Source organism: Zootoca vivipara, chromosome 2, assembly GCF_965207765.1.
Source record: "Zootoca vivipara chromosome 2, rZooViv2.hap1.1, whole genome shotgun sequence".
Classification (NCBI taxonomy): domain Eukaryota; kingdom Metazoa; phylum Chordata; class Lepidosauria; order Squamata; family Lacertidae; genus Zootoca; species Zootoca vivipara.
Genome location: NC_142584.1, coordinates 118,145,438 through 118,265,565, shown reverse-complemented (window position 1 = coordinate 118,265,565; position 120,128 = coordinate 118,145,438). Strand labels below are relative to the sequence as shown.

The window sequence follows — 120,128 nt, the reverse complement described above, 5'->3', positions numbered from 1 at the left end:
ACGTACTCTATAACATCAATTATGTTCCTTATATTATCTTTCATTTGACGACCTGGAAGAAATCCTGCTTGGTCATGATGTATTATATCTAACAATATCTAACAATATTCCTTTCATTCTATTGGCTAATACGTTTGCTAATAATTTATACTCATTTTTTAATAATGAAAGTAGCCTATAGTTTTTGATTAATGACAGATGAACTGGTCCTCGACCGTAATAATAATAATAATAATAATAATTAATGACAGATCGGTCTCTTGCTTTGGGAATCTTGGCTTTTCCATTGTATATCCCACCCTCCAATTCTTTTTTCATATGTTTTTTCTTTCTTGCTAAGACCTTGCTATGGACTTTTTAGGCCCCTGTCTTCAGGACAATAAAGTTGTGACCTCTTTGAACCCAAAATCTATATGCTAGTGTCTTATCAGGTGACTCAATACATAAGGAGTGATTTGGTCATGGGGCCTTGGCATGCAAATGTAAGGTTCGAAACTTAGGCAGGATGAACCAGCTGCACAACTTTAAGGTGGGGGACATGTGGCTTGCCAGTAATACAGGATCTAGGAGTCTTAGTGGACCACAAGCTTAACATGAGTCAACAGTATGATGCAGCAGTGGAGAAGCTAATATTATTCTAGGTTGCATCATCAGAGGTATAGCGCCCAAAACAAGGGAAACAATAGTATTATTCTATTCTGCCTTGGAACACTGTGTCTAGTTCTGGGTGCCACAATTTAAGAAGGATATTGAGAAGCTGGAACATGTGCAGTGGAGGGCAACCAAGATGATCAAGGGTCTGGAAGCCTTATGATAAATGGTTGAGAGAGTTGGCTATGTTTTAGCCTGGAGAAGAGGACAGTGAGAGGAGATATGATAGGCATATCTAAAGGGCTGTCCCATGGAAGATGGAGCGAGCTTGCTTTCGCCTGCCCTGGAGACTAGGACCTGAAGCAATGTGGGAATGGCACTAGATGACCCTCAGGATCCCTTCCAATTCTATGAGTCTATGTGTCTGTTGGGGGTGGGTGGAGTTTGGCCTAAACTTTGCTGAGAGACAACTAAGAGGCATGCTGGATCATACCTCAAACTTTGGAGTCACATCTGTGACTTTTTGCAAATATGTTTTTTATTCTCCAGCTCTGCATCTGCCCCTCAAGTCACCAAGAGACTCCAGAATATTGCAGAGATGACACTTCTTTGCTTTATAATTATCCAAATCATAGTGATTTGTTCTTGCCAAAGGTGTTTCTGCAACTTCCCAAAGCATCAGAAAGAATAGAAGCAAGTGGTTATTTGCTGCGCTGTGGTTTTTTTGGAAAGTGTCAGAGACAGATTGACTCAATATTTCCCTATAGGGGAAGTGGGGTATATTCCTGTCTGGGGTTTAGTGGCTCTGAAGCCATAGCTGAACAAGCAGGCATATTGGTGAAACCACACCAGCTTTGGTCTTGCAAGAGTTTTTCACTTCTTCTGCTTAACTGTCTCTGGAGGTGAAAGCAACCACAGTGGTAGAATGATAGTCCTGCTGCTGCTGCTGCTGCTGCTGCTAATCCCCCATGAAGTATGCGGGAAACTGAAGGCAACATGCTCCTTGAATCTGATCAAGGAAAAAAATGAAGCATTCAATTTCTACCGGCCTGGTGACTTCTTCCTTAATGGGATTATATCTCCAAGAAATATTTATAAACAGTGGCCATACAACTTTTCCCAGACCCCCTCACTGAAGCTTCTAGTGTAAGTAAATCTATGCAGATGAATGTCACCATCACTTCAAAGGTTTGTATATATCAGAGAAATGGCTATTATTTCAGGTCTGGGAGCCTGTGATCCTCTAGCAATTGCTGAATTATAGCTGCCAATCATTTGCCCTGCTGGCACACCTGCCCTATGTTCTTGTTCCCTGGCTCTTCCTGGCTCAAATGCTGCTCTAGCTAAGCTGTTGTGCTGCCTGCTGAAAATGGCAACAGAAGAATGCAAAGGACTCTTGCTGGAGATCAAAATAATGCATTGAATTAAGGCACCTGCTTGGGGATTAAAATGTCCCACCTGCATGAGGAGAGTGAGGGTGGCATGAAACATAGGGAATTTCTGAAAAGCCTGGATTTTATTTCTTTCATTTTATTTATCTGTAAGCTGTCCTGAGTCCCATTAGGGGTAAAGGTGGCGTATAAATATATAATACTATGAATAATAATAATAATAATAATAATAATAATAATAATAATAATTGCATACTGGATCTACAAACCATGATTTGAAGACAACGTTGGTTTTCATTAAATGGTAAATAGTGGTTTGACACCTTTTGATTTCTTTATTGCAGTTCAAAAACTTCCTACTACTGGTACATCTTATTCTTCTTGTTCACCGTCCAGGAGATCAACCAGGATCCCAGGATCCTACCCAACATCACTCTGGGCTACAATGTCTATGAGAACTATTTTGATAGAAGGACGACTTCCAATGCAATGTTGGACCTTGGCACAAACAACATCCCAAACTACAGCTGTGGAAAAAGGAATGGACTTCTGGCTGTTCTCGAAGGGGCTGATTCTGCCATCTCAAAAGAAATTTCGGACATGTCAGGCATCTACAAAATCCCACAGGTATGAAGTTGTGTGCATAGAAGGAAAGAGGACAACTTTTTACAGGTAGGTAGCCGTGTTGGTCTGACGTAGTCGAAACAAACAAACAAAAATTCTTCCAGTAGCACCTTAGAGACCAACTAAGTTTGTCATAGGTATGAGCTTTCGTGTGCATGCATAGTTAAAGCTATGGTTTTGCCAGTAGTGATGTATGGAAGTGAGAGCTGGACCATAAAGAAGGCTGATCGCCGAAGAATGGATGCTTTTGAATTATGGTGCTGGAGGGGACTCTTGAGAGTCCCGTGGACTGCAAGAAGATCAAACTTATCCATTCTTAAGGAAATCAGCCCTGAGTGCTCACTGGAAGGACAGATCGTGAAGCTGAGGCTCCAATACTTTGGCCACCTCATGAGAAGAGAAGATTCATTGGAAAAGATGTTGGGAATGATGGAGGGCACAAGGAGAAGGGGACGGCAGAGGACGAGATGGTTGGACAGTGTTCTCAAAGCTACAAACATGAGTCTGACCAAACTGCGGGAGGCAGTGCAAGACAGGAGTGCCTGGTGTGCTCTGGTCCATGGGGTCACGAAGAGAAGATTCATAATGAATTAAAGAGAGTGTTGAAAAAGACATTTGTTAAGAAACCAGAATCCTTTCTACTGGGTATAGTTGGAAAATGGTATAGTTGATGTATGAGAGAATTGAAATTGTAAAGAGTTTTAAATAATGAATTGGAAATTGCTAAAGATGAATGAGAAATGAACCGCAGATAGAGGGAACTCGAGGAAGTCCCCTCTAATAATGTTAAGGGGAAAGGATTATAGTCTCTGGATTTTTGTGTTGTTGTTTTGTTTTGTTAACAACAACAATCTTTATTACGGTCCATAGACCCATCAATTCGTTACCAAGCGATACACAGCTGGGACACCCCGCCCTCAAACCACTCAGACATCTTACTCAAATTCGGAATAGGAAACATTAGTTCTTGTGAATGTTTGTTTTGTTATTCTTATAATGTTTTCTTTTGTTATTTTTGTTTGTATTTGTTGTGTTAAAGTGCTGTGTTTTCTTTTCTGTAAAAAACTGTTAAAAACGAAACACGACTAAACGACTAAACAACAACAACAAACTTAGTTGGTCTCTAAGGTGCTATTGGAAGGATTTTTTTTTTTTTGTAGAGGACAACTTTGACAGCATAGAATTCCACTTACTCTTCATGAGGGTCCAGAAGGAGCATCACAAAGTGGGGAATCTTTAGCTATAGCATAATACGGAACTAGATCCAGGAACCTTTTTTTTTGCTTCTGCCAACCTGGCACCCTCCAGATATTTCAGACCAAAATTCCCATCAGCTCCTGCCAGCACAGTTGTTTAATCATTTCAGGTAAATAAACATCTCTTCCCTATTTTGATTGGCAATCACACACTTTTTCCTTCCTTTCCTCACAAGGTCAGTTGTGGCTTTACACGTCAGCTTCATAATAATAAAGCCCAGTTCCCTTTTGTCTACCGGATGATCCCCAAAGAAGACATTCAGTACCAGGGGATTGCCAAGTTGCTCCTGCATTTCAGATGGACCTGGGTCGGCCTCATTTTTCCAGACAATGACAATGGAGAAAGGTTTGTGAGTGGCCTGACATCTCTGACTATCAACAGTGGAATTTGCATTGCCTTAAAAAAACGAATACCAGAAAACAATCAGCTTGAAATGTTCAGCCTGAGTAAACCAGTTGCCATATGGAAACAAGTCAATGTATTTGTTTACTACGAAATCACTCGCTTGGGATGGAATCCAATCATGAAAATTCAAGAAAAGTTTGAGAAAGAAATTGGAGCAAAAGTCTGGATCTCGACAAGTTTTCAGGACATTAATGTGAATTTGTCTGCTCCTCCAAATTACTTCCACTACATCCATGGCTCTTTGTCCTTTATAATGAAGCCCCAAATAAGGAGAAAATATCAATACTATGGACCAGAATCCTCTCTTCTTGGGCAGTTTATCAATAAAGCATTCCGTTGCTCATATTCAAAGCACACGTTGGCTGTAAAAGGTCGGACAAGATGCAGAGAGAAGGAGAAACTGGAGACGCTGCCCCAAGAGGAGCTGGAGAGAGCCCTGTCTCAAGACAGCTACATCACTTACTTCAGTATCCAAGCTGTGGTTCAGGCCTTAAAGGCCACATATTCAGCCAGATCAAAATCCATGTTGATGGTGGGTGGAAGAGACAGGTTGGAACATCAAAGGCTGCAGCCATGGCAGGTATTCCCTTTCCCCTTTTGCAAACTGCAAACCATTGTCCCAACTCCAGAATGAAATTTACCCATCTCCATTTTGGAGGAAAATCTAATTAGTAAGGCCCATGGGGAAGGTAAACATTTCTGCCCTTTCTGGCAGGGGTGAAACTAGGCTTTATTTCACTTGGGTCAAAGACCCAGTTTGGCACACTTCCATGTGTATTTGCATACACACATGCACAGGTTAGGAGCCACATGGCAACCCCCTGGAAGCTTCAGCTGGGGCAAAAAACCCCCTGTCTATTCCCCCAGCCCATAGCTATGGCTCTAGAACAGGCATCCCCAAACTTCAGCCCTCCATATGTTTTGGACTACAATTCCCATCATCCCTGACCACTGGTCCTGTTAGCTAAGGATCATGGGAGTTGTAGGCCAAAACATCTGGAGGGCCGCAGTTTGGGGATGCCTGGTTTAGAGAATGCATTTACAACATTTCAAGGATAGGTGGTTTCCCATTCTGAGAATATAATGCTGGACCAGAGGGACCTCTGGTCTAATCCACAAGGACCCTTCTTCTGTGGGGGAGACGCTAGAGCAATTTTCTATTAAAACGAGGAGTGATTGTGTATTTTCTTTGCCTCTTACTCAGTTCTGTGGCTTATTCACCCATCCCTAACACTTCTTATTAGATCTTCGTTCATTTTATGGTTAGACACTTCCACATTCAAGGTGCAGCAAAAGCTGCTCTTCTGGATACGTCAAAGTGATTCAAGAAGGAAAACCGTTTTGCTGCTATGCTTGTGTTCAATGCCCCAATGGGACCATCTCCACTCAGGAGGGCCACAGTTTGGGGATGCCTGCTCTAGAAAATAGCACTTTTCTATTAAAAGCCTTATATAACACTGTGCCTCCCCCCCCAAAAAAAAATCCTCAAGGTGGTTTAACATTACAAAACAGCTGTGGATAGAATAAAACACAATGCAACAATGTAAAAATAGCATGAAAAGCAGAGAACCTTTCATCTTTCTGTAACATCTTTTTGGAACAAAATGACCTTCAACTGTTTCTAGAATGCACACATAGTTTTATTTAAATGATAAATTTAACTGCGTCCTCCCTTGTGGAGTTGTGCAAGTTCTACCAAGAGCTGCTGCTGTCTGAAGGGAAGGGAGAGATTTCATATCTTCAGGCTTCCACGTGATCTAGTGATCAATGTTCCATTTCACATGGAAGTATGCAAGTGTAAAAGTTTCCCTTCCTTTCACGTATTTGCACCAGGCAGAGGGATGCTTAATACAACCACAGATCCCTCTCATATGCTGCTCTTGGCTGTGAGTAGACCTGCGAGGGTCTTCTCTGTAGTGGCTCCCATACCATGGAATAACTTCTACAGAGATACAGAGGGTGTCGGGGTAATGGTGTCTCACCCGCTACTTCTAACAAAGCTATTCAGAAAGGCTTCCCATGCACTGAGGTGTAATACTGACTGTAGATCTACTATCCGAAGTCAATGCTAAATTGTGTTGGAATACATTTTATAGTGTTTTTATAGCATTTTTTAATATCTGTGGAAATCAAGCCTTTCTTGTATTGATCTTATTTTGTACAGCACTTTGTTATTCTATATCACGCGTCCGCAATGTATTGCGGCCGTGGGCAGGATCATTTCCACTGACGTTGGTCCGTGGGTCAGACAGGCACAGAAGCGATTTCCAGTGCTGCGCTGCCCATTTTCGGAGCACCGGAAATCACTTCCGGTGCATGCCCTGACATGTGCAGAAGCGATTTTTGGCATCTGGGCATGCCCAGACACTGTTTCATCAGGCACATGCAGAGATGCCATTTTTGGCACCACTTGGTGAGTCCCCGTGCCGTTTTAGCGCGGTGGGGCGCGGGGACTTGCCGAGTGGGTGGCTTGGTGACCGGGCAGCTCATGGGGTGGATAAATAACCTCTGTGGGCCACCTCCGGCCCATGGGTCGGAGGTTGCCGATGCCTGTTCTATATAAAAGGTAGTCTTTGAATGGTTAAATAAATAAAATGGAATGCCTATAAGGGCTTATCAGAACAGATGAGATGCACACTGGCCCCAATTCATAGGAGCTCAAAATGTGTAGGGCTGAGATACTCAATAGGGTTTCATACTTTTTTTGTACTGGGCCTTTCCTTGTCATTCCAGCTGCACTCTTTCCTAAGAGAGGTCCAGTTTCTGAATACTTCCATGGGGAGCCTGTATTTGGATGAGAATGGGGAGCTGCCAGCCAAGTATGATATTGAGAATTGGGTGATGTTTCCTAATAAGTCTCGTGTTAGAGTGAAAATTGGGAGTATAGAGAGAGAGACTTCTACTGAGATAAAGTTCACTATTAACTTGGAAGCCATAGTGTGGCCCAAATGGTTTAACAAGGTAGAGGAAACTTTATTGATGTGACATGTGGTAAGCTCAAATCATTTGCTGAATAATTCCAAAAGCACAAGACCCTCCAAGTGTCCCTATTTTCCAGGGACAGTCCTGGATTTACAGAAACTGTCCCAGTTCCTGATTTGATTTCAGAATGCCCCTCTTTTCCTTAGGACGGCCCTATTTTCATCAGAGAAATGTTGGATGGTATGGAGTTATGTGACTTGCCCAACCAAGGGGATAAGTAACTATACAACTTGTAGAAGACATGAAGGCAGCCCTGTATAGGGAAGTTTTTTTAATGTTTAATGCTTTTTTATATAAATAATATAAACTTTATTGAAAATAATCAAAAAACATAAAAACATAAAATCCACAAATCATAAATTACAAACCTTCAAATAATACATCTTGATATACTTCCTTGATTATTCCTCTCATGAACATAATTATGTTAACAATACAGATTATTAGAAACAGATCCAGGTTTTTAGTGTGGGACAATGCCTTTTCATATAATCTCCGAATTTCTCCCAGCTTTGATGAAATTTCTGTTTGGTACCGCCTCTGATTGAATTTGTTAATTTTGCCATATCCAAATAGCCAAATAATTTCACCTCCCATTCGCTAATTTCGGGTATTTCTTGTTTTTTCCAATATGGGGCAACCAAATTTCTTGCCGCTGCTGTTGCATAAAGTAATACTTTTTCATCATTTTTAATGCTTTATTATGTTTTTTATATATGTTTTGAATATAAATATTGGAACAAACAAGGAAGGACACCAAAGGGGTCTCCCAGCCATGCCTTTCTACTGCAAATTGCTTCCCTGAAAAAAAATGCCTAGGGTCAGTGAGAACTAAGGTCCTGTTGAGTCTTTTGCAAACTCTAATTCCAAACTTCATATAAATCCCGTAGACACAAATACTCCTAACACGTTTTCTTTAATGCTCCATCTTCTCTTTATGATTAGACTGTGCCTTGCTCCAGATGTACCAAAAGCTGTCAACCTGGATATGCCAAAGTGGTTCCAGAAGGGGAGCAGGTTTGCTGCTATGCTTGTGATGCGTGTGTGGAAGGGACAATATCCACTCAGGAAGGTGGGTGACTCCAAGGGAGAGGGCATTGCTTGGGAGAATGTCAACAGGGAAAACATTCACTTTCTATAAAGACTCTGAGGTTGTTGTTTTTTTAATGTTAACCCTTTTGGGGCTTCTATATCTTTAATCAGCTTCATTAATTCAAAGAGGTTGTTTGAAACAAATGATCTCAAGGAAGCAATCTGTGGGCTACAAGCTGATGATTATAGAGAGTTAATTACAGTGCCTTCAGAGGCCAAATATTTCTATAAAATAAAACCCGTTCACATGGAACAGGACCATATAAATTCAGATGGGCCCAACAATAAAAAAATATCTTGAATATCCACAATGAAAGTAAAGAGATGTGTCTTTACTATATGGCAAAAGCGGTACAGCGAAGACACTGTCTCTGTGGAGCCTCTCTGCATTTCCTCCATCACAATAAATGATTATTTTGAAGAAAAAAATGGGGGGAAACTTTGTGCAACACCTCCATTTCCTTGGAGGCAATGGATGATACAATGTTAAACAGTAAATTAGGTATTGAGCAAAGAAATTTTGTTCATTTCCTACTATAAATTCTTGCTGACATCAGCATCTTTAAAAAGATAGGTAAAAAAAAATATTGACGTATAATATAAAGAAGAACCCTGAATATTTTCTATTAGGAATGTTAGATGAAGGCATCAATAAAAAGGATGAAGAAATATTTCTTTACGCAGTAGCAGCTGCAAGAATAATGATTGCCACATACTGGAAAAAACAGGAAATACCAAAAATTAGCGAGTGGCAGGAGAAACTATTTAGCTACCTAGACCTAGGGAAGTTAACTAATTCGATCAGAGGGTGCAGTAAACAAAAATTTCAGCAGTGTTGGGAGAAGTTTGGAGATTATACGAAGAAACATTGCCCTACATTAAAAACCTGGATTTATTTCTAATATTCTGTACTGTTTGTAAATCAAGTGCATATGAGGAATTATTAGAGAAGTTTATTATGATAATGGAAGCAGTAATTAGTTTAGTTTAATTAACCTGAGATGAAGATAAGTGGAAGTCGTATGGAGGGAGAGGATAAATTTGTTTGTTTATTTGTTTTGCTTGTTCTGTTTGTAAGTTTTGGATGTTATGGTTATTTGTGTGATTTTTTATTTTATTGTATTGATCTGAACTTTTAAAAAGCTATTTTAATTTTTTTAAAAAAAGAAATACATAAAAAAGATATGTAACACAGCACAGAAGGCTATGGAGATAACTAAACGATACTAAGGCATCCTTTTTCTTCTCCTCAGATGCAGAACATTGCACCAAATGTCCAGAAGATCAACACTCAAATATGGACCGAGATCAATGTGTTCCCAAAGTTATTACATTGCTGGCCTATGAAGACTCTTTGGGGAGCCTGCTGGCTTCCATTGCTATCTCCTTGTCTTTAATCACAGGCTTCATTTTCGGAATCTTCATTAAATATAAAGAAACCCCAATAGTCAAAGCCAACAACAGGGACCTGTCATACATCCTCCTCATCTCCCTCCTGCTTTCTTTTTTGTCCTCCTTCCTGTTCATCGGCCGGCCAAGGAAAGTGACCTGCCTTATCCAACAAACAGCCTTCAGCATCATATTTTCCTTTGCTGTCTCTTCTGTGTTGGCCAAAACCATCACTGTGGTGCTGGCCTTCCTAGCCACAAAGCCAGGGAACAAGGTGAGGAGATGGCTGGGGAAGAGTCTGGCCAACTCCATTGTCATTTCCTGCTCCAGTGTCCAAGTTGTCATCTGCACCATCTGGCTGGGCATCTCTCCCCCATTCCCAGACTCTGACATGCACTCCCAGCTTGGAGAGATAATTTTGAAATGTAATGAAGGAACTGTTGCCATGTTTTATGCCTCCCTCAGCTACATGGGCTTCCTGGCTGCCACCTGCTTCACGGTGGCTTTCCTGGCCAGGAAGCCTCCGGGATCCTTCAATGCTGGTCTTCTGCAGTGTGTGGGTGTCCTTTGTGCCCACCTACCTGAGCACCAAGGGGAAGTACATGGTAGCCGTGCAGGTCTTCTCTATCTTAGCCTCTAGTGCTGGGCTTCTGGGCTGCATCTTCCTTCCCAAGTGCTACATTATTATACTAAGGCCCGATTTGAATACAAAGGGACAGCTGACGGCTAAAGCTAAAAATGGCATCTAATTCTTCACATATTCAGTTTTGACCCCTGTTTCCCACTACAGTTGTAATGAAAACCACACAGTTGTCGTGTGGAATATGTATACTTAAATATACATATTTCTTTACCTTTCATTAATCACAAATGATGAAAAAGAAGCTCTGGATCACATCCCTACACAGTTTTAGACCAGACTTTAAGGCAGGCATCCCCAAACTTCGGCCCTCCAGATGTTTTGGACTACAATTCCCATCTTTCCCGGCCACTGGTCCTTTTAGCTAGGGATCATGGGAGTTGTAGGCCAAAACATCTGGAGGGCCGCAGTTTGGGGATGCCTGCTTTAAGGGATATTGCTGTCTGTGATCACACTAGGGGATTCTTCTCCCATGGGTGGGGAGCACTGCCAGAGCAACTGCGTCCTTCTCAGACACCCTCCAGGTGGATGGTGGCTAAGGGGGATGCAGTGGGCATAGGCCGGCCCCACACTGCTTTTGTGGGCAGTTCTAACTGCAGGGCACCTGCACTACCAGATCCCTCCCAGGCGCCCTCCAGATTTACTCTGTTTGTGACCTGACCATAGAACAACTCGATTTCTTGACTCCAGAGTGGCAAAGAAGATCAAGTTGGTCAACGATCTTGCTGTTTGCCGCAATGTACCTGTTTATCAGTTACTCCAGGGATGAGTTTTAGTTCCATGCAAACACATTTGCTTTATTTATGGCACCTTGACATTTTGAAGAAAAGGCATGTTTCTCCGAAATTTATGTCATGTGGGCACAATGGTAATCCTAAGGAATAAATATTAAACTTTACATTTCAAAGGAAGCTTTTTAATGTTCCTTTTTCATAAGAGCGTTCCCTCTGCCCTTTTACAATGAGGTCCTAAACTTTCTTTAAAGCATAGCCGTTTGTATCGGTTATTCAGCATCCTCTTCCTCCACAATGTTCTCAACTGCAGTCTCCTAAGGGACCACAGAGTAAGGAAGGGTGAGAGATTGCTATTGTTTTGGGCAGATGATTGTTTTTGAATAAAGATCTGAGCTCTCACAGACATAAACTCTTGATCCTGACTGAATCTTCAGTATAATGTATATTTGCTCCCATCCCTATTTTTTGTGGGCCTTATATGCTCATGCCCTATATTTCTTGCCCTGAATGTGAGCTTCCCAGGGATTATTCACCACTGGGAATAGTCCCACATGGTGCTGGACTAGATGGGACTTTGGTTTGATCCAGCTGCCAGGATCTTCTTAGGTTCCTGTGACCAAAGTTCGGGACAAATCCCTCACCACCGCCACCCACCCGTATTGAGTCATGTCAGACTTTGGAGATGCATATTGCAAACATGTTTTTCTCCAGCTCTGCTTCTGCCATTTGAGTCTCAAGAAAGTTGTCGACGCAAAACCTGTAATTATCAAAACCACAGTGAGGTATTTTTCTAAAAGCTCGAGATATTTTTGGAGGTTGCCTAAGCACCAAGATCAACAACAGCATAAGGCTATTAATTCCACTGTGCCAGAAAAATGAAGTGGATGCAGAGAACAATTCCTGACCCTGAGACAGATTGAGTCAAGATTTAGCGCAGGTGAGAGGCTAAAACCATCACTGTGCTGCTGGCCTTCATGGCCACAAAGCCAGGGAACAAGGTGAGGAGATGCCTGGGGAAGAGATTGGCCAACTCCACTATCATTTCCTGCTCTAATCTCCAAGTTGTCATCTGCACCACATGGTTGGGAATTTCTCCCCCATTCCCAGATTCTGACATGCACTCCCAACCTAGACAGATAGTCCTGCAATGCAACCAAGGGTCTGTTGCCATGTTTTACACTGTCCTCGGCTACATGGGCTTCCTCTCTGCCATCTGCTTCATGGTGGCTTTCCTACCGGTAGCTAGAAAGTTTCCAGGGTCCTTCAATGAAGCCAAGCTGATCACCTTCAGCATGCTGGTCTTCTGCAGTGTTTGGGTCTCCTTTGTGCCCACCTACCTGAGTATCAAGAGGAAATATATGGTAGCCGTGCAGGTCTTCTCTATCTTAGCCTCCAGTGCTGGGCTTCTGTGCTGCATCTTCCTTCCCAAGTGCTACATTATTCTATACAGGCCTGATCTGAATACAAAGGCATATTTAACAATAAAACAAAAGTACAAATCTGATGCTGAAACAGTTTTTTTTAAAGTCTTCAAACAAGTTCAGGGTTTCTTAGAATTCTCTGGTATGTGAGATGGTTCCACAGGAGAAATTATATATTTGTCTATTGTCATTAACACTTCTGCACACAGTATAAGAGTTCCAGAGGAGTTGGGAAGCGGCCAACAAGAGCGAGGCTCACATTCTTCCCAGACAGTAGTTTTTCAATTCCTTGTTGCTGTGAGAATGACAGGAACACAGTGTGTGTAGAGTGTGCTAGAGAGAAACCAACTCTCCCAAGTGACACAGGCAATAATCTACTCTAAAAGTGTAACCTGCCTTTAAGATATTTTTTTTAAAAAAAAGCTTTTCATGATACAGACAACCCTCTCCCCAAAGTCCAGCTATGTCAGGGCTTGGGTGAGGTGTAGGTCAGCAATTAATAATTTATAATCGTTATTTAATAATGAAATTGACCTATAGTTTTGCAATTAAAACAACAGAGAAGTCAGTAAAGTTAACTCTTTATTCCAAGTGAAACAGAAGCAGTCTGGCCTAGTGGTCCCAGCAACCCTTCTCTGCTGTAAGGTAGTTGTAAGGACTGAAGGCCCCCACCATCCCAATGCCCACTAATGCTACTCCTCTCCAGGGTCTGTCCCAAGCAGTTTGAAACTGTGCCCTTTGTTCAGCCTACTTCATTCCTCTGCATGTTGTTGGAGACCAAGCGAAAGGAGAGCTGGGTTCAGCCAGTGGGAGTGTTGTATCCTAACAAGAGAACTCGGGATTCAAAACTGTGAAGCTGCTGCAAAGGTGAAGAAAACTTCCAGAAACGTGGAATTGGTTTGAAAGTTAAAAAAAAAATACTTTATTGCAAGCATGCAAGAAAGTGACTCAGCATAGGTTTCCCAAAATGCTGGCTCAGAACATAGATCGTCAATTCATTTTATACCTTGGACCATACATTGCCACACAGTACAACCAATTAAATTCTGTTCTGCCATAAGAGAACAAAGAGAAGCCAATCATTTCGGACAAGGCCCAGTTCCGATTCACCAAATATGAGCAAACCCAACCTCATTCTAGGAATTGACAACCCCATTCTAGGAAAGCTCACCTTTGACAAAAATTGTACATCTCCAGTTACCTCACAAGGATGGCATACGCATTTTCCTTATAAAGGCATGTCCGGGCAAAAATTGGGGTTAAGATGACCTAGTGGTTTGCAAAGGAAGTAACTTTCACCCAGTTTGCATGATGCTGGAAACCTCTAGCCCAGTATCCTTGAGCAGCCTTCCTCCAAACCAAACCCCTCCCTTTCTGTAGGACTCAGGCCAGCGTCTAGTCCCATTACAGAGGGAAGAGCTAGGTTTCCAAGACAGGTACATTCCAACATCCTTATTTCCATTACAAATACATTCAATATCATTGATATCTAAGAAAACAATACAGAAAGGAAAAAATGATTATTAGATATATATTCTCTTGCTTAGAATCCACACATGACCTTCTGCCTGATTTCACAAGAATGCCTTTCCTATCAAGAGTTCCAGGCTGCTTGCCAGTTCCTTTAGGAACCTTGAACATATTCTTCTTAGAGAAGAAAACAGACTAAAGCCAGGTGGTTGGAATCTCAAATAAGGATGCGCTTGTCATAACAAAATTCCAGCATCCTTCCTCCAAAGGACACAGACAAAGAAATGATTTCTAAAAGAATATGAACTTTCTGCTTTTAGGCAAAAGTGACAGATATGGCTCAGGCCTTGCAGATATGTACCTGAGACATAGGCTTTATACCTGGGTACATCAGGAGGGGGAGACTCCATGGTTTGAAGCAGCCTCCCTCTCTGTCTCCTAGTTCCACACTTCTCCAACCTCGCTTCCTGCCTCAGAGCCTGAACTGTCCTTTGCCTCCGATTCTTCCTGCTCACTCTTTGTTGTTTAGTTGTTTAGTCGTTGTGTCCGACTCTTCATGACCCCATGGACCATAGCACGCCAGGCAATCCTGTCTTGCACTGCCTTCCGCAGTTTGGTCAAACTCATGTTCGTAGCTGCTCACTAAACCTGGTTATCTCACCTGCGTATTGTTACCCTGCAAAGGGGGTCTTAATTCCTCTGGTTCTTTAAGTGAAAAGAAGATAAACAGTTTGTGGAAAGGATTCCAAGAGAGGGCCAGAGGATATCTCTAATAGCTAGCCATCTTGTATGCACTTCAAGGCACTTTTTCTACATACGATTACCTCTTGCCCAAACCTTCCAACCTCATGGTCTCCGAACCAAAGAGAGGGGCTACCAGGCCTGCATGGTGGAAAGGCTCCCCCTTTGGCACCCAACACTCATCTCCCAGGCAGGCCTTGCACCCAGATGGCCAGGCTGAATGTCTGATGAGAAGTGAATTAGGAGGGGAGTTGAGAGACAGAGCAATAGCTGCTACTTAGTGGGAGTATTTTGTGATTCACATGTAAGAGGCTTGGGAAGGGCTGGCTGCTTCTTTCTTTCAGCACCAAAACAGCAACAAGTGCAGCTCCTTGCCGCCTGCCTTCCTCCTCCTCAGACAAGCCAAGCAACATGCGAGAAAATCGAGCTTCAAGAAGGCCCCTGAGGGCTCCTCTCTAGCCTGGGCTGTGGGCTGAGTGGGGGTGGGAGGCTTGGAAGACAAGCCTGGCCGGACTGGGGGGGGGGTATTGCACATGTGATGTCAGGCATGCACGACAGCCCCCCCCCCCGTTAGTCCCCATTTGGTGTGCCTGCCCTGTACAAAAGCAACCGCAGCCAAGAGGTAAAGACCAGCAGCTGCCAATGGCCAGTTTGATGGATCACAATGCAATAAACAAGAACATCTAAAACATTAAGTACAAAAGGTCTGTGACTAGTGGTCAGTTATTATGCATTGGTGTTTTTATTGGTACCAACATTCTTATTTAGACAGGCCTACTGAGATGTTTGGGGGCCCAGGTGGCGCTGTGGGTTAAACCACAGAGCCTAGGACTTGCTGATCAGAAGGTCGGCTGTTAGAATCCCTGCAATGGGGTGAGCTCCCGTTGCTCAGTCCCAGCTCCTGCCCACCTAGCAGTTCGAAAGCACATCAAAGTGCAAGTAGATAAATAGGGACCGCTCCGGCAGGAAGGTAAACGGCGTTTCCGTGCGCTGCTCTGGTTCGCCAGAAGCAGCTTTGTCATGCTGGCCACATGACCCGGAAGCTGTCTGCGGACAAATGCCAGCTCCCTCGGCCTATAGAACGAGATGAGCACCGCAACCCCAGAGTCAGACACGACTGGACCTGATGGTCAGGGGCCCCTTTACCTTTACCTTACTGAGATGTTTATATAGCTTGTAAGAATTTTAATTTGTTTTAGTTTATTCTATTGTGGTTTTACCATTTGTTAAATAAAATGATAATTTTATTGCTTTATCCTTTTGGAAACTACGTTGAAGTTTTTTTCTACAATGAAGTGGAGTGTAAATTTTATGAAATTAAATACTATGAATAAATAAATAAATAAATAAATAAATAAATAAATAAAGGGATTTACCATGTGTGAAGCTACATTAAAATGAGAAGTATTGCAGTTCCATTACTGCTTCACTGCAGTTCAATTATAAATTAATATTTTAAGAGTCAAGTGCTGTCTTTCGTTTTGGTTGTGAGATGCTCCTTTGTATTCAGATCAGGCCTGAATATGATAATGTAGCACTTGGGAAGGAAGATGCAGCCCAGGAGCCCAGCACTGGAGGCCAACATAGAGAAGATCTGCACGGCCACCATGTACTTCCCCTTGGTGCTCAGGTAGGTGGGCACAAAGGACACCCAAACACTGCAGAAGACCAGCATGCTGAAGGTGATCAGCTTGGCTTCATTGAAGGACCCAGGCAGCTTCCTGGCTAGGAAAGCCACCGTAAAGCAGATGGCAGCCAGGAAGCCCATGTAGCCAAGGACAGTGTAGAACATGGCCACAGACCCTTCACTGCATTGCAGGATGATCTCTCCAGCCTGAGAGTGCATGTCAGAGTCTGGGAATGGAGGAGAGCTACCCAGCCAGATGACACAGATGAGAATTTGGATACTGGAACAGGAAATGACAATGGAATTAGCCAGACTCTTTCCCAGCCATCTCCTCACCCTGTTTCCTGGCTTAGTGGCCAGGAAGGCCAGCACAACGGTAATAGTTTTTGCCAACAAAGAAGAGACAGCAACTGAGAAGATGATCCCAAAGGCCGTCTGCCTGAGAAGGCAGGTCACTTTCCTTGGCCGGCCTATAAACAGAAAGGAGGACAAAAAGGAAAGGAGGAGGGAGACAAGGAGGATGTAGGAAAGGTCCCTGTTGTTGGCTTTGACTATGGGAGTTTCAAGATATTTAATGAATATTCCTAAAACAAGGCCTGTGATTAAGGACAAAAACAGGGCAATGGAAACCAAGAGGATCCCCAATATGTCTTCATAGGCTAGGAAGGTGATAATCTTGAGGATGCATTGATCTTGGTCCTTGTTAGGGTGTTGATCTTCTGGACATTTGGTGCAGTGGTCTGCATCTGCAATGAGAAAGAGTGACTTCATTGTCCTATGATTTTTGTTCCATGTATCATACAGGTCTTTGTATTAGTCTCGATTCTTCAAGAATATATTGGGTGGCAGCTTCTACCAGAGGCCTAAAATGTCCTAAATCATGGTCTTGAGACTCCTGGCTTCACTCTGTCTACCCTTTTGGGGCAGCCTCTTCTAGTTGGTGGGACATGCCTTGTTCGGATAAGGGCTTCCTTTCCGTCTGGAATGCCTTACCTTCCTGAGTGGAGATGGACCCATTGGGACATTGAGCACAAGCATAGCAGCAAAACGGTTTTCCTTCTTGAATCACTTTGACGTACCCAGAAGAGCAGCTTTGGCTACACCTTGAATGTGGAAGTGTCTAACCATAAAATGAATGAATATCAAGTAAAAAGTGTTAGGGATGGGTGAATAAGCCACAGAACTGAGTAACAGGCAAAGAAAATACACAACCACTCCTCTTTTTAATAGAAAATTGCTCTAGCATCTCCCCCACAGAAGAAAGGTCCTTGTAGATTAGACCAGAGGTCCCTCTGGTCCAGCATTATTTTCTCAGAATGGGAAACCACATATCCTTGAAATGTTGTAAATGCATTCTCTAAAAAAGGCATCCCCAAACTGCGGCCCTCCTGATGTTTTGGCCTACAACTCCCATGATCCCTAGCTAACAGGACCAGTGGTTTGGGGAAGATGGGAATTGTAGTCCAAAACATCTGGAGGGCTGAAGTTTGGGGTGCCTGCTCTAAACTGATATCAGCATCTAGTCCTATCTGGGGCAAATGAAGCAGATGAGATGGATGCAAAGCTTCACTGCCACATGGAAGATGGAGCAAGCTTGTTTTCTCCTGCTCTGGAGGGTAGGACCTGAACCAATGCCTTCAAGTTACAAGGAAGGAGATTCCAAGGAAACATCAGAAAGAACTTTCTGGTCTCCCTCGGAAGGCTGTGGACTCTTTCCCTGGCAGTTTTAAAGCAGACGTTTGATGGCCATCTGTCATGGATGCTTTAGCTGAGATTCCTGCATTGCAGGGGGTTGGACTAGATGACCCTTGGGATCACTTCCAGCGCTACAATACTATGGTTCTATGAAATGCCTTAGGATGAGAAGAGCCTTAATATTTACTGCAGTAGGGTGAGGCCTCACCGGGGGTTTCTGCAAATAACACCCACCTAGAGTTCTGAAGGCCCTGAAGAACCGGGATTCTTAACCCTTGGTTTTCCTCACCTGAGTGAGCTGCCCAAGCCACACAATGGCATCCTCGTCAATGCTGAACCTTTTGTCTGGAGGTGCTTTCTGCTTTAGACTCCCAATTTTCACAGAAGCCACAGAAGTGTTGGGCCACACCACCCTGGCAAAAATATCAAAGTTGGCTGCCAACTCCCCATCCCCATCCATGGAGGCATTGTGAGATCCAAAGTTCCTCAGAAATGAGTGGAACTAGAACGAAACATGGATAAAAAGAACATTACTTCAGTGCTTCCCATTTGGGGATGGGGCAAAATGTGAAGTTATTTTATTGGAAACTAGCTGGCCCTGCATGCGTTGCTGTGCGTTAGTCTGTCAAATGGAGGGTAATAGCCCCCCTTCAGATCCCCCTGAGTCTCAGAGTCCCCCTGTTTTACAAGTTCTCATGGTGAAGGCGGGGTTTGTGGGTGTGGGCTAGACTCCATGGGGAGGGAGGAGGAGGTGGAGGAGGAGCTGTGGGAATAACGCCACTTGAGGGTGCTGTTTTAGTTTGTGGAAAAGCAGGTTTTTACCTGCGCAGGTATGAGATGTGAGGAATCCAAGGTTGTTAAAACACTCGGGTAGTGGCATGGACCGTTGTGTCCAAATTCCAGGAAAATCGGTCAAGCGGATTTAGAGAAAAGTGGAGCCCACAGTTTCACCTTTTTTACGTTTATATTTGTTGTTTAGTCGTTTAGTCGTGTCCGACTCTTCGTGCCCCATGGACCAGAGCACGCCAGGCACTCCTGTCTTGCACTGCCTCCCGCAGTTTGGTCAAACTCATGTTCGTAGCTTCGAGAACACTGTCCAACCATCTTGTCCTCTGTCGTCCCCTTCTCCTAGTGCCCTCCATCTTTCCCAACATCAGGGTCTTTTCCAAGGATTCTTCTCTTCTCATGAGGTGGCCAAAGTATTGGAGCCTCAGCTTCACGATCTGTCCTTCCAGGGAGCACTCAGGGCTGATTTCCTTCAGAATGGATAGGTTTGATCTTCTAGCAGTCCATGGGACTCTCAAGAGTCTCCTCCAGCACCATAATTCAAAAGCATCAATTCTTCGGCGATCAGCCTTCTTTATGGTCCAGCTCTCACTTTCATACATCACTACTGGGAAAACCATAGCTTTAACTATACGGACCTTTGTCGGCAAAGTGATGTCTCTGCTTTTTAAGATGCTGTCTAGGTTTGTCATTGCTTTTCTCCCAAGAAGCAAGCGTCTTTTAATTTCGTGACTGCTGTCACCATCTGCAGTGATCAAGGAGCCCAAGAAAGTAAAATCTCTCACTGCCTCCATTTCTTCCCCTTCTATTTGCCAGGAGGTGATGGGACCAGTGGCCATGATCTTGGTTTTTTTGATGTTGAGCTTCAGACCATATTTTGCGCTCTCCTCTTTCACCCTCATTAAAAGGTTATTTAATTCCTCCTCGCTTTCTGCCATCAAGGTTGTGTCATCTGCATATCTGAGGTTGTTGATATTTCTTCCGGCAATCTTAATTCCGGCTTGGGATTCATCTAGTCCAGCCTTTCGCATGATGAATTCTGCATATAAGTTAAATAAGCAGGGAGACAATATACAACCTTGTCGTACTCCTTTCCCAATTTTGAACCACTCAGTTGTTCCATATCCAGTTCTAACTGTAGCTTCTTGTCCCACATAGAGATTTCTCAGGAGACAGATGAGGTGATCAGGCACTCCCATTTCTTTAAGAACTTGCCATAGTTTGCTGTGGTCGACACAGTCAAAGGCTTTTGCATAGTCAATGAAGCAGAAGTAGACGTTTTTCTGGAACTCTCTAGCTTTCTCCATAATCCAGCGCATGTTTGCTATTTGGTCTCTGGTTCCTCTGCCCTTTCGAAATCCAGCTTGCACTTCTGGGAGTTCTCGATCCACATACTGCCTAAGCCTGCCTTGTAGAATTTTAAGCATAACCTTGCTAGCGTGTGAAATGAGCGCAATTGTGCGGTAGTTGGAGCATTCTTTGGCACTGCCCTTCTTTGGAATTGGGATGTAGACTGATCTTCTCCAATCCTCTGGCCATTGCTGAGTTTTCCAAACTTGCTGGCATATTGGGTGTAGCACCTTAACAGCATCATCTTTTAAAATTTTAAATAGTTCAGCTGGAATATCATCACTTCCACTGGCCTTGTTATTAGCAGTGCTTTCTAAGGCCCATTTGACTTCACTCTCCAAGATGTCTGGCTCAAGGTCAGCAACCACACTACCTGGGGTGTACGAGACCTCCATATCTTTCTGGTATAATTCCTCTGTGTATTCTTGCCACCTCTTCTTGATGTCTTCTGCTTCTGTTAGGTCCTTACCACTTTTGTCCTTGATTATGGTAATCTTTGTATGAAATGTTCCTTTCATATCTCCAATTTTCTTGAACAGATCTCTGGTTTTCCCCATTCTATTGTTTTCCTCTATTTCTTTGCATTGCTCATTTAAGAAGACCCTCTTGTCTCTCCTTGCTGTTTTTTGGAAATCTGCATTCAGTTTCCTGTATCTTTTCCTATCTCCCTTGCATTTTGCTTGCCTCCTCTCCTCCGCTATTTGTAAGGCCTCGTTGGATAGCCATTTTGCTTTCTTGCATTTCCTTTTCCTTGGGATGGTTTTCGTTGCTGCCTCCTGTATAATGTTACGAGCCTCCATCCATAGTTCTTCAGGCACTCTGTCCACCAAATCTAAATCCTTAAACCTGTTCCTCACTTCCACTGTGTATTCATAAGGGATTTGATTCAGATTGTATCTTACTGGCCCAGTGGTTTTTCCTACTTTCTTCAGTTTAAGCTGGAATTTTGCTATAAGAAGCTGATGATCTGAGTTACAGTCAGCTCCAGGTCTTGTTTTTGCTGACTGTATAGAGCTTCTCCATCTTTGGCTGCAGAGAATATAATCAATCTGATTTCGATGCTGCCCATTTGGTGATATCCATGTGTAGAGTCGTCTCTTGTGTTGTTGGAAGAGAGTGTTTGTGATGACCAGCTTGTTCTCTTGACAGAACTCTATTAGCCTTTGCCCTGCTTCATTTTGAACTCCAAGGCCAAACTTGCCAGTTGTTCCTTTTATCTCTTGATTCCCTACTTTAGCATTCCAATCCCCTGTAATGAGAAGAACATCCTTCTTTGGTGTCATTTCTAGAAGGTGTTGTAGGTCTTCATAGAATTGGTCAATTTCACTTTCTTCAGCACCGGTAGTTGGTGCATAAACTTGGATTACCGTGATGTTAAAAGGTCTGCCTTGGATTCGTATCGAGATCATTCTGTCATTTTTGAGATTGCATCCCATTACAGATTTTGCCACTCTTTTTTGACTATGAGGGCCACTCCATTTCTGCTACAGGATTCTTGCCCACAGTAGTAGATATGATAGTCACCCGAACTGAATTCGCCCATTCCCTTCCATTTTAGTTCACTGATGCCCAGGATGTCAATATTTATTCTTGTCATCTCATTTTTTACCACATCCAGCTTACCTCCACTCATGGTTCTTACATTCCAGGTTCCTATGCAATATTTTTCTTTACAGCATCGGACTTTCCTTTCGCTTCCAGGCATATCCGCAACTGAGCGTCCTTTCGGCTTTGGCCCAGCCGCTTCATCAGCTCTGAATCTACTTGTACTTGTCCTCCGCTCTTCCTCAGTAGCATGTTGGACGCCTTCCGACCTGAGGGGCTCATCTTCCAGCGTCATAACTTTTATATGCCTGTTGTCTTTGTCCATGGAGTTTTCTTGGCAGGGATACTGGAGTGGCTTGCCAGTTCCTTCTCCAGGTGGATCACGTTTAGTCAAAACTCTCCACTATGACCTGTCCATCTTGGGTGGCCCTGCATGGCATAGCTCATAGCTTCTCTGAGTTATTCAAGCCCCTTCGCCACGACAAGGCATTGATCCATGAAGGGGTTACGTTTATATATATATAGATAATGTTTTGTTGCTCTGATTGTAACCAAATCTTGCACAACGGTTCCCGAGATCAAGCTTTTAGCACCGCATTCCAACCGCCCCTGGTTATTGCTGGTGTTGTCAGAGAAACAGAACTCTTCTGACTCTGGGGAGGCAGCCATGGAGGCTTTTCAGCACTGGATCACCAGATATACCAATACTGCCTCGAAAGCTCCCTCCACTCTTCCTGCTGCTTGAATGGACAGCCCCTTCCCTTCCGCTCTTCCTGTTCTCCTTATAAGATATGTCTGTGATGATCCCCTGTTCCCATTCATAATTTTCTGCCACAAGATGACGGCACATTCACACGCTGCGGCTTTGAGCTCCTGAGAAGGGTGTGTGCTATTTGGAACTATATGTGTATGGATGTGTTTGCACAATGTGGTGCGAGGAGCAGACTACACCAACTCACGCAGAGAGCTGGTAAACATCGAGCTTGCAACTGACTTTAGGAGTTAGTGTGTTGTGTGACAAGCACACAGAGTGCACTGGGATTGACTGTTTGTGGTGGTGGTGGGGAGGATCAGTTAATTTCATTGTACACAAGTTGTACATTGACAATAAAGGTATTATTATGACATATACAAACACTAAATTTGGCAGCCTCAGAAGTTCCTCCACCATGGGGTAGAAAAATAAGAAAAGGTTGTTGCTTTTTCTATGGTAATGTCATCCGCAACCCGCAAAAAACAAACAAATCCTGATTGGTGATGTCACAGGTTTTTGCGGCTACTTTTGAGTAACGACGTTCCACGCCTACTTGTCTTAAGGTGTTTATTATGGTGCATTCTATTTACAGTGCAAAGTCTATGGAAAATATGTCTGCTTAGTCTGAATCAGAACCTCGCAATGGCTTCTTTCTCTTTCACGCCCAACATAACAGCTTGGGAACGCCAAAGCGCCTCCCCCTTGTACTACGGGGTGCTGTTCGGCTCACTTCAGGCATTGGGGGGGGGGGCAGAGGGCCGTCCTCCTGACTGCTTTCCCTTCATTTCCTGCCCCTCTGCCTCCCTCTCCACTCGGAGTGGAGGCTCTTTGACGCTGCTGTAGCCTTTTCCCTCACTATCTGCTTCCTACCTCCTGTAATCTGATCCGCTGCTGGACTTACTGCTCTGAGAGGAACTCGATCTGATGAGTGGAGGCTGTTCCCTATAAGCCTTCCCCCTTACAGGTGAGAAACCCTTCCAAAATGCATAAATATTGAAGAAGTGAAGGGTGGTTGTGGGATCTCCACAAAGACTGTTCTAAATAATGATAGAGCACTTTTGCACATTTCATTAGTACTATCTGTGATGGCAAAGGGAATACCTGCCATGGCTGTAGCCTCTGTAGCCTCTGCCCATCTCCTCCACCCATCATTGCCACCTGCTTGGATCTGGATGAGTAAGCAGCATTTAAGGCATGTGCCACAACATACACACTGCTGTAGATGTTGTAGTTGATTGGAGAAAGACTCTGCTTGAGGACATCCAGGGGCAATTCCCCTTTTTGTTCACATCTCCGACGTTCTTTTGCAGAAAACAAGTGCTTTGAATTGAAACAATCAAATGTTGTCAGCAAATGATGAACTATGTGACTGAAGTCAAAATTGTCAGGTTTTAGGGCAATCTCTGTCTGAATTAAGAAGGAAAAAAACCAGTGGCGGTGCTGGAAATGTAACTCCCAGTGAGACAATGTTGAGGTGATATCCCACAAAGCTGTTGTGATCCAGACCTTCCCCTCAGTGGACACTTGCCACAATGTGAGTATTTGATTTATAAAGAATATTCCAATGAAGATCGAACGAGTCTCTGCATAGTGAACAAATACGTTGACTTGTCCCCAAGGGAGAAATGAATCAACCTGAAATTTCACTTCATTCTGAGTCATTTCTGGGATTCTGAATGAGATGGCAACACAAATCCCATTTGAGGTGAGCATAGGGGTCAAGGACCTCAGGAACCTTTCTCCATTGTCATTGTCTGGAGCAAAGAGACAGATCCACGTCCATCTGAAATGCAGGAGCAACTTGACAATCCCTGTGTAATGGTGATCATCTTTGGGTAGCATTCGGTAGAAAAAAGGGAGCTGAGTTTTGTCATTGATGTCATGGGAGACAAACCCATAACTGACCTGGATGGGAATGGAAAAGAAAAGTGTCTTGCTTGGCTTCCTTTGAATCCCCTTGTATGCATCTCTCATCTGCATATCACAGAATTTCCATATCAAGTATATATATATTAATAATAATGATAATAATGATAATAATAACAATAACAAAATATATTATTTATACCCCGCCTATCTGGCTGAGTCTCCCCAGCCACTCTGGGCAGCTCCCAATTGAATATTAAAACAATACAGCATTAAATATTAAAAGCTTCCCTAAACAGGGCTGCCTTCAGATGTCTTTTAAAATTAGGATAACTGTTTATTTCCTTGACATTTGATGGAAGGGCATTCCACAGGTTGGGTGCCACTACCAAAAAGGCCCTCTGTCTGGTTCCCTGTAACCTCGCAACGAGGGAACCGCCAGAAGGCCCTCGGCACTGGATCTCAGTGTCTGGGCTGAACGATGGGGGTGGAGACGCTCCTTCAGGTATACAGGACCAAGGCCATTTAGGGCTTTAAAGGTCAACACCAACACTTTGAATTGTGCTCGGAAACGTACTGGGAGCCAGTGTAGATCTCTCAGGACCGGTGTTATGTGGTTCCGGTGGCCACTCCCAGTCACCAGTCTAGCTGCCGCATTCTGGATTAGTTGCAGTTTCCGGGTCACCTTCAAAGGTAGCCCCACGTAGAACACATTGCAGTAATTTATTAATAGTCAAATTGTGCCAGGAACAATCCTAACCAGGTCTGCTAAGAAGCAAGTCTTATAGAATTTCTTGGGAATTAGCTCCAGGTAAGTTGGATTCAGTTGCAGCCTTGGGCTACACTAGGTGACCAAACCCTAGTCATACTAACATTATGTCAATAGACTCTCTGTTGCATTCAATCTGTGTGGATTGGAGTGAAATTCCGCACCCTCTAATCTAGAAGAATTTAGAAAGAAGGAAGGCTGTTGAAAGGACAAATAAAGCTCAAGACTGACAGTACAGTAGCTTTGTCCCTCAGACAGAGAAAAAGGCCATTCAAAGCAAAGTGAAATTAAAGTGCATCCTATTTCACACCTGTGGGATTTTGTAGATCCCCAACATGTTTAAAATATGGACAGCGATTTCAGAATCAGCACCTTCTAGGACAGCCAGCAGTTCATTCTTCCTCCCACACCTGAAGTTTGGAATACTTGCTTGGCCGGTATAGAGCAGCTCTATCATGACGTCATATGTGATTCTTGTATTGTAATAGTTCTCAAAGATATTGTAGCCGAGGGTGATGTTGGGTAAGAGCCTGGGATTCTGGTTGATCTCGTGGATGGCGAGCAGGAAGGCCAGATTGTGGAATAAAAATATGTCTAGTCTCCTGCAAGGTATCATATATGTTGCACCATCACCCTCAATTTAACAACACATGTAACGTTCCACATTCTGCAACATGAAGGGCATTTCCAAGCAATACAAATTTAGTTTTAGAGTGATACGCTCAGTGATAAACAGGCTTTTAATAGCCAACCCACCTTCAAATGTTGGGACAATCCTGAAAGTGAAATATCTTGGTGTAAACATGACGTCAAAGAATTTGAATCTGTTTAAAGATAATTATGTTAAATTGTGGAATGAAGTTAAGAATTATTTAGAAATTTGGACAAATTTGAAATTGTCTTTTTTGGGCTGTATAGCAACAGTTAAGATGAATGTATTGCCAAAGATGCTATTTTTGTTTCAGTCTCTGCCAATAATTGACAAGTTGGAATGTTTTAAGGATTGGCAAAAGGTATTATCGAAGTTTATATGGCAGGGGAAAAAACCCTAGGATTAAATATAAGATACTTACTGATGATAAACAAAGAGGAGGCTTTTCCCTGCCGGATCTAAAGATTTACTATGAAGCAGCTGCCTTTTGCTGGATGAAAGATTGGTTTATGTTAGAAAATTCTGATGTATTAGACTTAAAAGGCTACGACAATGCGTTTGGTTGGCATGCATATTTATGGTATGATAAAGTAAAGGCCCACAAAGGTTTTAAAAGTCATATAATCAGAAAATCATTGTATAATGTATGGATTAGGTATAAAGACGTGTTAGAAAGAAAAACACCTAAATGGATTTCACCCTTGGAGGCCAAGGCTCTTAAAAAGCTTAACATGGAAGCCAGTTGGCCAAAGTATAGAGATTTGTTGATAGAAGAGGGAGACCAATTTAAGTTAAAAACATACGATGAATTAAAACATAAACTTGATGATTGGCTCCAGTACCATCAGATCAATGAAGTATTTAAAATGGATAGAAAATTTGGTTTTCAATCGGAGAAGTCAAAGTTGGAAACAGAATTGTTGGAACCTAAGACGAAATTACTTTCCAGAATGTATAAATTATTGCTTGAGTGGCATACGAAAGATGAACAAACAAAGAATGTTATTATTTTGTGGGCAAAGGATGTTGGACATAATATTATGATAGAGGAATGGGAAAAACTTTGGCAACATAATATTAAATTTACTGTGTGTAGTTTGCTAAGAGAAAACATAATGAAAATGATGTCTAGATGGTACCTTACACCAGTAAAATTAGCTAAGATTTATCACAACCATGATAATAAATGTTGGAGATGTAAGAAAGAAGAGGGTTCCTTTTACCACATGTGGTGGACGTGTCCATTGGTAAGTGACTTCTGGGATAAGATTTATAACGAACTTAAGAAGGTGTTGAAAAACACATTTGTTAAGAAACCAGAAGCATTTCTAGTGGGCATTGTCGGTAAAGAGATTCCTAAGAAAAATGTTTCCTTTTTTATGTATGCCACGACGACGGCAAGAATTTTATTAGCTAAGAACTGGAAATCCCATGTATTACCAACAGTTGATGACTGGCAGAGGAAGATGATGGAGTTTATGGAACTGGCTGAGATGACCGGAAGAATCCGCAACCGGGGAGAAGAAACGACAGAAGAAGAATGGAAAGATTTTAAGTTATATTAAAAAAAATATGCAAAAGTTATATATTAAGATCAGAATTAGGCTTAAAAGAAACTGTGGAATGTACAAATATGTTAAGTATAAAGGAGTAACATAAGATTAGAAAATGTGATTAAAATGTTTTGGAAATTGCTAAAAAATTAATTTGGTAAAGAACCGCAGTTGACGGGAACCCGAGGGGCTCCCCATATATAATGTGAAGCAAAAAGGAACAAGTAATTTGAATTTTTGTGTTTATTTTTCTTTTTATTGTTGTTATTGTAGTGTCTTTTTATAGTTTTTATTATGTCATTTTTTGTTGTGATTATTTTAAGAAAAAATTCTAATAAAAATTACTATAAAACAAAAACAAATGTTGGGACAATCCTCAACACAAAGGCAAGGCAGATGTGTCTATCCAGTAATGTTGTGGTATATTCAGAAGTGGCAGTGTTTGTTGTGTACAACCTTCTAAGATTATGCAAAAAACAATTAGTAATAATAATGCTAATGATAATAAAAAAATGCTGACTTTTAAACTGCAGTAGTTAATGCAAGCTCAGTGACAGAACACATGCCCTCTCTATACAGAGGGTTCCAAGTCTTGTTGACAGGAATTCCACTTAAAAAGAATCAAGGAGGAGACATAAAGTACCTCTGCCATGGAAGACCCTGGTGAGTGGCTGCCAGTCAGAGTAGACTGTAGCAGGATACCTCCCCTTTCTTTATTTAGCAGCTGCAACCCAAGGCAGATATTCATCTGTGTTTGTGTGTATTGGAGGTGGTAAACAGAAGGGAACTTACTTCCCTGTTTGATTTGGTTATAAACAAGAATGAGTTCACTTATTGTTCTTAAAAGCACACTAGGAAAAAATAATCCTGATACATATTTGTTTATTCCAGAGAACTTATCTGCCACTTTAAAAAGGTAAAGGACCCCTGACAGTTAAATCCAGTCGCAGACGACTCTGGGGTTGCGGCGCTCATCTCGCTTTACTGGCCGAGGTAGCCGACGTTTATCTGCAGACAGTTTTTCCGGGTCATGTGGCCAGCATGACTAAGCCGCTTCTGGCGACACCAGAGCAGCGCACGGAAACACCATTTATCTTCCCGCCGGAGTGGTACCTATTTATCTACTTTGACATGCTTTCGAACAGCTAGGTGGGCAGGAGCTGGGATCTGCCACTTACCTTTCCTTTAAATCTCCAAGCTGTGCACACGGTATACAGTGCAACAAGAAAATCCACTAAAACAAAAATGCAACTTAAAACCAATAAAGCGGCAATGCAAGAGGAAATAAGGTAGAGTTCCAGGGGATTTGGTGACATGCATCACGGTCTAATCTTATGGGTCAGTTAAAGGCTTTAATGTGTTCTCATATTGTGCTATTGAAAATAAGCTTTTTAAAATAACATACTCATGGAACAATGGGAACAGCTAGGGATAATAGATATGAAGTTTTCTGCGTGTTACACCCTTAGAGAACATAACATGAAAATGGTCTATAGGTGGCATCTTCCCCCTCAACGACTTGCCAAAATGTATGAGGGGAGAAATCCAATGTGTTGGAGGTGCAAAAAAGAGATGGGATCCTACTCCCTTATGTGGTGGACCTGTGGAATGAGGAAGGTATATTGGAATGATATTTATGATGAATTTAAAAAACTGTTCAAAACAACATTTAATAAAAAGCCTGAAATCTTTAAGAACACTATTCATGTATGGTTTGAATGCAGCTAGAGTTGTGGTAGCAAGAAAATGGAAAGGTGAGACACTCCGAACAATCACAGAATGGCAGATTTTGATGATAGAATACCTACAACTAGCGAAATTGACGGGTTGGGTGCGAGGATTGGAAAAACAGAAAGTTTCAAGAGAGTGGGTTATCTATAAAGAATATTTAAATCTCTATAGCATCAACAACCCCATATTGTCAGAACTGGAATGATATTTGTAAAGGAAAAATAAACAAAGTATATAAAAGAGGGAAAAGAAGAAGATATAGTAATAAAAAAACCCTGTGAAATAATAAGGGTAGAAGTAACTAGGTATAATGAAATGGGTTGGAAGTATCATATGTTTAAATTTAGATGAAACAATTTGAAAATGACTTAGTTTTTTTGTTTAATTTTTATTTATTCTTATGTGTATGAGTTGAAATGTATGTTTTTTTCCTTTTAAACACATATTCTTGTACATCCGTGTACTTTTAAATAAATTTCAATAAAGAATATTTAAAATAACAATAATAACAATAATAACAATAATAACAACAACAACAATAATAAAATAGCTGGAGGGTACATATTGCTCCATTCCAGAATCACATTGCAAAACAGAATTAGCAGGGACCCTTGCAAGAAAGCATTGCAAAACAGAATTAGCAGGGACCCTTGCAAGAAAGTACCCACCATATCTTTTAAAGAAGTTTGATCACTGCAGATGGTGACAGCAGTCATGAAATTAAAAGACGCCTGCTTCTTGGGAGAAAAGCAATGACAAACCTAGACAGCATCTTAAAAAGCAGAGACATCACCTGGCTGACAAAGGTCCGTATAGTTAAAGCTATGGTTTCCCCAGTAGTGATGTATGGAAGTGAGAGCTGGACCATAAAGAAGGCTGGTCACGAAGAGTCGGACACGACTAAACGACTAAACAACAAAACAACAATGAGTTAGATTTATGATTTACTACCATTAAACTCATCCCCACATAATTTACTTACGGAGATATTTTGATAAAAGGAACCTGGGAGAAAGAGTCTGCCTGGGATTCGCCATTTAGTGTGGGTATAATCCCACCGATGAGATGGTCTCCTGCTCTATAATAGTTCCAGGAAAAATACTGATCTCCCACTAAATTCAAGGGACATTTCCCCTTCAGCTGTCCATAGACATTGTAGAGCAGCAGTAGTATTATCATGGGCATGCCTGAGACTGTCACTCACTTCCCTCTTGCCTGTTTGCTGCAAAGAACTGCAGAAAACTGAACAAAGCTACAGTCTGTGACTTTGCTAATACAGATGGGAATCCCACCAGGACTTCTCATTCAAAGAGGGTAGTATCACACTGGCAGCATCCCTGCTACTTTGAAACCCCCAACCCAAGATCTCAGTGGAGTGCAACATATTTATACCCCGACCTTTTTCAGGCTTGATGCAAGGAATTGCGTCATGTTACTCCCAGTTCTGGCAATTTCTGCTCATGGTCTCAGATGTGATATTCAGGGAAGTCCCTTGAGTTTTGACACAATTAGAGAACGAAATCACCATGATTTACACAATGATAAGGGGAAGAATTGCCTTTGCCATGGATCACAAACTCTCTGTGTGGCTCCATACACAAGTGCTTGAGTGGATCAAAACCTGTTTGCAAAAACTCACCAATGGTCCAAAAAAAGGAGGTTAGGATTTGAAAAATTGGGCTGCATTATAGTGGAGAAAAATCTACCATCCACAAAGAAAGATTTTGGGAAAACAGGATATGCCGGCGCTTTATCATTTGCTTAAATGGGAAGGAACTATTCGTCTCATGGTCAAGATGCCCAATCACCAGGGGCACTGACTCTATGGGGCAAAGCTGACTTTGGCTCCCACAATATGTGTTGACAGGGGGCAGGGCCCCACAATGTTGAGGGGGTGGAGGAAGCTGAGTGTGGCTTGGCTTCAGTGGCCAGTTCCTCTGGAGTATGACAAGAGGAGCCGCCAGGCATTAAAGCTGCTGGGCTCCCTGCTCGGCCTCTTCCTGACTAAACGACATCGCACATGTGTGACATCACACCTGTGTGAGGCGTGATGGTCCCCCTCAATCTTGGATACAAGGTTTCCCATACCCATTAGCCAATCACGCATTCCCACTACCCTTCTGAGAAGTACCCCTCCCCACCATCTCACTATACATAAGGGTCTGGCGACTTCTGTTTCAGAGTATCTGAAGAAGTGTGCATGCACACGAAAGCTTATACCCAGAACAATTGGTCTCTAAGGTACTATTGGGGACGCGGGTGGCACTGTGGGTTAAACCGCAGAGCCTAGGGCTTGCGATCAGAAGGTCGGCGGTTCAAATCCCCGTGATGGGGTGAGCTCCCATTGCTCGGTCCCTGCTCCTGCCAACCTAGCAGTTCAAAAGCACATCAAAGTGCAAGTAGATAAATAGGTATCACCGCAGCGGAAAGGTAAACGGTGTTTCCGTGAGCTGTCCGTGAGCTGTTCTTCACCGATTGCTTTGTAATTTTGACACAACGTTGCATTCGAATATGCGCATGTTTTTATATAACTATATTATATAGATGTCACACCTGTCAAAGGTAAAAACATGATTTTCTCCAAAAAACAGCGCCCTCTGGTGGACATAAAAGGAACAAACGCTATACTAAATATACACCCTATGCCACCACGGTATCCCTTCTGCTTCTTGCCCGCATTGGGCAGGGCCGACGCCGACACTGCCAGAGTTGCGCTTCACCGGGCAGGGCCAGGAGCGGAGGGTAGCCGCAGGGGGCGGCCTGATGGCCAGGAACACTGCCAGCTGTGGTTTTCCTCTGCCTCCGCTGGGACAACCAAACTAGGTGTCTCCAGGACAACGTCCGCCACGACCTGAAGCAGCTCAGGCAGGGAATCCCTGGGGCAGCGGGGAGGTCGGTACACCAAAAAGGAATCCTGTACTGCCCTTATTGCCCAACTTCCAGAACATGCACTCAGAGAACTGGGTCTTCCCAGTAGGACGCCTGATGCAAGCTAGTGACTTCCTAAAAATCACTGCAACCCCCCCTCCCCCATATGACCCGAGTTGCTGTGCATAAGAGAAACCTGGTGGACAAGCAGCTTATAGGATCGTCAACTGTTATCACAAGGTCATCCGCGAATGATTTAAATTAATATGCTTTATTTCCTACTTTTATTCTTCTGATGGTTTCTTCTACTCTTATATTTCTCACCAGAACCTCTAATACCAAGATAAACAATAATGGTGACAAGGGGCATCCTTGTCTTGCCTCTTTCAAAATTTTGCACTTCTCAGTCTTCTGAACCTTTCCCCGAAATTCATCTCTTCTAAAACCTTATGCATAAAGGACCAAGAAATATTATCAAATGCCTTTTCAGGGTCTATAACCATCAAGGCTGCTTGTTTTTCATTTCTTACCTCCACGCACTCTATAACATCAATTATGTTCCTTATATTATCTTTCATTTGACGACCTGGAAGAAATCCTGCTTGGTCATGATGTATTATATCTAACAATATTCCTTTCATTCTATTGGCTAATACGTTTGCTAATAATTTATAATCATTTTTTTAATAATGAAAGTAGCCTATAGTTTTTGATTAATGACAGATCGGTCTCTTGCTTTGGGAATCTTGGCTTTTCCGTTGTATATCCCACCCTCCAATTCTTTTTTCATATGTTTTTTCTTTCTTGCTACGACCTTGCTATGGACTTTTTAGGCCCCTGACTTCAGGACAATAAAGTTGTGACCTCTTTGAACCCAAAATCTATATGCTAGTGTCTTATCAGGTGACTCAATGCATAAGGAGTGATTTGGTCATGGGGCCTTGGCATGCAAATGTAAGGTTCGAAACTTAGGCAGGATGAACCAGCTGCACAACTTTAAGGTGGGGGACATGTGGCTTGCCAGTAATACAGGATCTAGGAGTCTTAGTGGACCACAAGCTTAACATGAGTCAACAGTATGATGCAGCAGTGGAGAAGCTAACATTATTCTAGGTTGCATCATCAGAGGTATAGCGCCCAAAACAAGGGAAACAATAGTATTATTCTATTCTGCCTTGGAACACTGTGTCTAGTTCTGGGTGCCACAATTTAAGAAGGATATTGAGAAGCTGGAACATGAGCAGTGGAGGGCAACCAAGATGATCAAGGGTCTGGAAGCCTTATGATAAATGGTTGAGAGAGTTGGCTATGTTTAGCCTGGAGAAGAAGACAGTGAGAGGAGATATGATAGGCATATCTAAAGGGCTGTCCCATGGAAGATGGAGCGAGCTTGCTTTCACCTGCCCTGGAGACTAGGACCTGAAGCAATGTGGGAATTGCACTAGATGACCCTCAGGATCCCTTCAAATTCTATGAGTCTATGTGTTTGTTTGGGGGGGGTGGAGTTTGGCGTAAACGTTGCTGAGAGACAACTAAGAGGCATGCTAGATCATACCTCAAACTTTGGAGCCACATCTGTGACTTTTTGCAAATATGTTTTTTTTCTCCAGCTCTGCATCTGTTGTCCCTATTTTCAAAAAGGGGAAAAGAGAGGACCCAAACAATTACCGCCCAGTCAGCCTGACATCAATACCAGGAAAGATTCTAGAGCAGATCATTAAGCAAACAGTCTGTGAGCACCTAGAAAGAAACTCTGTGATCACTAAAAGTTAGCATGGGTTTCTGAAAAATAAGTAATGTCAGACTAATCTGATCTCATTTTTTGACAGAATTACAAGCCTGGTAGATGAAGGGAACGCTGTGGATGTAGCCTATCTTGATTTCAGCAAGGCCTTTGACAAGGTGCCCCATGATATTCTTGTAAAGAAGCTGGTAAAATGTGGGCTAGACAATGCTACCATTCAGTGGATTTGTAACTGGCTCACTGACTGAACCCAAAGGGTGCTCATCAATGGCTCCTCTTCATCCTGGAGAGTAGTGACTAGTGGGGTGCCACAGGGTTCTGTCTTGGGCCCAGTCTTATTCAACATCTTTATCGATGACTTGGATGATGGGCTTAAGGGCTTCCTGAGCAAGTTTGCAGACGACACCAAATTGGGAGGGGTGGCTAAAACCCCAGAGGACAGGATCACACTTCAAAATGACCTTAACAGATTAGACAACTGGGCCAAAGCAAACAAGATGAATTTTAACAAGGAGAAATGTAAGGTACTACACTTGGGCAAAAAAAATGAAATACAGGATGGGTGACACCTGACTTGAGAGCAGTACATGTGAAAAGGATCTAGGAGTCTTGGTAGACCACAAACTTGACATGAGTCAGCAGTGTGATGCAGCAGCTAAAAAAGCCAATGCAATTCTGGGCTGCATCAATAGGAGTATAGCATCTAGATCAAGGGAAGTAATAGTACCACTGTATTCTGCTCTGCTCAGACCTCACCTGGAGTACTGTGTCCAGTTCTGGGCACCACAGTTCAAGAAGGTTACAGACAAGCTGGAACGTGTCCAGAAGAGGGCAACCAAAATGGTCAAGGGCCTGGAAATGATGCCTTATGAGGAACGGCTTAAGGAGCTGGGTATGTTTAGCCTGGAGAAGAGAAGGTTAAGGGGTGATATGATAGCCGTGTTCAAATATATGAAAGGATGTCATATAGAGGAGGGAGAAAGGTTGTTTTCTGCTGCTGCAGAGAAGCGGACACGGAGCAATGGATTCAAACTACAAGAAAGAAGATTCCACCTCAACATTAGGAAGAACTTCCTGACAGTAAGAGCTGTTCGGCAGTGGAATTTGCTACCAAGGAGTGTGGTGGAGTCTTCTTCTTTGGAGGTCTTTAAGCAGAGGCTTGACAGGCATATGTCAAGAATGCTTTGATGGTGTTTCCTGCTTGTCAGGGGGTTGGACTGGATGGCCCTTGTGGTCTCTTCCAACTCTATGATTCTATGATTCTCTGATCTGCCTCTCAAGTCACCAAGAGACTCCAGAATATTGCAGAGATGAAACTTCTTTGCTTTATAATTATCCAAATCATAGTGATTTGTTCTTGCCAAAGGTGTTTCTGTAACTTTCCAAAGCATCAGAAAGAATAGAAGCAAGTGGTTATTTGCTGCGCTGTGGTTTTTTTGGAAAGTGTCAGATTGACTCAATATTTCCCAAAGGGGAAGTGGGATGTATTCCTGTCTGGGGTTTAGTGGCTCTGAAGCCATAGCTGAAAAAGCAGGCGTATTGGTGAAACCACACCAGCTTTGATCTTGCAAGAGTTTTTCGCTTCTTCTGCTTAACTGTCTCTGGAGGTGAAAGCAACCACAGAGGTAGAATGATAGTCCTGCTGCTGTTGCTGCTGCTGCTGCTAATCCCCCATGAAGTATGCGGGAAACTGAAGGCAACATGCTCCTTGAATCTGATCAAGGGGGGAAATGAAGCATTCAATTTCTACCGGCCTGGTGACTTCTTCATTAATGGGATTATATCTCCAAGAAATATTTATAAACAGTGGCCATACAACTTTTCCCAGACCCCCTCACCGAAGCTTCTAGTGTAAGTAATTCTAAGTGAGAGCTGGACCATAAAGGCTGATCGCTGAAGAATTGATGCTCTTGAATTGTGGTGCTGGAGGAGACTCTTGAGAGTCCCATGGACTGCAAGAAGATCAAACCTATCCATTCTGGAGGAAATCAGCCCTGAGTGCTCACTGGAAGGACAGATCCTGAAGCTGAGGCTCCAATACTTTGGCCACCTCATGAGAAGAGAAGACTCCCTAGAAAAGACCCTGATGTTGGGAAATATTGAGGGCACAAGGAGAAGGGGACGACAGAGGATGAGATGGTTGGACAGTGTTCTCAAAGCTACCAACATGAGTTTGACCAAACTGCGGGAGGCAGTGGAAGACAGGAGTGCCTGGCGTGCTCTGGTCCATGGGGTCACGAAGAGTCAGACATGACTAAATGATTAAACAACAACAAAGGTGCTACTGGAAGGATTTTTTTAAAAAAACTTTTTTTGTAGAGGACAACTTTGACAGCATAGAATTCCACTTACTCTTCATGTGGGTCCAGAAGGAGCATCGCAAAGTGGGGAATCTTTAGCTATAGCATAATACGGTACTAGATCCAGGAACCTTTCTTCTACCCTCTGCCAACCTGGCACCCTCAAGATATTTCAGACCAAAATTCCCATCAGCTCCTGCCAGCACATTTTTAAAATCATTTCAGGTAAATAAATATATCTTCCCTATTTTGATTGGCAATCACACGGTTTTTCCTTCCTTTCCTCACAAGGTCAGTTGTGGCTTTACACATCAGCTTCATAATAATAAAGCCCAGTTCCCTTTTGTCTACCGGATTGTGAGGGACAGGGGATATCGCGAAGTCCCTCCCCTCCTGAGTTCAAGCCCATCACCGACCACAGGGGAAAGCAGAGGGAGCTCTGATTCCAGTGGGGAAGCAGGAAGTCGGGTCCGAGGCTCAGGCAAGGTAGCGGAGCCAGGGTCCCAGGTGGGACAGGAAGGGGCAAGTAAGGGGGGGAGACCCATCCCTCCAACGCCGGAATTACGCAGAAAGAGGAGGGGCAAGAGGATGGGGCTTCCAAGGCTTTTGTGTTGGGGAAAGACGCGCCAAAAGTCATTCGGAGGTTCTGATACCGACTGACCACATCACTCCGTGTAAATAGCAATGACTTCAGCACTGTAAATACGCAGCACCAATAAAAGAATAAAATGCAGAGCTGCGTAGCGTCGTTACTCTGAAGTAGCCTACTCCGGCCACTGTGACAGCAACCTCCGAATCCTTTTTTTTGGGCTACTTTGGAGTTGCCGGGATGAGCGTGTCAGAGGCGGAGAGATGGCGGCAGATCGCGGAGCAAGCCCAGGAAGAGCTGCAGCAGCTGACGCTGCAGGCACAGGGAGAATTAAAGGCAGCTAAAGAAGAGACTAAGAAGGTCCAGGAGGACCGGCTACAACTTGCGGAACAGGTGAGAGCGCTTCAGGAAAGAGAGCAGCAATTAAGGGCGGTGGCGGTAGACCTCCAAAGCAAGCTGGATGCAGAGAAAGACAAGGCGGGAGGGGCCCCCCAAGTCCAAGTGCTGCCAGGAAGGAGAGCCGGGACCCTAGTAAGCAAGTTCAATGGAGACCCGAGGGAATATCATGGCTTTGAGACTGAGATCGTGTATGCTCTTGAGCTGCACCATAATGAGTTCCCCGATGATGAGCACAGGGTAGCGTTTATTGTGGAACACCTTACCGGGGCAGCCAGGGAGTGGCTAAGACCGTTAATCGCAACCAAGAATCCTTGCATGAAAAATGTCCAACAATTTCTAGAAGGTTTGAGAACGATGTATTCGTCCGATAGTCATATGGACCAGACTAAGGAGGAACTTCATAATTTACGCCAAGGAAATATGACAGTTCGCGCATATTGGGCGAAATTCACCATGCTGGTGCACAGACTGGGGTGGGTACTTGAGTCGCCTCCTATGCAAGCGGCGTTCTACTTGGGTTTGCACGAGGAGGTGAAGGATGAGCTCTCGAGAGGTCCAAAGCCCAGTACTATGGATCAGCTGAGCAAAGAGGCTCTGGCGGTGGGGGTGAGACAGGAGTCCCGGTGGAGCGACAAGCAAGCAACGCGCGCAAAGCGGGCTTGGTTCCCACGGTCGCAGGAGAAGCCACTCCCCCAACAACCCTTTCAAGCCACGCCTGGGGCCAGCCAGGACCAGGAGCCCATGCAGATTGATAGCGCGCGCGCGCGGGGGCTTTTCAAACCCCAGCGGCGCCAAGACGCAAGGAGGGAAGAGGCGGGAATTGCTTTCTCTGCAACTCCCCCCAGCATCTCGTCAGAGACTGCCCACATCGCAGGGAGTGGCAAGGAAAGGCGGGAACGGTGGTGCCCTCCCCCACTAACGCAGCACCACAGCAGGGAAACGGTAAAGCCTGGCTGCAGGAGACAAGGGGCAGCAGCCAGGCACAGTCAGCAGACAACAGCCCCAGCCCGCCCACCCGCACAGAGAGGAGCAGAGCCAGCCCACCCCTCCCAGAGCAGGAGTGGTTCTAGAAGTCACGCTAACGCTCCCAAATGGCTATCCCCTGACAGTCCTAGCCTTAATTGACAGTGGTGCCTCAGCCAACTTCTTCTCGAGAAACTTTGCAGAAGAGCACCAGATCCAGCTTCTGCAGCTGGATTTTCCTCTGCACGTGGCAACCATTGACGGCAGAGAGTTGCTGGGAGGGGCCATCACACATCAAACCCCCCCCCATGAGAATGACGGTGGGAAGGCACTCAGAGACACTGGCGTTCAACGTCACCACCATCTCAGACCCCCCCATCGTCTTGGGCATGAGCTGGCTGGCGCGCCACGACCCCTCCATCAGTTGGCACCAGAGATGCATCACGTTTGGGTCGGACTTTTGTCTGGAACATTGCATGCAGCACCAACCAGGGGAGGGGCCTCCGATAGCCACGGTGGCCACCATGCATGTCAAAGGGGGTGAGGCGATACCCAAGCCGTACTGGGACCTGCAGGAGGTCTTCAGCGAAGCGGAGTCCGACCACCTACCCCCGCACAGGCCTTTTGACTGCCAGATCAACCTGGTGCCAGGGGCGACGATACCCCCAGCCAAGCTGTACGCCATGTCAGACCAGGAACTGGAGGATCTGCGCGCTTTCATCGACAAGAACCTCAAGCGGGGGTTCATCAGGGAAAGCAAGGCAGCAGGGGGCAGCCCGGTCTTCTGGGTGGACAAGAAAGACACGCAACAGCGCCGTCTTGTGGTGGATTTTAGACGGCTGAATTCAGTGACAGAGCCAGTGGCTTTCCCCATGCCCAGAGTGGACGATCTCCTGACAGCGGCACGCAGGGGCAAGATTTTCACCAAGCTGGACCTACGGGGGGCGTACAACTTGATCAGGATCCGGGAAGGCGATGAATGGAAAACCACGATGTTCACGCCTCTGGGCTCTTTTGAATATCTGGTGATGCCCTTCGGGTTGCAAGGGGGCTCAGCATGCTTCCAGGCCTTCATGCACCACGTCCTGGGGTCCCTCCTCTTCAGGAAATGCTTGGTCTTCCTGGATGACATCCTTATCTATTCCAATGACCCAGTGCAGCATGTGAAAGATGTCAGGGAGGTGTTGCAGCGCCTGAAGGAGAACCACCTGTATGTGAAGCTGGAGAAGTGCAAGTTTCACACCAAAGAGGTGGACTTCCTGGGCTACAAGCTGTCAGACAAGGGGCTGGCGATGGACAAGGACAAGGTGCAGGCCATCCTGGACTGGCACAGTCCCAGGACGCGCAAAGATGCCCAACGCCTACTAGGCTTCGCCAACTTCTACAGGAAGTTCATCAAGAATTTCTCTCGCGTTACGGCTCCCATCACTGACTGCCTGAGAGGCAAGCAGAAGTTCAGGTGGACACCAGAGGCGCAAGCAGCGTTCGAAAGCCTCAAGAGGGTGTTCGCCTCAGACCAGAACCTGTTCCACGTGGTTCAGGACGCGCCCCTACGCGTGGAGACAGATGCTTCTGAAAAAGCTGTGGGCGCCATTTTGTTGCAACTGGACGCCAACAGAGAGTGGAGACCCTGTGCCTTCTTCTCCAGGAAGTTGACCCAGCCAGAGCGAAACTACACTGTGTTTGATAAGGAACTTCTTGCGATCCACGCGGCGTTCAAGCATTGGAGACACTTCCTGGTGGGCGCCAAGCACCCCATCCAGATGTGCACGGACCACAAGAACCTGGAGTTCTGGAGAACTGCCAGGGTGCTCAACCAGAGGCAGATACGGTGGGCAGAGTTCTTCTCGAACTTCAACTTCTCCATCCACTACATCCCGGGAGAGCAGAATGTCAGGGCGGATGCCCTCTCCCGCAAGCCAGAGTACATGGAGGAGGAGGCGCCACCAGCACCCAGGCACATTTTCCCCCCGTCAGCATGGTCCTGCGGAGCAGCAGTGGTGAGCGAGGCAGAACTCACAGCGCTGACGGCAGCGGATGAATTTGCCAACCGCATCTTCAGAGAACTGAGAGGGGGGAGGGAGCAGGCAAAAGACTTTGCAGAACGCAGGGGGCTGCTTTTCTACAAGGGTGCACTCTACCTGCCCACCACCCAGCTTAGACGTACAGTCCTCAAGCAGATGCACGACAACCCAACGGCGGGTCATTTTGGAAGGGACAAAACCGCTCACCTAGTCATGAGACACTTCTGGTGGCCAGGGGTGCGGGAAGATGTTCGAGACTATGTACGGGGCTGTGACACATGCCAGCGGGCAAAGGTGGTCAGAGCAGCGCCACCAGGATTGCTGGAGCCCTTAGCCACACCACACAGGCCGTGGGAAGTGGTGTCCATGGACTTCATCACAGATCTGCCTTCTTCCAGGGGCAAGACCGCAGTGTTGGTGGTGGTGGACCTCATGTCCAAAATGTGCCACTTTATACCGTGTGCCAGGGCGGTCTCAGCAGAAGAGACAGCCAAACTGTTTGTTGACCACGTATTCCGACTGCATGGATTACCTTTAAGGGTTATTTCGGATCGTGGCCGCCAATTTGTTTCCAGGTTCTGGCGGCGGCTCATGAACCTCCTGCAGGTGGAGGTCAGCTTGTCGACGGCTAGACACCCGCAGACCAACGGACAGGCGGAGAGGGTCAACGCCATTCTGCAGCAGTACCTGAGATGCTACGTCAGCCAGCGGCAAACAGACTGGGTGGATCGCCTGCCACTGGCAGAATTTGCCTACAACAATGCGGTGCACGTCTCCACAGGGGTGTCGCCCTTTAAGGCCAATTACGGGCGCGACCTCAGATCTTTCCCAGAGAGGGAGGGGGAGGAGGAGGAGGAGGGCCCACAGGCTGAGGATTGGGCAGAGGAACTGGAGACGGTGCACCAGCAGCTCAGAGAACACTTGGAGAGGGCCAAGGAAGCGTACAAAAAGGGGGCAGAGCGCCACAGGCGACAAGGGGAGGTCATCAGGGTGGGGGACAAGGTCTGGTTGTCCTCGGAGGGCCTTCCCACCAGAGGGAGGTGCAAAAAGCTGGCACCCAGACGGCTGGGCCCCTTCACGGTCACGTAACAGGTCAACCCGGTGGCATACAGGCTGGCACTGCCAGAGGAAATGAGGGTGCATCCAGTGTTTCATAGATCGCTGCTGTCGCCGTACAGGGAAAGCAGCAGGCTCCGAGACAGCGAACAAACCCCCGAGGGAGGGGGGGAGAGGGGAGGCAGGGAGCAACTAAATGAAGCCACGGCCATCCTTGATTCACGGAGAGGGGTGGGGGGCCTGGAGTACCTCATGGCATGGGAGGACGCTCCACCATCCCAGAATGAATGGGTCCCAGCCACTCAGATACAGGAGGAATTCTTGGTGGAAGAATTTCACGCCCTCTTTCCCCACAGACCCAAGCCCTGGCACATGGAAAGGGAGGGGGAGGAGGAGGAGGCACGGGAGAGCAGCTCACCATGGCGCTGGGAAGCGGAGTTTGAGGAATCGGGAGACGAGGTATGGGTGTCACCGAGATCCACCCAGTCAGAGGCAGAAGCAGATTGGCAGCACATTTTTACCCCCACCAGCTCGAACGCCACGGACTTTTTGGGATTCCAGTCCTCCCAGGCGGAAGGGGGGGCCTCGCAGGACTGGGCGGAGGTGTTCACACCAACGGGCTCGGAAAGCACTGAGTTCTTAGGCTTCCAGTCGTCACCGACACCTGGGGGGGACCTGGGGAGGGGAGAAGGGGAGCTTGGGAGGGGGGTGGATGTGAGGGACAGGGGATATCGCGAAGTCCCTCCCCTCCTGAGTTCAAGCCCATCACCGACCACAGGGGAAAGCAGAGGGAGCTCTGATTCCAGTGGGGAAGCAGGAAGTCGGGTCCGAGGCTCAGGCAAAGTAGCGGAGCCAGGGTCCCAGGTGGGACAGGAAGGGGCAAGTAAGGGGGGGAGACCCATCCCTCCAACGCCGGAATTACGCAGAAAGAGGAGGGGCAAGAGGATGGGGCTTCCAAGGCTTTTGTGTTGGGGAAAGACGCGCCAAAAGTCATTCGGAGGTTCTGATACCGACTGACCACATCACTCCGTGTAAATAGCAATGACTTCAGCACTGTAAATACGCAGCACCAATAAAAGAATAAAATGCAGAGCTGCGTAGCGTCGTTACTCTGAAGTAGCCTACTCCGGCCACTGTGACACGGATGATCCCCAAAGAAGATGTTCAGTACCAGGGGATTGCCAAGTTGCTCCTGCATTTCAAATGGACTTGGGTCGGCCTCATTTTTCCAGACAACGACAATGGAGAAAGGTTTGTGAGTGGCCTGACATCTCTGACTATTAATAGTGGAATTTGCATTGCCTTAAAAAAAACAAATACCAGAAAACAATCTGCTTGAAATGTTCAGCCTGAGTAAACCAGTTGCCATATGGAAACAAGTCAATGTATTTGTTTACTACGAAATCACTCGCTTGGGATGGAATCCAATCATGAAAATTCAAGAAAAATTTGAGAAAGAAATTGGAGCAAAAGTCTGGATCTCGACAAGTTTTCAGGACATTAATGTGAATTTGTCTGCTCCTCCAAATTACTTCCACTACATCCATGGCTCTTTGTCCTTTATAATGAAGCCCCAAATAAGGAGAAAATATCAATACTATGGACCAGAATCCTCTCTTCTTGGGAAGTTTATCAATAAAGCATTCCGTTGCTCATATTCAAAGCACACGTTGGCTGTAAAAGGTCGGACAAGATGCAGAGAGAAGGAGAAACTGGAGACGCTGCCCCAAGAGGAGCTGGAGAGAGCCCTGTCTCAAGACAGCTACATCACTTACTTCAGTATCCAAGCTGTGGCTCAGGCCTTAAAGGCCACATATTCAGCCAGATCAAAATCCATGTTGACGGTGCGTGCAAGAGACAGGTTGGAACATCAAAGGCTGCAGCCATGGCAGGTATTCCCTTTCCCCATTTTGCAAACTGCAAACCATTCTCCCAACTCCAGAATGAAATTTACCCATCTCCATTTTGGAGAAAATTCTAATTAGTAAGTCCCATGGGGAAGGTAAACATTTCTGCCCTTTCTGGCAGGGGTGAAACTAGGCTTTATTTCACTTGGGTCAAAGACCCAGTTTGGCACACCTCCATGTGTATTTGCATACACACATGCACAGGTTAGGAGCCACATGGCGCCCCCCCTGGAAGCTTCAGCTGGGGCAAAAAAAACCCTGTTTATTCCCCCAGCCCATAGCTATGGCTCTAGAACAGGCATCCCCAAACTTCGGCCCTCCATATGTTTTGGACTACAATTCCCATCATCCCTGACCACTGGTCCTGTTAGCTAGGGATCATGGGAGTTGTAGGCCAAAACATCTGGAGGGCCGCAGTTTGGGGATGCCTGGTTTAGAGAATGCATTTACAACATTTCAAGGATAGGTGGTTTCCCATTCTGAGAATATAATGCTGGACCAGAGGGACCTGTGGTCTAATCCACAAGGACCCTTCTTCTGTGGGGGAGACGCTAGAGCAATTTTCTATTAAAACGAGGAGTGATTGTGTATTTTCTTTGCCTCTTACTCAGTTCTGTGGCTTATTCACCCATCCCTAACACTTCTTATTTGATATTCGTTCATTTTATGGTTAGACACTTCCACATTCAAGGTGCAGCAAAAGCTGCTCTTCTGGATACGTCAAAGTGATTCAAGAAGGAAAACCGTTTTGCTGCTATGCTTGTGTTCAATGCCCCAATGGGACCATCTCCACTCAGGAGGGCCACAGTTTGGGGATGCCTGCTCTAGAAAATAGCACTTTTCTATTAAAAGCCTTATATAACACTGTGCCTCCCCCCCCCCAAAAAAAAATCCTCAAGGTGGTTTAACATTACAAAACAGCTGTGGATAGAATAAAACACAATGCAACAATGTAAAAATAGCATGAAAAGCAGAGAACCTTTCATCTTTCTGTAACATCTTTTTGGAACAAAATTACCTTCAACTGTTTCTAGAATGCACACATAGTTTTATTTAAATGATAAATTTAACTGCGTCCTCCCTTGTGGAGTTGTGCAAGTTCTACCAAAAGCTGCTGCTGTTTGAACGGAAGGGAGAGATTTCATATCTTCAGGCTTCCACGTGATCTAGTGATCAATGTTCCATTTCACATGGAAGTATGCAAGTGTAAAAGTTTCCCTTCCTTTCCCCAGGCAGTGGGGATGCTTAATACCAGTGTTTCTCAACCACTGTTCCGCGGCACACTAGTGTGCCGCGAGACACTGTATGGTGTGCCGCGACGTGCCGCGACGAGAAGGGCGATTTGCATTGTCACGTGCCTGGCGGCCGCCAATATCCAATGCTTACCCACCGGAAAGCAATATTTCTCCTCCTCTTTCCCAAAGCTCAGTGCAAACGAGCCTGGTGGCCGCCAATACGCACCACTAACCCGCCGGACGGCTTGTGAAGCCTTATTACAGGAGATTGCAACCAACACAGCAATTGGCAAGTGTTTCTTACAGTCATAATTATAGTCAATATAGGGCGGCACAGAGTTAAATTTTTTAACTTTTTTAATGGTGGTGTGCCTCGTGATTTTTTTCACGGAACAAGTGTGCCGTGGCCCAAAAAAGGTTGAGAAACACTGCTTAATACAACCACAGATCCCTTTCATATGCTACTCTTGACTGTGAGTAGACCTGCGAGGGTCTTCTCTGTAGTGCAGGCATCCCCAAACTGTGACCCTCCAGATGTTTTGGCCTACAACTCCCATGATTCCTAGCTAACAGGACAGGTAGTAAGGGATGATGGGAATTGTAGTCCAAAACATCTGGAGGGCCAAAATTTGGGGATGCCTGCCATAGTGGCTCCCGTACCATGGAATAACTTCTACAGAGATACAGAGGGTGTCGGGGTAATGGTGTCTCACCAGCTACTTCTAACAAAACTATTCAGAAAGGCTTCCCATGCACTCAGGTGTAATACTGATTGTAGATCTACTATCCGAAGTCAATGCTAAATTGTGTTGGAATACATTTTATAGCATTTTTATATCTGTTTTAAATCAAGCCATTTTTGTATTGATCTTATTCTGTACAGCACCTTGTTATTCTATATCAGGCATCGGCAAAGTTTTCCGGCCGTGGGCCGGATCATTTCCACTGACGTTGGTCCATGGGCCAGACAGGCGCCGGACAGGCAGAGAAGTGATTTCCGGTGCTGCGCTACCCATTTTTGGAGCGCCAGAAATCACTTCTGTGCATGCCCTGACATGCGCAGAAGCTATTTCGGGCGTCTGGGCATGCCCAGACACTGTTTCTGGAATATGCGTGTGCCCAGATGCCATTTTCGGCACCACTTGGTGAGTCCCCGCGCCGCGCCGTGCGGGTTTAGAGTGGGGGGCGCGCACGGGGACTTGCCAAGTGGGTGGCTTGGTGACCGGGTGGCTCGTGGGCTGGATAAATAGCCTCTGTGGGCCATTTCCAGCCCATGGGCCGGAGGTTGCCGATGCCTGTTCTATATAAAAGGTGGTATTTGAATGGTTAAATAAATAAAATGGAATGCTTATAAGGGCTTATCAGAACAGATGAGATGCACACTGGCCCCAATTCATAGGAGCTCAAAATGTGTAGGGCTGAGATACTCAATAGGGTTTCATACTTTTTTTGTACTGGGCCTTTCCTTGTCATTCCAGCTGCACTCTTTCCTAAGAGAGGTCCAGTTTCTGAATACTTCCATGGGGAGCCTGTATTTGGATGAGAATGGGGAGCTGCCAGCCAAGTATGATATTGAGAATTGGGTGATGTTTCCCAATAAGTCTCGTGTTAGAGTGAAAATTGGGAGTATAGAGAGAGAGACTTCTACTGAGATAAAGTTCACTATTAACTTGGAAGCCATAGTGTGGCCCAAATGGTTTAACAAGGTAGAGGAAACTTTATTGATGTGACATCTGGTAAGCTCAAATCATTTGCTGAATAATTCCAAAAGCACAAGACCCTCCAAGTGTCCCTATTTTCCAGGGACAGTCCTGGATTTACAGAAACCGTCCCAGTTTCTGATTTGATTTCAGAATGCCCCTCTTTTCCTTAGGACGTCCCTATTTTCATCAGAGAAATGTTGGATGGTATGGAGTTATGTGACTTGCCCAACCAAGGGGATAAGTAACCATACAACTTGTGGAAGACATCTGAAGGCAGCCCTGTATAGGGAAGTTTTTTTAATGTTTAATACTGTTTCTAAATCAAGTTTATATGAGGAATTATTAGAGAAGTTTATTATGATAATGGAAGCAGTAATTAGTTTAGTTTAATTAACCTGAGATGAAGATAAGTGGAAGTCGTATGGCGGGAGAGGATAAATTTGTTTGTTTATTTGTTTTGCTTGTTCTGTTTGTAAGTTTTGGATGTTATGGTTATTTGTGTGATTTTTGATTTTATTGTATTGATCTGAACTTTAAAAAAGCTATTTTAATTTTTTTTAAATGAAATACATAAAAAAAAGATATGTAACGCAGCACAGAAGGCTATGGAGATATCTAAACGATACTAAGGCACCCTTTTTCTCCTCCTCAGATGCAGAACATTGCACCAAATGTCCAGAAGATCAACACTCAAACATGGACCGAGATCAATGAGTTCCCAAAGTTATTACATTCCTGGCCTATGAAGACACTTTGGGTAGCCTGCTGGCTTCCAATGCTATCTCCTTGTCTTTAATCACAGGCTTCATTTTCGGAATCTTCATTAAATATAAAGAAACCCCAATAGTCAAAGCCAACAACAGGGACCTGTCATACATCCTCCTCATCTCCCTCCTGCTTTCTTTTTTGTCCTCCTTCCTGTTCATCGGCCGGCCAAGGAAAGTGACCTGCCTTATCCAACAAACAGCCTTCAGCATCATATTTTCCTTTGCTGTCTCTTCTGTGTTGGCCAAAACCATCACTGTGGTGCTGGCCTTCCTGGCCACAAAGCCAGGGAACAAGGTGAGGAGATGGCTGGGGAAGAGTCTGGCCAACTCCATTGTCATTTCCTGCTCCAGTGTCCAAGTTGTCATCTGCACCATCTGGCTGGGCATCTCTCCCCCATTCCCAGAGTCTGACATGCACTCCCAGCTTGGAGAGATAATCTTGAAATGTAATGAAGGAACTGTTGCCATGTTTTATGCCTCCCTCAGCTACATGGGCTTCCTGGCTGCCATCTGCTTTATAGTGGCTTTTCTAGCCAGGAAACTGCCTGGGTCCTTCAATGAAGCCAAGCTGATCACCTTCAGCATGCTGGTCTTCTGCAGTGTTTGGGTGTCCTTTGTGCCCACCTACTTGAGCACAAAGGGGAAATACATGGTAGCCGTGCAGGTCTTCTCTATCTTAGCCTCTAGTGCTGGGCTCCTGGGCTGCATCTTCCTTCCCAAGTGCTACATTATTATACTAAGGTCTGATTTGAATACAAAGGGACAGCTGACGGCTAAAGCTAAAAATGGCTTCTAATTCTTCACATATTCAGTTTTGACCCCTGTTTCCCACTACAGTTGTAATGAAAACCACACAGTGGTCGTGGGAATATGTATACTTAAATATACATCTTTCTTTACCTTTCATTAATCACAAACAATGAAAAAGAAGCTCTGGATCATGTCCCTACACAGTTTTAGATCAGACTTTAAGGGACATTGCTGTCTGTGATCACACTAGGGGTTTATTCTCCCATGGGTGGGGAATACCACCAGAGCAACTGCGTCCTTCTCAGACACCCACCAAGTGGATGCAGAGAACAATTCCTGTCCCTGAGACAGATTGAGTCAAGATTTAGCGCAGGTGAGAGGCTAAAACCATCACTGTGCTGCTGGCCTTCATGGCCACAAAGCCAGGGAACAAGGTGAGGAGATGGCTGGGGAAGAGATTGGCCAACTCCACTATCATTTCCTGCTCTAATCTCCAAGTTGTCATCTGCACCACATGGTTGGGAATTTCTCCCCCATTCCCAGATTCTGACATGCACTCCCAACCTAGACAGATAGTCCTGCAATGCAACCAAGGGTCTGTTGCCATGTTTTACACTGTCCTCGGCTACATGGGCTTCCTGGCTGCCATCTGCTTCATGGTGGCTTTCCTAGCTAGAAAGCTTCCAGGGTCCTTCAATGAAGCCAAGCTGATCACCTTCAGCATGCTGGTCTTCTGCAGTGTTTGGGTCTCCTTTGTGCCCACCTACCTGAGTATCAAGGGGAAATATATGGTAGCAATGCAGGTCTTCTCTATCTTAGCTTCCAGTGCTGGGCTTCTGCGCTGCATCTTCCTTCCCAAGTGCTACATTATTCTATACAGGCCTGATCTGAATACAAAGGCATATTTAACAATAAAACAAAAGTACAAATCTGATGCTGAAACAGTTTTTTAAAAAAGTATTTAAACAAGTTCAGGGTTTCTTAGAATTCTCTGTTATGTGAGATGGTTCCACAGGAGAAATTATATATTTGCCTATTGTCATTAACATTTCTGCACACAGTATAAGAGCTCCAGAGGAGTTGGGAAGCGGCCAACAAGAGCGAGGCTCGCATTCTTCCCAGACAGTAGTTTTTCAATTCCCTGTTGCTGTGAGAATGACAGGAATGCAGTGTGTGTAGAGTGTGCTAGAGAGAAACTAACTCTTTCAAGTGACACAGGCAATGTCAGAAGGTGGGGGTGGGGGGAGCAGTTCCACACCGGAAGGGTAGTTAATTCATTCAACTAGCAGATGTATGCTAAGGGTCTTAGACAGAAAACATAGCCAGAAACGGAAAGGGCATATGTTCCGGATATTCGGCCGTACCCGGAGTCACTCCCATAGGGTCAACTGATTCATAAGTCACAGGTGTGTGGACAGGTGTCTGAGCCTGAGTGCTTGTATTGCAATAAATCTTGATGCTAATTACAACTTGCGTGTCATGCTATCAACACGGCAGCCTGGCTCCTGACACCTATTTTCTTGGTACCGAATCTCAGATAATCTACTCTAAAAGTGTAACCTGAAGTATTAAAAAATAAAAATAAAAAAGGACATAGTTTACGTGATCACTCTTTAGTAATGTACTAAGGCACATATGGAACTGATCAGCAATAATGACTACAGTCATGAAATGTACCTTACCCTTCCCTGACCATATGTGTTATGTGACAATTATTAGGGAAGATGGAAGACAGCAGTATTCATAGGAAAAATGGATCCCTCCCAAATGTGGAATGTCCACTGCAGTTCCAGCTGTAGCTTCCATGTGCTTTGAGTCCCGAATCCGGAAATATATTTAGTGTCCTGTAGGTGAGGAGATGTGATTTGGGCTGGGTAAAACTGTTTTACTCAAAAATAGGGAACCACCCTTTAAATCTAATTATGAAATATCTTTTGATTGCATTTTATCCCCCCCCCCAAATAAACAGTCCTTACCCTAGGTATCACATTTTCTATCCCCAGGGATCACTTGAAATGGCTGAACATTATTGGGGTCCACGTTTGCAAATTGCAGAATAATTCATCACGTGTTTTCCTTGTGACAAATGACTCTGCTTTCTTCAATTATTTCCTATCCCAATTAAAAATGCTGGCTTTGACCTATAAGGCTTTATAAGGGACATTCTATTTTACATCAGTATCACTGGGTGGGAGGGGGAGGCGCTTTTGTGCCCATTAAGATTTTTTTTTTTAAGCTTTTCATGATACAGACAACCCTCTCCCCAAAGCCCAGCTATGTCAGGGCTTGGATGAGGCGTAGGTCAGCAATTAGAACAACAGAGAAGTCAGTAAAGTTAACTCTTTATTCCAAGTGAAACAGAAGCAGTCTGGCCTAGTGGTCCCAGCAACCCTTCTCTGCAGCTCTTGCCCTGATGGGGTAGTTGTAAGGACTGAAGGCTCCCACCATCCCAATGCCCACTAATGCTACTCCTCTCCAGGGTCTATCCCAAGCAGTTTGAAACTGTGCCCTTTGTTCAGCCTACTTCATTCCTCTGCATGTTGTTGGAGACCAAGCGAAAGGAGAGCTGGGTTCAGCCAGTGGGAGTGTTGTATCCTAACAAGAGAACTCGGGATTCAAAACTGTGAAGCTGCTGCAAAGGTGAAGAAAACTTCCAGAAACGTGGAATTGGTTTGAAAGTAGAAAAATACTTTATTGCAAGCATGCAAGAAAGTGACTCAGCATAGGTTTCCCAAAATGCTGGCTCAGAACATAGATCGTCAATTCATTTTATACCTTGGACCATACATTGCCACACAGTACAACCAACTAAATTCTGTTCTGCCATAAGAGAACAAAGAGAAGCCAATCATTTCAGACAAGGCCCAGTTCCGATTCACCAAATATGAGCAAACCCAACCTCATTCTAGGAATTGACAACCCCATTCTAGGAAAGCTCACCTTTGACAAAAATTGTACATCTCCAGTTACCTCACAAGGATGGCATACCCATTTTCCTTATATTTTAAATATATTTTTATTAATTTTTCCAATTAAAACCAATTATATCACATTATTTCAAATTATACACATATATATCAATCAAACCGAATGTTATACCAAATCATCTAAAATTTTTTGGGGGTTCCCATGCTTCAAGAAATTGGGGATTCCTCGCAACCGTCTACTGCCGTCTTTTTTCTAAAATTCAAATCGTCTCTCCGGGTCCATAATAATCCAGATCTATCCCTTACAGTCACATAGATGTTTTCCTCTTTCAACCGATTGTTTCCCAGCTGCTGAGATAAATATCAAACAAGGTTTCACAAATGTTCTTTCTCCTGTGTGGGTTAATCAGTCCAGCCTCCCCATAAATCTTCTTGGTCTGGAGCTCCCTGTTGCGTCGTCAACACGAAGCAGCGCCATCTTAAAAAACTCAAATCACTTTCGTTTTCTCTCATAACCATGTAGATTAACGATCTTTGTAAAATTTACAGCTTTTCCAGGCAGAAGATCCAGACATCAAAGACTCTTGGTAAATTAATGGATCTCCTTGCCCTATAGCTGAACTTAGCTTCAGGTCGCTGCTCCAATTCAAAGTGCGTCACAGCTCATAAATCCTCCGAACGCGTCCAGGCACTCCTTCCGTCCAACTAGAGGGGGGCTTTTCTCGTCGGCAACTCCACATCTTTAAAAAATATGCTCAGTAACAACAGTTTATAAAGTTCAACTCACACAGTCTTTTGCTTCTCTTTCACTCCAAACAAGCCAGGACATCGCGTCTGGGAAGGTACGAAGTAACTCATATGAAGAAAAAAAAAAAACTCACTTCCCTTATCGCTCCGTCCCCATCAATCCTTCTTCCAGATGAAATACAGCCTTTGACTCCTCTCCCTCAGCAGCATAAATTTCTCAGCAGTAAACAGCGCTTCTTCCCCTCCTTCTGAAGTATGTCCATAGATTTAAGCCTAATTATCTTCTTTAACCATGGAAATCCCCGCCATGCAGATTAGCGTCCGGGAGTCCTGGCTCTCGTAAGTGCTTCAGCCCAAGCTCCCCCCACTCCAAAAACAGTCGGAGTGGGTCTGGGGGCATCGCGGGCCAGCGGCCCCTCTCCGTAACCCCCGGAGAGAGTAGGGGGTTGCCATTTACTCCCCTAGCAACCGCCAAATTCCTTACGAAGGTCGGAGGGATGGAAAACAGGTCCGCCATTCCTGCAGGCGGGAACCGGAACCCATTTTCATACCCATTTTCCTTATAAAGGCATGTCCGGGCAAAAATTGGGGTTAAGATGACCTAGTGGTTTGCAAAGGAAGTAACTTTCACCCAGTTTGCATGATGCTGGAAACCTCTAGCCCAGTATCCTTGAGCAGCCTTCCTCCAAACCAAACCCCTCCCTTTCTGTAGGACTCAGGCCAGTGTCTAGTCCCATTACAGAGGGAAGAGCTAGGTTTCCAACACAGGTACATTCCAGCATCCTTATTTCCAAAATGCAAAAGCAACCGCAGCCAATAAGTCAAGACCAGCAGCTGCCAATGGCCTGTTTGATGGATCACAGTGCAATAAACAAGCACTTCTAAAACATTAAGTCCAAAAGGTCTGTGGCTAGTGGTGAGTTATCATGCATTGGTTTTTTTATTGTTACCAACATTCTTATTTAGACAGGCCTACTGAGATGTTTATAAAGCTTGTAAGAGCTTTAATTTGTTTCAGTTTATTCTACTGTGGTTTTACCATTTGTTAAATAAAATGATAATTTTATTGCTTTATCCTTTTGGAAACTACTTTGAGGGGTTTTTCTACAATGAAGTTGAGCGTAAATTGTATGAAATCAAATAAAGAAATAATAAATAAATAAATGGGATTTACCATGTGTGAAGCTACATTTAAATGAGAAGTATTGCAGTTCCATTCCTGCTTCACTGCAGTTCAAATATAAATTAATATTCTAAGAGTCAAGGGCTGTCTTTAGTTTTTGTTGTGAGATGCTCCTTTGTGTTCAGATCAGGCCTGAATATGATAATGTAGCACTTGGGAAGGAAGATGCAGCCCAGAAGCCCAGCACTGGAGGCCAACATAGAGAAGATCTGCACGGCCACCATGTACTTCCCCTTGGTGCTCAGGTAGGTGGGCACAAAGGACACCCAAACACTGCAGAAGACCAGCATGTTGAAGGTGATCAGCTTGGCTTCATTGAAGGATCCCGGAAGCTTCCTGGCTAGGAAAGCCACCATGAAGCAGATGGCAGCCAGGAAGCCCATGTAGCCAAGGACAGTGTAGAACATGGCAACAGATCCTTCATTGCATTGCAGGATGATCTCTCCAGCCTGGGAGTGCATGTCAGAGTCTGGGAATGGAGGAGAGGTACCCAGCCAGATGACACAGATGAGAATTTGGATACTGGAACAGGAAATGACAATGGAATTAGCCAGACTCTTTCCCAGCCATCTCCTCACCCTGTTTCCTGGCTTAGTGGCCAGGAAGGCCATCACAACGGTAATAGTTTTTGCCAACAAAGAAGAGACAGCAACTGAGAAGATGATCCCGAAGGCCGTCTGCCTGAGAAGGCAGGTCACTTTCTTTGGCCGGCCTATAAACAGAAAGGAGGACAAAAAGGAAAGGAGGAGGGAGACCAGGAGGATGTAGGAAAGGTCCCTGTTGTTGGCTTTGACTATGGGAGTGTCAAGATATTTAATGAATATTCCTAAAACAAGGCCTGTGATTAAGAACAAAAGCAGGGCAATGGAAACCAAGAGGATCCCCAATGTGTCCTCATAGGCTAGGAAGGTGGTAATCTTGGGGATGCATTGATCTCTGTCCTTGTTAGGGTGTTGATCTTCTGGACATTTGGTGCAGTGGTCTGCATCTGCAATGAGAAAGAGTGACTTCATTGTCCTATTATTTTTGTTCCATGTATCATTCAGGTCTTTTTATTAGTCTCGATTCTTCAAGAATATATTGGGTGGCAGCTTCTACCACAGGCCTAGAATGTCTCTTCTTGAGACTCCTGGCTTCACTCTGTCTACCCTTTTGGGGCAGCCTCTTCTAGTTGGTGGGACATGCCTTGGTCGGATAAGGGCTTCCTTTCCCTCTGGAATGCCTTACCTTCCTGAGTGGAGATGGTCCCATTGGGACATTGAGCACAAGCATAGCAGCAAAGCGGCTTTCCTTCTTGAATCACTTTGACGTATCCAGAAGAGCAGCTTTTGCTGCACCTTGAATGTGGAAGTGGCTAACCATAAAATAAATGAATATCAAATTAAAAGTGTTAGGGGTGGGTGAATAAGCCACAGAACTGAGTAACAGGCTAAGAAAATACACAATCACTCCTCGTTTTAATAGAAAATTGCTCTAGCGTCTCCCCCACAGAAGAAGGGTCCTTGTGGATTAGACCACAGGTCCCTCTGGTCCAGCATTTCTTTCTCAGAATGGAAAACCACCTATCCTTGAAATGTTGTAAATGCATTCTCTAAACCAGGCATCCCCAAACTGCGGCCCTCCAGATGTTTTTGCCTACAACTCCCATGATCCCTAGCTAACAGGACCAGTGGTTTGGGGAAGATGGGAATTGTAGTCCAAAACATCTGGAGGGCTGAAGTTTGGGGATGCCTGCTCTAAACTGATATCAGCATCTAGTCCGATCTGGGGCAAATTAAGCAGATGAGATGGATGCAAAGTTTCACTGCCACATGGAAGATGGAGCAAGCTTGTTTTCTCCTGCTCTGGAGGGTAGGACCTGAACCAATGCCTTCAAGTTATAAGGAAGGAGATTCCAAGGAAACATCAGAAAGAACTTTCTGGTCTCCCTCGGAAGGCTGTGGACTCTTTCCCTGGCAGTTTTAAAGCAGACGTTTCATGGCCATCTGTCATGGATGCTTTAGCTGAGATTCCTGCATTGCAGGGGGTTGGACTAGATGACCCTTGGGATCCCTTCCAGCTCTACAATACTATGATTCTATGAAATGCCTTGGGATGAGAAGAGCCTTAATATTTACTGCAGTAGGGTGAGGGGCACACTGGGTGTTTCTGCAAATAACACCCACCTAGTGTTGTGAAAGCACTGAAGAACTGGGATTCTTAACCCTTGGTGTTCCTCACCTGAGTGATCAGCCCAAGCCACACAATGGCAACCTCGTCAATGCTGAACCTTTTGTCTGGAGGTGCTTGCTGCTTGAGGCTCCCAATTTTCAAAGAAGGCACAGAAGTGTTGGGCGACACCACCCTGATAAAAATATCAAAGTTGGCTGCCAACTCCCCATCCCCATCCATGGAGGCATTGTGAGATCCAAAGTTCCTCAGAAATGAGTGGAACTAGAACGACACATGGATAAAAAGAACATTACTTCAGTGCTTCCCATTTGGGGATGGGGCAAAATGTGAAGTTATTTTATTGGAAACTAGCTGGCCCTGCATGCGTTGCTGTGCGTTAGTCTGTCAAATGGAGGGTAATAGCCCCCCTTCAGATCCCCCTGAGTCTCAGAGTCCCCCTGTTTTACAAGTTCTCATGGTGAAGGCGGGGTTTGTGGGTGTGGGCTAGACTCCATGGGGAGGGAGGAGGAGGTGGAGGAGGAGCTGTGGGAATAACGCCACTTGAGGGTGCTGTTTTAGTTTGTGGAAAAGCAGGTTTTTACCTGCGCAGGTATGAGATGTGAGCAATCTGAGGTTGTGCGAACACTCAGGTAGTGGCATGGACCGTTGTGTCCAAATTCCAGGAAAATCGGTCAAGCGGATTTAGAGAAAAGTGGAGCCCACAGTTTCACCTTTTTTACGTTTATATATATATAGATAATGTTTTGTTGCTCTGATTGTAACCAAATCTTGCACAACGGTTCCCGAGATCAAGCTTTTAGCACCGCATTCCAACCGCCCCTGGTTGTTCTTCCTGCTTATTGCTGGTGTTGTCAGAGAAACAGAACTCTTCTGACTCTGGGGAGGCAGCCATGGAGGCTTTTCAGCACTGGATCACCAGATATACCAATACTGCCTCGAAAGCTCCCTCCACTCTTCCTGCTGCTTGAATGGACAGCCCCTTTCCCTCTCTTCTCTATCTCCTTTTTGCTTGCTTGCTATTTGGGCTTAATGGGGAAAGCACCTGCTGGTTGGAAGGCACCTGAGCGATTCCCCCACTGTTACCCTGTGCTTCTTGCTTCATTTCCCAACTATTATTTTTTAATCATTTTTCCAAATTATTACAAATCTTGCCGAATTGTTTCATTTTAATACAATGTAATACAACGTAATTTAATTCCAAAACTGTCTTCCTGTTCTCCTTATAAGATATGTCTGTGATGATCCCCTGTTCCCATTCATAATTTTCTGCCACAAGATGACGGCACATTCACACGCTGCGGCTTTGAGCTCCTGAGAAGGGTGTGTGCTATTTGGAACAATATGTGTATGGATGTGTTTGCGCAATGTGGTGCGAGGAACGGACTTCACCAACTCACGCAGAGAGCTGGTAAACATCAAGCTTGCGAGGAAATAGTGCAACTGACTTTAGGAGTTGGTGTGTTGTGCGACAAGCACACAGAGTGCACTGGGATTGACTGTTTGTGGGGGGGATCAGTTAATTTCATTGTACACAGGTTGTACTTTGACAATAAAGGTATTATTATTACACATACACACGCTAAATTTGGCTGCCTCAGAAGTTCCTCCACCATGGGTTAGAAATATAAGAAAAGGTTGTTGCATTGTTTTTGGCAATGTCATCCCCAACCCGCAAAATCAAACAAATCCTAATTGATGATGTCACAGTTTTTTGCGGCTACTCTTGAGTAACAACACTCCACGCCTACTTGTCTTAAGGTGTTTATTATGGTGCATTCTATTTACAGTGCAAAGTCTACGGAAAATATGTCTACCTCGCAATGGCTTCTTTCTCTTTCGCGCCCAACATAACAGCTTGGGAACGCCAAAGCGCCTCCCCCTTGTACTACGGGGTGCTGTTCGGCTCACTTCAGGCATTGGGGGGGGGGGCAGAGGGCCGTCCTCCTGACTGCTTTGCCTTCATTTCCTGCCCCTCTGCCTCCCTCTCCACTCGGAGTGGAGGCTCTTTGACGCTGCTGTAGCCTTTTCCCTCACTATCTGCTTCCTGCCTCCTGTAATCTGATCCGCTGCTGGACTTACTGCTCTGAGAGGAACTCGATCTGATGAGTGGAAGCTGTTCCCTATAAGCCTTCCCCCTTACAGGTGAGAAACCCTTCCAAAATGCATAAATATTGAAGAAGTGAAGGGTGGTAAAGGGATCTCCACAAAGACTGTTCTAAATAATGATAGAGCCCTTTTGCACATTTCATTAGTACTATCTGTGATGGCAAAGGGAATACCTGCCATGGCTGTAGCCTCTGTAGCCTCTGCCCGTCTCCTCCACCCATCATTGCCACCTGCTTGGATCTGGATGAGTAAGCAGCATGTAAGGCATGTGCCACAGCATACACACTGCTGTAGATGTTGTAGTTTTCTGGAGAAAGACTCTGCTTGAGGACATCCAGGGGCGATTCCGCCTTTTGTTCACATCTCTGGCGTTCTTTTGCAGAAAACAAGTGCTTTGAAATGGAACAATCAAATGTCCGAAAGTAAGGAATTAAGCGACTGACGTTAAAATTGTCATCTTTTAGGGCAATCTCTGTCTGAATTAAGAAGGAAAAAAACCAGTGGCGGTGCTGGAAACCTAACCTCCCGTCAGGCAACGTTTTGCTGATGTCCCACAAAGCTGTTGTGATCCAGACTTTGCCCTCAGTGGACATTTTCCAGAATGTGAGTATTTGATTTACAATGTATATGTCCATGAAGAAAGAACGAGTCTCTGCATACAGAACAAATACATTGACTTCTCTCCTTTTGGGAAATGAATTAGTCAGAATTGTCATTCCAAACTGAGTTATTTCTGGGATTCTGTATGAGACGGCAACACAAATCCCATTTGAGGTGAGCATAGGGGTCAAGGACCTCAGGAACCTTTCTCCATTGTCATTGTCTGGAGCAAAGAGACCGATCCACGTCCATCTGCAATGCAGGAGCAACTTGACAATCCCTGTGTAATGGAGATCATCTTTGGGTACCATTCGGTAGAAAAAAGGGAGCTGAGTTTTGTCATTGATGTCATGGGAGACAAACCCATAATTGACCTGGATGGGAATGGAAAAGAAAAGTGTCTTGCTTGGTGTCACAGTGGCCGGAGCAGGCTACTTCAGAGTAACGACGCTACGCAGCTCTGCATTTTATCCTTTTATTGGTGCTGCGTATTTACAGTGCTGAAGTCATTGCTATTTACACGGAACGATGGGGTCATTATGTTGCAGAACCTCCGAATTGCTTTTGGCGCGTCTTTCCCCAACACAAAAGCCTTGGAAGACCCATCCTCTTTCCCCTCCTCTTTCTGCGTAATTCCGGAGTTGGGCGGATGGGTCTCCCCCCCTTATTTGCCCCTTCCTGTCCCACCTGGGACCCTGGCTCCGCTACCTTGCCTGAGCCTCGGACCAGACTTCCTGCTTCCTCACTGGAATCGGAGCTCCCTCTGCTTTCCCCTGTGCTCGGGGATGGGCTTGAACTCAGGAGGGGAGGGACTTCGCGATATCCCCTGTCCCTCACATCCACCCCCCTCCCAAGCTCTCCTTCTCCCCTCCCCAAGTCCCCCCCAGGTGTCGGGGACGACTCGAAGCCTAAGAACTCAGTACTTTCCGAGCCCGTTGGTGTGAACACCTCCCCCCAGTCCTGCGAGCCCCCCCCTTCCGCCTGGGAGGACTGGAATCCCAAAAAGTCCGTGGCGTCCGAGCTAGTGGGGGTAAAAATGTGCTGCCAATCTGCTTCTGCCTCTGACTGGGTGGATCTCGGTGACACCCATACCTTGTCTTCTGGTTCCTCAAACTCCACTTCCCAACGCCATGGTGAACTGCTCTCCCGTGCTTCCTCCTCCTCCCCCTCCCCTTCCATGTGCCAGGGCTTGGGTCTGTGGGGAAAGAGGGCGTGAAATTCTTCCACCAAGAATTCCTCCTGTATCTGAGTGGCTGGGACCCATTCATTTTGGGACGGTGGAGCATCCTCCCATGCCATGAGGTACTCCAGGCCCCCCACCCCTCTCCGTGAATCAAGGATGGCCGTGGCCTCATTGAGTTGCTCCCTGCCTTCCCTCTCCCCCCCTCCCTCGGGGGTTTGTTCGCTGTCTCGGAGCCTGCTGCTTTCCCTGTACGGCGACAGCAGCGATCTATGAAACACTGGGTGCACCCTCATGTCCTCTGGCAGTGCCAGTCTGAAGGCCACCGGGTTGACCTGTTGCGTGACCGTGAAGGGGCCCAACCGTTTGGGCGCCAGCTTTTTGCACCTCCCTCTGATGGGAAGGCCCTCCGAGGACAACCAAACCTTGTCCCCCACCCTGATGACCTCCCCTTGTCGCCTGTGGCGATCTGCCCCCTTCTTGTACGCTTCCTTGGCTCTCTCCAAGTGTTCTCTGAGCTGCTGGTGCACCGTCTCCAGTTCCTCTGCCCAATCCTCAGCCTGCGGGCCCTCCTCTTCCTCCTCCCCCTCCCTCTCTGGGAAAGATCTGAGGTCCCGCCTATAATTGGCCTTAAAGGGCGACACCCCTGTGGAGACGTGCACTGCATTATTGTAGGCAAATTCTGCCAGTGGCAGGCGAGCCACCCAGTCTGTTTGCCTCTGGCTGACGTAGCATCTTAGGTACTGCTGCAGAATGGCGTTGACCCTCTCCGCCTGTCCATTGGTCTGCGGGTGTCTAGCCGTCGACAAGCTGACCTCCACCTGCAGGAGGTTCATGAGCCGCCGCCAGAACCTGGAAACAAATTGGCGGCCTCTATCCGAAATAACTCGTAAAGGTAATCCATGCAGTCTGAAGACGTGGTCAACAAACAGTTTGGCTGTCTCTTCTGCAGAGACCGCTCTGGCACACGGTATAAAGTGGCACATTTTGGACATAAGGTCCACCACCACCAACACTGCGGCCTTGCCTCTGGAAGAAGGCAGATCTGTGATGAAGTCCATGGACACCACTTCCCACGGCCTGTGTGGTGTGGCTAAGGGCTCCAGCAATCCTGCTGGCGCTGCTCTGACCACCTTCGCCCGCTGGCAGGTGTCACAGCCCCGTACATAGTCTCGAACATCTTCCCGCACCCCTGGCCACCAGAAGTGTCTCATGACTAGGTGAGCGGTTTTGTCCCTTCCAAAATGACCCGCCGTTGGGTTGTCGTGCATCTGCTTGAGGACCTTACGTCTGAGCTGGGTGGTGGGCAGGTACAGTGCACCCTTGTAGAAAAGCAGCCCCCTGCGTTCTGCAAAGTCTTTTGCCTGCTCCCTCCCCCCTCTCAGTTCTCTGAAGATGCGGTTGGCAAATTCATCCGCTGCTGTCAGTGCTGTGAGTTCTGCCTCGCTCACCACTGCTGCTCCGCAGGACCATGCTGACGGGGGAAAAATGTGCCTGGGTGCCGGTGGCGCCTCCTCCTCCATGTACTCCGGTTTGCGGGAGAGGGCATCCGCCCTGACATTCTGCTCCCCCGGGATGTAGTGGATGGAGAAGTTGAAGTTCGAGAAGAACTCTGCCCACCGTATCTGCCGCTGGTTGAGCACCCTGGCAGTTCTCCAGAACTCCAGGTTCTTGTGGTCAGTGCACACCTGGATGGGGTGCTTGGCGCCCACCAGGAAGTGTCTCCAATGCTGGAACGCAGCGTGGATCGCAAGAAGTTCCCTATCAAACACCGTGTAGTTGCGCTCTGGCTGGGTCAGCTTCCTGGAGAAGAAGGCACAGGGTCTCCACTCTCTGTTGGCATCCAGTTGCAACAAAATGGCGCCCAGAGCTCTATCTGAAGCATCTGTCTCCACGCGAAGGGGCGCATCCTGTACCACGTGGAACAGGTTCTGGTCTGAGGCGAACACCCTCTTGAGGCTTTCGAACGCTGCTTGCGCCTCTGGTGTCCACCTGAACTTCTGCTTGCCTCTCAGGCAGTCAGTGATGGGAGCCGTAATGCGAGAGAAGTTCTTGATGAACTTCCTGTAGAAGTTGGCGAAGCCTAGTAGGCGTTGGGCATCTTTGCGCGTCCTGGGGCTGTGCCAGTCCAGGATGGCCTGCACCTTGTCCTTGTCCATCGCTAACCCCTTGTCTGACAGCTTGTAGCCCAGGAAGTCCACCTCTTTGGTGTGAAACTTGCACTTCTCCAGCTTCACATACAGGTGGTTCTCCTTCAGGCGCTGCAACACCTCCCTGACATCTTTCACATGCTGCACTGGGTCATTGGAATAGATAAGGATGTCATCCAGGAAGACCAAGCAGTTCTTGAAGAGAAGGGACCCCAGGACGTGGTGCATGAAGGCCTGGAAGCATGCTGAGCCCCCTTGCAACCCGAAGGGCATCACCAGATATTCAAAAGAGCCCAGAGGCGTGAACATCGTGGTTTTCCATTCATCGCCTTCCCGGATCCTGATCAAGTTGTACGCCCCCCTCAGGTCTAGCTTGGTGAAAATCTTGCCCCTGCGTGCCGCTGTCAGGAGATCGTCCACTCTGGGCATGGGGAAAGCCACCGGCTCTGTCACTGAATTCAGCCGTCTAAAATCCACCACAAGACGGCGCTGTTGCGTGTCTTTCTTGTCCACCCAGAAGACCGGGCTGCCCCCTGCTGCCTTGCTTTCTCTGATGAACCCCCGCTTGAGGTTCTTGTCGATGAAAGCGCGCAGATCCTCCAGTTCCTGATCTGACATGGCGTATAGCTTGGCTGGGGGTATAGTTGCCCCTGGCACCAGGTTGATCTGGCAGTCAAAAGGCCTGTGCGGGGGTAGGTGGTCGGACTCCGTTTCGCTGAAAACCTCCTGCAGGTCCCAGTACGGCTTGGGTATCGCCTCACCCCCTTTGACGTGCATGGTGGCCACCGTGGCTATCGGAGGCCCCTCCCCTGGTTGGTGCTGCATGCAATGTTCCAGACAAAAGTCCGATCCAAACGTGATGCATCTCTGGTGCCAACTGATGGAGGGGTCGTGGCGCGCCAGCCAGCTCATGCCCAAGACGATGGGGGGGTCTGAGATGGTGGTGACGTTGAATGCCAGTGTCTCTGAGTGCCTTCCCACCGTCATTCTCATGGGGGGGGGGGTTTGATGAGTGATGGCCCCTCCCAGCAACTCTCTGCCGTCAATGGTGGCTACGTGCAGGGGAAAATCCAGCTGCAGAAGCTGGATCTGGTGCTCTTCTGCAAAGTTTCTCGAGAAGAAGTTGGCTGAGGCACCACTGTCAATTAGGGCGAGGACCGTCAGGGGATAGCCATTTGGGAGCGTTAGCGTCACTTCTAGAACCACTCCTCCTCTGGGAGGGGTGGGCTGGTTCTGCTCCACGCTGTGCGGGTGGGCGGGCTGGGGCTGTTGTCTGCTGACTGTGCCTGGCTGCTGCCCCTTGTCTCCTGCAGCCAGGCTTTCCCGTTTCCCTGCTGTGGTGCTGCGTCAGTGGGGGAGGGCACAACCGTTCCCGCCTTTCCTTGCCACTCCCTGCGATGTGGGCAGTCTCTGACCAGATGCTGGGGGGAGTTGCAGAGAAAGCAATTCCCGCCCCTTCCCTCCTTGCGTCTTGGCGCCGCTGGGGTTTGAAAAGCCCCCCCGCGCGCGCTATCAATCTGCATGGGTTCCTGGTCCTGGCTGGCCCCAGGCGTGGCTTGAAAGGGTTGTTGGGGGAGTGGCTTCTCCTGCGACCGTGGGAACCAAGCCCGCTTTGCGCGCGTTGCTTGCTTGTCGCTCCACCGGGACTCCTGTCTCACCCCCACCGCCAGAGCCTCTTTGCTCAGCTGATCCATAGTACTGGGCTTTGGACCTCTCGAGAGCTCATCTTTCACCTCCTCATGCAAACCCAAGTAGAACGCCGCTTGCATTGGGGCTGACTCTAGTTCCCACCCCAGTCTGTGCACCAGCATGGTGAATTTCGCCCAATATTCGCGAACTGTCATTTTTCCTTGGCGTAAATTATGAAGTTCCTCCTTAGTCTGGTCCATATGACTATCGGACGAATACATAGTTTTCAAACCTTCTAGAAATAGTTTTACATTCTTCATGCAAGGAATCTTTGTTGCGATTAACGGTCTTAGCCACTCCCTGGCTGCCCCGGTAAGGTGCTCCACAATAAACGCTACCCTGTGCTCATCATCAGGGAAGTCATCATGGTGCAGCTCAAGAGCATACACAATCTCAGTCTCAAAGCCATGATATTCCCTCGGGTCTCCATTGAACTTGCTTACTAGGGTCCCGGCTCTCCTTCCCGGCAGCACTTGGAATTGGTGGGCCCCTCCCGCCTTGTTTTTCTCTGCATCCAGCTTGTTTTGGAGGTCTACCGCCACTGCCCTTAATTGCTGCTCTCTTTCCTGAAGCGCTCTCACCTGTTCCGCAAGTTGTAGCCGGTCGTCCTGGACCTTCTTGGTTTCTTCTTTAGCCGCCTTTAATTCCCCCTGCGCCTGCTGGGCTTTCTCCGCGATCTGCCGCCATTTCTCCGCCTCTGACACACTCATCCCGGCAACTCCAAAGTAGCCCAAAAAAAGATTCGGAGGTTGCTGTCACAGTGGCCGGAGCAGGCTACTTCAGAGTAACGACGCTACGCAGCTCTGCATTTTATCCTTTTATTGGTGCTGCGTATTTACAGTGCTGAAGTCATTGCTATTTACACGGAACGATTGGGTCATTATGTTGCAGAACCTCCGAATGGCTTTTGGCGCGTCTTTCCCCAACACAAAAGCCTTGAAAGACCCATCCTCTTTCCCCTCCTCTTTCTGCGTAATTCCGGAGTTGGGGGGATGGGTCACCCCCCTTATTTGCCCCTTCCTGTCCCACCTGGGACCCTGGCTCCGCTACCTTGCCTGAGCCTCGGACCCGACTTCCTGCTTCCTCACTGGAATCGGAGCTCCCTCTGCTTTCCCCTGTGGTCGGGGATGGGCTTGAACTCAGGAGGGGAGGGACTTCGCGATATCCCCTGTCCCTCACACTTGGCTTCCTTTGAATCCCCTTGTATGCATCTCTCATCTCCATATCACAGAATGTCCATATCAAGTATATAATAATAATAATAATAATAATAATAATAATAATAATAATAATAAATATTATTATTATTATTATTATTATTATTATTATTATTATTCAGGGCCATCTTGAGCAGATCGCGCGCCCTGGTGCTGAGGGGCGGAGATCGCTCCGCCGCCCGCCCCACCCTCGCAGGACGCAATTGGTTTGCCAGGCCGGCGCCCAGCTAACCAGCCCCCCGCCGTGGTGCACTGCGCCACCGGGGGTCTATGTAGAGCTGGCCCTGTTATTATTTATACCCTGCCCATCTGGCTGAGTCTCCCCAGCCACTCTGGGCGGCTCCCAATTGAATATTAAAACAATACAGCATTAAATATTAAAAGCTTCCCTAAACAGGGCTGCCTTCAGATGTCTTTTAAAATTAGGATAACTGTTTATTTCCTTGAAATTAGGATAACTGTTTATTTCCTTGTCTGGTTCCCTGTAACCTCACTTCTCACAATGAGGGAACCGCCAGAAGGCCCTCGGCGCTGGATCACAGTGTCCGGGCTGAACGGTGGGGGTGGAGACACTCCTTCTGGTATACAGGACCAAGGCCGTTTAAAGGTCAACACCAACACTTTGAATTGTGCTCGGAAACGTACTGGGAGCCAGTTTTGATCTCTCAGGACCGGTGTTATGTGGTCCCGGCGGCCGCTGCCAGTCACCAGTCTAGCTGCCGCATTCTGGATTAGTTGCAGTTTCCGGGTCACCTTCAAAGGTAGCTCCACATAGAGCACATTGCAGTAATCCAGTAATTTATTAATAGTGAAATTGTGCCAGGAACAATCCTAACCAGGTTTGCTAAGAAGCAAGTCTTATAGAATTTCTTGGGAATTAGCTCCAGGTAAGTTGGATTCAGTTGCAGCCTTGGGCTACACTAGGTGACCAAACCCTAGTCATACTAACATTATGTCAATAGACTCTCTGTTGCATTGATTCTGTGTGGATTGGAGTGAAATTCAACACCCTGTAATCTAGAAGGATTTAGAAAGAAGGAAGGCTGTTGAAAGGACAAATAAAGCTCGAAACTGACAGCTAGCCATCTGGCCGGGTAGCTTTGTCCCTCAGACAGAGAAAAGGGCCATTCAAAGAAAAGTGAAATTAAAGTGCATCCCATTTCACACCTGTGGGATTTTGTAGTTCCCCAACATGTTTGAAATATGGACAGATATTTCAGAATCAGCACCTTCTAGGACAGCCAGCAGTTCATTCTTCCTCCCACACCTGAAGTTTGGAATACTTGCTTGACCGGTATAGAGCAGCTCTACCAAGGCGTCGTATGTGATCCTTGTATTGTAATAGTTGTCAAAGGTATTGTAGCCGAGGGTGATGTTGGGTAAGAGCCTGGGATTCTGGTTGATCTCGTGGATGGCGAGCAGGAAGGCAATATTGTCGTATAAAATCATGTCTAGTCTTCTGCAAGGTAGCATATATGTTGCACCATCACCCTCAATTTAACAACACATGTAACGTTCCACATTCAGCAACATGAAGGGCATTTCCAAGCAATAAAAATTTAGTACAAATGTGTTAAGTATAAAGGAGTAAAATAAGATTAGAAAATGTGATTAAAATGTTTTGGAAATTGCTAAAAAATTAATTTGGTAAAGAACCGCAGTTGACGGGAACCCGAGGGGCTCCCCATATATAATGTGAAGCAAAAAGGAACAAGTAATTTGAATTTTTGTGTTTATTTTTCTTTTTATTGTTGTTATTGTAGTGTCTTTTTATAGTTTTTGTTATGTCATTTTTTGTTGTGATTATTTTAAGAAAAAATTCTAATAAAAATTACTATAAAACAAAAACAAATGTTGGGACAATCCTCACCACAAAGGCAAGACAGATGTGTCTATCCAGTAATGTTGTGGTATATTCAGAAGTGGCAGTGTTTGTTGTGTACAACCTTCTAAGATTATGCAAAAAAAAAAGCAATAATAATGCTAATGATAACAAAAAATGCTGATTTTTAAACTGCAGTAGTTAATTCAAGCTCACCTCTGCCATGGAAGAGCCTGGTGAGTGGCTGCCAGTCAGAGTAGACTGTAGCAGGATACCTCCCCTTTCTTTATTAAGCAGCTGCAACCCAAGGCAGATGTTCATCTGTGTTTGTGTGTATTGGAGGTGGCAAACAGAAGGAAACTTACTTCCCTGTTTGATTTTCTTATAAACAAGAATGAGTTCACTTATTGTTCTTAAAAGCACACTAGGAAAAAATAATCCTGATACATATTTGTTTATTCCAGAGAACTTATCTGCCACTTTAAAAAGGTAAAGGACCCCTGACAGTTAAATCCAGTCGCAGACAACTCTGGGGTTGTGGCGCTCATCTCGCTTTACTGGCCGAGGGAGCCGACGTTTGTCTGCAGACAGTTTTTCCGGGTCATGTGGCCAGCATGACTAAGCCGCTTCTGGCGACACCAGAGCAGCGCACGGAAACACCATTTATCTTCCCGCCGGAGTGGTACCTATTTATCTACTTTGACATGCTTTCGAATAGCTAGGTGGGCAGGAGCTGGGATCTGCCACTTACCTTTCCTTTAAATCTCCAAGCTGTGCACACGGTATACAGTGCAACAAGAAAATCCACTAATACAAAAATGCAACTTAAAACCAATAAAGCGGCAATGCAAGAGGAAATAAGGTAGAGTTCCAGGGGATTTGGTGACATGCATCACGGTCTAATCTTATGGGTCAGTTAAAGGCTTTAATGTGTTCTCATATTGTGCTATTGAAAATAAGCTTTTAAAAATAACATACTCATGGAACAATGGGAACAGCTAGGGATAATAGATATGAAGTTTTCTGCGTGTTACACCCTTAGAGAACATAACATGAAAATGGTCTATAGGTGGCATCTTCCCCCTCAACGACTTGCCAAAATGTATAAGGGGAGAAATCCAATGTGTTGGAGGTGCAAAAAAGAGATGGGATCCTACTCCCTTATGTGGTGGACCTGTGGAATGAGGAAGGTATATTGGAATGATATTTATGATGAATTTAAAAAACTGTTCAAAACAACATTTAATAAAAAGCCTGAAATCTTTAAGAACACTATTCATGTATGGTTTGAATGCAGCTAGAGTTGTGGTAGCAAGAAAATGGAAAGGTGAGACACTCCGAACAATCACAGAATGGCAGATTTTGATGATAGAATACCTACAACTAGCGAAATTGACGGGTTGGGTGCGAGGATTGGAAAAACAGAAAGTTTCAAGAGAGTGGGTTACCTATAAAGAATATTTAAATCTCTATAGCATCAACAACCCCATATTGTCAGAACTGGAATGATATTTGTAAAGGAAAAATAAACAAAGTATATAAAAGAGGGAAAAGAAGAAGATATAGTAATAAAAAAACCTGTGAAATAATAAGGGTAGAAGTAACTAGGTATAATGAAATGGGTTGGAAGTATATGTTTAAATTTAGATGAAACAATTTGAAAATGACTTAGTTTTTTGTTTAATATTTATTTATTCTTATGTGTATGAGTTGAAATGTATGGATTTTTTCTTTTAAACACATATTCTTGTACATCCGTGTACTTTTAAATAAATTTCAATAAAGAATATTTAAAATAATAATAATAATAATAATAATAATAATAAAATAGCTGGAGGGTACATATTGCTCCATTCCAGAATCACATTGCAAAACAGAGACTTACGGAGAGACTGGGATTTAGCAGGGACCGATGCAAAAAAGGACCCACCATCTCTTTTAAAGAAGTTTGATCAGTGCGGATGGGGACAGCAGCCACGAAATTAAAAGACGACTGCTTCTTGGGAGAAAAGCAATGAGAAACCTAGACAGCATCTTAAAAAGCAGAGACATCGCCTAGCTGACAAAGGTCCGTATAGTTAAAGCTATGGTTTTCCTAGTTGTGATGTATGGAAGTGAGAGCTGGACCATCAAGAAGGCTGATCGCCAAAGAATTGATGCTTTTGAATTATGGTGCTGGAGGAGACTCTTGAGAGGCCCATGGACTGCAAGAAGATAAAACCTCTCCATTCTGAAGGAAATCAGCCCTGAGTGCTCACTGGAAGGACAGATCGTGAAGCTGAGACTCCAATACTTTGGCCACCTCATGAGAAGAGAAGACTCCCTAGAAAAGACGCTGATGTTGGGAAAGATTGAGGGCACAAGGAGAAGGGGACGACAGAGGACAAGATGGTTGGACAGTGCTTTCGAAGCTACGAACATGAGTCTGAGCAAACTGTGGGAGGCAGTGCAAGACAGGAGTGCCTGGTGTGCTCTGGTCCATAGGGTCACGAAGAGTTCGACACGACTAAACGACTAAACAACAAAACAACAATGAATTAGATTTATGATTTACTACCATTAAACTCATCCGCACATAATTTACTTACGGAGATATTTTGATAAAAGGAACCTGGGAGAAAGAGCTTGCGTGGGAATAGCCATTTAGTGTGGGTATAATCCCACCGATGAGATGGTCTCCTGCTCCATAATAGTTCATGGCGTAATACTGATCTCCCACTAAATTCAAGGGACATTTCCCCTTCAGCTGCCCATAGACATTGTAGAGCAGCAGCAGTATTATCATGGGCATGCCTGAGACTGTCACTCACTTCCCTCTTGCCTGTTTGCTGCAAAGAAGTACAGAAAACTGAACAAAGCTACAATCTGTGACTTTGCTAATACAGATGGGAATCCCACCAGGGCTTCTCATTCAAAGAGCATAGTATCACTGGCAGCATCCCTGCTACTTTGAAACCCCCAACCCAATATCTCAGTGGAGTGCACCATATTTATACCCCGACCTTTTTCAGGCTTGATGCAAGGAATTGCGTCTTGTCACTCCCAGTTCTGGCAATTTCTGCTCACGGTCTCAGATGTGATATTCAGGGAAGTCCCTTGAGTTTTGGCACAATTAGAGAACGAAATCACCATGATTTACACAATGATAAGGGGAAGAATTGCCTCTGCCATGGATCACAAACTCTCTGTTTGGCTCCATACACAAGTGCTTGGGTGGATCAAAACCTGTTTGCAAAAACTCACCAATGGTCCAAAAAAAGGAGGTTAGGATTTGAAAAATTGGGCTGCATTATAGTCGAGAAAAATCTACCATCCACAAAGAAAGATTTTGGGAAAACAGGATATACTGGCACTTTATCGTTTGCTTAAATGGGAAGGAACTATTAGTCTCATGGTCAAGATGCCCAATCACCAGGGGCACTGACTCTATGGGGCCAAGCTGACTTTGGCTCCCACAATATGTGTTGACAGGGGGCAGGGCCCCACAATGTTGAGGGGGTGGAGGAAGCTGAGTGTGGCTTGGCTTCAGTGGCCAGTTCCTCTGGAGTATGACAAGAGGAGCCGCCAGGCATTAAAGCTGCTGGGCTCCCTGCTCGGCCTCCTCCTGACTAACCGACATCGCACATGTGTGACATCACACCCGTGTGATGCGTGATGGTCCCCCTCAATCTTGGATACAAGGTTTCCCATACCCATTAGCCAATCACACATTCCCACTACCCTTCTGAGAAATAGCCCTGCCTACCCTCTCACTATACATAAGGGTCTGGCGACTTCTGTTTCAGAGTATCTGCAGAAGTGTTCAGGCACATGAAAGCTTATACCCAGAACAAACTTAATTGGTCTCTAAGGTGCTACTGGGGATGCAGAGCCTAGGACCTGCTGAACAGAAGATTGGCGGTTCGAATCCCTGCGACGGGGTGAGCTCCTGTTGCTCGGTCCCTGCTCCTGCCAACCTAGCAGTTCGAAAGCATGTCAAAGTGCAAGTAGATAAATAGGAACCGCTACAGTGGGAAGGTAAATGGCATTTCCGTGCACTGCTCTGGTTCACCAGCCGCGGCTTTGTCATGCTGGCCACATGACCTGGAAGCTGTACGCCGGCTCCCTCGGCCAATAATGCGAGATGAGCGCACAACCCCAGAGTCGGCCACGACTGGACCTAATGGTCAGGGGTCCCTTTACCCTTTACCCTTTGCCTTACTGAGATGTTTATAAAGCTTGTAAGAGTTTTAATTTGTTTTAGTTTATTCTATTGTGGTTTTACCATTTGTTAAATAAAATGATAATTTTATTGCTTTATCCTTTTGGAAACTACTTTGATTTTTTTTCTACAATGAAGTGGAGCATAAATTTTATGTAAATAAATAAATAAATAAATGGGGTTTACCATGTGTGAAGCTACATTTAAATGAGAAGTATTGCAGTTCCATTACTGCTTCACTGCAGTTCAACTATAAATTAATATTTTATTTTTTATTTTTTTAATACTTTTTATTAAATTTTCCAATTAAAACACAATTCAATTATTTCAATTATATCCAATTATACACATACATATCGATTAAGCCAAATATTATGCCAAATCATAACAAATTTCACACCGTTCACACTGCCATCCTAATCCTGATATCAAAATCTTGCTATAGTCCACAATAGTCCCAATTTTTTTCCAAGAGTCCCTCTAGATGTTTTCTTCTCTCTTTTGTCTTTTGTCGCAGCTTCTGAGATAGGCATCAAACAAGATTTAACACATATCCATTCTTCCTGTGTGGGTTTTTTGTCCAGTCCAACCTCCCCATAAATCTCTCTTGATCTGGAGTGCCTTTCTTGCCGCGTCAACAGTCCGACACAAGCCAGCGCCATCTTGAACGCCTCAGATCGTATTCCATCTTCTTCTAAACTGTCCGTCGATCGCAAGAGTACAGCTTTTTGGCGAAGAACAGCCAGTTCACATTATGCACAATCTCTTATAGATGATATATGGCTTTCCTCGCCTTTTAGCTGCCCTCTGCGTTCCGAGACTTCAATTAGGCTGCTATTATCTCTCAAATTCCAAATACGCCACAGCTCGTAAATCCAACTCACCGGCGGCTTCCAGGCCATTCCAATAAGCATGATTTGGGAGGTTTTTTACTCTTAACAGTTTAACAAAGCAACTTCTAAAATCATACCAGATGACAATCCTCTAATTATATGAATTCCGATGTCACACAGTTCGTTTCCCATTTGTCCCAAATAATCAGACAGTCTGTCCGGGAAGGAGACATCTTAAACTATAAAAATAAAAAGTTCACTTCCCTTATCGTTCCGTCCCAATCATACTTTCTTCTTGATGAAATACTCCCTCGATTCTCTTCTCGCTCAGAAACTGATAAAGTCCTGGCAGTATATTCTCCCCCTTCTTTTGAATAATAATAATAATAATAATAATAATAATAATAATAATAATAATAATATATTATTTATACCCCGCCCATCTGGCCGGGTCTCCCCAGCCACTCTGGGCGGCTTCCAACAGAAGAATAAAACACAATAATCTACTAAACATTAAAAGCCTCCCTGAACAGGGCTCCCTTCAGATGTCTCCTAAAAGTCTGGTAGTTGTTTTCCTTTTGACATCTGTTGGGAGGGCGTTCCACAGGGTAGTCGCCGCCACCGAGAAGGCCCTCTGCCTAGTTCCCTGCAACTTGGCTTCTCGCAACGAGGGAGCCGCCATCATGGAGATCGCGCTCGCATAGGGTGGCCTCCAGGAACTCCGGCTCCCATGGGTGCTCAGCCCAGGCCCCCCAAACCCCCTCAACAGGTTGGGGTGGGTTAAGGGGCATCTGCGGGCCAGCGGCCCCTCCCGTCATCCCGGGAGAGTAAGTGGACTGCTTTACTCCCCTAGCAGCCACCAGAATTCCCCATGGGGGTCGGGAAGATGGTACGGGTCAGCCATAACTCCCGACGAGCGCGAGCGGAAGTCATAAATTAATATTTTAAGAGTCAAGTGCTGTCTTTCGTTTTCGTTGTGAGATGCTCCTTTGTATTCAGATCAGGCCTGAATATAATAATGTAGCACTTAGAATCATAGAATCATAGAATCATAGAATCATAGAATCATAGAGTTGGAAGAGACCACAAGGGCCATCCAGTCCAACCCCCTGCCAAGCAGGAAACACCATCAAAGCATTCCTGACAGATGGCTGTCAAGCCTCTGCTTAAAGACCTCCAAAGAAGGAGACTCCACCACACTCCTTGGCAGCAAATTCCACTGCCGAACAGCTCTTACTGTCAGGAAGTTCTTCCTAATGTTTAGGTGGAATCTCCTTTCTTGTAGTTTGAATCCATTGCTCCGTGTCCGCTTCTCTGGAGCAGCAGAAAACAACCTTTCTCCCTCCTTTATATGACATCCTTTTATATATTTGAACATGGTTATCATATCACCCCTTAACCTTCTCTTCTCCAGGCTAAACATACCCAGCTCCCTAAGCCGTTCCTCATAAGGCATCGTTTCCAGGCCTTTGACCATTTTGGTTGCCCTCTTCTGGACACGTTCCAGCTTATCAGTATCCTTCTTGAACTGTGGTGCCCAGAACTGGACACAATACTCCAGGTGAGGTCTGACCAGAGCAGAATACAGTGGTACTATTACTTCCCTTGATCTAGATGCTATACTCCTATTGATGCAGCCCAGAATTGCATTGGCTTTTTTAGCTGCTGCATCACACTGCTGACTCATGTCAAGTTTGTGGTCAACCAAAACTCCTAGATCCTTTTCACATGTACTGCTCTCAAGCCAGGTGTCTCCCATCCTGTATCTGTGCCTTTCATTTTTTTTGCCCAAGTGTAGTACTTTACATTTCTCCTTGTTAAAATTCATCTTGTTTGCTTTGGCCCAGTTGTCTAATCTGTTGAGGCCATTTTGAAGTGTGATCCTGTCCTCTGGGGTGTTAGCCACCCCTCCCAACTTGGTGTCATCTGCAAACTTGCTCAGGATTCCCTCAAGCCCATCATCCAAGTCATTGATAAAGATGTTGAACAAGACTGGGCCCAAGACAGAACCCTGTGGCACCCCACTAGTCACTACTCTCCAGGATGAGGAGGAGCCATTGATGAGCACCCTTTGGGTTCGGTCAGTAATCCAGCTACAAATCCACTGAATGGTAGCATTGTCTAGCCCACATTTTACCAGCTTCTTTACAAGAATATCATGGGGCACCTTGTCAAAGGCCTTGCTGAAATCAAGATAGGCTACATCCACAGCGTTCCCTTCATCTACCAGGCTTGTAATTCTGTCAAAAAATGAGATCAGATTAGTCTGACATGACTTATTTTTCAGGAACCCATGCTGACTTTTAGTGATCACAGAGTTTCTTTCTAGGTGCTCACAGACTGTTTGCTTAATGATCTGCTCTAGAATCTTTCCTGGTATTGATGTCAGGCTGACTGGGCGGTAATTGTTTGGGTCCTCTCTTTTCCCCTTTTTGAAAATAGGGACAACATTTGCCCTCCTCCAGTCTGCTGGAACTTCGCCTGTTCTCCAGGAATTTTCAAAGATTATTGCCAGTGGTTCTGAAATCACCTCTGCCAGTTCTTTTAATACTCTTGGATGTAGTTCATCTGGCCCTGGAGACTTGAATACATCTAAACTAGCCAAGTATTCTTGTACTACCTCCTTACTTATTCTGGGCTGTGTTTCCCCTGCTGAATCATCTGCTCCATATTCTTCAGGTCGGGCGTTGTTTTCTTTCTTGGAGAAGACTGAGGCAAAGAAGGCATTGAGGAGTTCTGCCCTTTCTCTGTCCCCTGTTTGCATTTCACCATCTTCTCCTCTGAGTGACCCCACTGTTTCCTTGTTTTTCCTTTTGCTACGGACATACCCATAAAAGCCCTTTTTGTTGCTTTTAACCTCTCTAGCGAGCCTGAGTTCATTCTGTGCTTTAGCTTTTCTGACTTTGTCTCTTGGGAAGGAAGATGCAGCCCAGAAGCCCAGCACTGGAGGCCAACATAGAGAAGACCTGCACGGCTACCATGTATTTCCCCTTGGTGCTCAGGTAGGTGGGCACAAAAGACACCCAAACACTGCAGAAGACCAGCATGCTGAAGGTGATCAGCTTGGCTTCATTGAAGGACCCAGGCAGTTTCCTGGCTAGGAAAGCCACTGTGAAGCAGATGGAAGCCAAGCAGCCCATGTAGCCGAGGGCACCATAAAACATGGCCACAGACCCTTCATTGCATTGCATGATGATCTCTCCAGGCTGAGACTGTATGTCAGAATCTGGGAATGGGGGAGACACCCCCAGCCAGATGCTGCAGATGATAACTTGAACACCAGAACAGGAAATGACAATGGGGTTGGCCAGACTCCTCCCCAGCCATCTCCTCACCTTGTTCCCGGGTTTTGTGGCCATGAAGGCCAGCACCACAGTGATGGTTTTAGCCAATAGAGAAGACATGGCAACCGAGAAGATGATGCTGAAGGCTGTTTGTCGGAGAAGGCAGGTCAACTTCCTGGGCCAGCCTATGAAGAGGAAGGAGGACAAAAAGGAGAGCAGGAGAGAGACAAGGAGGATGTAGGAGAGGTCCCGATTGTTGGCTTTGACAATGGGAGTTTCCCAGAATCTAATGAAGATTCCTAAGACAAAGCTTGTGATTAAAAATAAGAGAAGGGCAATGGAAACCAAGAGGATCCCCAATGTGTCTTCATAGGCTAGGAAGGTGATAATCTTGGGGACACATTGATCTTGGTCCTTGTTAGGGTGTTGATCTTCTGGACATTTGTGGCAATGCTCTGCATCTGCAATGAGATGAGAAAGAGTGACTTCATTGTCCTATGATTTTTGTTCCATGTATCATACATGTATGATTTGTATTAGTCTCGATTCTTCAAGAATATATTGGGTGGCACCCCCTACCAGAGGCCTAGAGTGTCCTAAATCATGCTCTTGAGACTCCTGGCTTCACTCTGTCTACCCTTTTGGGGCAGCCTCTTCTAGTTGGTGGGACATGCCTTGGTCAGATAAAGGCTTCGTTTCCCTCTGGAATGCCTTACCTTCCTGAGTGGAGATGGTCCCATTGGGACATTGAGCACAAGCATGGCAGCAAAGCGGTTTTCCTTCTTGAATCACTTTGACGTATCCAGAAGAGCAGCTTTTGCTGCACCTTGAATGTGGAAGAGTCTAACCATAAAATGAATGAATATCCAATAAAAAGTGTTAGGGATGGGTGAATAAGCCACAGAACTGAGTAACAGGCAAAGAAAATACACAATCACTCCTCGTTTTAATAGAAAATTGCTCTAGCGTCTCCCCCACAAAAGAAGGGTCCTTGTGGATTAGACCACAGGTCCCTCTGGTCCAGCATTACTTTCTCAGAATGGGAAACCACCTATCCTTGAAATGTTGTAAATGCATTCTCTAAACCAGGCATCCCCAAACTGCGCCCCTCCAGATGTTTTGGCCTACAACTCCCATGATCCCTAGCTAACAGGACCAGTAGTTTGGGGAAGATGGAGATTGTAGTCCAAAACATCTGGAGGGCTGAAGTTTGGGGATGCCTGCTCTAAACTGATATCAGTACCTAGTCTGATCTGGGGCAAATTAAGCAGATGAGATGGATGCAAAGCTTCACTGCCACATGGAAGATGGAGCAAGCTTGTTTTTTTCCTGCTCTGGAGGGAAGGACCTGAACCAATGCCTTCAAGTTACAAGGAAGGAGATTCCAAGGAAACATCAGAAAGAACTTTCTGGTCTCCCTCGGGAGGCTGTGGACTCTCTCCCTGACAGTTTTAAAGCAGAAGTTCGATGACCATCTGTCATGAATGCTTTAGCTGAGATTCCTGCATTGCAGACGGTTGGACTAGATGACCCTTGGGATCCCTTCCAGCTCTACAATACTATGATTCTATGAAATGCCTTAGGATGAGAAGAGCCTTAATATTTACTGCAGTAGGGTGAGGGGCTCACCGGGTGTTTCTGCAAATAACACCCACCTAGTGTTCTGAAGGCACTGAAGAACTGGGATTCTTAACCCTTGGTTTTCCTCACCTGAGTGAGCAGCCCAAGCCACACAATGGCATCCTCGTCAATGCTGAACTTTTTGTCTGGAGGTGCTCGCTGCTCGAGAGTCCCAATTTTCACAGAAGCCACAGAAGTGTTGGGCCACACCACCCTGGCAAAAATATCAAAGTTGGCTGCCAACTCCCCATCCCCATCCATGGAGGCATTGTGAGATCCAAAGTTCCTCAGAAATGAGTGGAACTAGAACGACACATGGATAAAAAGAACATTACTTCAGTGCTTCCCATTTGGGGATGGGGCGAAAGGTGAAGTTCTTTTATTGGAAATAATGTTTTGTTGCTCTGATTGTAACCAAATCTTGCACAACGGTTCCCGAGATCAAGCTTTTAGCACCGGATTCCAGCTGCCCCTGGTTATTGCTGGTGTTGTCAGAGAACAGAACTCTTCTGACTCTGGGGAGGCAGCCATGGAGGCTTTTCAGCCCTGGATCACCAGATATAATCATATAACTCTATGATTCTATGAATTCCAAAACTGTCTTCCTGTTCTCCTTATAAGATATGTCTGTGATGATCCCCTGTTCCCATTCATAATTTTTTTTGCCACAGGATGACGGCACATTCACACGCTGCGGCTTTGAGCTCCTGAGAAGGGTGTGTGCTATTTGGAATAATATGTGTATGGATGTGTTTGCGCAATGTGGTGCGAGGAATGGACTTCACCAACTCACACAGAGAGCTGGTAAACATCGAGCTTGCAAGGAAATAGTGCAACTGACTTTAGGAATTGGTGTGTTGTGCGACAAGCACACAGAGTGCACTGGGATTGACTGTTTGTGGGGGGGATCAGTTAATTTCATTGTACACAGGTTGTACATTGACAATAAAGGTATTATTATTACACATACACACGCTAAATTTGGCCGCCTCAGAAGTTCCTCCACCATAGGTTAGAAATATAAGAAAAGGTTGTTGCTTTTTCTATGGCAATGTCACCCCCAACCCGCAAAAAACAAATGTCACCCCCAACCCGCAAAAAACATCCTCCTGATTGGTGATGTCACAGGTTTTTGTGGCTACTCTTGAGTAACGACGCGCCACGCCTCCTTGTCTTAAGGTGTTTATTATGGTGCATTCTATTTACAGTGCAAAGTCTATGGAAAACATGTCTGCTCAGTCTGAGTCAGAACCTCACAATGGCTTCTTTCTGTTTTGCGCCCAACATAACAGCTTGAGAACGCCAAAGTGCCTCCCCCTTGTACTACGGGGTCCCGTTCGCCTCACTTCAGGCATCGGGGGGGGGGGGCGGAGCGGCGTCCTCCTGACTGCTTTCCCTTCATTTCCTACCCCTCTGCCTCCCTCTCTACTCGGAGTGGAGTCTCTTTGACGCTGCTGGAGCCTTGTCCCTCACGCTCTGCTTCCTGCCTCCTGTAATCTGATCTGCTGCTGGACTTACTGCTCTGAGAGGAACTCGATCTGATGAGTGGAGGCTGTTCCCTATAAGCCCTCCCCCTTACAGGTGAGATACCCTTCCAAAATGCATAAATATTGAAGAAGTGAAGGGTGGTTGTGGGATCTCCACAAAGACTGCTCTAAATAATGATAGAGCCCTTTTGCACATTTCATTAGTACTATCTGTGATGGCAAAGGGAATACCTGCCATGGCTGTAGCCTCTGAAGCCTCCGCCTGTCTCCTCCACCTATCATTGCCACCTGCTTGGATCTGGATGAGTAAGCAGCATTTAAGGCATGTGCCACAACATACACACTGCTATAGATGTTGTAGTTGTTTGGAGAAAGACTCTGCTTGAGGACATCCAGGGGCAATTCCCCTTTTTGTTCACATCTCCAACGTTCTTTTGCAGAAAACAAGTGCTTTGAAAAGAAACAATCAAATGTTGTCAGCAAGTGATGAACTATGTGACTGAAGTCAAAATCGTCATGTTTTAGGGCAATCTCTGTCTGAATTAAGAAGGAAAAAAACCAGTGGCGGTGCTCGAAATGTAACTCCCAGTCAGACAACATTGGGGTGATATCCCACAAAGCTGTTGTGATCCAGACTTTCCCCTCAGTGGACAGTTGCCACAATGTGAGCATTTGATTTACGAAGAATATTCCACTGAAGAAAGAATGAGTCTCTGCATAGTGAACAAATACATTGACTTGTCTCCATGGGAGAAATGAATCAACCTGAATTTTCACTTCAGACTGAGTCATTTCTGGGATTCTGTATGAGACGGCAACACAAATCCCATTCAAGGTGAGCATAGGGGTCAAGGACCTCAGGAACCTTTCTCCATTGTCATTGTCTGGAGCAAAGAGACCAATCCACGTCCATCTGAAATGCAGGAGCAACTTGACAATCCCTCTGTATTGGTGATCATCTTTGGGGATCATCCGGTAGGAAAAGGGGAACCGAGTTTTGTCACTGAGGTCATGGGAGACAAACCCATAACTGACCTGGATGGGAATGGAAGAGAAAAGTGTTTTGCTTGGCTTTGTTTGAATTTCCTGAAATACAGGTTTCATCTCCATAGCAGGATTCTGTCAATCCAGATGGATAGGTGGAAGGAAGGAAGGAAGGAAGGAAGGAAGGAAGGAAGGAAGGAAGGAAGGAAGGAAGGAAGGAAGGAAGATTGCTACTAACAGAAATGTTCTCCCTCAGACAGCCAAACCCATTTTAAAGCAAAGTGCACTTAGACTGTTCCCCAATTCACACCTGTGGGATTTTGTAGATCCCCAACATGTTTGAAATATGGAGAGAGATTTCAGAGTCTGCGCCATCTAAAACAGCCAGCAGGTTATTCTGCCTTCCACACCTGTAGTTTGGAATACTTGCTTGGCAGGTATAGAGCAGCTCTACCATGGCGTCGTATGTGATTCTTGTATTGTAATAGTTCTCATAGATATTGTAGCCGAGGGTGAAGTTGGGTAAGAGCCTGGGATTCTGGTTGATCTCGTGGATGGCGAGCAGGAAAGCCAGATTGTGGAATAAATTTTTTTGTTGTGTTCTGCAACAAAACATACATTTCACACGTCATCCTCCATTTAATAATGTATTTCAAAGTCATAGAATCAGAGAATGGTAGAGGTGGAAGCGACCCCAAGGTCTAGGCCAACCCCCTGAATTGGCCAACACAGGAATTGCTGATGGCTGATCCAAGTGAGCCATCCCATAGCAACAACAAGGTGCTATGGGAAGGAATTTTTTTTGTTTGTTTCATCCATGTCAGACCAACATGGCTACCTACCTGTAACTTTTTAAGGAGTTGGGTTCAAAGAATCAGTGATATAACCAACTGTTGCCATGGGAGACCCAGATAAGTGTTTCCCAGTCAAAGTGTTTTCCCAGTCAAAGTGGGCTGTAGCAGGTTACTTTCCCTTTGCCTAGTAAATGCCTGCAATCCAAGGAGGAAGATGACCTTTAATAGACAGAGGGTGTTTGTGTGTTTGGGTGTGTGTATGTGTGTGAGAACCTCTAAGTGATGTACAGAGTGTACAATTTAAAAGCAAGATCCGAAGGAACAGAAAATACTTTTTATGTATGCGGCAACAGCAGCACAGGTGCTATTAGCCCAGAGATGGAAAGAAGACAAAGTTCCTATCAGAGAGGAATGGCAGTTCAAGCTTTTAGACTATGCTGAAATGGCAAAACTGACCGGAAAGCTCAGGGACCAAGAAGACCAAAACTTCAAAAAAGAATGGGGGAATTTTATAGTCTACTTAGGAGACCACTGTAAGCAGATTAAAACATTGTTGTTGTTTAGTCGTGTCCAACTCTTCGTGACCCCATGGACCAGAGCATGCCAGGCTCTTCCACTACCTCCCGCTGTTTGGTCAAACTCATGTTGGTGGCTTTGAGAACACTGTCCAACCATCTCATCCTCTGTTGCCCCCTTCTCCTTCTGCCCTCCATCTTTCCCAACATCAGGTTCTTTTCCAGGGAGTCTTCTCTTCTCATGAGGTGGCCAAAGTCTTGGAGCCTCAGCTTCACAATCTGTCCTTCCAGGATCTGTCCTTTTCAGGGCTGATTTCCTTCAGAATGGATCGGTTTGATCTTCTTGCAGTCCATGGGACTCTCAAGAGTCTCCTCCAGCACCAGAATTCAAAAGCATCAGTTCTTCAGTGATCAGCCTTCTTTATGGTCCAGCTCTCACTTCCATACATCACTACTGGGAAAACCATAGCTTTAACTATACGGACCTTTGTCGGCAAGGTGATGTCTTTGCTTTTTAAGATGCTGTCTAGGTTTGTCATTGCTTTTCTCCCAAGAAGCAGGTGTCTTTTAATTTCGTCTTTTAATTTAATGAAAACATTAGCAGGATTTTAAACTCACTTGTAATGTTACAAATACTATGGACAATATGGACAGACTATGGCATAATATGCAGTTGAAAACATCAACATTAGAACCCATGGAGGGAATGCTTGAAGTCTCCAGATTCAATGAAATCTCTTTATATGGATATGTATTTGGTTTTGTTATAAATTTATATTTTCAAAATCAAATAAGAACGAATTTTAAAATAAATAAACTAAATAAAAGCAATCGATTAAAATGAAAATGCAACTTAAATCTGAAAGAACAACAATATAAAAGCAAATAAAGCAGAGATTCAGGGGATTCACACACATACATCAGGATACAATTCTTATGGGTCATAGATTATTGTCTGAAATGAACCTCACCAGCTGGTGAAAGCAGGCTGATTGCATGGTGCTGGAGGGTTCATATTGCCCCATTCCAGAATCACATCCCTACCGTAAAACAGAGATATACACAAAGAAACTGGGATTTAGCAACAGGTAGGTAGCCGTGTTGGTCTGAGTCGAAACAAAATAAACAAAATAAAAAATTCCTTCAGTAGCACCTTAAAGACCAACTAAGTTTTTATTTTGGTATGAGCTTTCGTGTGCATGCACACTTCATCAGATACCAGATACCAGATATCAGATTTAGCAGGGACTGATGGAAGGAAATGCCCATTGTCTCTTTTAAAGAGGCTTAAAGCATTAGATTACCGATTGAGTACCATTAAACTCATCCCCACATAATTTACTTATTCAACATAATTTACTTATTCTCTTCTTATTCAACATCTTTATCAATGACTTGGATGATGGGCTTGAGGGCATCCTGAGCAAGTTTGCAGATGACACCAAATTGGGAGGGGTGGCTAATACCCCAGAGGACAGGATCACACTTCAAAATGGCCTCAACAGATTAGACAACTGGGCCAAAGCAAACAAGATGAATTTTAACAAGGAGAAATGTAAAGTACTACACTTGGGCAAAAAAAAAATATGAAAGGCACAAATACAGGATGGGAGACACCTGGCTTGAAAGCAGTACATGTGAAAAAGATCTAGGAGTCTTTGTAGACCACAAACTTGACATGAGTCAACAGTGTGATGCAGCAGCTTAAAAAGCCAATGCAATTCTGGGCTGCATCAATAGGAGTATAGCATCTAGATGAAGGGAAGTAATAGTACCACTGCATTCTGCTCTGGTCAGACCTCACCTGGAGTACTGTGTCCAGTTCTGGGCACCACAGTTCAAGAAGGATACGGACAAGCTGGAACGTGTCCAGAAGAGGGCAACCAAAATGGTCAAAGGCCTGGAAACTATGCCTTATGAGGAACGGCTTAGGGAGCTGGGTATGTTTAGCCTGGAGAAGAGAAGGTTAAGGGGTGATATGATAGCCATGTTCAAATATATAAAAGGATGTCATATAGAGGAGGGTGAAAGGTTGTTTTCTGCTGCTCCAGAGAAGCGGACACGGAGCAATGGATTCAAACTACAAGAAAGAAGATTCCACCTAAACATTAGAAAGAACTTCCTGACAGTAAGAGCTCATTCAGTAGTGGAATTTGCCACCAAGGAGTGTGGTAGAGTGCTTGGCAGGGGGTTGGACTGGATGGCCCTTGCAGTCTATTCCAACTCTATGATTCTATGATTCTATACTTACACACTTATGTGGAAAAAAGGAACCTGGGAGAAAGAGCCTGGCAGGGATACTCCAGTTAGTGCAGGGATAATGCCACCGATGAGATGGTCTCCAGCTCTATAATAGTCCCAGGGATCATATCTGTCTCTCACTAAATTCAAGGGGCATTTTCTCTTCGACATCCCATAGGCTGTCCTGAGCAGCAGCAGAAGCAACATTTTGATGGGCATTGGTGCTGCTGTGACCCACCCTGTTTGGGGCTGTTCTCTTCAAATCGCGGAAGCCCTCTTGCAAGACCAAAGCTGCAAGAGGGACTTTGTTAATACAGATGGAGTTCAACTAAGTGCTTCTCACCCAAGGGGGCGGATATTAAGCTTCAAACTGACAGCATCCCTGCCCGCCTCAATCCCCAGTCCAAGCTCTCTGTAGAGTGCAGAATCAACATTTTTTTTCAGGCAGGATGCAAAAAAATTGTGTACAGTTATTCCCGATTCTGCTGTTTCCCCACCCAATATCTCAGTGGAGTGCAACATATTTATACCCCGACCTTTTTCAGGCTTGATGCAAGAAATTGCCTCCTCTTAATCCCAAATCTGGCAATTTCTGCAATGCTCTCATATGTGATCTTCAGAGAAATCCCTTGAGCTTTGGCAGAATTAGCGAGCCAAATCACCATTATTTCCATAATGATAAGGGAAAGACTTGCCTCTACCTCTGTCATGAACCATGAATTATTTGTGTGGCTCTTTCTGCAGGTGGCTGGGCGGAGAAAACCATGTTGGCCAAATCTCTCCAGCGATCCAGTGGGCAGGGGAATTAGTAAATGTAATGTAGACAAAAGATTACTGAAGAAAAATATACCCTTACAAAAAAGCAATATTACATGAATGCAGCCGTACCTTGCTTTTCAAACAGCTTAGTTCACAAGCAACTTAGAACTCGAACGTCGCAAACCCGGAAGTAGGTGTTCTGGTTTGCGAACTTTGCCTCAGAAGTTGAATGTCCGGCACAGCTTCCGATTGGCTGCAGGTCACTTCTGCAACCAATCAGAAGCCACGCCTTGGTTTCCGAATGTTTCGGAAGTTCGAACGGACTTCCGGAACGCATTCTGTTCGAAAACCAACGTACAACTGTATGTATAAACTTCATACTTTATAGTTAGTGTAAATGAGAAGTAAAAATTAGTAGCATGATAAAACATTCAAGCACTCCATGGCTGGATTAACTCCAAAGCTTGTGGAACTCAAGGCCATGGAGAAACGGCAGGCATTGCGATGATGCATGGACTGGAAGTGTGCGTACAGCCTTAGGATCAGAACTAAAGGCATATTTGTGCCATCTGGGGAAGCAGGAGAAAGAAAGAATGAAATCGCCAATCAGCTCTTTGCTTTAACAGGTGGTGGTAATCCTTCTCTGGTCAGGATGGCATCCACCCTGTTTGACCCCAGCTGAAAACTTTAACAAATTCATCAAGGAAAGTCTCATGAATACAATGTTGCAGTGGAAGGCCCCCCGCGTGTGGCCCTTAGGAACCGGGCACACCATCGTGCATGGAGCACAAGTGATGTGCATCGCTTAATGAGAGCACTAATGCACAGGCTCACACAAATATACACAACCTGGGGGGGGAGAGGTTTTCCCACCCCACTTCCCTTGACTGACTCCCTTCTATTTAAGAGAAGTTCTTACCCCCACATTGCTGATTAGCCCCCCCCCCCCACTCTTCCTGCTGAGACATAGCTGCCTCTTCCTTTCCAATAAAACCTGGTGGAAACAGTTCTGGTCCTGACTGTGTGGTGCCAGATAAGAACAGAAAGGGAGGAGAGGAGGAAGAGAAGGGCTGTATAGTGGGACCTTGGTTTTCGAACATCTCCATTGACAAATGTTTAGGACAGGGGCTCCCAAACTAAGGCCCGGGGCCCGGATGCGGCCCAATCGCCTTCTCAATCCAGACGGTCTGGGAATCACAGACGGTCTGGGAATCAGCATGTTTTTACCTGAGTAGAATGTGTCCTTTTATTTAAAATGCATCTCTGGGTTATTTGTGGGGCATAGGAATTTGTTTATATATATTTTTTCAAAATATAGTCCAGCCGCCGCCCCCCAAGGTCTGAGGGACAGTGGACCGGCTCCCTGCTGAAAGTTTGCTAACCCCTGGTTTAGGAACTCGAATGCCATAAACCCAGAAGTAAATGTGGTGGTACCTCGGGTTACAGATGCTTCAGGTTACAGACTCCACTAACCCAGAAATAGTACCTTGGGTTAAGAACTTTGCTTCAGGAGGGTAGAAGAGAATTATGATTTTGAAGGACAATCTGCTGAACCATTAGAACTGATTTTGGAGATAGAGGAGGAGGATGAAGAAACCACTGTTCCACCGGTGGGAGAGGTGGAACAGGGAAGGGTTGTGATAATGCCCCACAAAAAGGGGAAAAACAAAAAGGTGGCTACTCCCTGAGAGAGGGGGAGAAGGAAACAGGGAGGGGGCAGAAAGAGAATGTGAATGGAAATAAAGTGATGGGAATTCAGCAGGGGGGGGGAAGGGTTCAGCAAAATTTAGACTGGGACAGAGCAGGAGTGGGGTGAATGAGAATTGTACAAATTTTTATGGACTGATAAAAAATGGTCTGAATTTGGAATGTATTAGGAGCTGGCTGTATCTTCTGGAGACACCGATTCCAAGGAAAGGGGGTAGATTTAGTTTGCTAAGTGGGAATAAAAAGGGGGTAAAAGTACCTGATAATTAAGTTGGAACATTTCTGGGTAAAAGGGTAGAGAACATTGGGTAATAAAAGCAATGTGAAGTATGAAGGGTTAATGGTTAAAAAGAAGTTATATTTGGGAAGAAAGAAAGGGTGGGTAGAATTGGAAACTGCAATAATTAATGAATTATTGAGAACTCAAGAAGGGGGTATGAGGAAGTCCGAAATGTTTAGAATTGAAGTTGAGAAGTATGATAATATTTTTTTTCCTTTCTTTTATTTTTATTTTTGTTGTTCTTCATATATAATTGAGGAATATTGAAGAAATCAGACTATTGCATTATTTTCTTTTTTGTATTCTTTTTTGTGTAAAATCCAATAAAAATTATTTAATTAAAAAAAAAAAGAACTTTGCTTCAGGATGAGAACAGAAATCGTGTGGTGGCAGCAGGAGGCCCCATTAGCTAAAGTGGTGTCTCAGGTTAAGAACAATTTCAGGTTAAGAACGGACCTCCAGAACGAATTAAGTTCTTAACCCGAGGGACCACTGTGCTTCCGTTTTCGAACAGTCTCCAAAGTTGAACTTCTGTTTGACTTTTCTGTATAGAATTTTCGGTTTTTGAACGTTTCGGAACTCGAACGTTCTTCCAGAATGGATTCAGTTCGAAAACCGAGGTACCACTGTAAGGGGTGGGGAGGAGAGAAAGCGTGTACACAGGAAAGCTTTGCAATGGAGGGAAAGGGTGGCGAGGAGACTAGATCATGCTGTGATCTATCCAATCTGTTACGTAGAATTAGTGAAGAATTAACTCAGTTCTGGATGTAAGAAATGCAACTTTTTTACAGATTGCTTTTTGTTGGGTACTGCATATTTGATTTGGTTTTTCCTTTATTGTGCTATGTTTTTTTCTTTCAAAACCAATAAAGCATTTAAAAAATAAAAAGACACTCATTTCTGTTAAAGGAATTGCAGTTAACTTTAAAAGCAATCATGTGTTGTTTGCCCCCTTAGTGAATCACTGAGCAATGAGCAAAGATATATGTATAAAACAAATACATTAAATGAACTCTGTTTTTATTTTGTAAATCAAGTATGTTTCAACTAATTCACAATTCCTAGGCATCTACAAAAAGATATTTCTCTGTGCCCTAAAAGCATAGCTGCCAAGTACCCCGTTTTCCCCGGGAAACCCCTGTTTTTACTTACCTTTTCCCGGTGGTCCCCCGTATCACTTCGCCTCCCATTTTTCTCGTTATTTTCTCCTGCCGGCGGCCTTCCCCCCCCCCCCTGATTTGCCCTTCTATGGGCACAAAAATGGCCACCGCCGGCTTCAAAAGTCGCATCTACGCATGACCAGAAGTACGTAGACATGACTTCCGGTGTCAGCGGCGGCCATTTTTGGTGCCCATAGATGGGCGGGGCGAGACCGGAAGTTGCGTCGACACACTTCCGGTCATGCGTAGAAGCTACTTTTGAAGCCGGCGGCGGCCATTTTTGGTGCCCATAGAAGTGCAAAGCGACACCGGAAGTTACGTCGACGCAACTTCCGGTGTCACATGGCTGCCGGTCCCAGATTCTGCAGTCCGGGACTTGGAAGGTAAGCCTAAAAGGCAGGACAATGCAAATGCGACAACTGGGCTGAAGTAACAAAGTTTGCAGTTTTGAAAGAACAAAGAGGGTGGCGTTCTCTGTCTTTGGCAGGAACAGAATTACACCAAATGATGTTTTCTTTTAAGAACTGGATTTGATGTACACCCCAACGTGAAGAAAACGTATTTGGAGGAAAAACTGATGGCCTTGAGGCAAAACGGCTGGTTTCTCTTACACCTGAGCTGATGATGAAGAAGCTCAATTTACACAAATCACCTTCCAAGACAATCCAGACTGGCGCTGGCAGCTCAACAGGGCCAATGGCTCCTTGAGATTTTTTATTCCCTGCTGGAAGCTATGAAGCTGCCTTATACGGAGTCTGTAAACTGCCGCACGTAGCTTAGTATTGTCTAGCAAATTAACTAGCAATGGCTCTCCAGACTTTCAGGCAAGGAAACTTTCCCAGCCCTTCCTCGAGGTTCTGGGGACTAGACATGGCATCTACCAGCAAGCTATAGACCAGGCACCCCCGAACTTCAGCCCTCCAGATGTTTTGGACTACAATTCCCATCATCCCTGACCACTGGTCCTGTTAACTAGGGATCATGGGAGTTGTAGGCCAAAACATCTGGAGGGCCGCAGTTTGGGGATGCCTGCCATAGACATTCTAGAGCTGTGCTAGAGATGGTATTGCTGCTCTCTGGCTATCCTCAGTAGTGGAGCTGCTGTATCAGAGGTGAGATCAGGCTACCAGTTCCCCCACTCTTGCAAGAATGGCACAAGGAAGATGGTGCATGTAAATTACCATTGTGCCTTGCCCTACCTTCCAATCCACAGAGGCCAAGAAAGGCAAAAGAAAAGGAAGGGGGACCACAAAAATGAGTGTCTTTTTTTCTACCCTCACCTAACAGAAGGAACCACTTATCCAGAAATAGTTCACTTTTCCCATGTGTCAGGGTGTTGTTGCGACTACTCTCGAGTAACGACCCTTCAGTTCGTGCTGTCTTTAACAGTTTTATTGTGTATAGTATTTACAGTGCAGAGAGATCTGAAAACATGACCTTCTTAGTCACTCGCAGAATCTGGCAATGGACTCCGCTTAGGGCACCCCAAAACGTCGCCCCCCGACCCTGCGTTTTGGTGCTCACAGCGTTTCGGGCACCAGAAGGGGCTGTCTTGCCTCCTCTACCTGCAAGCCATGGGCTCTCTAGCATCGCTGAGCCCTTCCTCCACCACCTCGCTGACTTCCTCATTCCCCCCTCCTGACCTGCTGCTGCTACGCGAAGTGCTAGTCAGAAGGAGAGGTGGAGGCTCCCTGTACGGAGGTCCCCTGACCTGATGTTGGGAAAGATGGAGGGCACAAGAAGGGGACAACAGAGGACGAGATGGTTGGACAGTGTTCTCAAAGCTACCAACATGAGTCTGACCAAACTGCGAGAGGCAGTGGAAGACAGGAGTGCCTGGCGTGCTATGGTCCATGGGGTCACGAAGAGTCGGAGACGACTCCAGTGGTTCTGCTCCTCTATCTGTGTTTAAGAATCTGCTGACTAGAGACAAACAGACACAAGACTCATTCTAAGATTTTTATTTATTTTTTTCCTCACAGAACTTGTGGTTCCAAGAGAAAATATGGTCCAGAGAGACTTCAGTTGCATCCCTAGTACTAAGAATCAAATGCTATCCTTAGTTTTGATCATCAGATGCTCCTTTGCATTCAGATCTGGCCTCAGAACAATAATGTAGCACTTGGGAATGAAGAGGCAGCCCAGAAGCCCAGCACTGGAGGCCAAAATAGAGAAGACCTGCACGGCTACCATGTATTTCCCCTTGGTGCTCAAGTAGGTGGGTACAAAGGACACCCAAACACTGCAGAAGACCAGCATGCTGAAGGTGATCAGCTTGGCTTCATTGAAGGATCCCGGAAGCTTCCTGGCTAGGAAAGCCACTGTGAAGCAGATGGCAGCCAGGAAGCCCATGTAGCCAAGGGAACCATAAAACATGACCACAGACCCTTCATTGCATTGCAGGATGATCTGCCCAGGTTGGGAGCTCATGTCAAAGTCTGGGAATGGGGGAGAGATTCCCAACCAGATGGTGCAGAGGAGAACTTGGACACCGGAACAGGAAATGACAATGGAGTTGGCCAGACTTTTCCCCAGCCATCTCCTCAACTTGTTCCCTGGCTTTGTGGCCAAGAAGGCCAGCACCACAGTGATGGTTTTGGCCAACACAGAAGAGACTGCAAGAGAGAAGATTATGCTGAAGGCCGTTTGTCTGAGAAAGCAGGTCGATTTTCTTGGCCGAGCAATGAAGAGGAAGGAGGACAAAAAGGAAAGCAGGAGGGAGATGAGGAGGATGAAGGAGAGGTCCCGGTTGTTGGCTTTGACTATGGGAGTTTCCTTGTATTTAATGAAGATTCCTAACATCATACCTGTAGTAAATGACAAGAAAAGGGAAGAAGAAGCCAAGAGGATGCCCAAATATTCTGTATATGAAAGAAAGGCGATAATCTTTGGGATGCAGTGGTCTTGGTCTTTGTTTGGATGTTGCTCTTCAGGACACCTGGTACACTTCTCTGCATCTGAAAGTAAAAGGGGAGGCTTCAGTAGTCCTAAAATGAAGCTAATAACCAGAATACTCTATTGCATATGTGGCCAACACCCAAGAGTAGATCAGAGTTAAAAACTTTCAGTGATCTACCCCCTTTTTGGGGGGTGGGGTTCAGGTCAAAGTTGTTGAACTTTTTTAGGGAGGAGGAATGACCGTTTTTGTGGGGTGCAGGGCAAAAATGTGGAGCTTTTTTTAGGGGACACAAAGTTGTTGAGCTTTGGGGGAGCCAGTGATCTACCAGTGATCTACCACAGACGACCAGTATACCTAAAGGAGTGTCTCCACCCCCATCATTCTGCCCGGACATTGATGTCCAGTACCGAGGGCCTTCTGACAGTTCCCTCGTTGTGAGAAGCCAAGTTGCAGGGAACCAGGCAGAGGGCCTTCTCAGTGGTGGCACCCACCCTGTGGAAAGCCCTCCCATCAGATGTCAAAGAGAAAAACAGCTACCAAATTTTTAGAAGACATCTGAAGGCAGCCCTGTTTAGGGAGGCTTTCAATGTTTAATTGTTTTATTTCATTTTTCTGTTGTAAGCTGCCCAGAGTGGCTGGGGAAACCCAGCCAGATGGGCGGGGTATAAATAATAAATTATTATTATATTATTATTACTACCGGTAGATCACGATCTACCTGTTGGACGTGCCTGCTCTATTGCAAAAGATATATTTCAGAGACAAAGTTTATATTCCAGAATCAGCTGAGTGGAACCAGGCCTATGTTTTTTTACAAATTAGTCTGTCCTAATCATATGCAAAGCAGAGTGTGGTTACAACTACAGAAAGGGTGGATGATGTGGACAGCACCCATCAGACACCCTCCCTGTTCGGCCTTCTAGATGACCAATAACCTCTCAAGGCCATTTCTTTCACTTCAGTTTACATAATTAGTCACAGCAGGGGTTCCAAGACTTTCTATCCTCAGGGTGCACTTCAGAGGGCTGGAAATTGCAGAGCTCCTGGGATGTGGAGGTTTGAGTGTGTGTGTGTGTGTGTGTGTGTGAGAGAGAGAGAGAGAGAGAGAGAGAGAGAGAGAGAGAGAGATCATTTCCATCAACTGCCATTCTTACTTTCCTCCTTCACACTTGGGCTGTGTATACACGGTATCTTTAGAGCACATTCAGAACACATTCTTTCCCTTGAAGAATTCTGGACATTGTGGTTTGTTCAGAGTTCCTAGGCATTGTAACTCTGAGAGGGAGTCCCCTACCCTCTGACAGGGCCCAGAATTCTTGGAGGAAAAGAATGTGCTTCAAATGTGATGGCCACTCCATCCCCTTTCTGTTCTTTCCTTCCCTCCAAGTGTCCCTATTTTTCAGGAACAGTCTTGAATTTTCAGAAGCCATCCTGGTTTCTGGTTTGATCCAGAATGTCCCGCTTTTCCTTAGGAAGTCCCTATTTTGATTGGAGAAATGTTGGAGGGTATGGAGTTATGGGACCCCCAAACCAAGGAGATAAGTAACTATGCAACCTTTAGAAGGCAGCCCTGTGCATAAAAGTTTTTAAACGTTTAATGTTTAATGTTTTATTATGTTTTTATATACTGTACTATCTGGCCCAGCCACGCGTTGCTGTGGGTTTTTGTATTAAATGGACCTTTTTCTGTTAAATGGAACTTCAGAGTCTCCGTGGAGAGTCCTCTCTGGTTCAGAGTCCCCCTTCATTTTGTACACACTCATTCCCCCCAATACGCGTGTTCTGTGAAATTATGACCTGTTCCAACCCTGACTCCCCTACCCACGGATGTTTTGTTAATTCTCCCCACCCCGTCCCGACACATTCATCCTACCCAAATGTAGGGGGTTGTAAAATGTCCATATCCATTAGTTGTTGTTGTTGTTTTGTCTGAAAACATGTGTTGTCATGTCATGTCTGCCAAGTGTAGATAGGGGAGGAAGTATTTATTTTTTTATATCATCCCAAATTGGATTATATTATGAATGTAATGAATAAGGCATTGTGGTGGATTTTGGTTGGAATGTGCCATCGCGGGCGCCCGCCCCACCCCCAAAATGCATGCCCTGCCCCGGAACATGTGTTACGCCCCTCCGGGAGGCGCGTCATGGCCCTCCGGAAGGCACGCCCCACACCCGGAATGCATGCCGTGCCCCTGGGAGGCGCGCCATGGCCCTGGAATGCATGCTCCGCCCCTCTGGGAGACACGCACCACCCCCAGAACGTGCACCCCGCCTCTCCGGTGCCGGAGCATGAAGCTCCGCCACTGAGTGGAAGACAGCAACATTGCAGCTGACGTTCGGGGTTGGTGGTCGTATGACAGCTCACAGAGTGTAACAAGGATTGAGAGATTATTTGGGGGGGGGGCTCGTTTAATCTCACTGTAAACAAGTGGTACAGTGACAATAAAATATTTCTATTTCTGAAATCAGGCTAAGGCCCACTGGTTTGAGTTTGAGAAATCCTGCATTTTGGAACTTAACATTACAGTAGCAAGAATGGTTTCACATTCCAAAAATGTATTTAGGATCTTCACAGAAAATCTCTGCTGAGCGAATCTGCTGTCTAACTTTGTTTCCCCAAGGAATGCCTTCTCCCCTTGAGTCACTCACCTTTCTGAGTGGATATGGTCCCTTCTGCACACAGAGCACAAGTGTAGCAACAAACCGGTTCTCCTTCTCGAACCACCTTGGCGTATCCAGGGCGACAGCTCTCCGTACACCTGGAGCGAGGCATGGTCTAAGCATTGAGACAAGATGTATCCAGGAAAAAGTATTAGGGGTCTTGAAGTGAATCCTGGGCTTTGAAGACAATCTAATTAAGTCCCAACCCATCCACACTTCTTATATAAGTTCTGTCCCATGGAAGAGGGAACAAGCTTGTTTTCTCCTGCTCTGGAGGGTAGGACTCGAACCTATAGCTTCAAGCTACAAGAAAGGTGATTCCAACTAACACATATGGAAAAACCTTCTGACAGGAAGAGCTGTTTGAGAGAGGAACAGTCTCCCTCAGGAGGTTGTGGACTCTCCTTCCTTGGACGTTTTAAAGCAGAGGTTGGGTGGCCATCTGCCATGGATGCTTTAGCTGAGATTCTTGCATTGCAGGGGGTTGGACTGGATGACTCATGGGTTCCTTCCAACTCTACGGTTCTATGAGTTTATGATTCTTTGAGACAAAGGGAGCATCAGAAGAGAGAATATGTGGAAGATTTTGGGTTTTTTTGTTTTTTTGTTTTTTTATTTTTTTATTTATTAAATTTGTATACCGCCCGACATGAGCAGCGCATGAGCCGGGGAATTTAAAGGATGATTTTTGCATGTCGGATGCCAGAATGCCAATGAGATCGTGCAAATTTGCATTAAAGCTGTGGAATAAGAATTTGTGGGTGGGTGGATTAGTATGATATACATTTCATATTGTTAATATACTTTCCAGCCCCGAGATAGCTTATAAAGGTATTTTGTAAGGGTGTGGGTTTTTTGTTTTTTGTTTTGCCTTTCTAAATGCACACTTGGTGGGAATGTGGGGCGGGGCCTTCCCAGGGGCTACTCACCAGACTTTGGAATGCTTTTCCTAGAGAAACTAGACCAGCTCCCTCCTTGTTGTCCTTCCATTAGCAGGTGAAGGCTGTTTAAATTTGACAAGCTTTGGGGAACGGACTGCTTTTTCTAACAGTACTGTGCTGCTTTTCCTACCGTGTTTCTCCAAAAATAAGCCATACCCCGAAAATAAGCCATAGTGATAGGCAGTTGAACCTTGCAGGTTAAACTGTACCATACTTTATAAGAAAAAAAAGACATCCCCTGAAAATAATCCACCGTGGTTTTTTTTGAGGAAAAATAAATATAAGACAGTGTCTTATTTTTGGAGAAACATGGTATCTGTATTTTGATAGATTTGCTTATACATTGTTTTGATTCTGTCAGGGTTGGTGTGACTACTCTTGAGTAATGACCTTCCACATGCTTGTCTTTCAGACGTTTTTATTGGTGCACATTATTTACAGTGTAACGGACTGCTCATTCCATGTCTGCCCACTCGAGTCAGATTCCTGCACTACCCCCCTCCGCATTCGGGACCAGCATAAAAGCCTCGGAACTGAGAAGCGCCTCCCTTTCCTCCTCCTCCTCAATTCCAGCATCGGGGGGACGGGTCTTCTGTCTGACCTATTCCTGTCCACTCTTTCCGCCTCCCTCTCTTCCTGCCTATGGAGCAGGGGCTCTTTGATGTTGCCAGAGCCCTGGCACTCCCTCTCCGTTTCCTGACCCCTCGCTCTCATGACTGCTGGGAGACGGGCTGCTTCCCCCTTACAGATTCTATTATAGATTCTGTTACAGAAAGCTAAAAACAAAAACAGATAATAGGTTTAAAAGTTATAAAACTATTTTTAATATGCTTTTAGCTTTCTGTATTTTAACTGCATGGTTTTAATTCTGTAGTTTGCCTTGAGTCTTTTTTTTTTCCAGACCAGATTACTGGAAGGCAGGGGAGAAAGACACATACAAATAATTTCACCAACCTTGTTAAACTGTGAGGGCCACACAATGTCTTCTTGATTAATCGTGAGCTTTAAATCTGAGGGTGCCTGTCTCTCGAAACTCCCAACTTTCACTCTGTCTTGAGACTTATTGGGAAACAGCACCCAGTTCACAATATCATAGTCAGCTCTCAGCATCCCATTCTCATCTGTATATAGTCCACCCCTGGAAGTGTTAAACAACTGGACTTTTTTTAAGTGACGGTGAAACTGGAATGATAATGAAAGCGCCAGAATTAAGAAAACATGAAAGCCTATTGAATACTCAGCCCTACTCACATTAGCACAGTGAGAAAATAATGTTGCCTGATGACCTCTGAGCTCTAAAGCCACATTGTGACTTGGGATAGACCCTGTCAGCGAGGGACTGTAATCTGTTGAGAACTACACAAGCGAAGGCTTTCTCCACAGTCCTCAGCAAGGAGATTCCTTGGTAGTTGTTACAGTCATGGAGGCTATCAGAGGGTCACAACGCTAGAGTCGCACGTGTCTTGTGGCCCGAATCCTGTTTCCCAGCTTTCTGCTGTGGGTCCTCTTAGCACAGGTGCCAACTCCCAGATTGAAAAATCCGGGATCGGCAGCGGCGCAGTACCGGAAGTCGCGCTGCGGCCATTTTGGAACTGGGCAGAGCGGCACCGGAAGTTGCTTCTATGCATGCTCTGCCCATTTCCAAAATGGCCGCAGTGCCAGAAATCACTTCTGCGCATGTCCAGAGACTCCAGACATGCGCAGAAGGAGCCTCCCCGGGCCGGTAAGAATCCGGGGGATTTACAGGGTTTTTTAAAATCCGGGCTGCCTGCGGGAAACGGCTGGAAAAACGGGGGTTTCCCAGGGAATACGGGAGACTTGGCAGCTATGCCTCTTAGGCTGCAGAAGTGCCTTGCTCATCACCAGTGAGTGATCCATGTTGCAGTCAGCACTGTCATAGTTCTGTGAGACACGAACACTGTTCAGTGCCAATCGCCTGTACCTTGTACATCTCTGTACAACTCTGTTCCAATCCCTTGCAATGCAGCAGTCTTAACTGGAGCATCAATGACCAAAGGGAAGCTTTAAAACGTCCAATGGAGGAAAGTCATTGGTCGTTCACAGACACTTCGGATATGCAATTTTGAGTTTTCTCTCCCTGCTGCAGGGTACTGGAGATCAGTAGAGGGAGTGTCATTACACATATAAACTCAGTGTGAAAGCAGAGTCAATTCATCCTACTGTTAGGGAAAGTGAGGCCAGCTAATTAAAGCAACAGGGGCTCTTCATGAGGCCGGAGGAACATCGCCCGGCTGTGGGGCATGAAGGCCACTCCCCGCAAGGCCCTTTCCAGCTGGCCTAGGGGGCAGGGCCCAGACTCAGCCAGCCCCACTAAAGAGGCTCCTCATGAGGCCATAGGAACATCACCCAGCTGAGAGTGTGAAGGCCACTCCCTGCAAGGCCCTTTCCACCTGGCCTAGGGGGCAGGGCCCACCCTCACCAGCCCCACTGAAGAGGCGACTCATGAGGCCGGAGGAACATCGCCCGGCTGTGGGGCATGAAGGCCACTCCCCGCAAGGCCCTTTCCACCTGGACTAGGGGCATACCTGCCAAGTTCCTGTGGGAGAAATAAGGGACCGGACCTGAAGTAGCAGACCGGAAGTAGCGCTGCCGCCATTTTGGAACTGGGCGGAGCATGCTCAGAAGCGACTTTTGATGCTGCTTTGCTCAGTTCCAAAATGGCCACCATGCCAGAAGTCACACTGCAGCCATTTTGGAACTGGGCAGAGCTGCATCAAAAGTCGCTTCTGAGCATGCTCCGCCCAGTTCTAAAATGGCCACCGCACCAGAATAAACTAGGGAAAAACAAAAAAATCCGTTTTTTCAGCTGGGAACAGCTAGGAAAACGGGGGTTTCCCGGGGAATATGGGAGACTTGGCAGCTATGCCTAGGGGGCAGGGCCCAGACTCAGCCAGCCCTACTGAAGACGCTCCTCATGAGGCTGGAGGAACATCACCCAGCTATTGTTTTATTGTTTTAATATGCTGTAAACCTCTTTGAGATTTTTATTAAAAATATAAAGCAGTATAGAAATTTAAAAAATTAAAAATTAATTAAAAAACAGATTTGGGTTGCCTCCAGCACCAAAGCATGCCCAATAGCTGACCTGTGCCCATAGGGCTTACAAACGAGCCTCAGAAATTGGGTAGGGCGGGGAAGTGAGTTCCATCATGACTATCAAATTCAATTGCGGATGCAGGATAATGGTTGCAGAGTTGGACAATGGATTGCAATTTGAAAAAAGGGATACCTGCCATGGCTGCAGCCTTTGAAGTTCCAATCTCTCTCTTCTACCCACCATCAACATCTGTTCAGATCTAGACAAATATGCCGAGTTTAAGGCAAATGCCACAGCTTGGACACTGTTGTAAATGATGTAGCTGTCTTGAGACAGGGCCCTTTCAATCTCCTCTTGGGGGAGAATCGCCAGTTTCCTTTTCTCTGTACATGTTGTCCAGCCTTCCATGGATGAACATAAACAACGGAATGATTGACTCCAAAACCGACTTGTTGCAAAAGACAATGGCACATAGTATTCATATTTTGTCCTTTTCCTAGTTTTTATCGCAAAAGACAGAGAACCATGGGTGTACCTGAAGGAATCAATGTGATAAGCCAAATTCGAGTTCATGTCCTGAAAAGCTGTGGTGATCCAGACTCTTTTCCCAGTTTGCGTCTTTTCAAGGAGCATTTGTACCCTGATGATCGACCCAAAGTCATAGTGAGCATCCCCAAAGAAAACAAATACATTGACTAGTTTCCACACGTCAGGTGGTTCACCCTGTAAATAAATTTCATATAGAGCCTTTTGTGTTACTCTTTCTGTGAAGGCAAGACAAATTCCACTGCTAATCATCAAAGGAGTCAAGGCATTTAAGAATCTTTCTCCATTATAATTGTCTGGAGCAAAGAGGCCAATCCACGTCCATCCAAAATGCAGGAGCAACTTGACAATCCCCATATATTGAGTTTCTTCCTTGGGGATCATCCGGTAGGCAAAAGGGAACTGTGTTTTATCATTAAGAGAAAAGCCAGAACTGATCTAGTGAGAAAAGGAAAAGAATATCAGATATCTGTTAAGCTAGAACTATTAAGAGCTGGCAAAATCATTCACCCTCTTTCAAGTCTTTATCAGTGGTGGGCTAAACTATCCAAGGTATCTCACCCAGCACCAAAACAAAGGAATTCTAAAGGCAGAGCTTTGTAAAATATACTTTTTAAAAGTATTTTTGGTCAATATAAGTTCCAAACAAAACAAACAGTAAATCATAGAATCATAGAGTTGGAAGAGACCACAAGGGCCATCCAGTCCAACCCCCTGCCAAGCAGGAAATACCACCTTTTTTATTAAAAATAAACTTGATTGATATTAAAATATATATACAAAATCTAAACAACTAAACAAAATAGAAAATTAAACAAAACAATACTAACAAAACTCAAATAATAAATAATATTGGTTAATCAAACAACAAAGCAAAGAAATAATAATTACAGATTAATACAAACTTAGGCTTAAGTAAACAAAAATTTAAACCCAAATATAATAAATCATAAAGAAATCATATATATATGTGTGTGTGTGTGTGTGTGTGCAGGAAATACCATCAAAGCATTCTTGACATATGTCTGTCAAGCCTCTGCTTAAAAACCTCCAAAGAAGGAGACTCCACCACACTCCTTGGTAGCAAATTCCACTGCCGAACAGCTCTTACTGTCAGGAAGTTCTTCCTAATGTTTAGGTGGAATCTTCTTTCTTGTAGTTTGAATCTGCTTCTCTGGAGCAGCAGAAAACAACTTTTCTCCCTCCTCTATATGACATCCTTTTATATATTTGAACATGGCTATCATATCACTCCTTAACCTTCTCTTCTCCAGGCTAAACATACCCAGCTCCCTAAGCCGTTCCTCATAAGGCATCGTTTCCAGGCCTTTGACCATTTTGGTTGCCCTCTTCTGGACACGTTCCAGCTTCTCAGTCTCCTTCTTGAACTGTGGTGCCCAGAACTGGACACGGTACTCCAGGTGAGGTCTGACCAGAGCAGAATACAGTGGTACTATTACTTCCCTTGATCTAGATGCTATACTCCTATTGATGCAGCCCAGAATTGCATTGGCTTTTTTAGCTGCTGCATCACACTGTTGACTCATGTCAAGTTTGTGGTCTACCAAGACTCCTAGATCCTTTTCACATGTACTGCTCGCAAATCTTGTACCCAAACACTCTTACTAAAAGTAGGATTTGCTTAGTGGTGCACCTTCTGTCTTTTCTTTGTGTTCTCCTTGGCCTTTGTGAGACTAAATTGCTCCTGCTTTGAACACCATGAAAAAGCCTTGGGTTGCAAAAAATAATATTCCTGCATGACTAAGAGATTATCCACTTCAAGATGCAATTCTGGGTGTGGAACCACCGAAAAGCTTTTGAACATATGACACTGGACCTCCACCTTTTATAAGAATACAGTCCCTAGTATTATTATTATTACTATGATTATTATTATTATTAACTTTTCAAAAAGATAGCCCATGTATATAGAGTGGAGTATAATACTTAATATAAAGTGTACAAGCAAATTATAAAATGATGACTGAGACAAATTTGCTCCTAATTCCTTATTTACGGTGGAGGAGGATGAGCAGCCTGTAAATGTTTGAATGCATGCCAGAAATAAATGTTAGGCTGCACCAAATCATATAACTTCATGGCAGAGGGACTGTCACCTCCCAGGTGAAATGTTTAGTACTGAATCCCCAAATAAGCTCTTAAACACACTAAATGGTACCTCCACCTGCTTTGCAAAGACGCCGCAGCCAATTTACAACATTATTCATTTTACTTTTGTTTAAGATACCAGAGAGGGACCCCAATACATGACAGAAGCGAACCCTACAAGAGAATTATAAAACAATAAAACCCCAAATTATAATATATGGCTGCCCCTAAAATTCAAGCAGCGAGAGAGTAAGTGAAACAGTGAAATCTTTAAAATGCACAGGCAAGTAAATATCTGACACTGAGGTGATAAGAATTGAGAACAGAGATACCACCTTAGCTTGGGCCTGGCATGACTCTTCATTTTTATACAAGTCATGCTCAACTATGTGTGTAGCCTTATCAGCTACTAGGGGTCCTTTAAGTTGCGCCCAGGCAGGACAGAGATAGTCAGTAGACACCGGGGTTGAGTTCCCGAGAAAGAGTTTAATTCTTAATTAATTAAGAGACTCTTGGTGGTTAAGCCTCACGACAAGAGTAGAGAAACACAAATTGCAAAGCTTCTTATACACTTCTTGGGCTCCTTTCCCCCTCCTCTGTAAATGTGTGCACGCAAGGGGGTCACGCACGCAAGGGGGTCACACACGCATATATGGATCTTCCTGTGTCCGGTTGTTCTCATGCATAACCACATGCTGACTTAGGCAGCCTTGACTATCTTGCTGCTCTTTGCGTCAGACTGCTAGCATCAGACAAGACAGTCATCCGGCCTTGATAGCTTAGCTGGGCATCCTGTTTTGTTTACATTACCCTTTGGCACACAGAGAGAGGCAAAGGGGGGAAAAAAGCATTTTAAGCAAGTCATCCCAGGGATATGGGGGGGCTAAGCCATACACTCACAATTATACAATGCAGGCAATGCAAACTATAGGATCAGGTCTAGCTCAATAACACAATTGGCAAATCTCTCTCCACATGAGTACAATAGGGAGTAACAGCTGACGGATCATCTCAACCCCAGTAACAAAGCAGGAAGGTGAATTAAACCATTCATACAACAAGCCAGTGTTCTCGAAGCTACCAACATGAGTCTGACCAAACTGCGGGAGGCAGTGGAAGACAGGAGTGCCTGGCGTGCTCTGGTCCGTGGGGTCACGAAGAGTCAGACACGACTAAACAACAACAACACAACAAGAAAGTAAGTATGCTAATGTCTGTTGTAAATCATTTTAGGGGAATCCTTCAAAAAAGGATCATCATAGAGTTGGAAGGAAGCTCATAAGTCATCTAATCTCATCCCCCTTCCCATGCAGAACACCCACTACTGACACATCCCTAATTGGTGGCCATCCCATTCCCTACCTGTGGGATTTTGTAGATGCCCGACATGCTAGAAATCTGGATGGAGATGTCTGATTCAGCCCCTTCAATAATAGTCAAGAGGTTCTTGCGTTTTCCACAGTTATAGTTTGGAATATTGTTCTCCCTACCGGAATGCATATCTAACATGGCATTGGAAACCAGTCGGCCATCATAATAGGTGTCAAATAGGTTGTATCCCAGGGTGAAGTTGGGCAAGATCCTGGGATCCTGGTTGATCTCCTGAACAGCAAACAAGAAGGACAGGATGTGCCAGTAATTTGGAGTAGACTCACTACCATCAAAGAAACAGCATTTGTGAGTGACACACTGCCATGCTCCTGTCTCTGACATGTTAAACTTTTAATGCATCTAAGCGCCTGCTCAGGCAGCATAAATATCACAGTAAGTTATCCCCAGATAATGATCTTCATGATTGTATTGAGGGTGAGGAGGGTTCCAAAGTGAAGGTTATTGCTTTCAGGAGTAAGCCCGCACCAGGCTTCAAAGAACCATATTAAATGCATAAGGGTAAAGGGACCCCTGACCATTAGGTCCAGTCACAAACGACTCTGGGGTTGCGGCGCTCATCTTGCATTATTGGCCGAGGGAGCCGGCGTACAGCTTCCAGGTCAGGGGGCCAGCATGACAAAGCCACTTCTGGTGAACCAGAGCAGCGCACGGAAACGCCGTTTACCTTCCTGCTGTTGTTGTTGTTTAGTCGTTTAGTCGTGTCCGACTCTTCATGACCCCATGGACCATAGCACGCCAGGCACTCCTGTCTTGCACTGCCTCCTGGAGTTTGGTCAAACTCATGTTCGTAGCTTCAAGAACACTGTCCAACCATCTCGTCCTCTGTCGTCCCCTTCCCCTAGTGCCCTCAATCTTTCCCAACATCAGGGTCTTTTCCAAGGATTCTTCTCTTCCTGCTGTAGCGGTACCTATTTATCTACTTGCACTTTGATGTGCTTTCGAACTGCTAGGTTGGCAGGAGCTGGGACCAAGCAACAGGAGCTCACTCCGTCGTGGGGATTTGAACCGCCGACCTTCTGATCGACAAGCCCTAGGCGCCTACAGCGCCACCCGTGTCCATATTAAATGCATAATAAATGTGAATTCAGCATTAGAAAAGTGATAAAAGGTAGTTGTAGCTTGTCTGCTTTAAAAAGACCTGACTGCATGGAACTGAGTGCTGAAACTGAATGCTCAACCTCTACATTGGAAAGGAAAAGGCTGCCATCCTATACCCACTTACCTTGGTGTAAGCTGCATGAGCTCATTGGGACTTCTGAATGTTGCAATATTAGTCAATAAATGTAAATTTTGCTTTAACTGGTGATATGGAGTCCAGCCCTTGAATGAAACAAGGATTTCAGTGGAAGAAACCACCAGGAAGCTTCAAGGACTTTGTGTGCCCTTGCCTTGACTCTGCCAGTGAAATTAGCTGATGGCCACAGTGTGTGTGTGTGCGTGCGTGCGTGTGTTGGGGTTGCATTGGGGTCAGTGCTGGGAGCGAAAGAAAATATCTCTGGAGTCAAATGGAGATTCCAGGTTACACTGTTCTGAAGAAGTGTGCATGCACACGAAAGCTCATACCAACGACAAACTTAGTTGGTCTCTAAGGTGCTACTGGAAGGAATTTTTTATATATATATTTTCTTTTTTGTTTCGACGCTGTACTCATGTAAGCATAGCATAGATTTTGCCTTGGAGGCTACATAAATCACCTTGCACTGATGGTGGGTGTTGGGGGAAAGTTGCCAGTGGTAGTTTCCAGCTGGAAAATGTTATTTTAAATTGCCATCCTGCTTAGGCATAAAGGAAAGCGTTGCCTTTTGCTGCAGGAAGAGAGTTGCCTTGTCAGTCATTTCTCTTCCCTGAGAGAACCATTCTCACCTCAGTCTCAAGGAAGCAGTGTCAGACCAGGGAAGAAGAGGAAGGAGAGGGAGAGGGAGAGGGAGAGGGAGAGGGAGAGGGAGAGGGAGAGGGAGAGGGAGAGGGAGAGGGAGAGGGAGAGGGAGAAGAGTAGTTTGGATTTGATATCCCGCTTTATCACTACCCGAAGAAGTCTCAAAGCGGCTAACCATCTCCTTTCCCTTCCTCCCCCACAACAAACACTCTGTGAGGTGAGTGAGGCTGAGAGACTTCAGAGAAGTGTGACTAGCCCAAGCTCACCCAGCAGCTGCATGTGGAGGGGCAGAGAGGCGAACCCGGTCCCCCAGATTTCGAGTCTACCACTCTTAACCACTACACCACACTGGCTCATTCTACCAGTTCCTTTGAGGAGGTTTCTTCAGACTGGAAGTTACAAAACAGAGCACCCAAAAACCCTCACATGCTTTCCAAAATGCCAGCAGAAAATATTTTTAGGGGTTGGATTCAACTAAATCAGGCATCCCCAAACTTCGGCCCTCCAGATGTTTTGGACTACAATTCCCATCTTCCCCGACCACTGGTCCTGTTAGCTAGGGATCATGGGAGTTGTAGGCCAAAACATCTGGAGGGCCGCAGTTTGGGGATGCCTGAACTAAATAGTTGCACCAGCAGGAGCAAGTGAAAAAAGCCCCACTTGAGCAATGGGGCTTCCCACCTCCTCCCCACCGTGTGCAACCCTGCAACAATCAGCTTGGGGTGGGGGGGGGGTGGGAGAACCCCCAGAAATACCTGGGGTCAGGGGAAGGGAGGAGAGATCGTTCCATCAGGAAAGCAGAACTACTTGCACTAACTGATTGACCTCCTTAGCACGACTTTCCAAAGTTTGGAAAACTCAGCAATGGCCAGAGGATTGGAGAAGATCAGTCTACATCCCAATCCCAAAGAAGGGCAGTGCCAAAGAATGCTCCAACTACCGCACAATTGCGCTCATTTCACACGCTAGCAAGGTTATGCTCAAAATTCTACAAGGCAGGCTTAGGCAGTATGTGGACCGAGAACTCCCAGAAGTGCAAGCTGGATTTCGAAGGGGCAGAGGAACCAGAGACCAAATAGCAAACATGCGCTGGATTATGGAGAAAGCTAGAGAGTTCCAGAAAAAGTCTACTTCTGCTTCATTGACTATGCAAAAGCTTTTGACTGTGACGACCACAGCAAACTACGGTTCTTAAAGAAATGGGAGTGCCTGATCACCTCATCTGTCTCCTGAGAAATCTCTATGTGGGACAAGAAGCTACAGTTAGAACTGGATATGGAACAAATGATTGGTTCAAAATTGGGAAAAGAGTACAACAAGGTTGTATATTGTCTTCCTGCTCATTTAACTTATATGCAGAATTCATCATGCGAAAGGCTGGACTAGATGAATCCCAAGCCGGAATTAAGATTGCTGGAAGAAATATCAACAACCTCAGATATGCAGATGACACAACCTTGATGGCAGAAAGTGAAGAGGATTTAAAGAAACTTTTAATGAGGGTGAAAGAGGAGAGCGCAAAATATGGTCTGAAGCTCAACATCAAAAAAACCCAAGATCATGGCCACTGGTCCCATCACCTCCTGGCAAATAGAAGGGGAAGAAATGGAGGCAGTGAGAGATTTTACTTTCTTGGGCTCCTTGATCACTGCAGATGGTGACAGCAGTCACGAAATTAAAAGACGCCTGCTTCTTGGGAGAAAAGCAATGACAAACCTAGACAGCATCTTAAAAAGCAAAGACATCACCTTGCCGACAAAGGTCCGTATAGTTAAAGCTATGGTTTTCCCAGTAGTGATGTATGGAAGTGAGAGCTGGACCATACAGAAGGCTGATCGCCGAAGAATTGATGCTTTTGAATTATGGTGCTGGAGGAGACTCTTGAGAGTCCCATGGACTGCAAGAAGATCAAGCCTATCCATTCTGAAGGAAATCAGCCCTGAGTGCTCACTGGAAGGACAGATCGTGAAGCTGAGGCTCCAATACTTTGGCCACCTCCCTGGAAAAGACCATGATGCTGGGAAAGATTGAGGGCACTAGGCAAAGGGGGTGACAGAGGACGAGATGGTTGGAGGCAGTGGATGGTTGGAGGCACTGTGGGAGGCAGTGGAAGACAGGATTGCCTGGCGTGCTATGGTCCATGGGGTCACGAAGAGTCGGACACGAATAAACGACTCAACAACAACAAACTCAGGTTAAACGTAAGGAGAGAGTTTGACCCAGGGAAACAGGGAAATGCAATCTGCTTTTGGCTGCACAGGAAGGTGGGAAGAGTCAAGAGTGAAGGTGGGACAACAATAAACCCATCAGCCCATGGCTACTCACTCTTCAAGCCTGGTGGAGGGGTGCTGGGAGAAGCTGTATGACTCAAAGGTAGCACTTTTTGAAGATATGACGCCACCAACAAGGTAGTCTCCTGGCCTGTAATAATTCATTGGTTTATTCCGATGCGTGGGTGGATTCGGGTAGCATTTTGCCTTCTCCATCCCACAGGCTCCATTGGGCATTAGCAGCAGCAGGAGAAGAAGCGCAGTTATCATTCTAGAGATGGCAGTAACAGTCGCCTCTCTTGTGACAGCAAGAGAGACTTTAGTTACACAACTGGAGTCCAGGCTTGGATGGAGCTTTCAAGGCAGCAAAAACAAGCCAAGTCTCTGACCAGGTTCTCATCGGCACAAGCCTTCTTTATCATTTCATTAATAGGAGGTATTTAAGCCACAGTTATTCTTCCAAGCTTTTTAACGAAAAAATTACATCATGCTTCCCTTGATTTTGATATTTCAGTTATTGGTCTCATGGGAAGTCCCTGGAGATTTGGTTGTGGGGAGAGGAATAAATTACTATGATTTATACATATATATAATTACGGAAGGGGAGGAAGTTTCACCTCTGAAACTTATTGGATTCCTTGTGTGGCTCAAGGAACAGGTTGAGGGCTGGAAGAAAAACATGTTTGTGAGAACTCACTGATGAAGCTCTGTATCCTGAGAAGGACTAGTGAGGGTGCAGCTGCATTTGGCCAACATTGTATTGAAGAGAGCCTTCCATAAGACTATGGGTGAAAATACTTGTAGCTTTGAGGATGTATTTGAAAGATCACACATGAAATATGGGAGCACCATCCCTCCCCCCCATCAGTGTACAAAAATATCTCCCTTATGTGTGGTGTGTGGTGCCATTTCACTGTCCTATCAAGTCAGCCTAAGATTTTATCTTGTGTCACCAGTGTGTTTACATATCCTCCAACATTTTTTCCGATGAAATATTATTATTATTATTATTATTATTATTATTATTATTATTATTATTATTTCCTGCCCATCTGACTGGGTTGCCCCAGCTTGCAACATATCTAAAGATATAATAAAACATTAAACATTTAAAAACTTCCTTATACAGGCCTGCCTAAAGGTGTCTCCTACTTGCCATATGTCAAAAAAATGAGCTTTTTATGGCAGAGTTGTTGAGCTTTTGAGTTATTTTTAATGAAAGTCACCCAAAATGACACATATGTGTCTGGACTTTCCCAGACATTTCAGCAATTTCCACCTGGACACTGTTTGCAAGGCCCAAATATCGGCTATACCCAGGAATTCCATACATATGGCAACCCTGGTGTAGTTACTTATTTCCTGGTGTAGTTACTTATGTTGACATGAGTCAACAGTGTGATGCAGCAGCTAAAAAAGCCAATGCAATTCTGGGCTGCATCAATAGGAGTATAGCATCTAGATCAAGGGAAGTAATAGTACCACTGTATTCTGCTCTGGTCAGACCTCACCTGGAGTACTGTGTCCAGTTCTGGGCACCACAGTTCAAGAAGGATACTGACAAGCTGGAATGTGTCCAGAGGAGGGCAACCAAAATGATCAAAGGCCTGAAAACGATGCCTTATGAGGAACGGCTTAGGGAGCTGGGTATGTGTAGCCTGGAGAAGAGAAGGTTAAGGGGTGATATGATAGCCATGTTCAAATATATAAAAGGATGTCATATAGAGGAGGGAGAAAGATTGTTTTCTGCTGCTCCAGAGAAGCGGACACGGAGCAATGGATTCAAACTACAAGAAAGAAAATTCCACCTAAAGTGACAGGAGAAGGCTTGTGAGTGGCTGAGGAGAAATGGCCCTTGGCTTCCCTGAGCCTCTGCAGGAAATACCCAGAGAAAAGTGTACAGAAAGTAACAAGTGGGGATCCTGTTTTTAGGAACACAGAAATCCGCAGGATACGGAATCAGGCCATTAGTCCATCTAGCTCAGGGTTTCAGAAACAAAGGTCTCCAGCTATTTTTGGACTACAGTTCCCATATTCCCTGACCACTGGTCCTGCTAGCTAGGGATGATGGGAGCTGTAGTCCAAAAACAGCTGGAGACCCAAGTTTGGGAAACCCTAAACTAGCTCTATAGGGCTAGTTTCTCCAGCATTTTAAACAGGAGCCATTCACCCAGTCCCAACTGAACCTGGGACCATCTGCATGGAAAGCAGGTGCTCTACAATTAAGTTATTTTACTTTCCTTCTGGAAGAGATATCTGTATTTTTTCCTGGATAGAGACATCTATCTGCTATTCTCTTTTTTCTCTCTCTCTCTCTCTCCAGAACCACCAGCTCTGCTTACTCTCTCTTGATGGATGCTTCCTACCCCACTGGCAAAAACTGCACAGGAGAGTTTTTAAAAAAACACAAAATTTTGAGAAAGTCATGGGTTGCAAGAGAATAAAAACACAAAAAGGCCCTGGAAGCAGCATGGATGGCATATTTATTCAGAAATTATGAATTTTGAATCTGAGCAAATTAAAAAAGAGGCAGACTGCTTTCGAGTGGGAAGTAACAATAGTGTAAAACATTTTGACAAGTTGCTTTCCGGAGTTGGTTATCACCCAATTCCTTATCATTTAATGGCAAATGAAAGCCTTAGGATCAGTTTGTGGCATCTCTCTCTCTCTCTCTCTTTAAAATTGAACTTTATTTAAATTTCCATATTTACAAAAAAAACATAATATTTACAATAACAATGACAATAACAGTACCCATATTGATAACACAAAAGCAAAAAAATTTCTAATTTCAATTATATTAATTCCCAATAAATAAATATTCCTATATATCTAAATTTGTATTAGTATCTGGATGCTTTACAGATTCAATCAAGTTTGTATTTTACTTTTTTTCCAGTCATCGTTTTTCCCACAAGATCGACAATTGATTATGAAGATCCAAAAAGAAAATATGGAAATACAAAAGAAGGAGGTAAAGAAAAGAAAACAGCAATAAAACAAAAATAACAGAAATAAACAAACAGACAAGACAAAAGACAAAACTTTAAATAAGCACAATTGACTTCCGCATATGCTCTTTGTGTCCTTCTTTTTTCCTTTTATTGCACACGGATCTATTTTGTATATTATATTCATTGTTTCCATCAATTTTGAAAAATATTGTTTTCCTTATCTTTCAGAATTCACACTATTTCTACCAGGAGATAATTTGTATTATAATATTGCTCTAAATATTCCTTAAAGATTTTCCATTCTCTTTGCACCTTTTGATTGGAGCAGCCTCTAATTCTCCCTGTCATTACTGCCATTTGTAAATATACTATTACTAAGACCTACCATTCATTATATTTGGGGTTTTGTCACTCTTCCAATTTCTTGCAATCAGGATTCCGGCCGCAACAGCTGTATACATAAATAATGATCTGATCTCCTTTTGGATTTCTGCTGGTAATATTACTGAAAGAAAGATTTCTGTTTTTTTCTTAAATGAGAGTTTAAATAATTTTTTTAATTCGTCATATATTTTATCCCAATATTCCTTTATTACCTGGCACTCCCACCACATATGCATATAGGATCCTCTTCCAACTTTACACCTCCAGCACTCAGGTGATTGATTTTTATACGTTTTTGCTAGTTTTTCCAGGGTGAGGTGAGTTTGTGGCATCTTTGTGTAACTGGATTGCTCACTAAACAGGGCAGCAAATAAAACATCAAAGAATCAAATGTCTCACTTCATTTTCATCGTGAGATGCTCCTTTGCGTTCAAACTAGGCCTGAGTACAATAATGTAGCACTTGGGAAGGAAGATGCAGCCCAGAATCCCAGCACTGGAGGCCAAGATAGAGAAGACCTGCACAGCCACCATGTACTTCCCCTTGGTGCTCAGGTAGGTGGGCACAAAGGACACCCAAACACTGCAGAAGACCAGCATGCTGAAGGTGATCAGCTTGGCTTCATTGAAGGTTGCAGGCAAATTCTTGGCTAGGAAAGCCACCATGAAGCAGATGGCAGACAGGAAGCCCATGTAGCCCAGGGCACCATAAAACATGGCAGCAGACCCTTCATTGCATTGCAGGATGATCTCTCCAGCCTGGGAGTGCATGTTGGGCTCTGGAAACGGGGGAGAAATCCCTAGCCAGATGGTGCAGATGACAACTTGGACACTGGAACAGGAAATGATAATGGAGTTGGCCAGACTTTTCCCCAGCCATCTTCTCACCTTGTTCCCTGGCTTTGTAGCCAGGAAGGCCAGCACCACCGTGATGGTTTTGGCCAACACAGATGAGACAGCAACTGAGAAGATGATGCTGAAGACGGTTTGTCGGAGAAGGCAGGTTGCTTTCTTTGGCTGACCAATGAACAGAAAGGAGGACAAAAAGGAAAGCATGAGAGATACAAGGAGGATGTAGGAAAGGTCTCTGTTGTTGGCTTTGACTATGGGAGTTTCCATATATTTAATGTAGACCCCCAAAATGAAGCACGTGGTTAAGAACAAGAATAGGGCAAAGAAACCAAGGGTGATCCCCAAAGGTTCCTCATGGGCAAGGAAGGTGATAATCTTGGAGATGCATTTATCTTGCTCCTTGTTTGGATGTTGTTCTTCTGGACATTTGGTGCAGTGGTTTGCATCTGAAAGGAAGAAGGGAGGCTTCAGTAGTCTTAAGGGGAACCGTATAACCATAATATTACTTTTTCTATTGCATTTAATAGCATAGCCATCCGAGAGAGAGGGCTTATATTCTAGAATCAGCTGAGCGGAAACAAGCTTATCTCTTTAGAGATATTATATAAAGCACCATGGAATTAAAATCATCCTCTCTCTCTTTTCTCTGGGACAAGAATCACAAATTGCAGCATTCTTTCCATGGGGGAAGGAGTTCACCTTTTTTCAAGCTGGGGACAAACACAGTCTTTCTAGGCATTATTCCACCCAAGTCTTCCATCCAAGGACTCTAAATGGAAAAAGGTATTTTTCCATCCTCCATGTGCCTCTTAGCACTTTGCCTTGATCTCCAGTCACCTTCTTCTGTCCTTCTCCTTAAATACTCACAGGTCAATTCTGTGTCCAGGGCAGCTGTCTATCAGCTCCATCTGGTATGCAGGCTGAGACCCTACCTGCCCGCAGACTGTCTCGCCAGAGTGGTGCATGCTCTAGTTATCTCCCGCTTGGACTACTGCAATGCGCTCTACATGGGGCTACCTTTGAAGGTGACTCAGAAACTACAACTAATCCAGAATGCGGCAGCTAGAGTGGTGACTGGGAGCGGCCGCCGAGACCATATAACACCGATCTTGAAAGATCTACATTGGCTCCCAGTACGTTTCCGAGCACAGTTCAGAGTGTTGGTGCTGACCTTTAAAGCCCTAAATGGCCTCGGTCCAATATACCTGAAGGAGCGTCTCCACCCCCATCGTTCTGCCCGTACACTGAGGTCCAGTACCGAGGGCCTTCTGACGGTTCCCTCGTTGCGAGAAGCCAAGTTACAGGGAACCAGGCAGAGGGCCTTCTCGGTGGTGGCGCCTGTCCTGTGGAACGCCCTCCCATCAGATGTCAAAGAGAAAAACAGCTACCAGATTTTTAGAAGACATCTGAAGGCAGCCCTGTTTAGGGAGGCTTTTAATGTTTAATTGTTTTATTTCATTTTTCTGTTGTAAGCCGCCCAGAGTGGCTGGGGAAACCCAGCCAGATGGGTGGGGTATAAATAATAAATTATTTTATTATTATTATTATTATTATTATTATTATTATTATTATTATTATTATTTGTATACTGCTAGCTCCCCTGAACTGCCTACGGGTTCCAACTCTCCTCCCTGAGCTTCATATGTTCACTTTTTCTTTCTATAACAACTTTCCTTTCTCAAAATGTTTCCCTTAACTCCCCTTGATATTCTTGGTGCCTTTTCCCCAATGTGAATGCACTACATCGGTGTCTGAATCTCTGCACTATTTATATTCTCCCAAGGGATGCCCTTTCCCTCTGAATCACCCACCTTCCTGAGTGGAGATGGTCCCTTCTGCACAGAGAGCGCAGGCATAGCAGCAAATGGGCTGCCCTTCTTGAACCACCTTTGCGTATCCAGGTTCACAGCTTTCGGTACACCTGGCACGAGGCATAGTCTAAAGACAGGTGAAAGAGCAACAAGAGAAAAGTGTTAGAGGTATGGAAGTGAATCATGGGGTTTGGAAGAGGTTTCCATAAACAGCCACTTTTAGGGAAATACTCTTTGTGCTTACAAACTATTCTGCTATATAGATTTTTTTGTGCTCTGATAATGTCAGAGCAGATTGAGAATTATGTTAAATAAATTGATGTACGAGAGATCTGAAATTGGAAGGAGTTTTAAACAATGAATTGGAAATTGCTAAAGATGAATGAGTAATGAACCGCAGATAGGGGGAACTCGAGGAAGTCCCCTTTTACAATGTTAATGGGAAAGGATTGTGGTACCCTGTTTCTCCGAAAATAAGACGTTGCCATAAAATAAGCCCTAGCAGGATTTTTAAGCATTCAAGGAATATAAGCCATACCCCGAAAATAAGACATAGTGATAGGCGCAGCAGCAATGCCGGCCGCAGCAGAGGGAGGAGGAAAAAAAATAAGACATCCCCTGAAAATAAGCCATAGTGTTGTTGTTGTTTTGAGGAAAAATAAATATAAGACGGTGTCTTATTTTTGGAGAAACACGATATTATGATTTTTGTGTTTTCATCGTTATTTTTGTAATGTTATTTTTCTTGTTATTTTTGTTTGTATTTGTTGTGTTTATCTGTAAAACCAATAATTATTTTTTTTTTTTAAGATAATGTCAGAGCAGAAGCCAAGGAATGATTACAGGCCTCCTGCTAAGCTGGGACAGGAAGTACTGGTTAACAAAAGGGATTGTATGTAGGGGGGTTTGGTACACCTGTTGCAGGTCATGAGCTAGAGTGTTTCCAGTGACTTTGCAGGTCATGAGCTAGAGTGTTTCCAGTGAACCTGAGTGTGGATGCTACTCAGATCACCTGAATTCTGCATTAAAGATGTGAAACAAGGGATGGATGGAGCGACACGTTTCATGCTGTTATCACATGTTTGAACCTGGCATTGAAGCAGGAAGTGGTGTGGTTGATTCACTCAAGAAAGGAGTGTTTGGGATAGGAATTGTGGGGATGCTTAGAGATGAAGTCTAGATTGGGTTTACAGGAATTGGATAAGAATAATTTCCTGTTTCAGTATCCTGTAAACCAGGGGTTCCCAACAAAATTTTCTCGAGGACCCCTCATCGAGCCGCTATTGTGACAAGGACCCTCATTAATTCCTAATACTAAAATTAAAAAGTGAGAGCCAAATTAAGAGTCTTTTTATATTTTATATTTATACGTTTTTTACAGTTACAACAGAGTACTCCATCAGTATACAGTTAGTTTTAATTTTCAGTTCTTGATGAGATGAACCACTTTTTAACCAACGGTCCATTTTTAACTACGCGAACTGTAGCTTCCGCGAAAAACAACGCTTTGTTTACAAACACTACTGTTTTGCAAAGAGGCAGTGCGCGCCAGGGAGGAGGGAGGGGAATGGAGAAGACAGGGTACCTGCGCAGTAGCGCACAAATGAAGCCGACGCGCGCAAAGCATCTTGGGGAGGTGAGCGTTAGTAGAATGCGCGGGCTGCCTCTTTGCAAAACAGTAGTGTTTGTAAAGCGCCACCTAACGGCATACAGCAGAACTACTGCCTCTAATTCTAGTTTTGCGCTAGACTCTGCTCATGCAGGAAGCGGCCAAAACAAAAAATCTGTTATCATACGAAATATATTTAATATATTTTTTATTCTAATAGCATCTTGCGGACCCCTCTGGCATAGCTCGCGGACCCCTGGGGGTCCCCGGACCACCTGTTGGGAACCACTGCTGTAAACAGTATAAATGATTTCAGCTTCACAGATGAAATACAGGGAGGAATGACACATCATTCATTTGCCCTACCTGCTTAAACTGCCAGGGCCACACAATGGCTTCGGTGTTAATGGTGAGTTTTATATCGGAGGATGCCTGTCTCTCTACACTCCCAACTTTCACTCTGCCACGAGACGCATTAGGAAACAGCACCCAGTTCACAATATCATAATCAGCTGCCAGATCCCCCTTCTCATCTGAATAGAGTCCGCCCCTGGAGGTGTTAAACAACTGGATGCTTCTTAAGAAAGGGTGAAGCTGGAATGACAGGGGGGAAAACAATGCCATTAATGTGATACAAGAGCCTTCTGAATTCCTAGTCATGTATCTCACATTTTGTTGTGGGCACCTATCTGCCTTGAGAGAAAATAGAATGCACCTTCAGGGGTGAAGTGAAATGGCTGGGGAATCACAGTGCCTGCTGTGGCTGCCCTGCCGAGACGGGTACTTGCTTTATTCTGTCTTTTGTTGCATTAGCAGCGCCAAAGCAACCTGCTCTGGGGCACAAGCTGGGGCAGTTTTTATGAAAGTCCTAGGCTGCCCAGATGGCAAGACCATCTCAGTTTCACTGATGTAGTCCAATGGAATGGACCTCATACATGGTCCCTCAAGACAGCAGATAATGTTACATATTCTTATGATAAATCAATAAAATAATCTTTATTAATCTTAGGTAAGGTAAAGGGACCCCTGACCATTAGGTCCAGTCGTGACCGACTCTGGGGTTGCGCGCTCATCTCGCATTATTGGCCGAGGGAGCCGGCGTATAGCTTCCAGGTCATGTGGCCAGCATGACAAAGCCATTTCTGGCAAACCAGAGCAGAACATGGAAACGCCGTTTACCTTCCTGCTGTAGCGGTTCCTATTTATCTACTTGCATTTTGACTTGCTTTCAAACTGCTAGGTTGGCAGGAGCTGGGACCGAGCAACGGGAGCTCACCCCATCGCAGGGATTCGAACCGCCAACCTTCTGATCAGCAAGCCCTAGGCTCAGTGGTTTAACCACAGCGCCACCTGGGTCCCCCTTATTAATCTTAGATGATGCCTAAGTGAAGACCATTGATTCCAGAGTTGGAGAATAGATTACTCATTCGCAGTGGTGTTGCAAAAGAGATAAGTGTACCTGCCATGGCTGCAGCTTTCGAAGTCTCAACCTGTCAGCTTCACCCACCGTGAACATCTGTTTGGATCTGGAAGAATAGGCAGAATGTAAGGCAAGGGCCACAGCTTGGACGCTGTTGTAAGTAATAAAGCTATCTTGAGACAGGGCCCTCTCAATCTCCTCCTGGGGAAGAATCTCCAGTTTCTCTTTCTCTGTGCACCTTCTCCATTGTTTCATGAGCAAGGCATACTTGGGACATGAACAGTGAAATGATTCACCCCAAAATTGTATTGTTCTTTCAGACAATGGTTCAATGGAGTCATGTTTGGTCCATGTTCTGGTCTTCATTGTGAAGGACAAAGAACCGTGAGTGTACATAAAGTGCTTGATATCGTAATTCAAAAGTCTGTTGATGTCTTGAAAAGCTGTTGTAATCCAAACTTTCCCCCCAGTTTGTATCTTTTCAAGAATTTCTTGTATCACGAATATTGTAGTAAATTCATAGCGAGAGTCCCCGTAGAAGACAAATACAGTGACTTTTCTCCACATGACAGGTGGCTTCCTCCCCATGAGCTCTACATATAGAGTCTCACGAGCCACTCTTTCTGAGAAGGCGACACAGATTCCTCGACTCATCATCAGAGCTCTCAAGGCATTCAAAAACCTTTCCCCGTTGTCATTGTCTGGGGCAAAGAGACCAATCCATGTCCATCCAAAATGCAGGAGCAACTTGACAATCCCCAGGTACTGAATTTCTTCCTTGGGGAGCATCTGGTAGACAAAAGGGAACTGAATTTTATCGTTATGAGAAGAGCCACAGCTGACCTGGTGAGGAAGAGTAGAGGGCTGATTTAGGTCCAGATACTCTTTGTCTTCAGAATATTAGGTTGTGAAGAAATATATAGCTATGTGACAAAATTTGTATGTATTGTAAGAATACTGGGCTGTGGGGGTATACAGATACACAGGCAGGCAGGTAGGTAGGCAGGCAGGCAGACACACACACGCACGCACGCACGCACCTAGTGATATATAGAGATGTGTTTTGGATGCTTAGGAGAAACCTCACTTTTTGAGATTGTCTTGGACCTAATTATAAAAAACACACAATAAACTAGCATAGTGAATGGATGGAGAAATTGTGCCTGTAATTTGATTTATCAATACGCTGCACTAGGTGGTGCAAAAAGTTCCATTAATACATTTTTAAGAGATAGATTTTTCATTATAAACTGGAAAAGTCATTGTGAGGGACAGAGGATATCGCGAAGTCCCTCCCCTCCTAAGTTCAAGCCCATCCCCGAGCACAGGGGAAAGCAGAGGGAGTTCCGATTCCAGTGGGGAAGCAGGAAGTCGTGTCCGAGGCTCAGGCAAGGTAGCGGAGCCAGGGTCCCAGGTGGGACAGGAAGGGGCAAATAAGGGGGGGAGACCCATCCCCCCAACTCCGGAATTGCGCAGAAAGAGGAGAGGAAAGAGGATGGGTCTACCAAAGCTTTTGTGTTGGAGAAAGACGCGCCAAAAGCCATTCGGAGGTTCTGAACCTGACTGAACACATCGCTCTGTGTAAATAGCAATGACTTCAGCACTGTAAATACGCAGCACCAATAAAAGAATAAAATGCAGAGCTGGGTAGAGTCGTTACTCTGAAGTAGTCCGCTCCGGCCACTGTGACAGTCATTAATGACTATTATAACTACCATAGATAGGAAACTGTAACCAATGTAATGTCAAACAAATTGTATCATTTTACTAAAAACTAGTGTGAAGTTTTCTTGACATTTTCTTTGTGGAACTGGCTTCCACAAACTGTAGTGTTTGCCACCAACTTGCTTTTCAAACAGGATAAGATAAATCAAGCATCCCCAAACTGCGCCCCTCCAGATGTTTTGGCCTCCAACTCCCATGATCCCTAGCTAAGAGGACCAGTGGTCAGGGATGATGGGAATTGTAGTCCAAAACATCTGGAGGGCCGAAGTTTGGGGATGCCTGAGATAAATTCAGGTAGGATAAGTTATTCCATCTTTTCTACCCACAACGACCATGTTTTCCCTCCACTTTCAAAGGCAGGAAGCCTCTGAATGCCAGCTGCTGGGAAGCAAAATTGTGAAGAGGGTCCTGCTTGCAGGCCTTCCAGAAGAGCTATCTGGGGAGGTCATCTGAAAACAGGATGCTGGGCTAACTGGTCCTTTGACGTGATCAAGCCCCGCTGTCCTTCTGATGTTCCTGGGGCATCTCAGGCTAGATTCACCTTCCTGTAAATCTTTTTAGGACCATCCTTTCCTAAGAGGTGAATGGCAGAGTTGGGAGGGAGCTATGTAGTCGTGTAGTCTAAACCCCTGCAAATGCAGGCAATCCACTCCTGTAGTATATTTGACAGGGAGGCATTCCAGTCCCTACCTGTGGGATTTTGTACATGCCCAACATGCTTGAAATCTGGATGGAGTTGTCCGGTTCAGCCCTTTCAAAAACAGCCAAGAGGTTCTTCCGCCGTCCGCAGTTATAGTTGGGAAGATGGCTTTCCCCAGCAGAATGCATGTCTAGCATTGCATTGGAAACCAGTCTGCCATTAAAATAGGTTTCAAAGAGGCTGTAGCCTAGGGTTATGTTGGGTAGCATCCTGAGATCCTGATTTATCTCCTGAACAGCAAACAAGAAGGACAGAATGTGCCAATACATCGTTGGAGCCAAACTGCAAAGCAGCAAACACAACAGTTGTGACAGGTTGCCGTTCTCCATTCAATGAGAAGAGAATGCCACATTCTTTATTTTTATAAATCAAAGGACCTATGTGGGCAACATCAGTCTCAATTTTGTGCATCTCCCCCCCCCCAACTCCAAGAAAATGCTCTGTAATTTTTTTTACTGAGGGTGGGAGACTTTCCCTTGTTGCAAAGCAGATATAAACTCACTAATTCAGAGAAAAATTGAAAGGTTATTTTTCATGATGAAAAGTCCACAGTCTTCAAATAACAAAATCAACTGTATTTTCACGTTTTGTGAAAGGCTTGAAAGCTGCTGAAAGGATGCTCTGATTTTGCAGCAGAAAATACTCTTAACTAACCCCCTGAAAGTTACAATAAGCACTGAGAGAAACGCTGCTCTACAATGTCACTACATGGCTGGAGGGATTTGAGAACTCAGGGTTTGTGTAGTTCAAGGGCCCTGTTGCCCTGCCACAACAAATCCACATTCTTAAAAAGACATGGACCTTTTGCATTCTGGAAGGTGACAGAGAAAGGCAGTGAAACACATGGGATGAACAAAGGACCGATGGGAAGGTGTCTAAATTCCCCATGTTAATGGAGATGAATGCAGAAGCAACACTTATTGTCACATGATTGTTCCATTAATAAATCAGAAATAATGCTCAATAAAGACCTGATCTGATTTGAGCATTGCCTAAACTTTGTATATCTGGAAAAGCCACCAGCATCCAAGCAGGGAGAGCATTTCACCAGGAGGACCAGAAAATAGATGCTGTCCGTGGTAGCTGGGAACATCCAGAGTGCCAGTGGGGCAACATTAGATCAATCAGAAACACACAGTTACTTACTCCAAAAGCTTTGTTGATGGGGGCTGAGAAAAGCTTGATGATTCAAAGAAAGCAGGTTTTGGTGAGATTATCCCACCAATGAGATGGTCCCCTGCCCTGTAATAATTCAATGGTTCATTTTGATACCAGAAGGGATTTGGGGGACAGTTCCCACAGACTGCCTGGGGCATTAACAGCAGCAGCAGTAATATCATCCTAGCGACGCCAGTGACAATGTCCTTCCTTGTGACATCAGTAACTACAATAGAACAGCCATGGAATCAGACCACTGGGCAGTGAGAGGAAACTGCCCACCTGCACAGCCCCTTCCTATCCTCAATCATAGACCAGGTTTTCCATGGCACATGACTTGTTGTTTTGAGAAGTATTGGAGAGGGGGTATTTATGGCCCAGCTCTTCCTTCAAGCTTGTTACAAGAGGTTGCCTCATTTTCTCCTTTTTGAGTTATTGGTACAAGAAGTTGCCTTATTTTCTCCTTTTAAATTTTTTGCCTCTGGGGAAATCCCTGGCACTTTTGTGCGAGGAGAGGAATACATCACTATGATTTTGATAATTATAAAGGGGAAGAAAGATCCTCTCTGAAACCTCCTGGACTCTGTGCAGCGGCTGACTGAGCAGGTGCAGAACTGGAGGGGGAAAACATGTCTGTGAGAAATGAACCACATAGCTTCATGGTCTGGATATGTCATTGCGGATTCTGGTGACTTTGCAAACTTTCTAATGATGAAATTGTTTCGTAATAATTAGATTCAAAATGCTCTTCCATTTAGGCTCTGTTTGAACGATTACACATATGCATACTGGCAGTGTGGGTGAGGGCAGTTGCATGCAGAAATTCCTCCATTGTGGTTAGCTCTATTTTCTTGTCCTACAAGGCTCTTAATAGTCCATCTGGTACAATCCACACATTGGGTGATTTGTAACTTTTGAATAATCTGCACATCTAAAATTGCTTTCTAGTAAATCATGGCTTTTTTCCCCCAAAGGGAAAACGTTCTGCAAAAGTTTGCAGGGGGCTCACATGGTCGTTATCTCTGCATCTTGTCATGGACACTGCAACTATTTCTACATTAGAGCACCCTTCAGATGGAGTAGGTTGTATCCAATGCTAGCCCAATCAGAGTAGACTCATTGAAAATAATGGACGCTGCAAAGTTAGGGCCATTAGTTTCAATGAGTCGACACTCAGTTGGACACATTCAAATGTTCTGCTTGTTTTTATGTGTAGTTTTGTACAGAATCACAAGGTAACAACAGGAGGACACTATCATGATATTCTATATGGTCCAAGCCATCTAGAGATCTACATGTAAAGATCAGAACTTCAAAGGAAACATGTAATTCTGTAGAAATAAAATGGACCTGCAGTATTATATATTGAGGTCATTTCCTCCTGGTCAATTATACAATGTTTTTGAAAACTTATAATAGAATCCTAGAATCATAGAGTTGGAAGGGATCCCCAAGCCTCATCCAGTCCAAATCACTGTACCATACCTGCCAAGTTGCTGTCAGGGAAATAAGGGACCGACCGGAAATAGCAGACCAGAAGTAGCGCTGCCGCCATTTTGGAACTGGGCGGAGCATGCTCAGAAGTGACTTTTGATGCTGCTTTGCCCAGTTCCAAAATGGCCACCGTGCCAGAAGTTGCACTGCAGCCATTTTGGAACTGGGCAGAGCAGCATCAAAACTCACTTCTGAGCATGCTCCGCCCAGTTCCAAAATGGCAGTCGCGCCAGAATAAACCGGGGAAGGTTCAGCTTCTACCCTCCAGAGCAGGGGGAAACAAGATTACTCCATCTTCCATGTGACAGCCACTGGCGGAGGAACAGGGGTGCGGGGGGAGCGCACCGCCCCCGGCGGCACAATCCCGTTGGGGTGCCATTGTGGCTGCCCCCCTCCACTGGGTGCCACACCCCTGGGACGCCCGCTATGCCACCGGGACACGCGCCAGCCAAGCCCACGCCTGCTCTCCACCCCCTCCCCCACCGGAGCTTGAAGCTCCGCCCGTGGTGACAGCCCTTGAGATATTTGAAGATGGCTATTATATCTCCTCTCAGTCTCCTCTTTTACAGGCTAGACATACGCGACTCGGCTCCCTCAACAGTTACCCACAGGGAAAGCATTTGCAAAGCAGCATCCAGGTTGAGTTTTCGGTACACATAAAGTGAAGAGGAAAGTCTTAGAGGTGTATCAATGACCCTAATGTGTTCTCTTGACCCCCCCTTAAAAGGTAAATACTGTTACTGCCAAAGTGTGTGGGTCATTTCAGTATCTTTAAGATGGCATTTATAAAGGATGACACAATCTTCCATTGCTTTCAAAATGACAGCTAGGGACATTTTTCAAAAACAATAATTGTTTATTTTACAGCAATATTCCTGATTCAAGTGAAGATGCCTACTTTGAATGAAGTTCTTTGCACGGTCAGGCGGAGTCCCCCAAAGCCCCCAGGCAGCCCCCGAGCGGAATGATGACACAAGACCACGTTCTATGGGATTAAAACTGGCCACAACTTTATTAAGAATTCGGATGTAGGGAGACCTTGGCTCAGGCATTGGGCGTATATCCTTCCCAGCCGCCGGCCGGGGGTCTGGGTAATTTCAGGGTTATCCAGCATATGTGGGGGTTGGGCTAGCTCTGGAGAACCCATGTTCAAGCACATAGCCCGCCCCCCTCGATCACAGCCGCTGGAGAGGGAGGGCAATGACAGCCTATTGCGTATGGTCAATGCCTCCCCCTTAGCCCCATTTACAGGAACCCTGTTATCGCTGCCGCAATGGGGGTGGGGGGTTACCGCCCCACGCCCCCCTATTTATGTAGATGACTAAAGGATTCCGCCCAAGGCCTGCATCCGCCAAAGTTGTGACAATTGCTACAGGAAAGGCGAAACCTGCCAATGCAGGGAAAATTCCTTTCCGGCCCTTCAACAGCAGCCTTGTCGTAGCAGCGGCTGCGTGCATGTACGCCTTTGGAAGAAATAACCTGTAATGCAATCATTAATTACTTTTTATTTTGGGGAGTGGAGGGTGGGAAAGCTTCTGGAGCCGTCGACTGCTTCCAAGGAATGACTCTGCTTCAGCCATGTTCAGGTAAGGTTACCTCCTCCTACGCCTCCCCAAGCTGGATTGGAAAGGTAACTGTGTGGGCGGAGATCACCAGTATCCAGCCCGGGAAGGCAGTACCAGCCTCCAAACTTCCAGGGCTGCCCCAGGGGTCCCAGGGGGCTGCGCACGACCGCGCAAAATGCGCCTCCCCTTTTATGTGGGGAACGGTCATTGCCGAACCTGAGCATTAGTAACAAGGAGAGTTACAAAACCCAAAGAATTTTTACTCCTGAAATCTGTCCCCAGATAGTGGCCGGTATAATAGCACTTTCTAGGAAATGATTTGAGGGAGTAGGGGGTGTCTGGAAATTAATTGGCTAGTTAGCTTAGTGTCTGCTCCAGGAAAACTGGTGGAAAGCAATGTTAAACTTCGAATACAGAAGAACAAGCAAAGTTTGGAGCAGAAACACCAGGATATGTCCTGTCTCACAAAACTTTTGAAGTTATTTGGGTGTGTTAGTAGACGTGTAGAGGTGATCGAGCTGGTAGATTCTCCCTTCGCTGGAGTGTCCTTTAAAGCAGAGTTTGGGTGGCCGTCTGTCAGGGATTCTTAAGCTGTGTGATTCCTGCACTGCAGAGGGTTGGACTGGATGACCTTTGGGGATCCCTTCCAGTTCTACGATCCTATCAGACTGAGGTCCCATCCTGTCCCCCGTTCCCCACCCCCAAGAGATGGAGTGCAAAGTGCCTCTGGAGGTCCCCTGGGGGAGAGGCGAGGGGACTTTGGAAAGTGAGAGGTGGGGTGGGGAAGAAAAACCCTTTCAAGATAAAGAAAGAACAGGGAGGGTGAGAGAGGGTTAAAAAGGAGGTTGAGGGGGGGGGCATTTTGCATCTAGATTGCATGTATCACTTGCCACCACAAACTCCTGTGGTTCTCTCATAGCTCACAAGCAAACCTCTCCACCTTTTGGACTTCCTGTCCTCTCCAAGGCTCAGATTCCACCCCCACCACCCCTTTTAGCTAAGGATTCATCTCCATTTAATTTAGCAGTTGGAGCACTGAAGGGCAGAAGAAGGAAAGTCGCCCCCACTCCTTTCCCTGCAAAGTGTCCTCAATTAAACTGTCTACATCAGGGGTCCCCAAATTAAAGCCCGGGGGCCGGATGCAGCCCAATCACCTTCTAAATCCGGCCCACGGATGGTCCGGGAATAAGCATGTTTTTACATGAGTAGAATGTGTCCTTTTATTTAGAATGCATCTCTGGGTTATTTGTGGGGCATAGGAATTCATGCATATTTTTTCCAAATATAGTCTGGCCCCCCACAAGGTCTGAGGGACAGTGGACCGGCCCCCTGCTGACAAAGTTTGCTGACCCCTGGTCTACATTTGCACCTCTGAAACTGCAGCGGCACTTCAGGTTTCATTTCAAACCTGACTGCTTGCAAGGGAACCGGGGACAGGGCACCGTAGAGCTACAAAAACAGTAGAGCAATTCCTCCCTCTGGGTCCCATTGTTGTACAAATGGGAACCTGGCAGAGGAGTCAACACCTAGGGGCCAAGGTCCTTTCGGGGCCCCCAATAAAATATTTGAGGGGGCTGCCCCTCCAAAATTGGTGGGTGTTGCCATTCAAATGGTGTGCGTGTGCTGCATCTTGTGATCGATTATGTGGGTGAAATATATTCGGAGTCCTGCAGTA

General features: G+C 45.2%; 6 protein-coding genes across 7 annotated transcripts; 1 reads left to right on the top strand and 5 right to left on the bottom strand.

Annotated features, from left to right (window-relative positions):
• The first annotated feature begins 1,516 nt into the window (after positions 1-1,516).
• LOC148687188 (vomeronasal type-2 receptor 26-like) lies at positions 1,517-13,673 on the top strand. Its single transcript, XM_088662540.1, has 8 exons — positions 1,517-1,737; positions 2,327-2,609; positions 4,039-4,848; positions 7,002-7,229; positions 8,196-8,322; positions 9,596-10,273; positions 12,378-12,668; positions 13,588-13,673. Exons 1-8 carry the CDS (start codon positions 1,517-1,519, stop codon positions 13,671-13,673), a joined length of 2,724 nt encoding a protein of 907 aa, XP_088518666.1.
• Positions 13,674-16,199: 2,526 nt separating this feature from the next.
• On the bottom strand, positions 16,200-25,745 carry LOC148687187 (vomeronasal type-2 receptor 26-like). The gene is made up of 5 exons (XM_088662539.1): positions 25,440-25,745; positions 24,130-24,399; positions 18,349-18,561; positions 17,358-17,484; positions 16,200-17,110 (listed from the first exon to the last, which is right to left on the bottom strand). The coding sequence occupies exons 1-5, from the start codon at positions 25,743-25,745 to the stop codon at positions 16,200-16,202; spliced, it is 1,827 nt and encodes a 608-aa protein (XP_088518665.1).
• A 26,559-nt stretch (positions 25,746-52,304) lies between these two features.
• Positions 52,305-64,790, bottom strand: LOC118080175 (vomeronasal type-2 receptor 26-like). The gene is made up of 3 exons (XM_088662538.1): positions 64,509-64,790; positions 53,455-53,581; positions 52,305-53,215 (listed from the first exon to the last, which is right to left on the bottom strand). The coding sequence occupies exons 1-3, from the start codon at positions 64,788-64,790 to the stop codon at positions 52,305-52,307; spliced, it is 1,320 nt and encodes a 439-aa protein (XP_088518664.1).
• Positions 64,791-71,148: 6,358 nt separating this feature from the next.
• On the bottom strand, positions 71,149-78,188 carry LOC132591800 (vomeronasal type-2 receptor 26-like). The gene is made up of 6 exons (XM_088662537.1): positions 77,883-78,188; positions 77,354-77,623; positions 75,192-75,404; positions 74,198-74,324; positions 73,112-73,942; positions 71,149-71,228 (listed from the first exon to the last, which is right to left on the bottom strand). The coding sequence occupies exons 1-6, from the start codon at positions 78,186-78,188 to the stop codon at positions 71,149-71,151; spliced, it is 1,827 nt and encodes a 608-aa protein (XP_088518663.1).
• An 8,886-nt stretch (positions 78,189-87,074) lies between these two features.
• LOC132591801 (vomeronasal type-2 receptor 26-like) lies at positions 87,075-103,052 on the bottom strand. Its single transcript, XM_088663757.1, has 6 exons — positions 102,838-103,052; positions 98,607-98,898; positions 94,782-95,573; positions 92,486-92,713; positions 90,579-90,705; positions 87,075-87,985 (listed from the first exon to the last, which is right to left on the bottom strand). Exons 1-6 carry the CDS (start codon positions 103,050-103,052, stop codon positions 87,075-87,077), a joined length of 2,565 nt encoding a protein of 854 aa, XP_088519883.1.
• Positions 103,053-105,249: 2,197 nt separating this feature from the next.
• LOC118080173 (vomeronasal type-2 receptor 26-like) lies at positions 105,250-114,505 on the bottom strand. 2 transcript variants are annotated; one of them, XM_088663795.1, is made up of 5 exons: positions 114,213-114,505; positions 111,851-112,649; positions 110,758-110,985; positions 108,783-108,909; positions 105,250-107,417 (listed from the first exon to the last, which is right to left on the bottom strand). In XM_088663795.1, the coding sequence occupies exons 1-5, from the start codon at positions 114,503-114,505 to the stop codon at positions 106,516-106,518; spliced, it is 2,349 nt and encodes a 782-aa protein (XP_088519921.1). In that variant the 3' UTR covers positions 105,250-106,515. The 2 variants fall into 2 exon arrangements, with proteins under 2 accessions (XP_088519921.1, XP_088519922.1); XM_088663796.1 differs by lacking the exons at positions 110,758-110,985; positions 114,213-114,505 and having other exon boundaries at positions 111,851-112,641.
• Positions 114,506-120,128: the final 5,623 nt, after the last annotated feature.

Excerpts from the sequence above, each read along its gene's own strand:
- LOC132591800 (XM_088662537.1), bottom strand. The coding sequence starts at position 78,188 with ATGTTTTGTTGCAGAACACAACAAAAAAATTTATTCCACAATCTGGCT. Across the intron at positions 77,624-77,882 it reads GGATCTACAAAATCCCACAG|GTCAGTTATGGGTTTGTCTC; the intron begins GTGTGAATTGGG and ends ATTCCCATCCAG. Across the intron at positions 74,325-75,191 it reads GGCTTGGGCTGCTCACTCAG|ACTCTTCCACATTCAAGGTG; the intron begins GTGAGGAAAACC and ends TTTTATGGTTAG.
- LOC118080173 (XM_088663795.1), bottom strand. The coding sequence starts at position 114,505 with ATGTATTGGCACATTCTGTCCTTCTTGTTTGCTGTTCAGGAGATAAAT. Across the intron at positions 112,650-114,212 it reads CCACAGGTAGGGACTGGAAT|CTGTGGCTCTTCTCATAACG; the intron begins GCCTCCCTGTCA and ends TCACCAGGTCAG. Across the intron at positions 107,418-108,782 it reads GACCATCTCCACTCAGGAAG|ATGCAAACCACTGCACCAAA; the intron begins GTGGGTGATTCA and ends TCTTCCTTTCAG.
- LOC148687188 (XM_088662540.1), top strand. The coding sequence starts at position 1,517 with ATGATAGTCCTGCTGCTGCTGCTGCTGCTGCTGCTAATCCCCCATGAA. Across the intron at positions 2,610-4,038 it reads GCATCTACAAAATCCCACAG|GTCAGTTGTGGCTTTACACG; the intron begins GTATGAAGTTGT and ends TTTCCTCACAAG. Across the intron at positions 12,669-13,587 it reads GGGTTTCTTAGAATTCTCTG|AGAACAAAGAGAAGCCAATC; the intron begins GTATGTGAGATG and ends TTCTGCCATAAG.
- LOC132591801 (XM_088663757.1), bottom strand. The coding sequence starts at position 103,052 with ATGATAACTGCGCTTCTTCTCCTGCTGCTGCTAATGCCCAATGGAGCC. Across the intron at positions 95,574-98,606 it reads GCATCTACAAAATCCCACAG|ATCAGTTCTGGCTTTTCTCT; the intron begins GTAGGGAATGGG and ends TTTTCTCACTAG. Across the intron at positions 90,706-92,485 it reads GGCCCTCACAGTTTAACAAG|ACCATGCCTCGCTCCAGGTG; the intron begins GTTGGTGAAATT and ends CTCAATGCTTAG.
- LOC148687187 (XM_088662539.1), bottom strand. The coding sequence starts at position 25,745 with ATGATACCTTGCAGGAGACTAGACATATTTTTATTCCACAATCTGGCC. Across the intron at positions 18,562-24,129 it reads AGAATGAAGTGAAATTTCAG|TTCCACTCATTTCTGAGGAA; the intron begins GTTGATTCATTT and ends GTTTCGTTCTAG. Across the intron at positions 17,485-18,348 it reads GGCTTGGGCAGCTCACTCAG|ACACTTCCACATTCAAGGTG; the intron begins GTGAGGAAAACC and ends TTTTATGGTTAG.
- LOC118080175 (XM_088662538.1), bottom strand. The coding sequence starts at position 64,790 with ATGATTTTATACGACAATATTGCCTTCCTGCTCGCCATCCACGAGATC. Across the intron at positions 53,582-64,508 it reads GGAACTACAAAATCCCACAG|CCACTTCCACATTCAAGGTG; the intron begins GTGTGAAATGGG and ends TTTTATGGTTAG. Across the intron at positions 53,216-53,454 it reads GACCATCTCCACTCAGGAAG|ATGCAGACCACTGCACCAAA; the intron begins GTAAGGCATTCC and ends TTCTCATTGCAG.